Raw genomic sequence first — 108,150 nt, 5'->3', positions numbered from 1 at the left:
CGATGGAAGTGCTGCAAGCGCTTGGCATCAAATTATTGTCCATTGAGTTTGCCATGTAGTGGCGATGCAACTCACTCAAGTGAGGTAGTGTTCTGTAGTTTCAAAGGCAACTCGATGGCCATTGAAAAGTGCCCATGTAACAAGCATAAGTATCATGTTCAATTAATCGGGCATTGATTAACCTTAGTGAGAAAAAATTCATGAAAGAGCTATTGACATCTGGTCGTCTGGAAAATTGGCTTACTTGTGATGCAAGAAACTTGCGGTGAGATCTTTTAAGGTAAACGCAACCTTATACATTTGGTCTACTTCTTCAACTATTGGAACTAAATGTGGGCTTTTTGCAAATATATAGTGTACCAAACATTTTTTTTTAAAGTTCGCTTTGTTTTTCTTGGACCAGAAGGTATCGCACAGGAGAAGAGCCGAGAAAAATGCATTGTGAATGTATATTCTTTCTTCTATAGGGCTAACATTTGGAAGCTGACGAAAGTTTAATGATATCCTACAACAGCAGCAGCACTTGATAGCAAGAAGGCAGATGTAATGTTTAAAAGACAGAAAGAGGGAACCAAACCTGCAAACTTGTTCTGAGCAGTGACTCAGTTATGCGTCCAGAGCATAGTTCTCTTGGTTACACCATGACCACACATGTATTTGCACATTCATAGATTTAGCTCTTGCATACTGCACCACAGATATTAATCAATTTGACTGAAAGCATTTTACACACTCATAAACATTTCTGTCAGAGTTCTACTAGCAATGTCGGGCACCATCTGAAATGACAACTGAACTGAAATTATCTTGGGAGTTGACTGTGTAAAGTATTTATCTCTGATATGAAGTGAAATAATTAATGCAGAATTTTATGGAAGCAGTTTAATCGTGTTCTTACCGTAGGCTTACAATAAAATTGGCACTGTTTTCATCTATAGACCAGTCACTATTGAGTTGTCACAGATGACAAAATGCAACAGTGAAGTGTGTTTCAAATACTGTGAGATAACATGAAAATTCAGGAGAAGCATGAACACACCAACTCGCCAAAAATTATTCTTTCGCGACAGCTTACAGAATGCAGCATGTTGAAGATCCAGTGAAACAGGGACATGAAAATTTAATTCTGGCATTCTGAAAGTTACGCAGAAACCACAAGCCATTGTCAAAAGAAAGGGACATTAGTAGCATGATGCTTTGAGCATTCTCAAGTGAATTTATTACACTTGATGCGTAATTAAATATTCATAGTCATGTGTCATATTTTTGTAAAAACGATTGAACCGCAAGCTCAACACACATATTTACTGTAAGTACTACAAGAAAGGAAATATTATTTCACAACTGTTGACGGAATGCGGCACGTTGAACATCCAGCGAAAAAAATGTATATTCTGAGGATTTGCAAAATTATGCAGAAACCACAATCTGACGAGGCTCGACATATTAGCGGGCTAGGAATCAAAATGTTCACGACCTGGGGGTTTCTTTCAGTCTGTACATTAAAGTTTTTGTGATGATGAATGTGTACCCAATCAACACTGTAGATGAGTTTTCGGATACAACGGCCATAGGAATGCGGTCATCGCGACCTCGCGCGCTTGGCAACGTTGTGCAATGGTAGTGCTCGGGAGCAACACCACCTATAATGGACAGCCAGCCCTGTTTTTGTGACGTCGTGCTACTTGCCCGAACGTTTTCTCACTACGTAGCACAGCGGGACGACAGCAGGGGCGCAATTGTTAGCGCGGCTGCGTCTTTCGTGCGCCCGTCAAAAAAATTGGCTGAAGGCTTAGCTTGGTTAAGCCTGGAAGATTGCTAAAGCAATACCCTTGGCTGCGTCTTGGTTCGGCTGATGGTGTGGACATGGTTGCCCTTTGTTAAACTTATGGCTATACATCATCCGACATAGCGCAAGGCAGCGCGCCGGCCACTGCGAGTAGCCGAGCTGTAGCCCCATTTATCCTCCTAGCGTGACGTCACACCAGCGAGCGCCCTCTCTCGGTAGCGCCGCAGCAGCGGCGCGCAAGGCTTCACCTCCACCATCAATGCCGCGAGCTGGGGCCCAGTCTCTCAGTCTGGCGTGACGTCACACGGTCACGTGACGCGCAGCCGTGTAAGGAGGCGCCACGACCACCGATGGGCCCAAAGTGCGAGCAGTATTGCTTTTGCAATAAAAGCTGAATTCTGATTTAGGATTTTGCCAGAGTGGGCCGTGCCCGGCGGCAGTGCAGTGCCGGGACAACCCGTGGCGCCGGCTTACAAAAATACAAATAATATCAAGAGACCCGGCCATAACAGGGGCCTATTAGATATTAAGCTGATACCATAGAGTTTCCTACAAAATTACTAGAGGGAACTCTGGCGCTGCAGTCGTTGTCCTACCATGGGAATGATGGGAAGTACATGGATTTGTCTGATCTTCGTGCTTGTGGATTCAGACGTTCTTGTGGCTTTGTATATTACGCTATATAAATCTTATTGTCGTATATTTCAGCGCAATCTATATTCTTCGAAGTGTAGAAGACGCCGGGAACGCGTACAATTGCTATTAATTGCAATGATTGAGCTTGTCTATGTGCCCAAATCGAAACGCACGAAGCGTCTCAAAGCACTGGCATGCCCGCGGTAAATTCATAAGTGCGTTTCATTCGCTTGTCGATACATGCATCCGTGGCTTAATGGTTTCAATATCAGGCTTCTGTACTAGAGTCCCTGTGTTCGAATCCTGCCGTCGGGCAATTTTAATTATGTTTATTCAATTATTTATTACGCAATAAACTGTTGAAAATGACGAGTTTACTAAATCACAAAGCCGTTTGAAGCCAAAAAGGACGAAGTTTAGGCAAATCCATGTACTTCCCATTTTTCCCATGCTGGGACAACCGCTCCCATTGTAGCTCACGTAGACACTAGCACCAGAGTTCCCTCTAGTAATTTTGTAACTCTACACTACACTTGATCTTAGCCAAAAGGCCGAGAAGCGCTAACCAGTGTCATTCGGCGATCTAACTGCCTCATAGCGGACCTCCAACATGGAGCCGGTGAAAAGCGACGCAAGCAACAAAAATTACAAAATGACTGAAATAAACCGTGCGGGGAAGTTGCACTCAAATCGATTGACGTGTAAACATAATAACTTTTATACTGTAACATCTACAATTCCATTGTATTTACGTTTCAAGCCGAAAAGAAACTATGCGCCATCACTAAACGTGCGTACAAGCAGATACAGTGCCACCAGCGTCGGCCTTTACCACTGTGACGTCGACCACGGTGAAACGTAGTCGTGTCGCGATATCCGGGGCCTTTACGGTACGGACTGCACGGCAGCGTATCCGCAAGGATACCGTTGGTTGTTTTGTTGTGATAGCGTTTATATAACACTCCAGGCGCATTTCTACCGTCGTCGTCACCGCGAAGTTCGGAGGGCGATAAGATCGTCGCCGTGCGCCGTATATTGTATGTGCGAGTGAAAGCATGTGAAAGCATAGAATAAAGAACCAGCGTGAACCGGCGAACGCTACTCAAATCACGCGTGCGCGAGCGTGGAAGGCGGTTTGAGGGGAAGGCGGCGCGCAAGCGCGTCGCCTTCTGTCGCGCGAGGCACGCGGGTGAGGCGAGGGAGCTGCGTTCTCCTCCGGCGGCTGCTGCACACGGCGCGCCCGCGCGGGCCTCATATTCAAAGCGATCTGCGATGTTTGCAGAGTGCACGTATAGTGCAGGTTTCCCATTTCCAGCGTTAACTAAACAGTTAAGTGGCTTATGCTAGACCTGGTTTCTGCTCCAGAGCGACACAGCTGTCATGAAACAGTATGCAAAATGCGTTAGAATATTGTGAAAACTTTCAATTCGTTGTGTATCAGCCGGATGCCAGGGTGGAACAGGAAACATTGTTTTATGATGCAGTGCGCCATTTTATGGGGTGATGAAAAGGTGATCCGCCGACTGCTGCTTGCGTGGCTGATAAACGATACTCGTGAGAATGCAGTGTCACACGCGATATCAGTGCACAACAAAAATGGGTCAGAATATTCTGAAAACTTTCTCCAAAAAAGCACCCTCTTGTGTCCTCTCGTCTTCGAGACTTCCAGCAGAAGGTTTGGAGCCCAACAAGCAAAACTTTTTCGCAAATGTAATTTATTTTTAATTCACAGTGGCTGGCAGGCATGTGAATAGTCAGGTGATAATGATGCTGAGAAATACGGGTGTAGCAGAAAATAATACCACTCCGGCCGTAGTCTACAGGCAGTGAAGAAAACACACAAAAGAAAGAAAAGGCACATGTCGATGTGAAGGCAACCTTTATTTCATCAAATGCACTTTTTGTCATAACTAAAAAAAGTGTGTACCTTTCTCTATTCCCCCTACAAGGTAACAGCTACTGAAAAACTTTGGTCTCTGATCTTTAGATCACTGAATCTTATGCCACCAAAATAAGGGAAACAAAATGCATGTCTTGCAGGCGCAGATAATGACCATACTTCTAGGCATTCCTCCCTTTCGAACACCAACCTGACTTCACGCATTGGAGGCAGGCACATGCCTTGATTAAAATAGTATGTTTTAGCAATGCATTTTGATGATTGACAGTTTCTTCATTATCAGGTGATTTCAATGTCTACCTGAGCTTGGTGGAGTTAAGGAACATTTATCAAGCAGCTCCTCACTCCAGGATTACAGAGGAGCATTATGAAGGGCCAACTGTGATGAAACTTTTTTGTGGTAAGCTTAGTAATAAAATAATAGTTCTGTGCTATTGAAGCAATCTTAGCAAAGCTACAGGTGCAATAATTGTCTTTTTTTATCATTAACAGCCTTTAAAGGGAACCAAAGATTACAACACAGGCACCTGGTGGTTAGCAGGTATGACACAGATCCCAGAACACGGCCTCAGAGATTTTCAGTGTGCTGCCAATGACCCCCAATCTCGAAGGTCATGCCCAGGTGCCATAATGAATGTGGGCGACACAAGCTTTGCGCTACTCCTGGTGAGCTATAATGGTGGCTTTTATTTTGAGTTTTGGTGCTAAAGAATATGTGCCTTTTTGCAAGCTTAGTATTTCAAATGTAAAATTATGTACAGAGGCAGCATATATTTATACTATCTGAAAGTAAGCTTTATAAGTGTAATACAAAATTTCGTTACAATTGGCCTTCACTTTAATGTGACTACCTCAGTTGACAGGCAGTGCTGCCCTCCAAACTCAGAAGTCAAGGTGGTGCTTCAAGTAGGAGAACAGTCAAAAATAGAGGGTAGGTGATTTAATTGCCTGATGTCCCAACTCCAAATGCAATTCGAGTACAGTTGAACCTTGTCATTATAAAGTAGCATCGAAAACAAGAATAACTTCGTTATGTCTGATATTCGTTATAACCATAGTATGCATTACATGCTGATATCAGCAAGAAATGTTAGATTTATTTCGTTGTATCCGATAATTCATTACAACGAGGTTCAACTGTACCTGCCACATTACTAAGGACAATGGCAGCCATCCTGTCAGTGGTTTATCAAAGTTCTAACAGCGTTTCAGCAATTGAATGTAGACACTGTTGAACAGCATGGTTTGGGTGATGCTAAACAAATGTGTAATGAAAACAACATTATATCATGACTTTTCATCGAAGCATGCTGGCTCGAGCACAACATTAACATAAAAACTGTCATAATTCGGTGTTAGACATCCACGACACTATAGTTGCCACTTTGGCTTCAACCACTTCGACTTCAGCTTTAGCTGTAGTGTGGTTGAAGGGTGCAGTTCTAGGCAATATTCTGGAACAATCCACTTCGGCGATACTATCCTCTCGGTGATAGTTCGGTGTCAGGCGTGTGCTAATTAGTTGTTTTAGCAAAATTGGATGAGCTACGTCATCCGATGTTGTTCAACCAGCCAATCAGCATGCGCCTGACGGTGAACTATCTATCGCTGAGGCAATAGCATCGCCGAAGTGGATCGTTTCAGAATACAGCCCCTCATTAATGACGCAAGACAAATAATATTTAAAAAATTATATAAATGCATTTACACTCAAATAGTCTATGCCTTGATACAACTTTTTTATAATAAACCATTTTATCTCAAAACATGTTGTATGTAGGCCTGTGGCATTCACTAAACGTACCACTATTTGTGCATTTAACAACAATATAAAAAATTTGACACTAGCTTAGGAAATAAAGGCCTACACTAGTTTCAAAGGTTTTCGATTAACGTCATCAAACCAGGCCACGTTAAATGGGCAGTATGATATAGTAGTTTTCGTGTCACACTTATGCTGAGATTCAATGTACACACAGAACGACATCACTCAACTTGTATCACAGACAAGCTCCAGCCTAATTCTAAATTTCTCGCAGGATTTGCTTCAGAAAGTTCTGTGTAGACTTACTATGCAACAGGAATAAAAATGATACAGGTCAATGCAATGAAATACATAGCTTTAAAGAAAAGAGATATGTTTTTGCTGGACTTGCTATAGCAAACTAAAGGAACATCTGCACAAAGAATAGACATCTTTTCTGGCCGCATGATATAATTTTCTTGTGTAAGCATGATAGACTAGGAACACATTAAAATATGTTAGAATGAACTTGAATTTTGGTTTACAACGACAAGTGTGCTGCATTGTTTGTTTTGAAAGCTTTGTCATGCCGAAAGTGAAACAGTCCCAACTCCACACATTGCTTAACATGTGATCTCTTTAAGCAGATGCATTTTTTATAGTGGTATAGCACATAGACCACAAATAAATTACTAAAGGTTCAGCTAGCATGATGCCGCAGTCTATATAAATCCCAACTCACAATATGGGAGCCCCTCCGACTTGTGTGAGTTCGGTTTCTTTAATAATACAACTCAGTGATCATTTGGTGTTTTCTACAGGCTACGTTACATAAAGCCTTGCACCAAAACATTCAATTCAACCAGAAATTATTACGGCATTGCTACATTAACTCAAACTGCTCGAATTATTGGGTCTGAATTATTCGTAGCTGAATACGTGTGCTCTCACCTAAAACAAAATTTCAACTTGTAACCTGAACAAGTATATGCACCCAGTCATGTTCCAACAGATATATGACAAGAAAATCCATCTCCTCGGCAACTGTGAAGGTGGTGTTATTTTGCCGTAGTGCACAAACACAGCAGCCTGTATCTCAAACATAGGCACGTCTTGGCTGTGTATTCTTTATCAATGTGCTCTTATCAGTTACACATCCTGTAATCAGTTGTGCCATTAGCTCCATAAACGTTCAGATTAAGGAAAATGTTCGTTCAACTTGTCTGAATTAAGGGGTTTCAAAATGCTTTGAAAATGTATTGACCCATGGAACCAAAACTTTAATGTTTGTTAGCATTACACAGAAATGTGAACCACCGAATATTGAATTTTTGCGAATCTATTGTCGTTACATTCCAAATGGTGCACAAAGGACAGCCTCAATGACATTTCCTGCAGCAAGTTCATGCTTTCTTTAACCACCCTTTATAACTACATTGGTGGCAAATACAACCAAAGTGGTGTAGTTCAGGCGATAAAGCTTGCACATGACAAGAGTGATAATACGAGAATGACTTCGTCATTAAATGAGTGCTAAATGACAATGGGCATGGCTAACCCTGCAGTTTTCATTTTATATATGGGCGATGAACAAAATACAGTGCGAACACAGACAGAAAGAATCAGAAAATGGCATGAACTTTTAATGGTATTGAAGTGATTACTATAGTAAGAACTTTAATCACTCTGGGGGTGTGTATATATTCGTTTCCCTTCAATTGTGTGCTTGCATTGGCTTATAGATGCTACTCAAATGCCTGCCACAATATATGTCTCTCGCTTATTTTATCACCACGAATAATAGACATACAGCAAACTCAGTTACAATGTAATCATCACGTATTTGGGCATAGCTCACTTTGATTGAATCAATGTTACAGATAAAACAGTGTGTAGGGCATGAAATTGTGCTTTTAGCACCCAAAAAAAATTCACATCCATCCAGCAGGGCAGCTGGACCATCAATATGATGGACATTCCAGTCACATGGTTTTTCACCTGGCTTATATACTTTCATCATAAAACATAACTGCTTTTATACAACTGCCAATGACACATGGGCAACACATCTCTGTTCTTTTTTTCTAACTGCATTAACGATAGTTACTAACTACAAGCAAGCCTGCCTCGATATCTTTGGTGCAATTATAAATGCATTTGTCAATGTGGGCGGTGATGAAACAGATGACAAATGTCACCTGTTTATTTTTCTTACTTATGGAGCATCTACAATGTAGAAAAAGAGTTTCAGACTGCCAACAAACCTACGCTGATGTCTAATAGGAAATCGTAAAGCTATGCCTGTCAAAGTGCCGAAGCACACAGGCAAGCATCATAGATACCAAAATGCTAATGCACTTAATGATACAAAGATGGCAATACTGATGAGCATAGCTTCTTTGAAGTGCTTGTTGATAAAGTGCAGACTCAAACAATACCTTGTCAAGGTTGTGATTGTGATGCATGCAACTTCACCACTGCATGGGTATGTGCACTGATGAATGTGTCATATTCAGAGAATGCACTGTGACAATCCCGGGCTCCAAATGCTGGAACCCTGCTGACAATGACCACAAGTGACCGTGCTGGGCTCCAGATTGCACCCAGAGGGGCAATCTGGTGCTACTTACACGAATTCATGAATACCCCGTTAACATCTCAGCTGAAAGACAGCGTTCCATCTCGTAATTGAGAGTAATTTACTAGTGCTTAAAATTTAGTGCAACAATAAACAAGAATGCCAGGGGCGATGGCAAAAATCCAAATGCCACTATGCAGACTTGCACAGGTGATTCTCATCCCATTGCTGCCAATACAACGAACTTTTATCGCCTATGAAAAGAAACTCAGAGGCAAACTTTCATGTTACAAGTGAAGGCTGCGATGCATCATAAAAGTTGCAATGCATTTAGCAGTGCGTATGGTGAAGAACACAAGCCGTGTCGTGACAAGAAGAAGGATCTTGCAAGAAGCACCTGCACGTTAGCAACCATGTTGGCCACACACTTGCACACTTTCCAAATGATCTTGGTAGTAAAAGATGCTAGAGTACCTGTAATCTTGTTAAATCCTACTACATGGTCCTTAACAATGTTACTGGCACCCAGAAACCCCCTCCCTCTATTACAGCAAGGAAACATGTCCACTGATCGTTCTAAGCTGCACTTTTAATGATTTCACAAGCTAGTACTGCCTACAATTGTTACAGCCACATTTTAACTGCTTGTTATAATCATCATAAGCACTCGATAAAGTGACTTTGCATTACCTTACAATCATAAACAATTACACAATTTACCGACCATTCAGTAGTGGCAACAGTAGCTGCGACACTCAATGTGGACCGACCAGGCTTTCAATGAGCTGCAATTACTGTAGGTGGACAAATCAGAAGACTGCTCACCAGTAGTACTGCTGCAGCCAAAAAATAATATTGCACAATAACGAAGCAACAAAAGGCATTGCCAGAAAGCCATATCACACAGGGATGAAAGCAGCATCATGTACAAAGACTAGGTTTTCGAGAATGCGTGCGCTTTACATATAACAGTACCCTCAGGCGCGGCCGGAGAGATGTGACCAGTATGCAACAGTCAACGTAGAAGTTGCAGGCTACCTGCGCACTGGCTAGAAGTCGCATCTTATTTAAACTTATGCTCATCACAACACTATTTATACATTCATTACAGCACCCTTTTCCGCAGTCACGACGGTGCTCCGCTGGCTACCGTTCACAAGAGCGCGCTCCAAATCGTCATCGTCGTGACAGTGCGCCGTCTCCTTAGGCTTGTTCACGACAGGCTGCTGAGAGTAGCAGTAGATGGCGACAGACACTATGGCAATCGCTGCAACGGTGTATGTGTCAACGGGAATCTTGAAGATAATCCAGCATAGCACAGCCATCACAGACAGGTCTAGTGCACTTGCGAATGTCTTGAGGATCGAGTTGAGGCTCTTCAGAAAGACCGACGTCACAATGCCACAGATGGCACCGTTGACGACGATGGCGATGACTAGTGGGTTGACGAGCGTCGCGACCGAAGCACGAGAGAACGCGCTCCACGCCTCGCCCCGCACCAGCAGCACTGCTGCGTTGCAGACGATCGAGTCGATGTACATGAACACGTTGTGAATCATGATGTCGATGTTGACACCTGTGTCCTTGAGCAGGAACTCGTTGTAGACACCAGCGAAGCATGAACAGAAGACCTACAAAGTGAAAACATGCTCCCATACACTCCAAATTAAAAGATTATTTAATACAGTTGCACCAGCTTTCCAGTCATTCCTGGATGAATGAAACGAAACTGTTTTTGATCATTTTCTTTTGTCGCAATAAAGCAGATGGAAACCCTAACAGAGTATAATGGGAGTTGTGAAAGAGAAATGCAGTCGACTCTCGTTGATTCGACACAGGTGGGGCCACTATAATTTCTTCGAATAATTCAAAAGGTCAAATAAAAAAAAACGGCTGCAAAATGATAGAATTCCAACCTTGTAGACTAAAGGAGTGTGCAATGTCTTTTCAGTTCTTGCTTTTGAAGCATTAGTCAACCAGCACGAGGCGAAGCATGGCAACATGTTCAAACACTGCCTTAGCATAACAAGATGCAAAACAAGCGGTAACGGAGGGCTTCATGAGTGGAAGGAGCGTCGGCCATTAAAAGATAAAAATAAATTTAAACAAAAACAGCTTCTGCTTAGGGAAGCAATAGCACTGTCTGCTGAATTCTTTGTGTTCTTAAGCCATTATAGTAACAGCTGCACACATGAAGGCGCACCGGTTTGGGCCAAAATAATTCAAGCGACGTGCTTTCGAGTTTGACTAAACAAGTTTTTTATCCATATAAGCAATGTGTGGTTTTTCACCCGAGCTATGCAGTGCGTTCGAATTAGGTGAAAAGTCAAATTTACCAAGGTCAAATTGCCCGCCACGAGTAGCATGGAGCTACAAAATAAATTCTAACGGGTTTCTCAGAAAGCTTCGCAGTTGAAGAAAAATGTGTACTGGTCGGGGAATCGAATTTGGGACCAACACTTTACTGGTGCAGACACTCTACCATCTGAGCTCAGCAGGAGGCCAAGAGTTTGGGGACTGTGGCTGAATGAGTAGGCAGCTGGAAGCGCAGTGACACAGAAGATGGCAAATCAATTCCGTGGAAGTCCGCAAGATGGAGGAAGTGTTGCGATAGGGAAATGTCATCCGTAATCGATCAAAGGAGTAATACAATGACTCTGATAAAGCTTTCTCCACCTTGCTAGCTTCTTTGGAACATGTCTGCCACATAATGAGCCTTGTCGGACTGTCCGTCACTCACCTGTACCAGCAACAGCAGCATGTGAGCACTGAACAAACTGCTGAAGAGGCCGACCGCCTTTACGCTGGCAGCAGGCAGTGGCTTTGCTGGTAGACCGAGGTGCTTGACGATGCATCCAGCAGTGAGCAGGAGTAAGGACAGCCACTGCTTTCGGGTCAGTTGTTTCTTGAAGAGCACCTGCACGTGAGAAACAATTGCCAGGTGTTTGTTTATTCTTTTAGCTGCACCATATTTTTAAGAAGTGCCTGTGACAGAGAGCACAATTCAATTTCAATTTTCCCATCTTACAATACAGATGGAGGTGTTGCAGAAAAAAAGCTACACCAGGGCAGCTTGACAAGTCTACAAACCTAATGTTGGGCAGGGAGGCAGTACTGGAACTTGTAAAATTAAATAAACAAACAGATAAGTATACCAAGGAATCACTAAAGTACACACAACACAGCAATATGTACACATAAGTAAACTTAAGCCACATTATTTAAATACATATTGTGAAGCTCTTCGCGCACACAAGAAAACATCGAAATTAATAAGACTATAACCATTAAGAAGTGATGGAAGAATGTAGTGAAGGTGTTCTTGTCCAAGTTTAAGTCAAAGTGTCGGTAGTATCCATTCCTTGCCATGTCTTGTTGGATAGCTTAACATCTTTTTCTTTAGTTCTGCTAATTTTCTGAGATTGGTTATATTATTCCTAATTTCCGATTTAAAGATGACACTGAGGCGATATTTATAGAGGTTATGTATTTTACTCACTCTAGAATGACTAAATAAAGCTGCCCTTGGATGTCGGTATGACATATCACACACATGTCGGAGATACCTTTTTTGGATTAGGTGAATGCGTTCAGTGTTAGTGAACGTTGTGGTACCCCAAACTAAGTGGCAATAATTCAAATGCAAGTTGAACATTGCGTTGTAAATCAGCATTTTAGTTTGTGTAGGAAGAATTTGAGCTATTTTGGTTGAGACGTAATTAACGTGATAATCCCATGGCAAAGTAATCGGATGGATTTCGGCTTACCTTACAAATCATACCCAGTATGTAAGTTTAAACAATGTAGATTCTGACTGCCTAAGCGTTTTGTCTGGTGTACCCCAAGGGTCTGCTTTAGGGCCAACATTGTTTCTTATATACGTTAATGACGTCTCTTTTTGCACAGAACCAGGTGTAACATTGCGACTTTTCGTAGATGATTGTGTCATTTATACTGCAATTCGTAGTAGTGACGACCAACTAAAGCTTAATTCTTCTTTACAAAACATTGTCCAATGGTGCAATACGTGGGGGATGGAAATAAATATCTCTAAAACAGCGTTCATCAGCCTAACCAAGAAAAAACGACCTTTACCATTTACGTACAATCTTAAAGGCTTGAATATTACACAAGTCGACAAAGTAAAATACTTGAGTGTCACATTCTCGCAAGACTTAAAATGGGATAAGCACATCACCGATACATGCGCCAAGGCATTCAAGCAATTAGGATTTCTTTGCAGAAGACTGAGTAAAGCACCTCAGGTCGTAAAATTATCTGCCTATAAAACTCTGGTCCGACCTATTTTGGAATACGGAAGCATAGTGTGGGACCCTCATCAAAAGTACCTTCGCGATAAACCTGAAAGATTACAGAATAGGGCTCTGAGGTTTATCTATTCAAAGTATTCTTGGCACGACAGTGTAACGGACATGGGCAATCAAGCGCGTTTGGCAACTCTTTCCTGCCGGCGTCATGTTGCATCTATGAAATTTTTTTATCTCCTCTTTAACGGACACATCAAAATCGGAAAAGCCGACTATATTCATCTGCCTGGCCGTCGGTCTAGTAGGACAAACCACGATAAGTGCGTCCGGCCATTTAATACGCATTGCAATACGTTTAAGTTTTCCTACTTCCCTCGAGCTGTGAACGCTTGGAATGCGCTACCAAGCGAAGCTAAATAATCCAAATTTAGATCAGTTTTGTTCTCTAGTGGAGCAGCTAATGGACCCTGTATAACTATTTTCCTGTTGTAAAACGCCAGAAAGTATCTTGTAGTGTTGTATTATTTTCGTGTGTACATTTTTCTCATGTATAGCATACGATTCATAATGCTAGATTTTCTATTTTCGTGTTCGCGAAGCGTAACCATGTAGGTAATATAATACTGATGCACTTGTTGTTGAAAAGTGTTCTGATCTACCTCATGTTTACCTCTTGTCTTTTTGAGAACTTGTATCTTATTACATGCCTATGATGATGTAAACCCGCTCCCTGTATGGGTCTGCAGAAGACCTACAGTATTGACAAATAAATAAAAATAAATAAATAAGCATATTGGAGGAAAATATAACCCCTAAACTGCTCTATCATTTCTACTGCTCTATTATTTCAGGATGTGAATTAAATATAATATCTTCATGCCATGGGATAAGTTAATTTTTCAATCTGAATATGACAGCCTTAGTCTTACCCTTCCAAACCTTGAGCTAATTTCCTCGATGAGGCAGCCCGTTACCTCTACAAGAAATCAAATTGCTTAACTGAATAACAGAATTATGCTAATAAATAAATTAATTTATTTTATTACCAGCATGTATTTCAATCTACAAATTGTAACTGGTGAGTTCGCAAGTCGTATGCACTTGGAACGAATTCTCAGGATTATACCAGTTTCGAGATGTTAATTTTTAAAGCATCTGAAAAAATGTACTGGCAGTTACTTTTGCACTTCAATGCATAAAACAGCATTTTCTTCAAAAAAGTATGTGGAACAACATTGCACTTTTATCACAAATTTGACGCTGCACATCTTGAAATCACTGCCATCCTCAGAGGTTGCTCCAAGTCAATATTCCTTGAAAATTCGCCAGCTGCAATTCGTAGATTAAGATATGCGCCACAAAGTAATTAATTAAAATATAATTCAGTCATGCAATTATGTTAAGTTCTCAATTAAGCATTTTGATTTCTCATAGAAGTAATGGTCGCTTCATTGAGTAATTTAGCCCAAGGGTTAGAATCATGCTATATCTGCCACAGGCGATCTTAAATTAAAAAAAAAATTTGGTGCAGCTAAACGAAAGCACCCTATATATACTTGTCACATGGACAGCACTAGGTTTTGTTGTTTTTTTGCATCCATTCCATTACTCTAATAGAATCACTGGTCATCAGCTCTACGCACCAGATGACTTCCCAAACTCCATTCCTTTCTCTTGATCTACACTATAATATTGGCGATTCCCCTTTATTTTCCTGATGGTATGCCTTTATTAAATGCATCAGCTAGGACAGATCTACTGTAACAATTCAGCAAACCATCACCTTTGTGAGTGCGCTCACCTGAACGAGACAGCCCCGCTTGTGACATCTGCGGCTGCGAAGAGACAATCGCGCACCTCCTCTGTGACTGTCCACGTTACAATGTGCAAAGAGAATTGCTCGTTACCACGCTCGAGAAACTGGACAATCGCCCCTTCACAGAAGAGAAAGTTCTAGGACACTGGTCCAGATGGGTTTCGGCACTCAAGGCCTTTGCTCAAGTTCTTAAGGACATGTGAATTGTGTGAACGCCTTTGACTATTGTTGCATGTAACATTGTGTTAGCGTGTGCATTTTTCTTGTTTTTTTTCTCTCTTCCTTCTCCTTTTATTCCCTTTACCATTTTCCCCAGCACAGGGTAGCCAGCCGGTATTTACACTGGCTAACCTCCCTGTCTTTCCTTCCCTTTTGTCTCTCTTCTCTCTCACCTGAAAGGAGAGGCCGGTGATGACGACCCTAAACTGGAGCAGCAGGTTGTAGGTGGTAGGATCAAATGCAGCCAGGTTGACGAAGGCCAGGTTGTTGTAGAAGCAGTAGAGCAGCGCAGGAACAAAGTATAGGAACAGCACTGGAACAATGAGAATGACACAGCATCATTTTTATACATAAATATGTAAAAACAGTTTGGATCCAGAATGGCTGTTATTATGGATCACAAGTTTTTTGTGCTAAACTCCTTCACTGCTAACTCGATTTGCATTGCAGCACGATCCCGAACCACACATCCCCAGCCTCGCAGGCCCTCCGTGTGGCGCATAGGCGTTACTGAACTAATTGAGTTTCTCAAAGTAAAATGCATCACAAAATTCGTAAAGTGTGACTTACGCACAACCTACAGACACGATAGCATCGGACTGTAATTTGAATATACGAGAAAACATAATTCTGCCATACGGAAACACGAACATAAAATCACAATCCATAATTCATGGTTGGCCCATCTTGGTGATAAGGTAGCCGGGGCACTATTCAGACCGCTGATGAAGTGTGAAAAGGAGTGTCATTGAAATATAGAATTGCCATATTATCCCGACCCTCGCTTTGCTCTTATTTCAGTAACAACAGACAAACTCGGCACGGATTAGGCTGTATGTAAAATGTCCAAAGGGATCACAGATACAAACTGTGCGATAGCCCTGCACAGCCAGGGCCAGGTGAGAAGAACTGATGATCAGGAGAGTCAAATTTGCACAAACAGATAAATAATCCATTACATAAATGAAATAAATAGTGTTGACTTTAGAACAGTGCAGCATGAGACCTGTCCCATGTTGCGCTGTTCTAAATTCAAAATGATCAATTCACCATCCTAAATTCTGATGTTGCCAAATAAATACATTTTTTCAGCAGTGCTACCTAACACAAATGTGTTACAGGCTAGGTAGCTCAAATTACAGCAGGACAAGACAGAAAAATTTGCTTTCTTTTCATTAACAATTCAACAAGGTAGACAGCTTTCGTTGAAAGGAGATTTTCTTTCTCAAGCACTCATTGTGAATCAAAGCCAACATATCCAACTTTCAGCCACTCTATACCAATGTATACTATACGCACCTTTCCGGTTTTTGCTGATCTCCAAGAGCAAGGACTGGAATGAATGGCTGTGAAAGAAAAAGCAAGAAATGATGTGCCAATGCTGTAAACCTTCTACCAGTGTGGCCATCTTATAATACTTGGAGACCATAAATTATTCTACAGTTAGTTTTGCCATGGAATAAAACAGCAACATATTGAGAAATTCATAATTTCAACAGAAAGAAACAGTCTGTTCAACAAAAGTTATAACAAATGACTAAATAATGATGCCTGTCAATCAACATGCAAGCCGCAGGATCACATCCCGGCCACGGTGGTCGCATTTGCTGGGGCCAAAATACAAAAACACCTGTGTACTTGGATTTAGGTGCACGATAAAGAACCCCAGGTGGTACAGTTTAATCTGCAGTCCCTAATTACTATGGCATTCCTCATAATCAGATAGTGGTTTTGGCACATAAAACCACACATTCTAATTTTTAATTTTTTTAATCAATGTGCAACCGGCTCACATTTTCCTACATGATGCAAAAAATGACTGATGCATGTCGTGAAAAAGAAAGCAAGCACGGTGAAGCTGTTGCAATAAAATATATCGACAGCAAACAAAACTAAGGTAATAAAAGCTGTGCTGAGCCTATGGCTGGAGCTGTGCCTATAGTAGGACATGGAAGAGGGGTGAATACAGCACTAAGGCACGGTGCAAGAAAGCCTGTGGGCAACAACTATAATTTCACAAAACTAGGCCTGATCTAATTCTACTTCATTTTAACCAGACCCAACCTACTCAGTGGCCAGCAAAAACTTAAGGCAAGGCATATGAAAGTGACAGCCCTATATTACTCCGACTTCATTCGCAAGACTCTAAGTACAACTGAGGAAAGGAAGACACAGCAGCAATTTCATTATAAGAGACATACTTAGGAAATGCGTCGCAGACTGTGATGTACCGGTGATGATGTATAGATGATGTGCCGCAGACCACTTAATATGTACACACGTGCAACCTATTGAAAAGCATACAAGCCGCGGAGCGTTCCCTTGCTTAGGTCGGTCAGTAATGCTTGCTAACTCTAAAGATGTGGCAACCTTTAGAATGCAACAATAACAATTGTATCTACACTTTTAAAGACTTACACCCATTGGGGTTTGTCCCTGAGGAATAATTGTTTGTGCTGTGAGCATTTCCTTTTTTTTTAACATTCTACAGTCACTACTTTCCTGTCAGGAAGACTATGTGACGCTGACGTGTGCATGCCAATTATCAGCCAAAGGTACCGGGAGGGCAGTATTAAATGCATTCAATATATCCGTGTCACAATTATTGCTGGGAAGCAATAAAGTAAGTCCGCCCCCCATAAAAGACCCAAATGTTTTGAGGGAGACTATACTGCGTGCATATATTGAAGGTTGAGCGCCACCTACTTTCCGCTCAGGAATGCCATGCACGATGTGGCACGTAAAGATGCTGCATGTCATTCATGGCCAGAAAGCATGACTGCAAATGCAATGTTTCAGACTAAGGAAAATGCACACAATACTTTGGATTAACCTTTTAGGGCCCCTTGTGCATTATATCACACGATATGCTTCAATCCTTCCCAAAATTATTTCTGTGTAGTTCACTGTGTAGAGTATTCATCTCTGATATGAAGTGAAAATGAATGCAGAATTTTATGGAAGCAGTTCAATCATGCTCTTGCCGTCAGCTTATGATAACATTGGCCCTGTTTGCATCTATAGACCGGTGAATATTGGGTTGTCGCAGGTGACAAAACGCAACCGTGAAGTGTGTTTCGAATACTGCAAAATAACATGAAAACCCAGGAGCAGCATCAACATCATAACTCACCAAAAAGTATTATTTCGCGACTGCTTACGGAATGCAGCATGCTGAACATCCAGTGAAACATGGTAATTATGGCATTTTAAACATCATGCGGAAACCACAAGACATTAGTGAAAGAAAGTGATGTTTGTAGCAGGATGGCTTTGTGCATTATATAGTGAATTTTCACACTTAAAGAGTAACTAAATATTGATAGTCACGTTCCATATTTTCGCAAAAACAGTTGAATCACCAGCTCAACACATTCACTGTAAGAATTTAGAGAAAGGAAAAACTATGCTTTCACGACTACTGACAGAATGCGGCACATTGAACATCCAGTGAAACATTGTTAAATTCTGGGGTTTGGCTAAATTGCGCAGAAACCACGATCTGACAATGAGGCCCACCATAGTAACGGACTACGGATTAATATTGACCACCTGGGCATTTTTTAAGGCGTACCCAGTGCAAACTGAACACAAGTTTTCGGATACCACACCCACACAAATGCGGCCATCGCGACCTCGCGCTTAACAACGCAATGGTAGTGCTTCACAGGCACAGCACTTTATAATGGATAGCACACCTTCACTGTTTTGGTGACGTCGCGCAAGCTACTTCGCCAAACGTTTACAGTGCGAAGCGCAGCGTGACGACAGCTGTGACGTTGCAGCGAGTGCGACTGCGTAATAGACCCGCACGTCCACGACAAGCCACAAACTATAATTCTGATTTTCAATTTTAAGGGGAGGGCCGTACCCGGCTGTAGTGCAATACCGAGCCGACCCATGGCGCCGCAGGGGCAAGCCCCGCAAACGGCACCGCCTTACAAAAATACGGTTAATATCATAAGACCCATAAGAGGGCCGTATCAGATATTAAGCTGACAGATACTATCATTGATCTTAGCCAAAAGGCCGAGAAGCGATAACAAACGACAGTCATCGACATGGCCACCTCTTAGCTGACCCCCAATGTGGAGCTGGTGAAAAGCGACGCGAGAAATAAAAATTACGAATTACTGGCTAAGATAAAGCTTGCAAAGAGTTGCTGTCAATTCTACTTATGTGTACGCATTATAACTTTTATACTATGTCGCCTACATCTCCCTTCCATTTACGCTTTAATGCAAAAACAAACCACGCTCGGTCAATAAACGTGCGTCGAGGCAGATTCAGTGGCGCCAGCGTCGACTATGACGCCCTCGACACGCTGCCTCAGAGATCGGGGATAAGTTTTCAGCGCTGCTATCGGTTCGACAAGAGATCATGGTGAAACCCTACCGTTCCGCGATATCGAGGGCCTCTCGGTACGGTCCGCACTGCAGCGTATCCGCATTACGCGAGGACACCGATGGTTGTTTTTCGAGTTGTAGCAGCACTCGATGCATGCAAATGACCGAGAACTGACCGGTCAATTACATTTCCCGCGTCATACTATGACACATACGGCGGCGGGACAAGCGGGTGTTGTCGACTTAAGGTGTAGGAAGCGCAAATCAAATCTTGGAATATAACAGGAGCCAAAAATTAAATATAAATTGCGGGGTTTTTACGTGCTAAAACCATGATCTGATTACGAGGCACGCCGTAGTGGGGGATTTTGGATTTAATTTCCACCACCTGCGGTTCTTCAACGTGCACCCAATGCACGGTACACGGGCATTTTTTTTTTTGCATTGCGCCCCCATAGAAAGGCGGCAGCCGCCGCCGGGATTCGATCCCGCGACCTCGTGCGTAACGGCGCAACGCCGGGTCGTACATAACAGGAGCTCCGAATATCGACAAAATTGTACGCATCGCGGTTGGTTGTAGAGCGTTTAATTAACCCCATTAACTAAAACTTATTTAGATTCCAAAACGTGCGTTGGATCTGAAAGCGATTATAGGAAAAACAGACAATGGATCGTTACAAAATACGGCCTCAATAAACACAAGATATCACCTGGCAGATACCGAGACTGGCATGCATGGAAGTGAGATATCGCATTAACGAGAACAGAAAACTTTGCATGATAACGGTATTGCATCTTTTCCTCAGCATTAATTGTTATTATACGTGGCACAGATAAACATCTTGTGAGCTTTCTTTTAGCGGACGTTCGTCACGCTTGTCGACTCGCGGTGCATCGAGGAAAAGACACGAGGCAGACAGGGCGGTCACTGTAAAAGACACGCACGTGTATTTAGAACAAAACAAAAAAAGAACACCAAAGAAGACATGCAGGTGAAACGCGTTACAATCGGCAGGTACGAAGAGCGCTCCCGACTACCGCGATAGTCTGAGCACGGTCCCTGCATATTGTTACGCGAACGAAGGATCAACAACTGGAGACTATTCACAAAGTATATTTACAAAGGATAACTGCAGCGCTGGGCAGTTCAGCCGACAGCTCGAGAGCCAGAGAGCGTTCGTTCTCTTCGTCGGGGCGCCCGCGTGCATCGTTTACAAGAAACACGCGATATGCATGTAACATTATCCCCTGCGGCAGAAGCACCGTCCCAATGCGTCTAAACATCGGTGATAAGAGGAGAGTAGTATGGTTTGAGGCGTGCGACGTGCACAACGTCAGTGAAATATGAGGGGCAGAGGAGGCACTGGTACTGACTGACTGAGGCTATTTCGTAGGTAACCGGAGTCACGGCACGCATCACTCGATACGGGCCTGTGTACCGAGACAACATGCAACACCAGAGTTCTACGCCAATCAAACTAGCCCGACCTACAAGACAACAGAAGGCTCAACGCTCTCGCCGTATTTGCTCACGCGGACATCCGACGAGTAGGCGAGGCGTGGATCGTGCTGTTGGCGACGAATGTGGCTGGTAGCAAGGCACGGTGGGTCTCGAGTTGGTGTGCAGGCGGTGGGCAGTGCATGCAGACGGGGGTGTCGACGACGTGTAGCGGGACCGCGGCTCAGGGCTGCCTAGAGGTCGTCCCAGGCTTGCCCCCTTAGACGCCCGGGCCTGGCACTTTGCATTCGTCGCTCGCACACCCACCCTGCAGGATATCGGCTGCTGGGTCGTGGTAACACTGGAATAGCCAGGCGGCCTAGGACCTCGCTCCTGTTCAGCGGGTGCCCGGGGTCGGCTGCCGTGGTCGCTGGCTCCGGACCGTTGAGGTCTACCAGGGATTCCAGCTGCGTCCGATCTCCTTGGATATTGGTGCCGCCAGCTCTCTTCTCTCCCGCCTGCCCTCAGCCTCCGCGCTTGTCTCGCCATCACACTTATCTGGGTGCACACCTCGAGGTCCCCATTCAATGGAACACATCACGCGTACGCGTGGCCCAATCGCGATGAGACTCGTCGCCAAACTTGGACACGTGTTTTTTTTTTTTCTTCTCGACTCGCCATGCGATTACATGCGGTCGTTTCATGACTTTTTTTTTTCTTCGCACACCTCATTAGCTACAACGGAATATGTCGATCCAAGGGACTCGAACTTCCTGCAGTCAGCACTCCACCTGAGCCATGAGCCACAGTTGCCGATACCGTCCATCACCGGTACATCACCGCTATGCCCTCACAGTGCATGCCGCTGCAACACCAAGCACGTGCACAAAGGGAGCGGCAAAGAGAAAGAAGACGGCGAAGGTTCATTTTTGCGCGCGCTCGTCGGACGAACCGTGCACGCAGTCGACGTTCCATTCCATCACCGGTGTGCCACGAGTGACAGTCCTTCGCGGAACGGTCAATGACGCGCAGACCCCAAGAAACCGCATAAGCTATAGGATCAAGACCATAAAGGCCGTAGCTACGTGGCCAGTCGCAGGTCTTCGCTGCACCCGCCTCGAGGCAAGTTTCTCCAAAGCGGGCGTGCGCGGTCCATCATTGTTCAAGGCGTCGTAATGGTAAAGACCGCTGGTACCACCCGCAGGCGTCGACGCCGGAATCCAGCACTACGCGTCGCCGACGTCACGGCTGCAGTCGAAGCCACGGAAAACGCCGGCGTCGCTCCGGCCTGTCCTATCACGTGCGTTTTCCGGCAGCCGATACGGCGAGAGCGTTCGACAGCCAGCAAACACCCGAGGCGTGTTGAAGACCCCGCGACGAGTCGAATGGGGACGCTACGAGGTGCACCTAACCTCGGTGCTGCAGTAACGGCTATAGCGGTTGAAAACCGCCTGGATCGCCCGACATCGAGCCTCAATCACCACTGCGAGAATATGGAACCGCGGAACGTCGTCGGACGCCGCTATATGTCCATCATCTGGAAGAGGGCCAGGCCTTTTTCTCCAACCCAGCATCGCTCGCCAACGGACGTCTATCACTCGTGCGAACATCCGGACTGCGGCGCCTACCAGAGACAACTAGGACTGCCTCATCCGCGCTCGTTCCACCCCAAACCCACGTCTTGGTATTCTATAGCCTCAGCGCCCGGTCCCGATCCTGGTTCGCCCGTGGGCGGTCGACGACTTCTCAGACGCGTGTCTGTCAACATGACGCTGGCGCAGCCAGGTCGACTCCCACTGGCTGCCTGGCGCGCCAACCAATGTCAACCATCTTGCGTCCATACAGCGGACGAGGCCTGCGACGTCGACGGTGGCGCCCTGAATATCTTGGAGGCAATGCTTGCTGCGGGCCAACTATAGAAGGAGCGTCTACGTCCGGGCATCCCGCCCGATGCACGGCGTCGACCTGCCCGCGAGCCGGGCCAGAAGCTGAACGCGAGAGCGCCAAGGGCTTCCAAACTGCCAGTCCACCTCGTCCTCGACGCTGCCAGTCGTGCACCGCGTAGTGGTCGGGCGACCACGACGGTCACCCCGGTCGAAAGCAGTACTTAGTCAAGGTGACCTCCGTTCGGGTTCTGGTCTACGGCGGCACGCTGACGCCTTGCTGGACGTGCAGCAACCGAAGTCATCTCGCTGCTGACTCGGGAAGGAACGTCCAGGACAGCTGGCGTGAGGTACGACGTCGCCACGCCGACGAACCTCGATGGGAGCTAGATGTCAGGAGCTCGCGGGTTCCTATAGGTGTGCCAGTCACCCTCACCGGAAGCGACAGCGAGAGGTGGCCTTCGTACAGGACTCGTTCTTATACGGCGGATGACCGGGTCCGTGCAATCTATAGCTATCGTGTCCCACGTGGCCCTGACGGCGTCGGGCTCGTAGGCATAGTTCAGCTATGGCCCACCCATCAACTTATTGAACGTTACTTTGCATTCTTACATAATTGTCCTTTCGGCGATTTAAAGTCCGTATGGTATCAATAAACGAAGTCTGTAATTGGTTTACGTGTGTCGGTTCATTCGTCGTCCACTGCAGACTTGTATACTCCAGATCTTCAGAAAGCCTTATGTTAGTAGAAAGTCCCTAAGCTACAGCTGCCGGTACGTACAGCTGCAGCTGCCGGCACGTCTCTTACGTGGCACACATGAGATTTTCACGACGTGTTTTGCACGCGCAGACATATAGCTAGACACCCAGCGAATGGTCCGACGGAAGTGTAATTTCGCAGAAACAATATGCGCATGTAGAGATAAAACAACGCTGAAGAATTTCATCTCCCATGTATGAGAATGCGATATATCATTGAATTATGACACGGTTCACACAGCGAGAACGGTATAAGCTAATGATACGATATACCTAGTCAATTTAAATTTGGCGTACATGTCGCGAATGCGAGATCCTTTACCTCCTGTGCTTGCGGTTTAAGAGGAAGCTTTAGCTCAGGCGCAACTGTGATTTCGACTATTGAAATATATGTAGAAAATGCAGAAATTCTTTTGAGATAACCGCTATAGCTGGACCGATTTTAATGAAACGTACTGCATTTTTAGAAAGAAAAATTCTAGTGACTGTTGGAAGCGGAATATTGATCTGGGTGTAAACATTTTTAAACGAAAATTGCCGAAAGTCGGTAAGTTTGAAAAAAAAAGAATGGAAACGCGAAGTTTGCGAATGCGTAACAATGCACACATACACACAAAAAACGATATCGCAGTTATATGTAAACTGCATCCGTTCAAGCGGACAATTTTGATACTGTGATAATTTTGATATTCCGTTAAAGCTTGCGTTCGTGCGCACGACACCGACGGCCTCTGGAGGCCTCGCAATTAACCCTCCACACGCGGGCAGCGCATGCGCTGTCGATATCGCGACAGCACGACGGCGACGGCGAGACCGCGCCACGAGTGTTTTATCGCAATAAATGGAAAATAAACCTACTGCAGTTGCAGCCGCTAGGCGCTTGGTGTGTGTGTGTGTGTGTGTGTGTGTGTGTGTGTGTGTGTGTGTGTGTGTGTGTGTGTGTGTGTGTGTGTGTGTGTGTGTGTGTGTGTGTGTGTGTGTGTGTGTGTGTGTGTGTGTGTGTGTGTGTGAGAGAGAGAGAGAGAGAGAGAGAGAGAGAGCTTCAATACGGCGGACACACACGCAGCCGGCTGAACCGGCCGTAGGACGCAGTACAAAAGACCGCGTTCGAACGGTCAAACGGGCGCAAATAGTGGTGATCGAGGTGGTGCCTTCGCAACAGGCCAGTTGTCACGACACTGCTACAACGACGTTCGCGGAAATGGCGGGCCCGATGTTGGGGCGTCTCCGTACTCGGGCACGCGCGCATAATGAAGCTGAAGCTGGCTGAGGCGCGCTTCGCGCGCAGCCTTCAATGAAAACCATGCGTTCGGTCGCGGTCAGGGACATCGACGTCCGCACGGCGGCATCGCGGGCGTTGTATCACGTGACGGCCGCTCAACAACCGCGGGTGAAGGCGAACCGTACGTGCCGAAAGAAAGAAAGAAAGAAAGAAAGAAAGAAAGACAAACAGCACTGAAAAGGCCCGTATGCTCATACGGCATACATGCGTAATCCTGCATGTCATGTCCACAAGGTATACTGTGCGAAAACTCGTATGTTTCCATACAAACCCATACGACCATATACAATTACAGTGACGATGCACATGGGCGTTTTATAATATAGTAGAAAAAAAAAGGAATGAAGGAAGGGATTGATGGACGCCGGGCTATTGACAAATTGTTGTCGTTTGCCAGACAAGTCCCACGGCAGAGACTGCATCGGGAGGGGGTCAAAGGAAATGGTAGGGGTGACGTGATGGACACGCAATTTCGCCGTTACCTATTGTGTAGCCAAAATAAACATGAAACTCACGCCGCGAACGCCGTGTCTTTCAGCGCGGTCCACAATAGCGAACATATGGTGTCACGTTATTACCGGTGTCCTCTCGAAATCGGTCGGGTGAGCGGTTTCGAGAGGACACCGGAAAAAAATATATATATCACGATTTGTTTCCTGCGGTATTCTCTAAATATGGTGAAAGCAATTGCGTGCTACTGTACTACGGCGATTCGAGTGGTCGCAGCGATCAGTCAATGTAACTATTTTCAGTAATTGCGTGCAGCACTGCGAAAGGCTGGTAACTATATACCGGGTGTTACAGCGAACACTTTCAATTTTTTTTTTAAATACTGCCTGTGGCAGATAGTAGACGCTGAAGTGGTCTACTCTAGGAGGCGGACGTTATTTGCAGAAAAACTGAAACGCATAACAGATAAATTTAAGAACAAATACTAATTATATGTTTTTAACTATTACCTTATGACACATACTGCAACAGAGAATTAAGAGAATTCTCGCAGGGGACTTCGCAGGGCGGATCCACTTGGAACGAGTTCTCAGGGTGATACCAATTTCGAGATATTCATTCCCGCACTTTTCGGGGAAATGCATTGGCGTTCCAGTTACTTTTGTGCGTAAATGCATTAAACGAGCGTTTGTCAAGAAAGCAAGTGAAACGACAGTTAATTTTTACCGCAAGTTTGACGGCGCGTATCTTGTAAATGGTGTCATGCACAGAATTCTTTTCACGTGCATATGCCCTGCAGTCTCACCCGCTAGAATTTATAAATTACAATATGTACCACAATGTAATTAGTTAAAACACTTAATTCGCGAATTTTTGTTAATTATTCGATTATGCATATCGTTTCTTTGTGTGCATGTCCGCCTCTTCCAATAGACCTGCTTATGTACTATAGAACTGTGCTATCGGCAAACGGGTAACTCTAAAAAGAAAAAAAAAATTGAAAGTGTTCGCTGAAACACCCTGCATAGTCCAAAATTATTAGTTCATTACTGCAAAAAGGAGAGGGGGGTGGGAGAGGCTGGAACTGGAGATCGCAAGATAGTTTATTTAGCCGGTTTACAGAACCTCCATAGACTTTTTTTTTCTATCCTGTCTACACACTATCAAAAAAGCTCTACAGTGGTATACACTCACTGCCAATGTATGACAGAGAATATACGGATCGCCGCAACTTCACAGTTTTAAATAAAGAGCCTGCACAACACAACCACCCCATCTACTAAGAGAAAAAAAACGCTCCAACAAGGAGGCAAAGTTGAGGGCAACCGTTAGTTTCGCAACTGCACTTTTTTTTCTTTTTTTTTAGCACGAGGTCGCGATTTAATATACTGACCGCACTCCGATAAAAAAAGTTGCCAGTTATGCATCGCGTTACTTATTTCATCGCAGCACTTAATTCTCTGCCGTCCTCGAATGCGATTCCCACACCATTGGTACCCATTCTGTAACTCTATAATATAGACCACCAATGGCCTGCGCAGCTCCATTCTTCCCTCTTGAAGTCAACTAGAATATCGGTGTATCCCCGTTTGCACTCATTCCCCTCCCGGCTTTCGTCCTGTCTCTTAACGTTGCGCCTAACATTTTTCGTTCCATCGCTCGTTGTGTGGTCCTTTCCTGGTTCTCAAGCTCCTTTGTTAACCACCACGTTTCTAACCCCTGTTTTTGCACCGGTAGAATGCTAAGACTGTACACTTTTCAAGGATGCAGCGGCAAGCTGCCAGTCATGATTTAGTAAACCCTGCCGTATGCGCTCCATCTTTTGTTCAGTTTTCTCCTCGTGATCAGGAATTAGGATATGTTGCAGGCACAACTTGGAATCAGCTACCGCAAGACTATAGACTCATATGATGTACAAATCGGAGGACAGTGGGAGGGGTCTTCGTCCTGCAGCACACATAAAAATGGGCTGATGATGATGACACATTGCGTTAAAAACGCAGGATGAACGAAAAGTGCCGCTGCCTCTGGACGTGGGTATCAATCAATCAATCAATCAATCAATCAATCAATCAATCAATCAATCAATCAATCAATCAATCAATCAATCAATCAATCAATTCAATCAATCAATAATCGATTGCAGCCTAAATGCCACAGCTTCTGGACGTAGATGTCAATGTATAAATCAATCACCAAATCCATCATCCCTCGTTTCACCCTAAGTGGCGCCACTTCTGGGAAGCATGTATAGGTAAACCAATCCTCCAATCTGTCAATGAATGAATAAATGAATCAATCAATCAATGAACACCGCAGCCGGAACCGCCCGTTCACTGGCACAGCGCGCAACTATCAAAACGGCCCAGGGCGCGAAATGGCGGGAAGCCAGCGATGTGTCAGCGTCCTCCCCAGAGCTTACACCGCCCCCTTTAGAAAAAGAGCGGGCTCGTGTGAGGTCACGCGCGTCAGAAAAAAATGGGCAGCTCGTCCGAGACAACCGCCGATGATGGCGCGCACGCAACGAGTCGGCTCGGCCCCTCAAATCGCGTGTAGTATACGCGCACGGCAGTACTTACAGGCGCGCAACCCATCATACACACGCGCATATACACGTACGCCTTGCACTCGAACGCGGTATACAAAAGACCCCCCCCCCCCCTTGTCTACTTCCTCCAGCAGAACGACCGCTGTTGCCACAGGGACCTCGCACACGCTGCATGACGCCGACGCCGGAAAAGGCGTTCGCGCGTATAAGCGCAATGCGATTGAGCAGACGCCTGTCGTACCGCAGACGCGTGTCCTCCGCAATGCCTGTCCATCCCTCCCAGCCGCTGGCTTGTAGACGAGCTGTCCCTCCGAAGGGGCCGCCAAGCATTGCCTATGGGCGTGACGGGCTTGCCCAGGCGGCGGTTCGGTTGTCAAGGGGCTTTGAGCCGGTCAACGGTTACCTCCATGCCGCGCCTGTCGGTTTCGGGTATGCTACATGTAACGGGAATCCCTGCTGGTGAGCGCAACGCATCGCGGTATATCTGCTCGTCTCAGGCAGTATAAGAGCAAGAGCTTGGTGGCGCAACCCACCGCCCCGTTCCAAAGGGGACGCTCATAACATCCATCCATCCATCTCAGCTGCGTTATAGCGGCGATCATAGAGTTTCTCACTATAACACCTAGAGGGTAATCTGGCGCCACCGTCTATGGGAGTTTCTTAAGGGGGCACCGTGCTGTCATGGGAATGCTGGTATATGTGTCTGCGAGGCTCGTGTTGGCTGGTGTTCTAAGAGGCTTCGTCTAAAACGTGGATATGGCTACGCAAATAACGCGTGGTCAAAGTAAAATCTTCATAAAATGTTTCCATTCACGTATATTACATCTTTACTCACCCACCATGCATGACCAAGCGAAGAAAAGCAAGAACAGACGACCAACTGTTTCAAAGCGAGCGCGAACCTTGTCGTTTGTCCTCCAACTTTAGCGGCCCGCTGATACTTTTTACGTAACATGTAGTCATACACACAATAACAAGTTCTCATAGTTAGACAAAACATGTTTTCGCGTAATAATAAAGCTAAAACAGCTTTTCATGTGCTGTTCTAGTAGAAAATGAATCATTGTGACAGACGGAACGGTACTTGCCAAGCGCGTCTTCAAGGTGTCCTGTCTCTACGAGAACGATGCCAATCCGAATCCACAATATACCGGCATTCCCATGCATACCACAGCGCAGCAGCGCCAGATTTCCCTCTAGGCAATGTGGTGAGAAACTCTATGGCGGCGATCATAGAGTTTCTCACTATAATACCTAGAGGGAAATCTGGCGCCACCGTCTATGGGAGTTTCTTAAGGGGGCACCGTGCCGTCATGGGAATGACGGTATATGTGTCTGCGAGGCTCGTGTTGGCTGGTGTTGTAAGAGGCTTCGTCTAAAACGTGGCTTTGGCTACATAAATAACGCGCTCTCAAAGTAAAATCCTAATTAAATGTTTCCATTCACGCATATTACATCTTTACTCACCCACAATGCATGATCAAGGGAAGAAAAGCAAGAACAGACGACCAACTCTTTCAAAGCGAGCGCGAACCTTGTCGTCTGTCCTCCAACTTTAGCGGCCCGCTGATATTTTTTACGTAACATATAGTCGTACACGCAATAGCAAGTTTTCATAGTTAAACAAAACATGTTTTCGCGTAATAATAAAGCTAAAATAGCTTTTTACGCGCTGTTTTAGTAGAAAATGAATCATTGTGACAGACGGAACGGTACTTGCCAGGCGCGTCTTCAAGATGTCCTGTCTCTCCGAGAATGATGTCAATCCGAAGTCACAATATACCGGCATTCCCATGCATACCACAGCGCAGCAGCGCCAGATTTCCCTCTAGGTAATCATTACCTAGAGGGAAATCTGGCGCTGCTGCGCTGTGAGAAACTCTGTGAGTGAGAAACTCTATGGCGGCGATAATTTTGGTGAATTTTTGGAGCACTTCCTGCACGGGAGGCTCTGTAGCATGCCTTCCGTCGAGAGGGAAGCAAAGTGCCGTGACGGGAGTGAAATTACGAGAGTTCAAATGTGCAACTAGCGGTATACGGAAGCTTCGCAAGACAAGAACGGTGCCTCTTCAGCGCATGCGCGCGCACAAGGGTCAGGCGTGTACGCGCGAAAAAGAAGCTCTCGCTGGGAAAACGTTTGCCGAAACTTCGCCCCCGTGACTTTCTGCAGGCGGCCTCGAAAGTTTGCAAATTGATAATCTTCAACAAAATACTTGCGACGTAAAATACAACAACTGCGCAATGGTTACGCTCATGCACGGGTCGAATCTTATTGCTCTCATACATGCGTTTAGGAAGATACGATTTCTCGAAAATTCGGAAGTAGAAGGCGCAGTAGAGAACTTCACGAAAACGGCCGAAACCGCAAGCACGATGGTTTGGGCAAATCCATGCGCTACTCACCGCTGACTATGCTGGCTCAAAGATTGCGCGAGAGCCTTCTGCGGTAACCTTTTCTAGGAAACTCGAGGCTTCCAGCGTAGCCTCCGAGATCAAAAGCGTTCGCCGGTGCGATCTCGGAGGTCACGCTTCCATCCGCTTGCAGAAAAAAAAAGAAAGGCCTGCTTCCGCAGCTTCGCCGACACTCGCCAACGTCGTTTATAGATGCATACACACGCATGTGTATAACTGCTGTGTCTTACCAGTACTCACCTACGGGACAGAAACCTGGAGGCTTACGAAAAGGGTTCTACTTAAATTGAGGACGACGCAACGAGCTATGGAAAGAAGAATGATAGGCGTAACGTTAAGGGGGATAAGAAGAGAGCAGATTGGGTGAGGGAACAAACGCGAGTTACTGACATCTTAGTTGAAATCAAGAAAAAGAAATGGGGGGGGGGGCATGGGCAGGACATGTAATGAAGAGGGAAGATAACCGATGGTCATTAAGGTTTACGGACTGGATTCCAAGAGAAGCGTAGCAGGGGGCGGCAGAAAGTTAGGTGGGCGGATGAGATTAAGGTGTTTGCAGGGACAACATGGCCACAATTAGAGCATGACCGGGGTAGTTGGAGAGGTATGGGAGAGGCCTAGCTTTGCCCTGCTGTGGGCGTAGCGAGGTTGATGATGATGATGATGATGATGATGATGATGAGACACGAATGCGCAATCTCCTGTCCTTCCAAGTCACCCCCCTCCCCCGCACACTGAATGAAGGCCGGCTGTCGACGTCCACTCGACCCCGACCCCGTACACGGTAAAGAAAAAGGTCGCATCGGGGACTTTGACGCGTACCTGCAGCTCCCTGGAGAAACGACGCGCATCCATAGCCGTCGCGTACACACACAGGCGTCAAATCGTGTGCGTGCACGCACGCATACGCGAACCTGGCAATGCGCCTGGCGAGCGCTGCCGCGTCCGCGTGAGGAGGCTCATTTCGTACCGAGACGCGCGACTGACAGCCGCGGACGGTTGGCCGGTGTGTCATACGCGCCATCTTTGCCCAGCGCCAAGACGGGCCGTGTGCATGCCTTCGACGCCGCAGCGCGCGGTTTCGCGAGGAGCGGCGGGAACGTGAAGCTGTTCTCGCATTTGGGACGCGCCTTCGCGTTACGAAGCCCCTTAATTCATTTCGTTTATTTCCTTGTTCGCTTCTGTTTTAAAGCAAGCGAAGATTTACTTCTTTGCGTCCTTCTTTTTTTCATGCGTTAGCATTAGGAGTGTCAAAGTGGGAAAAGAAGTGTACGCGTGTGAAGTGCGAGAATCCGGTCACGTGGTAGAGGTAGAGAGGGCATGGGAGAGCTTACAGAAGGAGAGTCTGTGTATTATATATATATATATATATATATATATATATATATATATATATATATATACAAACACACAAGTGACGGGGGTCGAATAGGCAGCACGTGTGTCGAAAGCGCTGCTCCTGAAGCACTTCGGAATGTGGTGAACGCGGTTTAAACCATGGGATTCGGGAACTCAAACAGGCCCGACGTAATGCTGACGAATTTCTCTCGCATTTACCGCAAAGATCGACAGAATTTTTTTTTTCGTTCGTTTCCAGGGTTTGCCGTACTGGCTGTCTCGACGAGTGGAACGGGCCGATTACCGGATACTGTAATCTCAAGTGTGGTCACTTGGTGGGCTGACTCTGACCCCCCAGGGTACGACACGTCTCATCGAATGGGTTTCAATGCGCTCTGTAACGCAGGCCCACGGAGTCAGCGCAATCAAAGGCACGGGTGTGATAATGTGATATCCACAATACCATGCATTACAGTCGCTGAGGTGTAGCGTGTGGACCGCATAGCTTCTTTGCCTCTTTGGCGTCGGTGTCTGGCGCTGAGCTGTCTTCACACAGCTTAAGCGAGGGGGGGGGGGGGAGGGGGCACGAACAGCTGCTACGTTATCGTCGAGGAGTTTTGGAGAGGAAGCAATCGCGTAGTGGCGACGATTTGTACGTCATAAATGCTGAGTACGACCATAAACGACGTTTGCCTACGTCTCGAGTGGCGATTTGCACTCGGTGGTGCCTTTGCAGGGGTTGCGGACACGTGAAACGCCGAGAGTTTAACGTCTCGCAGTACATGCACCGCGGCCCTTGCAATTCTACCTGCACCTCGCGCGGCAACGACAGCGTATCGGTGTCGAGGGTGTGACAGATGCCGCCGCAGTGGCCGCTGGCGTACCGACTATTTTTACAGTGGAGTGTACTATTCTAGTACACTGTAGTGGAGTGGGCGGTGGGGCAAGCCATCCATCTCTCTCTCGCAGAGAGAGAGAGAGAGAGAGAGAGATTTCAGTGACGAAAGCCGGACTCCGGCCGAAACGTCGGGAAAAAGGTTTCGTACATGCGCTCGTTTTCCTTTTGGGTGCTTTTAAAGGAACTGCATCATCAAGAGAAACAGTCATCTGATTATTTATATATATATATATATATATATATATATATATATCGACGGAGATATATAGAGAGGGTATCGCTCTTGCCGCCGCTTTCCTGTCGGCACGGACACCACGCCAACAACGGAAGCTGCACTAATGTAAACATGGACGTATGGTTTCCCCTTTCGACTTCTGCAGTGCGTGTGTTCGTTTTTCGTACGCTTTGCCTCAAAGCCCGACACGGACGGTTCCTGCCAAAGGCAGTGGAAGCAAGCCGGCGAGCAGCGCGGCCCGGTGGGAGAGGGGGTTATATTACGAATGAATGAATGAATGAATGAATGAATGAATGAATGAATGAATGAATGAATGAATGAATGAATGAATTTGCGTTGTTTATTGGCGCAAGGGCCAGGTATGGCCAAAGAGTGTCATGGCAGTGTCAGAGATGTCGCAGTGGAATGATGAGCTCTGTGAAGTTGATGTGACGTGGCAGTAAAGGGGCCCAAAGAAATAGTAGCTGTAAAGTGCGTAATATCTACGTGCAATAAGATTATGGCGATGACTAATGTCGAGTGCAATATGCCTTGCACTGCACTGCGAAAAAAATGATATGATATACAGAACATGACGATGCAAAGATTGCCTATAGTATATAGATGCACGCTTTAGCGGCCGCGGACCGATAAACAATGACACGTTCTTGGATTTATCGGGTTAATTTCGTGTCAGTTCACTGTAAAATATCCGTTGGATGTTATTGTGAAGTCCACGCTCACGACGGTGCGAAGCATGCTGACACAATGCCCGAGCGGCAAGTATACTGTAAAGATCGCCTCCCTTGCGGATTATACCCGACTTACATTGCTATGAAAAATGGCTGAAAAATGAACCAGCGAAAGTCATCTTTGGCGTCTACAGATTTTGTTTTCAATCCCACATTATGGACTATTATACAGTATAGTGTTGCCAATATTTTCCGAAGCCTGTCGCTGAAGTGAGACAGAATTAAATGTCAGTAAGATTGTCTCTATAACTGTGAAGTGTATTTTAAGAACGTAGGCATTCTGACATCACTCAAATATAAACTAACGTGAAATAAATCATTTTACGTGTCACGTTGGTCTAATTTTCGTGCACCTTAAGGAAAACTGTGAGGTACTAGCAGGGTATAGATGACTTTAGCTTTACTAATGTATTTACCATAAGGCGGGAAAATATTCCAAGTTTCGGATAGAAATAATTAGTGTATAATATTTGAACTATTCGTTATTTTCGAACATAAATGATGAAGTGCCACGTAGCACTATTCTGGGTGAGAAATTTTCTTTCCTTCCGTAAACAATACACCGTTACTAATTCATTCTCACCTCCTCTTAGTGATGTCACCTCCGGCGTCCCCTAGGGTAGCGTCTTCGATCCCTTGTAATTTTTAATTTACATTAAGATGAAGCTTTAGCTCGGGCCCAACTCCGACGCGCCCTATTCAAATACATTCAAAACGCGAGAACGCTTTTCTGAGATAACCCCTGGACTGATTTTAATGAAATTTGTTGCATTTGAGAAATAAAGGTAAGTTCTAGTGACTGTCAGAGGCGGAATTTCGATTTAGGGCCTGAATTTTGTGAAAAGGATTTTCATACATTCAAAAGCTTGAAAAAATAGATGCACCAAGTTTATAAATGAATAGCTCTCCATCAAAAACAGATATCGCGGTTCTGCAAACGGCATCCATTAGATCATTTAAAGCGGACAAATTCTATACGTCAATTTATATCTTACGTGAATTTGTTACGTTGTGTACAAGGGTTCTGCAAAAGCTGTATTTCTATATTACTATTTCTTTTAGATTTATGCGTATCATCAATTTTGTCCTCTTTAGATGTACTATCAGATGCAATTCACAGAACTGTGACATCAATTTTCCTTGCCGAGTTAGAGTGTTGTAAACATTATAGTTTCGTTTTCTGAAAATTTTCTATTTTTGCCAATCTTTAATAAAAATTGACGATTTATATCAAAGACTGAAAGCCAACAGTCGCTAGATTTTAAGTTCTTCTTTTAAATGCAACAAGCCTCGTCAAGTTTGGTGCAGTGGTTGCCGAGAAAAATGAATTCTCCTTTTACATGTACTTAGATGGGAGCACCCGAGCTAAAGCTTCCTCTTAATGATCTACCAGCGGGTAGATACGCCTATGTGCCGCCGACAAGCTTCGCGTCCGCATTGGGTAGCGTCCAAATCCGCGCCCCAGCTACAGTTACTGCTGAGTAACAAAGGCAGACTACGAAGGCTATGCTCTTGCAGGTTGCATACGCCGGAAGTGATTATACGCTGCCGGAAATACGTTACGATCGCCATGTTTAGGACGACGCGTGGGACGTGCATGATTTTTGTTTTAGCGCTGTCCCTTTGTCCAGCAGGCGGAGGGCAATTTTTTTTCTTTAACGCGAGTGCACGCAACCAAATGGTCGTCTTTCAAACACCTGTCGGCGCCATCTTTCTTCTTCTCGGACCTGCTCATCCTTCCACAGCCTCCGAGATCGGGTGGCGCGATCTCGGAGGCCATGTCTTTTTGTACTCTAACGCGAACAATGCGAACGAGCAAACGCGGAGCGTGCCCCGTCACGTGGGTCGGTGCCACTCACTCCCTCAGGTAGAGCAGCGTGGCGGCGAACCGCTTGCACAGCTCGCAAACCCCTGTCGGCGCCATCTTTCTTCTTCTCGGACCCGCTTAGCCTTCCACAGCCTCCGAGATCGGGCGGCGCGATCTCGGAGGCCATGTTTTTTTAACCTAACGCGAACAGTGCGAACGAGCAAACGCGGAGCGTGCCACGTCACGTGGGTCGGTGCCACTCACTCCCTCAGGTAGAGCAGCGAGGCGGCGAACAGCTTGCACAGCTCGGTGAGCATCACCACCGCGGTGACGTTGTAGTCGTACCGGTCCTGGGAGTTCTTGGTCGCCGTCACCAGGATACCTGCGACGCGAAAGAGGGATGCGTTCTTTTTACAAAACTCTATCTGAGGTGCCGCGACGGTGTGTATGATGCACCAGCGTAGGCACCTCGATGTCTCACTCGTTTTACAAGAGCGAATTAATTCTACAACTTCTTGTAGATTGATGTTGCATTCTTCATACGCTTACAAAACCGTTCTTTTGATATTCCTGCGGATAAGTTTCCTGCGCTGTTTCCACAGCCTTTAATAACGTTTCACCGGAAATCTACAGAAATTCAGCATACTCTCCTCAGCGTTGAGATAGTTTGAGGGTGTAATCGCTTTCCGAGTCGGTTCATATTAACGACGATTTTTTAAAATGCATATTGAAGTGTTCAGAAGGCGAGGGCCACATCTCCACGTGCATAGAGAAAGTAACCGTTCCTTCGGCTTTCTCCTCGCAAACACGGCGTTACTTTTTGCTCAAATACAAAGATGAAAGCGAGCCATCATGAGAAAGGCCAGCATTTCGCTGTTAAATCAGTAGATACGCTAGTACCCGAAACGCTCTTCCCGGGCACTTTCCCTCGTCTGTGACGACACAAGACACGGACGCCGGTGACGAACTGTCTCCAAGAACAGCGAAGCAGCTTTATCAGCCCACATCGGAAAGCACCGCCAGGCGCCGGCGTACGCAGTGCCGGCGCAGTATGCAGTGCAACATGAGTCGGATATAGCGGAGAGTATAGAAGTACCAAGCTCGGATATAGCGAAGCATATAAAAATACCAAAAGGTCTGCAAAGTCATGGGTGGATTTTAGGCAGTGGCGTGACAGACCGGCAACACTTCTCAAGGGTGTCGAACACCCTTATACAGGTTTTTTTGTATTTGCACCGAATTTTTTTAGGATTGCTTATATGGCAGATATCACAATTCTAACCCTTGATCTAAGGTGCTCGATGAGGGGGCCATTACTTCTACGAAAAATCAAAATGTTGCATTGATTATTAATGTAATTACGCTAATAAACTTTTTAATTACTAACTTCAAGCCACATGCTTCAATCTACGAATCATAGCCTCTGAGATCGCAAGGCCTATCCACTTGGAATGAATTCTCTAGACAGCACCATTTCAGAGATATGAATCTTCAAAGTGCACTACGAAATACATTGGCGTTCCAGTAACATTTTAGAAAACAGTTGTTTATGCATAATTATTATTACATGCATTATCGTTTAATTTATCGATATCATCATTGTACGTTGTATCAGGCACTTTTAGTCTGCGAAATAGAAGAAACGTTGGAGTTATACCGGCTTGAATACATGGCGACGTGTTTCCCCTAAAAGTGGACAACCATGTATGTATGTATGTATGTATGTATGTATGTATGTATGTATGTATGTATGTATGTATGTATGTATGTATGGACGGATTTCTTATTGCCAGGCGAGGAGGGTCCTAGCCCCCCCCCCCCCATAAATTTTACCATAAGTTTGGTAAAAAATGTATAACGCATGGTCAGTATATACTCGCATATGGTTGAGACTGCACGTAATTGTTAACCGCGCCCAAACAGCGAAGTCTTCCTGTGTGCTAGATAAGTGAAAGTTATTTTCTATTGCGATATCAATTATACACACGCTCCAGGCTCATTTGCGCCGTCAGCGTCGCCGTGAGGTTCCGTATGAAGGGCGATAAAGTGGTCGCCGCGTGCCGTATATGCTATATGTGCGCGTGAAAGCTTGCGACGGCGATCCGGCTATCGCGGCTCAATCTCGCGCACGCAACGGGGGAAAGCGGGGAGGAAGCGCACCGCCTTTCGTCGCGCACAGGGCTTCAGGGGGAGGGTATGGTGGGGGGAGGGGGCACGTTCTACTCCGGGCGGAAGCGCGCGCCTGGCCGGGCCGCTGTCTTGAAAGCCATCTGCGACGAGTACAGAGTCCGCGCTGCGCCGTGTTTTCGCGACTTAAATAGTTCGCGTTGATGCGAGCGGCAGCGCGAAGGTCGATGGGATCGCTGCAGCCGCCGCGTTCCCTCACTGCAGCGTTTTGACAGCGAGTTTCCGCGGTCATCGAGTGAGATGTGCTCACTTTTGCTTGCGGTCACCGAGCGAGATGCGTTCACGTTTGCTTGTGCGCGCATGACACCATGCTTGTTAATTTAGTTAGTATACCCATGTTTAAAGTTTATGCGGCCGATAAAACTAGTAGCCTTGCTTCGTACAGCTGTCCACTAATTTGCCATCGGAATCGATGCTTCGCCTTTCGGGCGAAACTGCGGCTTTTTTTCTCCCCCCGCCCACCCCTTTCACGCCATCAGCGAAAGCGCAGCTGAACAGATAGAAAACTTAACCGCGCGACCTACGCGATGCCGCAGTCACCCACGTCCGCAGTTCACCCCACCAACACGCGAGCTGCACAGATAACGATTTCGAACAGCGCACGCGGCCACGTAGCTCCTGGTTATCTCACTCCGTGTCCTTCTCTTCTTTTTCCTCGCACGCTGCGAACGCACCTGTGTATAAGGCCGCACTTCGGCTCGGCACTCCCATCTCGTGGCACGATCACAGCCGAAGCGATCGCGTGACCGGCGAGATAACTCTCGCGTGCACACGCAAGACAGTCACGCGGTTTCACACGGCCGACAGTATACGGTGCGATTACCATACACAGAGGCAAGAAAAATTACGAGTGAGCGTCACGTGACAATCTTAGAGCCTACAGTGCTTAAAAAGAAAGTGGGGAAAATGCTCATGGGAAATAGGCCTTCACCACGTGATACCCAGGCGGTAATTTCAAGCCTCTGGGCACATGGAAAGTATGGGAGAGAATAGAGAGGCTGCCGGGGGAGGTGGGGGGGGGGGTGTCAATCTCACGGAAGAAGGAATGAATTATGAGAGAGCATTGCGCAAAGCGAGTGAAGCCAAACGTACACCCGGCCACAAAATATTACGGACCATGAAATCTGAGATAAAGCTGAATATCTCCGCAACCTCATAATGCAGCCTAGTATGTCTATTTCGGGCCCTACCCGCCGTGGTTGCTCAGTGGCTATGGTGTTGGGCTGCTGAGCACGAGGTCGCGGGATCGAATCCCGGCCACGGCGGCCGCATTTCGATGGGGGCGAAATGCGAAAACACCCGTGTGCTTAGATTTAGGTGCACGTTAAAGAACCCCAGGTGGTCAAAATTTCCGGAGTCCTCCACTACGGCGTGCCTCATAATCAGAAAGTGGTTTTGGCACGTAAAACCCCAAATATTATTATTATTTCGGGCCCCGACTAGATTATACTAGCAACATTGTCGTATACAGTTTTACTGGCTACTGCTACGGGCTGCTCGGGAATTAAAACGTTTTGTGAGATCCCGTGGTCTATAAACTTTTGTGGCCGGGTGTACATCGGCAGTATCGGCCCCACACGTCATCGGCCTCACACGTCATCGGGAGTCACGGCGCGCGGTAGGTTTTAGTGCTCAGAGCGGGAGTGCGCATAGATTAGGAATTAAGATAACCATGACATTCCCGGTCAATACGCCGAGTTTCAAGAGGTCACGTGTTGGGCCGACATACTGCGAGGGAAAATGCAAAAGCAACGAATGGCTTCACGGAGGGTTCGCTTGCCGAGGGTATAGCTGCCTGACACCACGCTCCTTCGTAGTTTTTTTTTTTTTTCTTTTTCTTCCTGACACGACACGACAGCGATCGCCAAAGCGTCGTGTCTTGACACGATCACCAACGCGTCACGTATGCGCCACGCGCTTCTTGTTTAAAATGGTGAAACCTGGTGAGGGCCGGGGCCCTTTTAAAGGAGAAAAGACATGCACACGCTGTGCTAGCAGCCGCTAGAAATGTTCTTGACAATTTATTTCAGTAGTAGAGAATAAAGAAGCCTGCGTATTGGTGGCCAGAGCATGATAAACATTTTAAGGCCAGTAAAAAAAAAACGTATGAAACTAACAATCGCAGTCCTGGAACGTCTCCCGATTTTTTTTTAATGTCCAGATCTTAGTAATGTTCCTGTCCAGGTTTTATCCAACTCTAACATGACATCCGACTAGAGTTCCGAATGTTGCCTCATCTCTAAGCAAAGCGAAATATAAATCTCACGTGGAATCTGGTAAAAAAAAAAGATTATTTACGTCGTCTATGTATGCCGTTGAGAACGGGAAGTCCGCTCAGCCGAGGAACTTGCAAAGGATAAAAATTTAATGGTCCACTGTATGCCTGGCGCACAATCGCGATGACTGCAATGAAGCACAGAGCCCTTCATAAAAATGCACGCACACTGCGATCCGTGTTCGCCGAAGGAGCGAAGTGTAACATACGCACTGCCGCGTACCGCACGTAGTTTTAAAGGGATGCAGGCATGGTGAGCTCGTGGAAATAATAAAGCGTTTTGCTTAAATCGCGAAATCACATTCGCAAGCCCCATAAAAGACCGAGCAGTCTTCCCTACGTTCGATTCGAGAATTCGCTGTTCGAAGTTGTCGAATATTCGTTTTTGTTCAAATGCTACCAGGGAGAACACAAGTTGTTGCAGTTCATAAAGGGAGGGAAAAAAACCGATGCAAGACAACTGCTACATTTCCGAATGATTCAGCAGGAGAATGTCAGGGTGTGCCACGGATGCCCAAGTTTCGCGAGCAAGTGCATAGGAGAGTTCAATTCGGCACGAGAATTTCCAGTCGTTGTTAAATAAGCGTATGTCTCAAACTTTTGTTGCGGAGGGCCTCCCATACTCCTAGCGTGGCTGCTGTCTCGCCTAATATATATCTGTGGATATATATGTACAACGGTTATATGAAGGTACCCACGAAATGGCTCATACAAAACCTAATATGCTGACCACGGTATGTCCGGCTCTTTCCTGCGTAACAACGTAGGAAAAAATTTAAATCGTACACACATAATGTCGGCTCACAGGCATCACCTCTAAAGCACACCAATCTGTCAATTCATGGAGCGGTGAATTATATATTGGTTGATGATTTGACTTCCTTTATTTGATTCTTGCCACAAAGTATGCGGCAGGCACTGAGTTCTTGGCCAATCCTTCAGAATGGGCATGTCCCGCTATGTAGTATTCCTATACACATAAAACGCGAACACATAATATCCACTCAAATGCGTCTCCCAAAGCGCACATATCTCCTTATCATATACCTAAATATATTTCGCGAATTCTTCGATTTATTTTCTTTCATTTAGCCATTCGGTATATGTGCCCCTGGGAGAGTGCCCGTTTCTTTCAGAATTGGTGTGTCCCACGTGTGACGCAAGAGGAACGGAATCCCTAAATGCAGCTCGATGGGTGACGTCGTAGTTTTCTGCGCACACGTCTGTCGTCAGCAAATTGTGCGCGCACCGCTGTTAGCTGTGGAGCATTCAAAAGCGCGGATGCTCCTATCTAAATACATGTAAAAGGAGAATTCGTTTTTCTCGGCAACCACTGCACCAAATTTGACGAGTTTTGTTGCATCTTAAAGAAAAACCTAAAATCTAGTGACTGTTTGTTTCGAATTTTTTATTTAGGTCGTAAATTGTTTAGTAAAAATTCCCCCAAATCCCAAATTTTCTGAAAACGAAACTATAAAGTTTAAAACTCTAACTCGGTAATGAAAATTGATATCACAATTACGCGAATTGCATCTCACAGTACATGTAAAGCGGTAAAAAACTGATGTTACACATAAATCTAAAAAAGAAACATTAATATGGAAATACAGCTTTTGCAGAACACTTGTACACAGCGAAACAAATTCACGTAAGATATAAAATGACATGGCAAATTTGTGCGCTTTCAATGATCCAGTGGATGCCGTTTACAGAACCGCGATATCTGTTTTGATGCAGAGCTATTAAGTTGTAAACTTCGTGCTTCCATCTTTTTTTTTTTCAACCTTTTGAAAATCTGTTTGACAAAATTCAGGCTCTAAATCGAAATTCCGTCTGCAACAGTCACTGTAATTTAACTTTCTCTCTCAAATGCAACAACTTTCATTAAAAATTGGTCCAGGGGTTATCTCAGAAAAACGTTTTTTGCGTTTTATATGTATTTGAATACGCCGCATTGGAGTTGGGCCCGAGCCTAAAGCTTCCTCTTAAGCTTGGCTTTACATATTTTCTTCGATCTGCCACCATGCACGCGGGCACCCACGCGCACTGCACGGAACCAACGCGGAGTTTATCGCCGGAGTCGCGTGGGGCGCGGCCGCCTTTGACAAGACAACAGCTGCGCCAAGCGAGAAAGTTGCGTGCACAACGAGAGAGAGAGAGAGAGAGAAAAGCGGCCAGCTGAAGTGTTTCGCGCAAACGGGCACCTTCCCGAACAATGACCGCAAGGACACAAAAGAAAGTCCGTTTTATAAGCGCGTTTGCAGCTGTATTTACTTAATTTCCAAGCTCCGTCCGCAAACCGTATAGCCACGTTTAACGGAAAGCAACCCGACTTTCGGTTCTCTGCGTCGAGGCATCCAATGCAACGGGAGCTGGAGTAATTACCCTAGCTCGCCTTCACATGCAGAGTATAAGTTAAACCGCGACGACGTCGCACGACTCGCTGGCAGCTGTGACGCACATGTGTAAGACGAATTCGGAGTTCGCGAGCGGAGGTGTAAAACTTCGCAAAATATTGCAAACGTCCCCCCACCTCCGCCCCCCCCCCAGAACAAGAAAAGAAAAAGAAAGGAAGAAGAAAGAGAAACAGTTGCGGATTTCAGAACAAATAATTTGCTCATTGCAAGAAAAAAGTTCCCAGCAGAGAACATCGACCCTGGACAAAAAAAAAAAAAGGGGGGGGGGAAGGGGAAGAAGGAACGCAACACACCACTGGGCACATTCCACGCGAAACGTACCAGACCCCAAAAGTGACTATCGCCGATTCTCTCGGGGAGAGAGAGAGAACTTTATTTGGTCCATTAAGGGTTTAGCGTTCGGTCTTCGTCTTCATCGCTGCAGACGCTTGACCTCATTAGCAGGGTTGGGCCCCTAGTCCAGGGCTCCACTGAGCCGCGCTGCTTCGCTAGCGTGCCGCACCATTGCCCTTTGGGCGGCGAGCTCGCAGCTGGTGAGCCGGCTCTCCCACTGCTCCGCACTCGGGGAATCGGTGTTGGTGGAATGTGTAGTTACGTTTATACCCCCAGCTGGTGACTGTGTGACTGAGGTTTCCCGAAAGCTTTTCTTGGTAAAAAAGAAAACAACTGTTTGGTGACGTAAGCGCTTTTTGAAGTTTCCGCGAAGAAGCAAAAGGTGATTCGAGGCAATTTTTTTTAATGATGTGTGAAAGTAGGTGCGCAATGACAAGGTTTATTTGAGCACATTCTACTTGCGTGGGTCTTTCATGCGACGTTATAGGTGAACACAATCATTAATTTTTTTTGTTTCATGCGCTGCTGAGCGCGTGGTCGCGGGTACGATCCCTCCCGCGGAGGCCGAATTCCGTGGGGGGGGGGGGGGGGGAATGCAAGAAAACGCTCCAATATTGTGTATTGGTTGCACGTTAAGGAATCCCCCAGGTGGTCGAGATTAAACCGAAGTCCCACGCCAGGGTGTCCCACGTAACTTGAGCCAAACTTTAAAATCATGCAAATGCCTCATAGCTGCCACTTTATCCCCACACCACCTCCTCCTTTTATTTGGAATACGCCACCGCCGAGATTCGAACCTGTGCCGCGACCTCCTCGCGCGCACAGACGCTGGATGAGGTATTGTCGGCTGATCACTTTCGAAGGTACGATCACTTTCGAGGGCACGATCACTTTTGGGAGATTTCGCGCGACTTCGATGGGGAAATGCGGACACGCCGGCGTCTATACTGATGACAACGACGTTCCCGACACAGTGCCAAGACAGCGTATATCCGCAATGCGCCAGGAACGTTGTTGTCGCCCGCATATATATATATATATATATGAGCCACGGACCGCGGCAAGTGTAAGAGTGGAGTGATTTGGAATCATTGTGTCTATTGTCGGCTTCACGAGAACTAACTTTGAATATCTGCGACTCTCTCTGTATGTGCATAATAAGACTCTGAAATGGTATTGTGTTCACTATTTAAGTTAAAGGGATGAAAATGGTTTCGTTCTGCGACTGTGCGGTTCAGGATTGCGTAACAAATGTCTTACATTAAGATAAAAAAAAACGAAAATTGTAAAACGGCATGCTCTAACTCGATCTTGCAATTTAAACGGATGGCCGCATCCTAGCTTAAAGGACATGCTACTGTGTGAAGATGTGAATTCCCGAATGAAATATCTTCGTTGTTGTTCTGTGGCGAAAGCTTCTTTCTGCTGACTACTAGAATATGTTTCTGACTAGCGTTGCAGTACATCACGGGCCGCCCTGTCCTGCATACAAGCATCACTGCTTCTGCGGGCATGGTCTCGCATATGTACCGAAAAAGAAAGTGTAATAAACCACGATAAATATGCGTATCTCACTATCTCTCAGTATCTGTCAGGCATCTCGAAATGTGAACACATCCCTAGATTTTCCGCGTTCCGACGCCGTAAAACGCCCACCTTGCTTTGATGAACACGTTTCGCGTTCTTGGTCAAAATAATACGACGCAGCGACCATCATGAATAGTATACAGGGTGCCTCATGTAGCTTCAGCCAAACAGTAAAGGCATGCAAATGCACACGTAGCCGGAGAAAACCAAGGTAACGTTGTTTGCCCTTGACTGGAGATACTCAGATTTTTTTTTTTGCATTCCGTCTAACTGCACAATTAGTCTTAATCAGTTATTCAACTTCTCTAACATTATAAGCAGATGAAAATGTGAATGAGAAAATTGTAGAGCAACATCAAATACTCCCGATACTGCTTTCTGTTTCACAATGCGTTTTACATTAAGGTGATTTTTCCCGAGCGTGAAGGAAGCCCGCGAATACACGCAAAATTGCCGCGCGACTGGCCGATCGAGGCACTTTCATGACGTGATTGTCATGAATAACATAAATGACGCGGTGATGGGGTCGCGGTCGTTTAACTGGATATGTATCAGGATATGTGTGGTGAGGCCTGCGTGCATAACATGACAAAAATGAGATGGTATACGACATGCCCATGCATGTCATATCATAATGGTACATGACATGCCATGAAATTCATGGCATTCGTGTCGTGATCCACACGCATGGCATTCACGTGATGACATTCATATCAGGTCATGCGCGCATGCGATGCCATTCATATATATATATACATAAGGAAACGACCACTACGGCATCATATCATTCATACCACTTATGTCATGAAAAATATGTGACGTTAGTGGTGTCGTACGTCATTCATGTTATGTATGCATGCATGCTTATTATGTTGCAAACCCAGATGGAGAAACGACCACGACGCCATCACGCCGTAGGTGGCTGCATGGATAGATAGATACATAGACTCAAAGCGGTTGAAGTTCGGGAAGAATGCTTCTCATTAAAAGAAGAGCTGCTTTTTCCGCTAGTTCATTTTCCCGCCGTTTATGTACGTATCTATATACGCGTGACTGCTTGACGTACGAGAGCCGTCGGTGTGGCTTTTGCATAAATATACGCGCTTGGCACGTGACTGCCGGAGCCAGATGTTCGCGAGACATTTTCGAGTCACGTCTAGAGGGGGGAGGCTGGACACAGGTGGTGGTGTACATACACACAGAGCACGGGTCTCAAAATGCTTGCCGTATACGTGCACCTGTGTGCACTTTTCTCGAGGAAACGAGAACCATCGAAGTATATTTTAAAATAATTTGGATTTCACGAATTGTGACGAAGTTAAACTAAATTCTAGGCTTTCGCGTGACAAAAAGCACGCTCTGATTACGAGGTATACGCCGTATGGTGACGGGCCTCCGGATTTGGTGCGCACTGTAACTGGGAGGTAATGACATCTTAGTTGAAATCAAGAAATGGGCATGGGGGCAGGACATGTAATGAGGAGGGAAGATAACCGATGGTCACTATAAGGGTTACGGACTGGATTCCAAGAGAAGGGAAGCGTAGCAGGGGGCGGCAGAAAGTTAGGTGGACGGACGAGATTAAGAAGTTTGCAGGGACAACATGGCCACAATTAGTACATGACCGGGGTAGTTGGAGAAGTACGGGAGAGGCCTTTGCCCTGCAGTAAGCGTAGCCAGGCTGATCATGATGATGATGAATGCGGTGCAAAGGCAAACAAACAAAAAAATGTGTCAGTCCCGGTTATTTGTCCTTTCTGCACCTTAGTCACTTTAACCAAGGGTTAAGCTGGTTAGTCACAGGGAAGGACATTGGAGAAAAATATACGTTCTTCCAGTTATAGTTGCCTTTCAGTCCACTAAGAACTGCCATTAATTCCCAGCATCTTTTGCGGCTCTGGCAGTGGCATGTTAAAACGCCGTTGAAACCACTCCATTCTGCCTCACTGTGTGGCATCATGGCAGTGCGCTCTGCATTTCTGCGAAGCCACGCTATATATAACGTGCGCCTAAATTTAAATGACGTGCGCGTTTGCACTTCGATCGCATCAATCGAATTAAGGCGGGCTCCGCGATCAAACACGAGCACAGCGTATATATGCACATACACACTTTTCTCGCCCACTTTCATGCTCCTAATGATAACGCATATAAAAGAAACTCGGATCCCGCGAAGCACTCTTTTGGTGTTCAAACCCTCACCCAAGAAGCTACTAAAGCTATCTGAAAGTAGTACGTCTGTAGCGCGTTTCGTATGGTGAACTGCATTTTAACCTGCGACCCTCTCACTGTGAAAGACGTGTTCTCATATTAGAAACATACACCGTGGGTAAAGCTCGTACTGCTTAGGAGTCAGTGATGCAAGAAGGTATACCAATAATTATAGTTTCTAGAATTACTCACTACAGGGCGCTCGTTGCAACTGCGCGCTATACTAACAAGGCCAGCGCAGCAGCAAAGTAACATCTATTTAGCGAAAAATCTCGGGAACAACGCCACACACCACTCTCGGCACGCATATCCGTCCACGAAACGTGTCAGAAAATATGCGTCGGCCTTTCAGTAGGTTTTGTATACACCGAACGTGTCCGAGGAAGGCCGGGTTTCTGATGCAAGGGCATACATAATACGCCTGGCTTAAAACAGCCGTTGAGGTGTCCCCATATTTTTTTTAAAGCGAAGTAAGCTTTCTTGCCGAGTTCCAAACGCTTGTTCGTACACGTATCTCGCCTCTAACGCCGAACGCCACGGACGCAGGCGTCCGCAAGCGACAAGGAACACCCTTCCTTGCGAGTTGCAAGCCAGTGCGTTGAGACGCTTGGCGCGCTTCGACAGTGGCGCGCTTCGCAGTTGCACTGGAAGAATCCGACGCATCAGAAACCCCACGAGTGCAGCACATCAGAGAGTTTTAGATTAGGGGACGCAAGCCGCTAGTGTCCTCTAATCTAAAACTCTCTATTATGGACCACCGTTGAAATTTTAGATAGTTGACGTACATACGATGCACTGCATGTAACTATGTCTATAGTATACAATGTTCATGCCTGTCTGCAATTCACTACAAGTAAAATATAATTTCTTCGCATCTATTTAATAGTAATATTCCTCGAGAACCACACTTCATTATATGCGCACCTATGTATATATACACATGGTCCATGAGACAGTCACATCAAGAATGATTCGCTTTACGTAGATGTCAACTGGAGTTGAGCCTGGCTGTTTTCTCTTTCTTTTCTTTCTTTTTTTTAACCTGCGCTATGTTTCATGCTTCGCCGACAATGCGGAAGCTGTAGTACGATCACACAGGGAAGTTTCCCCGTCTCCGCGACTTTCGCTGTGCACGCAGTTTGATCTTCGAAGCTTCATATGGATATATATATATATATATATATATAGACTGTGTCTTTTTCCCAAATTCTATCATTCACCACTCCACATTTCAGCTATGTTACCAGCTCATCGTCAGTCCAGCCGCATTAACCACAGCAGAGCCGTGTATCCTCCCCCGGCGCAGACTACCTCTCATCTACGATCATTTTTTGTGAAAACCGCCAGGGACTGGAACGGTCTGTCCGCCGACATCACGCACCACTCCGACACTCATCACTTCAAGGCTGCTCTCGAATCACTGTTTTGTTAAGGCCCATCCCTCATGTAATACCCCATCTCTGGGGCCTTTGAGGTATAATAAATAAATAAATAAATAAATAAATAAATTGCAACTGCATGTAAGGTCACGTCAAAGTTACGTATTATTCGTGGACCCCCGTGCAAGCGATACGCGACGCACTATGTTTCAGGTCGCGAGCGTGAGATCGCCATGTCCGTTGGCCGCAGACGAGCGTGTTACTCCGCGCATCTCGTGTCAAGCGTATTATCTACAGGTTCAAATCTGCGGCTCCTTCCACGAGTACACGTGACATAATTGTGATATATATACAATAATGCCAGACTTCATGTTACATCGAATTACATGACGCACACGCCCGCGCATGTTTCTTCCGTGCGCGTGACGGACTATTTTTCCGATTGGAGGTGCGCGAGGAGCTGTAGTGTTGGGGATGCCAGCTCTACAGCCTTTGTAGTGTCGCCTGCGCTCTGCGACCTCCCATCGCGTGCTGCCTCGTCTTCTGCTGTATTCGTATTTGTTTGTCTACAACCGTTTTCGCAGTGCTAACACGCTGCAATCTCTCGAGCTGATAATTAAGCCTGCCAAGGCGAACTAAGCCTATCAAGCATACGTGCACGCATATATAACCAATAGTCAACCTTCCGCCATTTTATCTTCGCGAACAGACATCGCAGATGAGTTCCTTGGAAGTAGCTGCCAGTGAATTACCCATCAGTTGCTTGATTAATGGCCAGGACGCTCGCCAAGCCTGTGAACGGTCTGCTGTGACATACGCATTCGTCTGCAGCTGCGAAGCCGTCTGCAAATCTCTCAAAGGTATGCCGATGGGTTAGGCGAGTAAACAACGAACATTGCAGTCAATACAGGAAAGTATTATATATATATATATATATATATATATATATATATATATATATATATATATATATATATATATATATATATATATATATAAATATATATATCATTAGAAGCCAACAAACAAAGATACCGAGGACAAATAGGGGAAATTAGTTGTACATAATACTAATTGAGCTCAAAGTTAAGTTCGGTCCATGACTTGCCAAGTCTCGAAATAACTTACGCTGGAGTTCATAATCTGTTGCTAAAAATTGACACTTCTATAAGTGCGGGACCTGACACCATACCTAACATGTTCCTACAGCGGTATTCAGAATGGAATGCCTGTTATCTTGCAATAACTTTCAAGAAATCATTGGACACGCCATCAGTTCCCCAAGCATGGAAAATTGTCAACGTTGTTCCAGTATTTAAATCTGGTGATAAACAACTAATATCTAACTACAGACCGATATCGCTAATTTCCTCTTGCTGCAAGCTTCTTGAACACACTATTCATGAGCACACTGTTCAATATTTAACTTGTCACAATCTCGTCTCACGATACCAGCACAGGTTCCGAAACGGTGTTTCCCCTGTCACGTAGCTCATTGAATTTACGCACGACATAGCTTCTGCCCTCAATAATCACGATCAAATTGATGCCATTTTTATTGATTATTCGAAAGCATTTTACATGGTCTGTCATAAATTCTGCGCAAATTGCGTGAAATATTTAATGGGACTAAATTCCTTGACTGGTTCACAGATTGCTTACACTTGCGTTCTCAATTCGTCACTTTCAACCTCGCTCACTCATTACCAATTGAAGTTACATCAGGCGTGCCTCAGGGCTCGGTGCTCGGACATCCATTATTCGTAATTTACATTAATGACGCAGTAAATGTAATTAACAACACCGCCGTCAAATCGCGCCTACATGCTGACAATTGCGTCCTTTACCGCACTGTTACTGACACTCACGATCAACAGGAACTAAACAAGGTTTTTTTCATCGTTCTGGGAATGAAGTAACGCGTGGCAAATGAAAATTAACTTAAATGAAACAGTCGCAACGTCCTTTGGTAACAAAAAGAAGCCAATGCATTTTTCTTACAACGTTAATGGCAACCACTTGTCGACTTAGCGACTTCAAATACCTGGGTGTTATTTGTTCACATAATTAAAATGGCATGCTCACATTAACCACATCCCTGAAAAAGAGCTTAGGAAACTTGGCTACCTTCAACGTGCTTCGAAAAATGCAACAAAGGAATGTAAACTAACTGTTTACAAATCACTAGTTCGCCCGATATTAGAATACAGCTAAACTGTTTGGTCTTCTCATTGCGCGCGTGGAATTGACCACTTGGAATCAATTAAGAAAAAAAAAGCAATCAGATTCATCTACGGTCGTTATGATCGCACCTTTTCACCTTCATCACACGCCCGCATATAGACGCATAGAACATAGACGCATCTCAAACACAGACGCACATCATGAACGTAACATTTTGCTCCATAAAATTATCCACAAGTCATCCGGCATCCAGGCACCCATCTCTTTTGTATCTTTGAGTGCGCGTTCAACCAGACCGAGCCATCCGCTAAACATTGTTCCTATTAGGCCACATATTGACTGTTTTAAATTTTCTTTCTTTCCGCTTACAGCTGAAATCTGGAAAAGTTTGGATGGTTCGCTACGCGCGTTGCATTTGATGAGATTGTTGAGCCACTGCCTAGTCATATTACCTGTTGACTTGTTCTTTTCTAGTGTCATTTCTTTTGTATATACTAAAATATGTGCCCGATCCTGCCATATGGCCCCTAATCATATCAGCTGTTGATTTGTTCTTTTCTACTATGCACTAAAATCTGTACCCACTACTGCTATGTCTCGAAATAGAGGCAGCAGTATTCGTAAATAAAATTAATGAAATGATAAATTAGTGGGAATGAAAGCGGATGAAAAAACAACTCGCCACAGGTGAGAACGATCACACGTCTTCGCATTACGCGTGCGGTGCCCCAGGTATACCACGGCGCCGTTTTCCCATCCTCGTTTTGGGGCATTTATGTATTAATACTAGAACTAACCTTGGGAGTGTTCAATTCAATCAGTAAGTACAACTCATTTCCCCTCTGTTGTCCTTGTTTGTTGGCTTCTAATGATATAACAAAAAAAAAATCGGGCCCCTCGGTTAATCCCTTTCTTCTCGTTCTCCCCCCCATATATATATATATATATATATATATATATATATATATATATATATATATATATATATATATATATATATATATATATATATCAGGAGAAGGAAAACAGAGGGCCCTCATTTTTGTTTATCACGACCATATAAAGCCAGCAGGCAGTGAAGCCAACGAAAGCGTAGAGGTAGTTAGCTGTTGTTGAAATTGAAACGTAGAACATATAATGAAGGGGAAAGTGGGCGAAAAGATAACCTGTCGCCTGTGGGGACCGAACCCACAACCTTCGCATTACGCGTGCGATACACTACCAATTGTGCTACAGCGACGGCCATCAATCCGTTAAAACTTACGTATTTGCGTGCACTATAGATCTACCCCTGGGACTGTTAGCCAGCGCCACTCAGAGCGCCTTGGCTTCATTGCCTGCCGGCTTTACATGGTCATGATATACGTTCGCATATCAATTTTTATATATATTCGGGAACGTATACAGCCCTCGTCATTTCTGTCTAGAGCGATGGTACTGTTTTAAGGTTTGGGATATACAGTACTGACAAGGCTCAAGGACTGCCATGCGAGCCTGCAAACCACATATTCATTACTAAATTATTGAGCATCGTGCATTAAATCTAGAGACTTCTGAGAGTTTGAGCTTTCTTTAAAGCACACAAGGATACAGCCGTGACGGATAGTACCGTGCGTGAATCATCTGGGTCCTGCATTTCATGCGAAGAATGATCGCATTAGTGTAGTATCACTTTTTTTCCCCTCACGAACAGTATCACTACGTACCCTACACCCTGCGTCCGAACTTCACTTCACGATCATATTTTATCTCGGTGCATTCGTTGACCGCCAGCATAAAGTTAAGATTTGTGCGTGCAACACAAGGGGTTTTTACGATCAGTGTTTGCCATGTGCCAAGAAGGAAAGAACAACTTCCCGCCGAAATAAAGAGAATTATTGAGAAAAAAAAAGTGAGACAACATTGTATAACAAGCATTTCTAGAAACTAACGTTGACTATTTGTATGCTACTTACTGTACGTCAAGCCGTGTTGTAACGCTGTATTTAACAAGCCATCAGCTAAGATTGTATAATTGGTAAACAGTGCAGTATAAGTCGTCAGGCAAAGCAATTTATTAATTTGCCAAATCCGCCACGTTTGCATTCCTCTAATACATAATTAGCGCATTCAACGAGCACCACACGTACTATCCTAGCTATACGTGCATCTGACGACGCGCTATTCCTGTGCTTCATTACTGTGGTACTGTCATGGCCTGTCATTACTGTGGTAGTGTCATTACTGTGGTAGTGTCATTACTGTGGTACTGTCATGGTGAAAGCTTACCGGACTTCTGTTCCAATTTTATGTTTAATTGGGCGCAGCTGACGTTTGGAAATATTCGAAAAGTATTCGAAAAAAATATTCGCGTTTACGAATGGTGACTGTATTCGATTCGAAGACCAAGTCGAATAGGACACTATTCAATTTGTTATTCGAGAGCTTCGAATATTCGAACACCCCTAATTAATAAGTATCCACGTTATGCGTTGTATCGGCCACCTTTCTTTCTTTCTTTTATTCGATAACGTACGTGCGTAGAAAAAAGTGTTGAAGCCCAATATTAGGCGAGCGCACAACCAGCTTCTACGCACGCCTCTTGTCGATGTACCCAACCGCTTCAGGCAAAAGTGATTACTGAAATTACGACCCTTGGTCGCCACTCACGACGCACGAATGTCCGGAATTCTGCTTCTTCATACAAGAGATGAAATGGGTACGTTACTTATGCGCGGGCCTTATCCAACGTCTGCAGGGCGGCAAAATACTTGGCACACTGCCTACCAGCTTCTTCGATAAGCACGCTCTGCCGCGATCGATGTAGTAACAATAATACAATAACGCGTGCTCGTGCTGAAGCGTGTTATCAGCGACGAAGCGAATCGTACGCACCGGACTTCCGCGTCTGAACGCGGAAATATATGTCTAGCGTCTTTATACCGGCAGGAAACGGATCCTTAACGACGTCTGCCTCGAGTAAAATGGAATAACGAGAATGAAAGGCGCGCTCCCCGAATTAAGTTTGCGGGTTTCCCAATGAGACAGATTCGAACGCCGCGCCGTACTTCAAATGGCCGAATCCAGCTCCAACATGACGGCCAAAATGCAGTTGCCGGAAGGGTACGCCACGAGTACGTGTCTGCCTGTAACAGTTCGATACGTTAATCAATTTGGGTGGCGCCGTATTCCTGCACTGAATACAATCGAAATACAGCCGCACAATACGAGCGACACCGGCACGGGAATCCACACGCTAATTCACAATGTTTCCAACTCTGTTCTAACGAAGTCAGATCCGAAACTAAACGACGCCTGCGAATACGCTTCACGCGAAGCTAAACCATCCCACAGCAACTCCTGAAAGGTAACGATATGAACACAGGAAACGCTACGCTCGTTGACAGCTGACAAAACGCTGCATGCAGACGACACGATCGGCTTTGTGCAGCCTTCCCAGTCTCAGCTGAGACGCGGGCCAACGCCGCTTTTCCGTGCTTCACACACAGCGCAAAGCAAAACAGCGATCAGCGAATATGAAATAGGCAAAGCGTGGTCACATAAGCTGTCGGGACTGGGGCCGCACGACTCGAAACTACATCCGTACTCGCCTTGGTTGACGAAGAAGCCGATGTACGCCACAAACACGACGGCGCTCAGGCGAGTTGGGAAGAGCTCTCCCAGAAAGCGCTGCTTCGTCGCCGCGTCCATCCTTCGTCGTCCGAACTCGGCACCACGTCGCCCGTGCGGATCCAGCCTGACGACGAAGGCAACGCCGCTGTGTATGCAAGCCCTCTGATCACGCAGCGAAATTCAAGCAGACGCGCACCGCCCACACCGCGGGCTCTCCCATCACCGCTCCCATTCACCGTCCGCTACTTCTCTTTCGTTCTCTCTTGAATGATGATGATGATAGTGATCTAAAAAAAAAAAGATGCTCCCTTGCCTTTTTTCGCCACTAGCGCCAGCTCTTGAACCTCTTGAACCCTGCTAGTAGCAAAACTCACCAACCTCCAAACATCCTCCAAATTTCAAATATCGAAAAAATGGTAATATCTTAGTAATCACTCTGCCACCTCCTCAAAAAAAAAAAAAATTGAAATATATTTTGCAAGCCTAAACAAATTAATTTTTTAGAGCTAACTTTTTTCTCTGTGCACAGATGGCGCATAAATTTGTAAAACCCCTCAAACGAGGTTAGCAGATGCTTGGTGTCGTGGTATATTTTTTTGACTTTCATAATTAAAGAAGCGCACGCAGAAATTTGCAAAGATTCTTTTTATTTTTATAGAACAGCATATGAAATTTGGGTCACGCAGCTTGATTCACATTGAAGAACGCTGAACTTACATGGCGCCACAAAATTATTAAACATTGAAGAACTAAAACTGCTAAAACTGCAAAGCCCAGAATATTTGAGCGACTAATTTCATTTCTACAAAACCAGACATTCGGAAACGGGCGGGAGCCTACGTTGTGGGAACCATAGAGTTTCTTAACCATAGAGTTTCTTACAAACTCTATGGTGGGAACGGTAGGCGATGACTAGCTGCAGCTTTTTAGCTTTTTCATATAATTTATCCACTAGCAGCACTAGCATTTATCCACGCCTGTTGTACCAATCCAATCCAATCCGCACCACAAATTTTTAAACAAACATGGCTTTTAAGTGCCAGTGATCCACAGTATGCGCAGCATATCGCCGTATTTGGAGAAACGTTTTGTGGCGTGATACGGAACGATTAAATTAACGTGATTGTCCTTTGGTGATATCCGGCATGGAGTACGATTATCAGGTTTGCGAGGACTCGGACAGTGAAGGCTACGACAGTAGCAGGTAGGTTGGGGCTCTGCGCCGTTCATTTCGCTGCGCAGTGACTAGCGGGTAAAAAAAACTGGTGTGGATTTTTCTTTTTTCTTCCCTAGACATTCGGTTAGCGTCTCAATTTGCTCTTTTTGCAGTTCTGAAGATGCCTTCGAAGCTTACATTCGCCAGAAGTATCTGTCCCAGCCTGCTCAGGTAGATGATTTCGACAAGGAGATGGAAGACGAGCTCTCTGCTACGCTTAAAGTCTTCGAACAGAAACAGCTGTTCGACGCCGCTTCCACGGATTCTGGAATCGGTGCTGGTCGGTCCCGTCAACAACTATCGGTCAAAGGTAAGCGCGTCAATAGACAGCGTCAATTAGCGGCGTGCTATTCGGGTGATCAAAGCCCACCGTCGAACGATTCTGTAGATACGTAAATAAAACGTTCACGTATCTTCTGTTGCTATTGGGAGTGCTAGTTACTAGCAGATCAGTTGGGAGGTGGAGTTCGTGCGACAGTTCTTGAGAGATTGTCAGATTAAGTTAATGTTCTTCGTGTCTGGACTTGGCACAGCTGTAACATTAGGAGTACTGGTAGTCATCGGTAAATTTATGTAAATGATCGTGCCATGGGGGAAAATTGAAGGAAAACAAGCTCTCACACAGCTTATCGATTCCCATGTAAAAAATTTGAATAGCATTCCTTTCTTTGCCAGCTATACGAACACCCCGTACATAGAAAGGGGACATCTTGGCACAGGCCTATGGTACGTTGTATGTGGTGAACTGGGCAACATTTTCGACTGCCGGGAAATGTTGACTGCTAGGACATCAGTCGCTAGACGTAAGGTTGTACGTTCATACGTGTGCGTGACTATTTGGAGCAGTCGTGAAACTACGAAAGGTCACAATATTCATTATATCAGGTGAGCAAGCACACACCACCGAGAAACCAGGCCAGTCAGGAGGTGGCCTCCAAGATGCAAAGACGGAGAGTCGTGAAGCACAAGACTCGGCGCAGATGACCGCAGCAGACGGCACAGCACCCAAGGTGAAAGAAGAGGGCGACAAAAAGGCCGAGAAAAGCGGTCCATCCAACGACGACCTCTTCTATGATCCGGAAATGGATGACGAAGATGAAAAATGGGTTAACGAACAACGGCGAAGCTGCATATTTCCTAACGAGTCCAAGCACGACGATGGTGGTAAAGTCAAGCCATTGCCCCAGAGTGATGCTGTCCTTAATTGTCCAGGCTGTATGACGCTTCTCTGCCTCGACTGTCAGCGGTAAGTCATTTAGAGATACTACGAGAAATAGTAAACATACACATGTGGAGTAAGTAAGTTTAAGTTCAGTGTGGTATGGTAATCCACAAAAGTGGACCACAAGTGGTAACAGCATATTAAAGTTCTTGGGATGTCATAGATTTTTTGACATCTGCATGAGTTAGTTAACTGAAGACTTAGAATATGGAGGTTCTGGCAACTTTTTTCATACTAGAACAGCCCATATGCAACAAAATACTTAGAAATGCATGTCATCACACTGACCTAGTAGCACTGCTGTTTGACCATATTCCAAGCAATCAATCTTTCAGTTAAAGGACTGAAGTTTTAAAAAATTCCAAAAGTCTAAACTGGATTTAGCGCCTGCTTCGCCTCTTATGCAATGCACAAAAAATGGCCTCCTTAGGCAAGTGCTGAAGCAGTCAATTTTTGTAGATTAACCAAATACAATTCAAATTCAATAGATTTTAGTAACTTTCTTTGCCGAACATCACAAAACTGCAAGAGAAGTTAAAAAAATTTAGTGCCCTTCCACTCTGTGCGGGAAGGTTAACCAGCGAAGCTGTATAGGGATGACTATATTGACAACTATATTGATTTATATGGTTATTTCTATTGAATAAAGACACATACACATAACTTCATGGCCATCTTTATTTTGTCTCATTCATTACCACAATAACCATAGCTTTGTGGTTGCTGCGGTACACCACAGTCAATTGTACTGCTATGGTAGTTACATTCTTGCCAAAGGTTGACTCTATACATGACCGGTGATGCATGGTCTGCACACTGATGTCTGTGTAGTGCTCAATTCCCAACCATTCCAACAGGAAGGATACAATCCACTTGCCATTGGGGCGCACTAGGTCGATGTTAAAGTCGACAATTGTTAGGTACACTATTGCATTTTATTATGCTTTTCAACCCTCCAACGGGAGCGAAAGAGCGTTTCCATCAGAAGTTTTCCATGTGGCCATGAAGGTCATGCGTCATAACATGGTTAGTAAGATGATAACATACAGATGATTTATGCATAGACAGAAGATGATAACATTCAGAGCAACCGCCACAACTTTTTTTCTCTTTTCTCGTGCATGTGCATGGGGTTGCCCCGGTGGAGTTTTCGGCGCACAGGCGACAGACGGGCGGATGAACAGATGGATGAATCAGCTAGCCATATACAGCGTTGCTGTAAAATAAATTGTGGCATGTTTGCAGCTCAGCAACTGTGCAGTGAAAGAATATAATATTGTTAATCCGTAAGCAGGATCTGTTAGAGTGTCCAAAGCAAACACATTTAATTTACCTTAAGGGGAGCATTGCTGCTGTTTCCGCAGTGTGTAACATCTGCCCAAACAGAAGGTTCAACACGAAGACTGGCAGCCATGAATTATAGCCGTAAAGGAAGCCAAGGTTTCGTGGACAGCGCACAATCTATATGCACAACTTTTGCAGCTTGTTTCACGAGAGCACTGTTATTGCGAGGTGAAGTGACAACTGCCATCCTATTGCCTCTTCACCACACACAAGAACGTACGATGAACAACTAAGACGTCCCAATAAGCATGCAAATGTTTCCTTTGGAGGACAGCGTCCCACAAGGTTCTGAAACAAGAGGCAGATCCTAATACTAATAATGGTGATGGCCTTGTAACTGCTCTAGAGCTCTAATATGTGCGACTAGATGAACAGTGGAAAGCAAGTGATGTCTGGTGGCTTTCTAGGTAGGTTGAAGACCCTTGGGAAGACATTCGAAGACGTTCATATAAGAATGCAAGAACATTTGGTTGTAATCTTCAGAAATTTCTATATAAAACGGTTAACCCCTTGTGAACAGCATCTTCTCACTTCTAACGTAAACTCGCAAGACCCACCAAACCTCAATCTTTCCTCACATCATGGGGAACAGCGGCTCTCGAGTTCACTAAAAGTCTTATTGTAAAAAACACTAGCATTTTGTAATCACAGTCAATATACGAATATTGTATGTTTTGTGTGTGTGTGTCGAACTCCCCTTCATATTTTCCTAGTGCAGTTGTGGCATTGACACTGTGGGATTTACATCTGCAAATTGCACTTTGCTCTGTGCAGGCATGAAATCTACAACACACAGTACCGTGCCATGTTTGTGAAGAATTGTGTTGTCGACAGAAAAGAAACACTCAGATGTCTTCCATCGAGGTCATCATCTAAACGCCGCCATCTTCCCGAAGGTGTAAATGACCCACGCGACATCTTCAACCCTGTGCGGTGCCAAGTTTGCCGAACAGAGGTTGCAGTGTACGACAGTGAAGAGCTGTACCATTTCTTTAATGTCATTGCTAGCTTTTCATAAGCAATTAATTCCTTGTCTGACTCAACTGTTTTAAGGGCATGTACATAAACCATTGTAAATAAAAGCTCACAAAGTGCTCTACTTGGTGCTCGACTACTTGGACATAAGGGATGTGTCAGTTCCACTGCCAAGCTTTCACTGCAAGATCCAGACACAAAGGGACAGTACTTCAATTTTTGGCTTACGAATATACGTCTTGTGGTAGTGAACGAACTGAACCAAACACCAGAGAAAAATATTTTTTCGCCAACTGCAACTCAACCAAAACGTATTTTTTCGCTCCAAAGCAAAAAAAAAAAAAAAAAAAAAACTGTTTCAGGTGGGCCAGCTTCTGTGGCGTTTTTTTATTCATCCAATGCCTATATTTGCGGCTCAACTATGCTACCTCATTTGTGAATGCACACTAAGTCCATTTGATTTGCCTCCACCACTGTGAACCATTTCACAACAGCTCCCAAGAAGTTCAGAAATGGTGCAGCTTTATTTCTGTGGAGCAGGCTCAGCAGGACACTCAAAACGAATGCCGAGGTGCAGGTAATGTTTTTTCAGAATAATATGCACCGAATGCGTTTGTGCGGTCCTGAAACGGTGGCATGATCGGCTTCCAAGGCGTAAATACACCCTGCGCTTATGTAGACACAGCAGATGCATGTAAACGGGGCTTCGATGGTGCTCGTGCCTGTAGGTCTGCACGAAATCGCCACAGACAGGAGCAAAGGTGCAGCAAAAGTATGAACCAGCCCTGCACCTTCTAAAATGAACAGCGTGGTTCAAAAACAGCACCACTGTTGCACTGATGAAATGAATGATCGGGTGCAGCACCTGGTAGGCCTGTTCAAATGGTGCAGGCGGATTGAACAGACCTATCTTTCAGCAATTTTAGAAGTGGCAGCAATGTTAGTACAGCTTTAAGAATATGACATCTGTAGGCATGTATGTTAGTAATACTACAGTCATGAACGCTTGCAATTGGCGACAATCCCATAGTGCTTCGTTAAGGAGCACTTTCTAGCTGGGCAATCGCTTTTGATCACACTGGTACATCAAGTGAAGTTGATACAAAGAACTGTGTTGCTTCTGAGGTGTGCTTCTACAACACGATTTTTTAACCAAAGCTTTCTGCGACCACAATTCCAAGTTGTCGTTAAACACGTGTAAAAAATGTATACGACTTCCCCTCTTACTTTCTGGCGACTGCTTGGGAAGGAAGGAGAGAGGCAAGAAGAACTTGGTCTGGGCAATTGAACACTGCGCAAAGATGGTCTCCAAGAAGTACTCACCTGTCGCTCCCCTTGGGGCCTTGTGTAATACTGAAGACTCGCTGGGCAGATGGTTGAGGTAGCCTGCTTTTAATCTTGCACTAGTGGTGGCTAAAGGCGTGGTGCTCCTATCACGAGGTAGAGTATGTCAACTACCAGTGTTGCACATCAAACAAGGGTCTCTAGATGTGCCTGGTCTGCCATGACTAGAAATGATCTGTTTTGAAAAGGGTGCCACCCTCGCAGCTGTCAAAACCGCACATGTCCAGCAGACTTCGGCGGCTTCGTATTCCTGCGGAGCAAGATCCAGATCTTATGGCAGTAAGTTTTCCAGTGCTGCGTTGTATTCTACCTTGCCTCTGTACGTTATTAGTGATCACATTCCTCTTCCATCAGATACGAAGCCTGGTGTTGAATATGTCAGCATTGTGGATCTGCAGACAATCAGGGCCTAATTGTGCGGCTGTACCATTCACTTTACAGGCTTCGGTGCTGTCTCACCGATTAAACCTGCTTACACAGCACTGAATGTTAAAAAAGAAGTGGGAGCACCCGCATTCTGGGTAATAAAATGGTAGAACACGACAAAATCGTGTGTGCGCGTGTGTGTGTATGTATGTATATATATATATATATATATATATATATATATATACACATATATACACGTTAAGCTGCCCAGGAATGTCGGAGGTAACATAACTTGGCTTGTCTGAATCTCCTAATGGGAAAGGCACCACCTGTATATTACCTCCGACATTCCTGGGCAGCTTAATGTGGCACAAGATGCCCTGGCTTATATGTCACGGAATTTTAACAGACAAATGAGTGCTAATAAACACACCTCGGTTACGTGTATTAAAATGATCGAGCGCAACCTAAAACCTGGAAGCATAATGTCGGTGTTAAGTTAGAAGACCTCCTACGGTGAACCAGGGTGCAAGTACGGTGGACAATTCACTCGATGACCAAGAGCAGTGTGTCTTGCCTCCAAACGCTGGCTCATACCCAGAAATGGGTGGTTTCAGGTACACTTCTTTGAATTGAAACGAAAACTCTTTCACACCCACTTATGCCATAATTTTGTCCTCTTTGCATGAGCCAGCTCACAAATTTCTCCGAAGTGCACATACCTCCATATGATTTCAGACAGCTTCCTTGATCTTCTAAAATTTATTATATATTTGGACTACCCGTTATTTGCCCGTCCGAGTATGTGCCACTTGGTATGGGCATATACTTGACCATCACTACAGAATATGTATCCGATTCGGAGTATAGAATGCCTAAATATATCTGCTTATGTATCATACTTCTCTGTCAGACATCTCGTAACCACTCTTTCCTCGACGAACTTCTCGCATCAGTTTAACCATTACGACATCTGAGGACACTTATGCACTTCGTGCTAACTGTGAATGCGAAAGCATTAATGTCTAATTGAACGCCGCTAAGTGGTCTGAATTAAGAACTCCTTGCGGGCAAGCAAGCGCGTTGAGACGCTTGCGCCTGGTTTAGCCCAGTGGGTAGCACACACTGCTCCTGAGCGCGGGGTCGTAGGTGCAAAACTTGCTTCCACTAATGTTCTTCCTTTCAAATTTATTGTTTAAGACATTAATTTCTTGATAGCGATTACCGAGGTGAAGTTCAAACTTGGGGCAGAGCATGAGCGGGAAAGGAACATGCGGATAATGCACCCTTCCGAGAGCGAGGGCGACGTCGATGACCTCACGAACAGCTGGCGCGGCCAGCAAGTGCTCCCTTTTGCTTGCTCTGTTCCGTTGAGGTGCACACGTGACGCATCGCAGCCAATAGGAATTTAGCTGCCGTTTAACTGCCACAGACACAGGCTTAGCGCTCAATGAGCCCCCCATTTGATGCTTTAAAATCAATAAACTTACGCACATTGCACGTAGTTCTACTATGCACTTGAACTGCTTCGCTTCGCCCAAGATATGCACAACTTGTATCTATGCATGCCGACGGCCTGGAAAGAGCATATGTACGTGCCCATCCTTTGTGGTTATGGGGGAGAAATCTCGCGGCTGTTGGCGCAGGAGTGCGCATCACGTGGCGACGTTGCAATTTTGTAAGAAAGCGGCTACCGTCAGAAAAGCCCGCACAGAAAGCTTATCGTTACCGATGGTGCTGCCATACCTGCGGTGCTTCAAGTTGCTCCTCGTGCTTGCTCCTACAGAAGGCTGCTTGGTCCAGTTACCAGCCTGGCCAACGGCGACTACAGGTTTATTCGATTCAGTCAAGTTTTTATGCACCTGTCAACGGTGCAGGGTTCGGTTGAACTGGGTGCAAGGCGAGGTGCTGCCGCGGTGCAGCCCGGCACACCACGTCTGGCACCACCTTCACCTTTTATAAATCGAATAAACCTCATGCTAATAATGGTTTTGATACTTCATTCGCGAGCATGTTTACAGCATTCATCGTAAGAGGAAGCTGTAGCTTGGGGGCTCCTATTTAAACATGTGGGAAAGGAGAAATCCTTTTTCTCGGCAACCGCAAAACCAAATTTGTTAAATTTTGTTGCATTAAAAAAAGTTCAAGGCAAGAGCAAATCTTCCGATTCCTGCCGTTGATTCTTCTATAAAAATTGCAAAAAATCGAGAATTATCAGAAAACTAAACGACCAAGCCAACAACCCTTAACTCAGCAATAAAAAAATACCGCAATACTGCAAGTTGCATATATAGTATGTTTAAAGCAGGCAAAATTGATGTGTTGCACATCACTAAACCATACCACTAGTACGTGAGCAGGACTTCTGCAAAACCAATGTAAACAATGCAGCAAATTCATGGAAGATATAAAACAAAATGCTAAATTTGTCTGCTTTGGATGCTCTAAAGGATGTTAACTGCCATATCTGTTCTTGGCGCAGAGCTAAAATTTGTCAATTTCTTCTTATCTCACCAATCTAAAAGCTTCCTCCAAGGATTCAGGCCTTAAATCAAAACTCTGCTTCCAACAGTTACTAGAAATGAGCTTTTTTTTCTCTCAAATGCAACAGATTTCAATAAAATTGGCCCAGTGGTTAACTCAGAAAAGCATTTCAGAGTTTTACGTGTGTAAATAGGCGGAACCGGAGTTTCGCCCGAGCTAGAGCTTTCTCTCAGACGAATTTCCATTTGCCCATATTTCAGTATAAAGAAACAAGGTGGCCCACCAGCTTACATCCGTCCCACCACAGTTTTTCGGAAACAAATTTCTCTTGCTTGAGGTTCAATGCTTTGCCAGCACTGAAGAGGTCTTTGGCATCGAGGCCGCGTTTCCAATGTGTTGTGCAGTATGCAGATGTGCCAATATCCAAAAATAGTTCGCAGATATTGCACGCTGTTTCAACAGAGTTTCTCTAAATGCTGCGTCGATGCAATCCCAATGCATGGTTCCTACATGCATATTGAGCTGGAAAATTCCTAACAAACCAGCATGCCTGAAACCTAGCTACCCGTACTTGAATGTCCAACCATTTGCATGAGGCAATCCCTCTACAGCAGGCCTAAGAAATTGCATAATCTGCTGCAGCAGTGCCACCTTACTAGACATTTATGCCCTCAGCACAAGTTAATTTTCCTAGCACAAGTAATCTTTGCTTGCCCCCTCCTTACACTGCAAGTACTTTATTCTGTTCCATGGGAGCCTTTGTGGAAGTCATGCATTAAGGATAGTCCCTAGACCAGGAAATGTGGCACCCCCTATGCGGCTTGTTTCAGTGCAACTGGAACAAGCCAACAAGCCACAAGAGCAAGCCAACAAGAGCGTATGTCTGAATTGATGACTAGTATAGAACTGCAGTAGTAAGAAATATCAAAGAGCTTTAGTTGAGCCTTTATGAGGCCCACCTGCTAAACTGCTGAAATATGTAGGCTAAGCTCAAGGTGCAATGTGGTTAGGGGACATGGCAGCATCCACCAAGCAGGCAGCGTTTCACAGAGAACCCTTACTGCAAAGCACATTAGGGCACATGTGAATTGGCAAGCGGTGCACACATTTACGTAGGACAACACAAACTTCGACGGCTAAACACTACTGCAGCAAAGCACCTCAAGCTTGCAGCACCAAAAGGCGTACAATGACCAATTCTCAGTACACTTCTGTCATGAAGTACGCCAATAACGTTAAGTCTCAGTATTTGTCGAGCCTGTTTCGACACGGCACTAGGGACAGGGGGCCAAGGCTATGTGCCGGCAAAGTCTAGCGATTCGCATGCGTTGGAACAGCTAGCACATGACAGTAACTGCACACTGATGCTGTTGTTTCAGAGCATTCCAGAAGTGCTCCAAGAGGTCATGCAAGACAGCAACTGGAGGTTTAGTTTAGAGAGTCTTTATGGTACGCTTCGCTCAGAGTTGCCCCGCCAAGCCACAGAAGAGCAGCGGGCAATTTTCACTTTTTAGTTATACGTTTAGAGTAGCGGAGCAGCCCTTTCGTAGTTGCAGCGCCCTCTGGCCAAATTCAGGGTAATTAAAGAAAATAAAAAACAGATTCATCACTTTTATAAAGTAAGACATATATATAACTTATTTGTCCATGAAGTACATAGATGTGTGCTTGTAATGCGTTACCGGTCCATTTTATCCAGTGGAAAATAAAGCACAGTCTTGGGGAACCACGTGGTAGCCAGTGAGCTTGCTTTCTGCATCCAATCCAATCCTTTCTGATGCCAACGCTAGCCAACTTGCTGCGCAGCCTGCTCCGCTAGCCCGCTTGCGGCTAAGCGGAGCGTAAAAACGCCGAACTAAAACACTCATGTGTTACTAGCACAAGCGTGCTCCAACAAAAACAATAAGACTGGTTTATTGATATTTCACCCACTTGTTCTCTTGATACAGCTTTAACGCAGTTTTGCACGAATTTAATACTTAATGGCACTGCCAGAGCACTTCAATATGACCAAATACGTTAAATGTCATATCTTGTCACTTCCAGAGATTGAAAACTGCATTAGAATGGAATTTTAATGCGATCAAGAGCCCCATGTCACAGAAAATCCAGTGGCAACAGAGCTGTCCGTGACAGAACATTTCCGTATATGTGTAAGTATAGGTCTATGCCATGCCTTGCTATATGCTATGCAGTATTGGCGGCGAGGAGTTACGGAGTCGCCATCTATCGGAAGCGCTTCGCTGGCGTAGTACGAGGGATCGCGCGGCGCGCTCCTCATAGGTTTTGCTGTCAGCGCTCACTGAAAATGCCACATGCGAGCTCTCCCGGACATTTCTGTAAGTACTTTCGAAATGAGAGAAGTTGTTTACTGTCTAAATAATAATCTTGGGCAAACTGAAAGCACACAATCGTTTCCAGACGCTATCTCTTTACCGAATACGTACAGTGAACGCCACTGCGCGCGGTCGCCGTGATGGAGTCTCCCGAACCGGCTTCTTGCATGAAAGGTAGGTAAACGCTGAGAGCAAACTGAAATATGCTCTTATAGTATTTGTATAACTAAATGGAGCGTAATAGAATGAAGCCTCAATGCAGCGATCGCACAGATTCACAGCGACCGACTGCGCGTCTGCATGCTTGTCCGCGCACTGTTTCGGTTTCGCCGCGTGCGCGTTTTCGCACCGTGCCATGAGCTTTAGGCCGCAGAATGTGAGCACTTGATAGTATACAAGCAACCATTGTTGCGTCGGCGCTATTGGAGCTGTTAAAAATAATTTCATTGTAGAGACTGACACCTACGGGGACTGATGTGCCATCGCGACGATTTAGTCTTTTTTTCTTCTAAATTATTGGACGTTTCAATATTATTTCTCGAGTTGCGCCGCACTGTATGTTTATCGGCGTTCTCAGTGTGCGATTTCCCGCTGCTTCTTATTTGTAATCCAGTGTATTAATTCAGAACACAAACATGACCATATGCCATGCTTTTTTTAAGTGTGCTTCTTACCACTGCCTTTCCACTCCACCGAACTTGCCAGTATCTGTAACATCGACAAGTTGATAGACCAAACCGTCATGACATAGTCGTGCAGCAGACTCGGGCGAGCGTCTCCAGTGCGCGTCTTCAGAACATCGCCGACCGGGCGCCGTAGCAGAAATCTTCCTCGCGTCTGTGCTTGCTGCATACCCGAGATGTAGCCAATGACTGTTTGCCGGTTTTATGTTTTGTGTGCCAAGCTTCATGCAGCTTCTTGTCCTGCGGCTACGTGTGAATAAGGCTGACACCGGCCTCCGTTACGTGTGTCCAGCCCTGCGGCACCGAGCAGTAGCCTACCATGTTGCGCGCCTTCAAAGGCAGCCGTTACCTATTGGAGTGCGTCCAAGCGTTGTAAAGGAGAGACTCGAAGCGGGAAAATTTCGCCACTAAATGAAGACCGCAGCATACAAGGGAATTCAAAATCATTTTCAGCTCTCTCCAGTGCTCCCGAAGCAGCCGACGCGGCCGCTATGTCCACGTGATCCCTCCTAGCACGTCACGCCGACGGTGGCGCCAGCTTTTCCAGTGGTGGAGCTCGAGGCCAATATGCGGGTTATATTGCCTCGCCATTCTATCACTAAAGCTGCTCATAACGTCTTACATTCTTGACAAGGTCATTCCTCAGAATTTCGAGAATGACAGCCCACAAACGAATGTCGTGAAACAAAACACCACCAGCAAATGCTTTTTATGTCAAATCTCAGACTATCTGACTAGAATAACAAAAGTGCGAAATGAGAACAAAGCTGAAAATGATGCAATCTTCTTGGCGTGGCTGTGCACTACCTCTGGGATTGGCGCACACAAGAGGCCGCATTTCCACCGGAAATGCTAACCTTCTTGCATAGCGTTTGCTACCACCATTTCCTGGGAAACACGATTACGCAAGCTGCAGTCGCCGGGAAGGGCGAGAAGCAGTCTGGGATTCTTGAATGATATTGTGTTGCACTCTTAAATGTGAAGCTGAAGCCTCCTCCCAAGTTTTCTTTCTTTCAACTCTAACCAAACCAGGCTATGCTGCAGAACATTTTCTGCACTCGGGTATGGACATGGCAGAAAAAATTGTGCCAATCTCCTTCGGCCGGGCAGGTTAAGCTGGGCTCAGTGGGCTTGCATCACTTGTAGCATGAAAAATGCAGCGTCAGTAAGCCACGGCCAGCAAGTACCTTAAAAAAAGTGCAGATGAACATGGTACTATCTTAGGGTAAACAGTTTCTTGCTGACCAGCATCACTAGGAGCTTGCATTAAAAAAAATTTCCTTGTCCTTCGACATGTAGGCCGTTGGTATGGTATCCGCACCACCACAAGCTGTGCTCGTGAAAAAACAAAAACTGCAGTGTTCACACAACGGCAAGTTACAGCTCCACACAGTTTGCAGCAGATCCTCTACCCTTGAGCATCGATCCAAACCACCCAAAAAAGGTGAAGCATTGTTTATTGAAAAACTCTTCCGCTCTCAGAGTACACCGCACTTTGCCAAGCCTTTTTTTTTTATTCGTTCCCCTTTTATAACCTCACGTTAAGCAACCATCGCTCGAAATTACAATGCATCATATATCCTGTGGGTGTCCGCATTTAACGTATATATATTTTTTTCTCCAGGTGCGCGATGTATAAGTTCATTCGGGAAAGGAGAGGGTAGTGTGTTATCGGAGCACCAAGCACACAAACTAACCAAGGCGATTGGATATGAGAGATCTTCGAAGACTGTTCGACAGAGGATCTGGGCACAGGAAAGGGGAGGAGAGGATAAAGTGTGTGTGTGTGTCTGTTTTGGGTGAAAATTCTTCAAAAATGGATTTCAGGAAATCGATGAAGCGAGAGAAAGGCCCTGAAAAGCGTTTTGAAGTAAGCGAGTTTCTCGTGTCTATACCTACCGAAGGTGGAAGCGTTTCTGCACAAGGCCTCCAAAAAACCCCGAAAAAAAAAAAAAATAGAAGTCCTTCCCCACCACATTTGGACAACGCACTGACGAGATGGAACCTAGCATTGAGAAGCCAAACATGATCATCATGCACGTGGCAACGATATGACTCGAGGCATGCATCGCCGCAGTATTACTTCTTTGCAGGAAAAAAAAAGAAAATTTAAGAATTTGGTGGCATTGTCGCAGAAGCGTGAACACCACAAGTGGACATTGACCGCTAGCAAGTGCTAGCGTAGTTGGGAGCGAGTCCAACGGCAATGCTGTCTGAGGAACGGCAGCACCACTAACGTGGCTGGCAAGCTGTTCGCGAGACATACGAAAACTGACGAGACAACTCCACCTCTACATAATAATGGCATCTTTACTGATGCTGCACGGGGTTATGGACTAAAATTCTAATCGGAAAAAGGCAATCACAAACAAACACATACCCAGGGAAAAAAAAAGAAAATGATGGCACCCCCATCTCCAACAACCTCTGAAATCATGGAATGTTTTCCTTGTCAAAGACCTCAGCCTAGAATTCCAAAGTCACAAAAAGTGCACAAAAAAGGGGGTGAAGCAAGCCGTATGCTCGCAGAAGCCCCCCCAAAAAAGAAAAAAGTGGGGGGTGGGGGCAAATAGACAGACAGGTAAGGACTCCTTTGATGGTTACCTGCTTTCAAAAGGAACAGCGGCAAAAACTAAAGGATGAGAGCAGAGATATTAAACGCAACAGAAAGTGAATTTGACACAATAAATTAACACATCTGGACAAACAGGTGATGGAAGCAATGCGGCGACAACCACAAATGCAATTATCGGGAAACACTCGAACGGTGCAGGCCCTAGGAGACGAGGTCCTGCCACAGCATCGTTTCCCCTCGTACAAACGTGATCAGCACAGTGTCCTGTTCAGGGTCTAACGGATCGGCGGCGCAATGCAAGAGAGAAATGCTGTAAAAATTCACTAGGACAAAACAAAACCTAAGAAAGAAAAAAAAAATAACTAAAAGGAAAGGTGTGTGCAAGATCTATTTTGTGTCCGTCAGACAATAACGAAAGTCCCCTTAATCGAAATGCCACCCATGCCAAGAAGAAAGTGCAAGAAACTAGAGAGAGAAAACACGCCCAAATGAGAAAGAATAAGGTGCACAGTTCACCACTTTACTAGGAGTGGCATCGACGTTTAAACCTCAACTTGTGCCAACTTTGGAAAACTGCACCGCACACCCTCTCAACCTCAACTGCATCCTTCGCATCACACTCAATCAGGCATCAGTCTTGGCACACACACCTACGACGCAGAAGGCGATTAAGTGTTGAAATAAAAAATGTGTTTTTTTTTTTTGTCGGAACGAAGCGGGCATTACACCAGAGAGGAGATGCGTAATGCTTGTCGTGGAGAGGGGCACAAATCACTGGAAGCTTTCGCGCAACTAAGAATAAAGAGCTATACAAGCATTGGGGGGCTTGGGGGGGAGGGGGTACGTGCTGATCACCGGCAGGTGGTCGGAATGCCCACCTGATAAGCAAAAACCGAAAGAGGCCAGGGAATGAGCTCTGGCAAACAACGGATAAACTGTGGAGGGCCGGAAGTCTAGCCCCGAATCCAATCGAAGTCTTCCCCACTCTCAACCCCGCACCCACACCATCCCTATCGACCCACACGAGCAAGGTCTTGAAAAAGGTTGGGCCACAGGAGAGGCTGGGGTGGGAATCGGGAGGGGAGGGTCTTAACTTCACCACCTCACACCAACAAGCACATTCTCTATAGTACACACTTTTTTTTTGCAGAGCCATAGATGTACAACCCGCCAAACACGGGAAAGAGACCAACAGAGTGGGGGTAGTGGGCATGGAGGGGGAAAGTGAAGCGTCGGAAGAGAGGTCAGCGGGTCACAGCCTACCCCCTCTCCCCTCTTATTTCAGTATCAAACCGGCTGTTTTGGTGGAAAGCCAACACCCTCACAAACACCTTCCCATGGCAGACGTGGTGAGAGACACTTTGCCAAAAACGCGTTAATTGATGTAAGGCATGTCTACGATAGAGGGAACTGAGGCGAGAAAGGGGGAGGGGGGAGTCGATGATTGGCAACAGGTCTTAGCTATGCAGTGTTTCTGCGCTTCAAACGGGTTGTTTCGCAAGATGTGAAACAAGGAAGGGAGAAGAGGTAAAAAAAAAGATCAGAAAGAGTGAAAAATGCAAAGGAAATTAAAATAAACCGGGTAAAAAAGGGCGACAAAATTTATATATACTTTTTTTCTGTTCCTCTTGTCGTCGGCATTAATTACAAGTGGGGGTGACGGCAGGACTTCCGCGAGGGGAAAAGCCTCCGCACGTCAGTTTTTTTTTTCGTCGTCAGCCTCGCGTTACAACAGGACCTCCGTAGTTCTTTCCCCCCTCAACTTTACCCCCCAGGAAAGCCTCTTCACTTCGAAGTCATCATCGTTACAAACTCTGCAAAAGAGAAAAGAAAGATTGGTGTCAGTGTGAAAAGGTAAGCCTCAAAATGCACATTTGTTACTTTAAAGGCATATCTACAGATGCGCTAGAACACTGTTCAATCCAATGAATAAAATAACTGAGCAGAAATTGCTCACTATTTTAGAATGAGAGAAAGTTGAGCTAGTTGGCAGGAATTTTTGGAAAAAGTTAGGCTTGCAGACATGGACCAAGAGGACTGAAACAGACAACCGTTATCCATTTCCCTCTTGTACTGATGTCTGCATACCTAACTTTCTTCAAACATGGTAACTATCATTGTTTGCGGCTGAACTTTGCAGTAGTTTCCGCAGAGTTACCAGCCATTTCATTCCTAGCAACCATATGAACCTCAAGAGCTAAACACTTGCACCCAGCAAACACTTAAAAAAAAAAAAAGATCACAAAATTACAAATTCAAATTAAGGGGGGACACGGCCATCGAAAACCGAAAAATCATGAAAAGTCACTTTTTGAAAAACAATATTTTTGGGTTGTATGTCTCAAACTACCTGTTCTGTAATCGTGAATTGTTTGTTTTGCCGCCTTGCAAAATGGCATCGTCGGCGCGTTTGAAGCGCTATTGGCGTCTTCTTGCGATGTGATGCGGAGCGCCGATTGGTTGGAGCAGCGCGTTCAAATCCCGCGAGCTAAAGCGCGCCTGCCATTGGCTGCTGTGTCCGCCGCACTCGCGTCGTCGTTGCCCCTTGCTCCGTTTGTCTCTACAGATGCCTGCTTTCAAGCTGCTCATCGCCTTGCACTATATTTTAGATTATTTTCTCAGCTTTTTTCTTTTTTCGCTAGTTCTTTGCTGCATGTGATGCCGGCAGCGAAGCCCAAGGCAATGCACATGTTCGGTGTGCAGAAGCGCAATATGTGACTTGTACGAGCATCGATCTTCCACAGCGAGTGCCGACTGCGTAGACGCTTTCAGCGGCAGAACTGTACTGTTGGCTGTTGGCAGTCTGAAATCCGACACACTGAGTGCCTGGAGCTGCAAGAGCTAATTAGAAGCTCCGCAGGAGCTTTCTAATAAAAAACGTGTGTTTAACTTTAAGGCCTGTCAGAATTGATTTCTTCGCTAGTAGTGGTCATGGACATGCCCGATTATTCGGTCAGCTTCGCGGCACCGCTATTCTACCCATAGACCATAATGTATAACAACTGAAAAGTTCGGACACCTTGCAAGCCCTCGTCTGATTTTTCGGACACTCCTTGAGCCAACTCAATCGAGGGCATCATGCACCGACTCTGACCGGCGCATAGTTCGACTTGCTGAACGCCATTTTTGTTTTAAACGGAGCCTCCTTGCTGCCCCACGAAGTGGCGCTACTGGAAATCCCCAATCATCATCATCGTTTCTGCCTGGTTCGATAGAGTGGTCGTACAGCAGTTCCGGTTTCAGCTTAGTAAGCCATGTCAAGACAACCCAGCAGCTGATTTCTTTCTTTCGCGCACGACGCTGCGAGCAGCACGTTTTTCGTTTGTGCGACCGGTGTCGGCACGGTGGTGTTTGCGTTGTGTGCTGTGTCGAGGTTTCAGTGATCCAACACGGCGTACGGAAACATCGCGTCAAGTGTCTAATGGCGCCGACAGTGCCCGCGCAGACTGCGCTGGGGAGTGCCGGCAAGCGGGTGCCGGGAGGCCTAAGATTTGTCGCCTTCCGATGTGCTCCCTACTGACGCGGAAAATATTCTGCCGAGACCTGCGCAGTGGTTGCATTGCGATTCCGGACACCGTCTCATTTGACAGTTTCACAAGTGCTGACACTGCTGTACTGACATGCGCAGAACTCGACGACGGCGAGATCGGTCGTCAGGTTTCTGCTGCTCCGCCGGACGATGACTCCCGAGTCTGAAGATGACACACCATGTGCTACGCTGCCGTCGCATGCAGAGAGTGCACAAGCAGTGGCTGTGCCTTCAGCCGCCTATGACCGTACGACCCTCTCCGAGATTCAGGCTTATCTGATTGCGTGTGAACGGAACAGCGTGCAACGGCGCACTCACGATTTCTTCAAGCCTACTGCCGAGCCCGAATAAGTGCGTGGAAATAAAGGATTTCATTTTTTTTTTCTTGATCTACTTTTTCGGACACCTGTTTATTCGGACATTTCCGCAGTCCCCGCGAGGTCCGAATAAACGGTCGGCGACTGTATCTCAAGAACCGCTCTTCAGATTTGTGCGGCGTAATTTTTTATTCTGTTCCTGAATGACTTTGCCAGGGGGTAACAAGCTTCATTTTTTGAAAGCTGGTGCAGTTAACTCGTAATAAGCAATTAATTTTTTATGAATGTGGTCATTACTGGCTACATCAAATTCAAAGTTGTGCTGAAATTTTTTGGAGGGGAAATTAAAGAAAAAGGCTTTGTAGCCCCCTGGGATATCTATCAAGTGACCATCACAGTGAATTTCAGCTTCGTACGTTGCCCTGGCATTTCTCCAGGCTCTTCAGGCATATACATGAACCACCTAGTAGACCTCAACAACTCGAACTAATAAACACATCCTCATGAGACTGCAGTTCCTCATAGTTCGGTGGTGTGGTGCGAGTTTCATCCGGATGTCTTAAAAAATAAAAGTTCGGTCTCCAGGGTAGCCTCCCCCCTTAAGGGCACAAGCTGACCCAAGATCAAGGCAGGAATATAACCGACCTAACAAGCAGTTGTACAGTCGAACCCACTGATAGTGGTACTAGTTTTAACAATGTATCGGTTATAATGAAAGGCTGCTGCATTGTGAACTTTTGCATGTTTTCTATGGGGAAATAACCCACTCACTACTATGTCCCCGTGCCGCATTAAATAACAATTAAGTCGAGCTTCTGGGTGTCCATGCTGAAAGGTAATGGAATGCGAAATGTGAACCACTGCACGATCGACCGCCACCCCAACTGGCGCTGTGATCGCCCGCCACTTCAACTGCCGCCATGCGCTTCTCTCAATGAGAGACGCACGCCAGCCTCGTGCACATCTCTCCCATAGCCCTTCCACCCCTCTGAACACAAATGGGCTGAGCCCATAGCTCAGCACCATGCCACCCTCCGAAACACGAATGGACCGCACCAACTGTGCTGAAAACGCTGCCGGCGCTGCTCCTAGATTGCTTGCTAGGCGCTCAGTTGGTTCTTTATCCTATGGCCCTCATTCTGCGCAATTCTGCTAACGGATTAAGTCACTTGCGCTTGTCTTTGTTCTTTGCGTCTAAGTAATTCCTGGCTAAGCTGTTTTTCAGCCTCACTCGACTCGCCGCCGAAACGGAAGATGGCCGATTCGTCCACCAATCATCGGCAATGCGAGACATTGGCAGTGAAAAGAAAGCGCACCGCTATAAATTTGAAAGTGAAGTGCTTCTAGCCGGTGAGGCTATCGCTGCGAACGTGCTTGCGTCGGATAGCGGCAGTGATGGCCACGAAAGCAGCGCTGACGCAGTAGGGCAAGCTGCCTAAACATTGGCCCCGCGGTAGGTCCTGTAGACTATTCAGTCTCTCATAAGATTGTTTTTGTGAGGAACCTTCCGCTTCACTACGTGGAGTACCTGCATGACCTGGAGAAGGATGTCGGCAAGCTTTGCGTAAAGCAAGCAAGGCTGACAGACATTTGGCTTTCTCGTGCAAGCCAGTGGGATGCATGCGGCTAGGTGCTTGTCATGATCACGTCCTAGTGTTTCTTCTCGATTTCTCAAGCTGAGATGCTGCCGCGGCAACCTTCCCGCATTTTTTAGAAGGCGCCTTTCAGGGCCACCAAAGCGATGCCTCGGCAGAGCTCGTATGTCACTTGCTACCCGTGACCCCTCTTTGCAGTTGCTATAGCAGTGCCAGTCTTGAACGCCGACTACCGCGGCTTGTTAACACGCAGTCGGAGCGCACAGGAAGCAGAGTTGAACAATTAAACGAGTCAATCAGAAGCTAGATGGAGGAAGGCGGTGGGGAGGAGAACTGGCCTCCCCGCCATTACAGTTACGCTACGCCCATCCCCCATCAAAATTTTTTTTCATGCAACCCGGTTATAAGTAGGTTCGACTGTAAAAGCATGCAACTACAAGTAGCGGAGGGGGTTCAGAAGGATACAACAATCAGATGAGGACGTTTGTAGTTTAGGTCCACTTTACGCACTGCAGGCTATACTAGCACAACTCTGCACAACTTCCTGGCCTGGCCACCTCGCATTTCCATTCTGGGCTCGCAGCACCCGACGGCATTAAAGAGTCCGAATTGCGACCAGCACCAGGCATGACCGGCACACGCAGGTGACCGGGAAAGCTCATCCTCGAGCTATGGTGACGGCGCATTCTCGAGCACAGGCGTGTTTTGCGAGCTATGGTGATGGTGCGTTCGCAAGCTATGGCAACAGCAACGCGACATCGGCAGAGCAAAGTTTTTGCGTCAAACATTCAACTGCAGGTTTCAGCTCCAACTCTCACTAATAAATAGATTGCGCAACGAGACACAAGAGCGGACGTTTTGAATGCGCTGTCATCAACCTCTGCACGACAGATGTATGCATGATGATCAAAAAGGCAACCAAGCTGCACGAAACTGCTGTAAGAAAGCGAAAAACTACATCAAGATGTAAAGATAATGTGTCCTCCCTCACAGGCAAAGGACTACACCCCAGGTGGGTTTTAGGTGCTCAAAGTAAAGATTTAAATGTTTACAACTAATGAAACTGCGAGCTCCGTTTTCTCAGCTTTAATTTTTTGTGCAGTTGCTTTCAGTCATTCCAGTGCCATTTCACAACGAATGAATAATGGGTTTTTTGCAAAAGTCGTTAGTAAGACAATATGCATAGGAAAGTTAAAAAATGCTCATTTCGGCATTTAAAAAATAAACCAATAGCTTTATTGCACAGAATGGGCCTTTGTGAACATGCGGATGTGAAAATCTTGGTGAACTTGTGTGTAATTTGGGGTGACCATTAGTGGCTGTGAATTGTGGTAACTTGAAAACTAATAGCACAAAACTAGTTTCAGTTGTGATACAGTCGAACCCGGCTATATCGAACTCTCAAAAAAAACGCCTATCAGTTCGATATAGAACATAATTCGATATAAGCCTGCTAAATAATTGGATGTCATAAAAGCACATACCATTTATAAAATCACTTTATTGATTAAACTAGCTTAGTTTCGCACGAAATAGTCCTGCATTTTCTTCTGCTTTGGCAATTTCGCTGCCTACGACGCACGCACTTTTCCACATTGAGGAGTCTGAGCAGCTGAGGCCGCAACTTTCCGCATTCGCGCAGAAGCACCGGACTATTGCGAGCGCACCAATCATTTCGGAGGATGTGGGACCGTCGTTGCTTTCCTCATTGTGCCCACTTTCACTTGTGCTCGGTACGATGTTGGCAATGTAGTCTTCGTTTTCGGGCTCTCCCGTGGTCGCGACACATCATTTGCGCTCACAAACTCATCCACCGTCGATTCGTCAACAGCTTCCGGAAATTTTGACAGTTCGCTCCAAACTTCGGCAACACTGGCAACGGCTTCGTCGCATTCATCAAAATTTACGGTCATCACCGAGCACGCGGAAGTCGGCACGGCTGAAGCAATTTCAGATTAACCACTCGTACGCGGCCGTGCGTACGGGTCGGGCGCCACGGGCACCGGGTCGCGAGTTTGGACGCTTTAGCCCTAATCTCCCCCTTATTCTTCAAGATCGTGCCGAGAGTGCTCCTCGGAATCTTGTACTCTGCGGGGACATCCGACTTCTCACCGCGTTCGACACGATTTATGATTGCGAGCTTCACGACGAAAGGCAAATTCTGCCGCTTCATCACGGCAACACTGTGGGAGAAGGCCTACAAGGCGCACACAAAAACAGCGAGACAACTCGCGCTTTCGCCATCTTGCACGACGAGGGCGCAAGAGCATCTGATTGGCTGTTTGAGCAAGCGCTGTGGGCGGGCCAGGATCATTTTATGCAGGTGGGGTGCCGGCGGCTCCTCTGAGGCAGTGCGGTCGGGCGCGGTCACGGTAGGGAGAGCGGTTGGATGGAGCCACGCAGCCGGGTTTTCTCCGCCACCGCGAGGGAAAGCCAACTTCCGGGGGCACTTTTCGCCGCTTGACGTTCGATATATCGGGTGTCGCTATTTTTGTTCGATGTAAGCGTAATTTTTGCGATATATACTCATTGTAACTATATCGTGTCCAGAAATTGTTCGATATATAGAATAATTCGATGTAAACGGGTTCGATATAGTCGGGTTCGACTGTATCAGCATAACAAATCGCACCTGCATGTCAAATTTCACCAATTTACTTCCATAAATAAAAAAGTTTTCATTGCCACGTCCCCCCCTTAACAGTGCCTTCTGCAAAAGTGATGTTCTAACATTGCATTATTTGCACTATTCCATTGAAACAGTGCAAACTTTATGAACATCCCAGTATAGACACACAGCACAATACAGTAAAATCTCATTAATATGTAGCTACTTAATAAGCAATTCCGGTGTAAATACAGTCGTGACAAATCCCCTGCCCGTTCGCCATTGAACCTAATGTATTGGCCGACTACTTAAGCCGAGGTCGCTTAATGGATGCCGAATGGTTGGTGCGTAGTATTTACTTCATTTCTCGGCAGGTACAAGTGTGGAATCTGAAATGCTGTGCGTGCAGACCACAGATAGTGAAACTGCAGTGCGCGGACCTTTCCCAGACTGCAGCCGCCACCGATAGCGACACGAAAACATGGTATCTATGATACATTTTCTTCTCCCATAGCTTCTAGCGCTTCCAAGTCGTTATCAACATGGATGATGGCCCTTCCGCATCCGAAGGGGCTAGTGTGTTGACTGTTATGAGGGTGTTTTCAGAGAAGTGGGGGGTCCGATGGAGAAATTGGCTTGCAGCATTTCCGAGTTTGAGGACGCAGCCATCGCGGCAAGTGGAAATCATTTCTTGCTGCTTGCTCGAAAATAAAACTTGTCTGTCAGTGTGTTTGAGTGAGAATTAAGTCTTTTTGGCCGGTAAGTCAATAGCCGCTCATCTGCCATTGTCGGTTAATTAGTACATTGCTTAGTGCATAGCTGATGCCTGTTCCCTGCCAACTACCTATTAATGAGGTTTTGCTGTACCATGCTGCCTGGACTAACTACCACAACTTACCTTCATAGTTGACCTGTCCATCACCATCGATGTCGGCCTCGCGGATCATCTCGTCCACCTCCTCGTCGGTGAGCTTCTCGCCAAGGTTGGTCATGACGTGGCGCAGCTCGGCCGCCGAGATGAACCCGTTGCCGTCCTTGTCAAAGACCCGGAACGCTTCACGGATCTCCTCCTCACTGTCCGTGTCCTTCATCTTGCGCGCCATCATGGTCAGGAACTCGGGGAAGTCAATCGTCCCATTGCCTGTGCAGTTAAACAAGAACTCCACTTGACCTACTAGCACCAACAATGACTCCGTCGTCGTCACGAGCCTATTAAAGTGACACTAAAGGCAAATACTAAGTCAACATGGACTGTTAAATTACCATTCCAGAAACTTCACAGTGCTTGTTTCATGCCAAGAATCGCCTTCTCCAGAGCAGGGGTGGCTATGTTGCATACGCATATGTCATCACCATCCTTCACTGCCATCGATAAGTAAAACATCATCCGACAGACAGCGCTGGTTGTTTTCTCCAAACGCAAACACACCTCCATAGAGAAACTGAGCCAAGACAGGTATTGGATTTGCCGCTGCAGCTGCACGTGGTCAAGCGGCGTGGACCATTCGGGCATCACGTGGAATCCCGTGGCATCACATGGGCATTCTCTGCTACTTGCAGTTTGTGCGAGTATCACAAGCCAGCAAAACCATAGCAACACTATGAGATAACGAAACAAATGCGAAAGCATGGGCATCGCAGAGTCAAGTGAAAATGAAACCCTTCAGCCGCTCACACCGTTGTCAAGGGCAACGTCAATGAGTTATTTCTTTTAAAAATAGAATAAACTGCACAAGTAGCATGTTCTTCCCTCTTATAATGCAATGCAATGATATGATCTTATTAAGAGTGGTTGAGTACTAGCTACAGAATTATGGAAGCGCCTACCTATGTCGTCAGGCTAGTACTTGAGTGTCCCAGGGGGAGTCTCAAATCATGTCCTGCATTTCAATTTGTTGATTACGAAAGCTCTGTTCACAATATTGATGCCTTAGATATTCCCAAGCGTTTACCTATCACTTTAGCTTGACTAAATATTTTCCTTTAGTGTCCCTTTAGGCCCCACTGGAAGAACGCATTTGCCAGTGAACTGCAGGTACCCTTTTCAGGTGTCAGTTTTCTCATACCATGTTAGTCTAATCATTGGAGCTAATCCCCTGCCATCCCCAAGTGCCTCCCTTGCCTTGACCTCGTTCTGTTAGCTCTAATGAACCAAAAATCATGTGCCACCCAATTCAACAACCTCGAACTAAACTAGAATACCGCTAGCATGATCTGCGCTCGGATCTACAGTGCCATCTTCCCTTCTAAATATCATGACTATCATTTTCCGTTCATAGTTTGCTGCATAGTTAGTCGTTACATCCTCAAGGCTTTGTGTTGCTTGCGAAGACCAATCTATAGGTGGCAACTCTGTTGCTGCATCAGAATGAGCAAGTGTCTGGCTGCTTACACAGAAACGCACGCGGCAGTGCATGCTGTCACCGTCCTTCGGCAATATATTTTTTTAGTCACTGAATGCTGTAAAATGGTAATAGGTTGTGCACAATAATCAGATTTTGCACGGAAATATCAGAACCTTCCTATTATATGTGCAAGCAGCAGGAACTGCGTCTGGAAACACAGTTCTCGCACTTTCCCTGGTGCTTTCTGCATGCGGAATTTACTTGCAGAATTTAGAATGGAGATTTCCCTGTCACAGACTGGAAATATTTGTGAGCTTTCATAATGAAAGCAGCACATTCTCATTGCCATTTGCACTTCACAGGCCACACGTACCAAGCACACAAGGCAGTATTCTCGAGCAATAACATTTTAGAGACTACTGTCACTTTCACAAAGATTTTATGAGACTGCACCAGACTTACCGAAATATGCGGTTAACAGCTACATTTAAGCGTCCGTCGAAATGCGTTTCCAACACTCTGCACTGACCGCAAGCTTGGCACAGAGCCATAAACGCTGGTGGCCATACATGCCTACACATCTGGTGCTGGGTCGTACGAATCTCGTATAAGTGATCTCTCATAAAACGATTGTGAATATCGTATTTATTCGAATCTAGGCCGATGTTTTTTTTTCTTCAAATAATATACCAAACTCTAGGGTCAGCTTAGATTCGACAATCTTAAACAACAAGCCAGTTTGTAATAAAAAATGATAAAATATGGTGCATGGCTAGAGTCATCTAGAAAACTCAGTATCGCAGCCTCTACTAGCCGCACCAGTAGCCAACCGAAGTACATGAGCAATGTCGCCATTTTTACCTGTGTAGTATAGGTATGGTGGCTAAGTATCGGTGTGTACATCGTGGCGTTATTGTAATGGTACCAAACAGGCGATGGCACGAACAAAAAGTTGTGCTAGCCGCAGAGGTATTGTCAAACGTTCAAACCGGGTGGGACTTCAGCATCGATGAGAAAAACGTCGGTCGTTGGAGGGGGCAATGGGATACACCTCATATGTGTGCGCAACGAGGAGATGATAGTGATAAGGAAGATAAGTACACGATAATAGAGGAGCTGTTCACAGAGATTGCGCTGCGCTTCAACACGTATGAGCCGTGCCGCACAGTCTGCGCATGTGCACGTTCGCAAGCGTACGAGCCCAGCAGTGATTATGCAGAGCTCAGCAAGTTCGTAACAAATACTGTTTTAAAGCGAAAGCTTTACTGGCCGCGCACTTGCAATTTCGCCGCGGCGGTGCTCCGAGGAGGCACATGATGTCACAACGGGCGCCCCGCCGCGGATATTTCATGCTCTTTAGTCACTATTGCGCATGTGCCACTAGTAGCACCGAGCCACAGGGGTTCCGCCGCTGTGCATCACCGCGCCTTTCCGGCGCCGCCATTTGGTACGACGTCGCACCGCGTTCCTCATCGTTGCGCTCGCCTCTGCACACTTCGCCAGCTGCGTCGCATGCCCAATAACATGTCGGAGGATTGAAAAGGAGGGCTCGCATGTGCCACACAGTATGGACGGCGACAATTCTGATAAGCAGGAGGAGGCCTGGAATCAATATCGGAACGATGAAGAGGAAACGCCGCGCCGCCATTTGTTATGACGTCGCACCACATTCCTCGTCGTTGCGCTCGCCTCCACACACTTCGCCAGCTGCGTCGCATGCCCGATAACATGTCGGAGGATTGAAAAGGAGAGCTCGCATGTGCCACAACCAAAGTTGAGGTGGCAGTATGGACGGCGACAATTCTGATAAGCAGGAGGAGGCCTGGAATCAATATCGGAACGATGAAGAGGAAACGCCGCGCCTTTCCGGCGCCGCCATTTGGTATGACGTCGCACCGCATTCCTCGTCGTTGCGCTCGCCTCCACACACTTCGCCAGCTGCGTCGCATGCCCGATAACATGTCGGAGGATTGAAAAGGAGAGCTCGCATGTGCCGCAACCAAAGTTGAGGCGGCAATATGGACGGCGACAATTCTGATAAGCAGGAGGAGGCCTGGAATCGATATCTGAACGAGATGAAGATGAAACGAATCGCCCAGGAAACAGACGGACAGCACGCCAAACGACTGGCTGAACGCCGCGACATAGCTAGACAACTGGACTAACCTGGACATGCAATCAACATTAACCAAGGCTAACCATGCTATGCATTAGCTTTCGCTACGTATATCCTGGCATAGCCGAGCTAAGCCACTGCCTTTTTTTATATGAAGTTTTTAAATAAACAAGTTGTTTTTCTGTCTTCGGACATTCAGGGGTTAGCTTAGAATTGGGCCGGCATAGATTCGAGTAAATACAGTGTGGTCCTTCAGGTTTTTGTCAGCATTTCTGCGTTACTTCTTGGTCCGATTTCCCAGTGGTGTCTTACACTTTGAAAAACAAACACGTTTCCCTGCACAACCGCAAGAATTTCCTGTGCGCAAATTAACAGCTTCCAGCAATATTTATGCCCTAAGCTTCCCCAAGATCCTATCGTGACAGCTGGCCAATTGACCCAAGCACGCCACGGCCACCTACAACATGAACATCAGCTACAATTTGTTCACCCAAAATCAACTACCAATAGAATAAAGTTTCATTCTATGGCTCGCAACAAGTGACGACCCCTGTCAAACCTAGCACGAATGAGAACTGCAATACAAGTTCAGCTCACGGCCTCCCAACTGCCGCTGCTGTGCGTCCGAGATTGTGCATGCGTGCTTTGCAGCCTGGATGCCATGAATAGCTGCCCCATCTTCCTTATTGTACGAACTGATGCAACGAGAAATGGTGTTCTCAAAATGATGCATTTTGTTGCAATGGGCAGTGGTTCTTGAAGCGCCGTGTGCTGCGGCTTTCAAGTGAGGTGGTTTAGAACTAGCGGCACCTGCCCAGCACAGACTGAACAGAGGTGCGCAGAGGCGAGCCTTTTGTGGTCATCCCGAAAACCCTCCAGCAAAGCGTGGCTAGCATGCTGCTAGTGTGTTCATTTAAAAGGGCTGATAAATGGCCAGAATGTGTTGCGAGGTGTTGACAGAAATGAAATGACCATGATTAATAGCAACAGAATCTAGCACACTGTTCATCATTGATGTAGGAAATTCCATTTTAAATTCGCAAAGGAAATCTCAAACCAGTAAGTGTCGTGGCCTGGCAGAGAAATCTTATTTCGAATGTAATGCATAACATTATTGCACCTAAGTCCACTGCTATTGAGTACAGCACACTTATAGCTTAAGATTGCAGTTTATATGCTATTAGACGCTTGCAGCTTTATTCTGTATTACGAAGCAAAGGAAGTCCACGCTAACATGAGCAGCGATTACATCTCTCAATACATGGCGGCGCATATGCTGTTGTATGCGCTAGTGGGGAGGTACCCAAAGGTGTGTGGTCTCCCTGCAAGATACAAACCTCCATCGACTAGTGCCGTAAATGGATGCCAGCATGTAACACACGTGGCTACAGCCAACACATAAAGCTGCGTATCACATGTAAAAATCACTTTCGAGAACCTGACTAAAGAACGCTCTTCACTGGTTAATGATCACAGCAGTTGGACAGGGAACTACCAAATCACATAGCTGTTATTGTAGAAATACTTTGACACTTCGCAGAACATGAATCGCAGGACCATCGGCTTGATAAACAAGATACTTTTCGCCAGCTACGGCTGCACTTGTCTGCCTCCTACTAAAGCCTGCTTATCGCTATTGTGTTCACCTACCACTGTTTCTGGCATGCTTCCAGTGAATGACAACGTCCTCACTGCAGATAGAAAAATTGTGATAAGGGATGTTCCACAGCATTTTCCCCTTTACCACTTCAAGATTAGACACTGACCAGTAAGCTTTCCATGCACTAAGAAAATGGGCACCATGAAAATTGGTGGTCAGTCCCTTTAAGGGCAGAGACTAAATTTTAGACATTAAGATCACAGCTCCTGGACGCCCGTTCCTGCGGCGAGTGTCGGCAGGGCAACCAAAGCAAGGAGGGTGCGGCTGTCACCATCTGAAAGAACGGCCATGTACTTGAGGCCATTTTTTCTTAGAGACCTGTTAAAATGGAGAACAGCTGCTTCCACCTGCATTTTGCCAGCTTTTTAGTGCTTTTCTGGCACATGTGGCTGTCCTACCAAGTTTGGTATGTCCATTTTTCTTCAGCCCTCGTTCACACCTGGCAAAGAAATTGCTCAATGCCACATAGTCGAGTAACAGCAGAGTGAAGAATTCTATCACTGCAACCACGCCAATGTGGGTGTGAGTGCCTGCGCGTCATCCACGAGCGATCAAACGTCGGCATTGTTAAAGGGACACTAAAGTGAAACAATAAATCAGTTTGGACTAATGAAGCATTGTTTGAGAACCCTGCAGGCAGTCATTTAAAAAAATAGTTTGATTATTAGATGAGAAAATGAAGGTACAAGTATCAGTATTTGAATTTCGCGCCGAAACCCCAGCGCCGGTGCGTCAGCGTGACGTCAGGGATTCTAAAGTATGTTTCGCATTTTGGCCGTGTTGGCTGAATAAAGGTTCCTGAAACTTGCCGTGTTTAATATTTGGTTCCTTTAGAACACATTGTAGTCAACCTGTACCGCTATATACAATTAGTAGGCCCTAGAAGACGCCATCAAAATTAAGACGTCACAGCCCCCAGGTGCAGGAACTTGAGTAGGCATCGCCACCCGTATTTTGTTCTCATGCTTTTTCTGGCTTACCAAATGTCTTGTCGTATGAGCGGTGCTTTTGGTGTTGTAGAACGGTAATTTACTGATGCGGAAGAAGTCATTTTTCACTTTTGTGTCCCTTTAATGTTCAGTTCTTTATAAAGTTCGTGAACCGACCTTGGGCACTCGCTGGTGAATTTTTTGGCTTCGGGAGTTGCTGCAGGAGTGAACTTTCGTTTCAAATATCCTTGCCACGTTTAATTATGGAGACTGCTACGGACATGGTAGAAAAATGTCATTCAGAGCTGCTTGAGTTCCAGTACTGCATGGCTCCAGCAGCGAGGATGTTCCCTGTGAACAGATTCACTTTTTGATCACCACCCACCGACAGAGCTCCATCCTTCTGTGACGTCCCCACAGTCTGCATAGCTTACAGTTTCACAGCAAGGCCATACTATCTCTTGCATTTTTATATGCCGACATTGCTGCCGCCACAATATTTGCATTTGAGAATGCTGAGCAGGTCATTCATACATTGAAGGTCAGGAATGATAAAACTTGCCTGATCACTCAGCCGAGTCGGAGCAGCGCTGGCCGGTGCACCGTTGCTATAATATATATATATTTGCATTTATGTATATAATTTTCTCTCCATCGTAGCAGTTGAAGCAACTTCCCGTAATTTTGAATTGGCTTTTATCTGCTTTGTCTGCAGATCTGACGGCATTAGTATCACTGTATTGCGGTGTTTGCGGCCGATATTTGTCTGAATTCCGCAGGCCAACTAGGCTCAATTATATGTCAGCAACCTCAGGCAAATTCGCGAATCTTTCTGTCGGCGGATGGGGTGGGCAATACGGAGCCCTGATCTTCACATGCACGTTCTGGTGACCGATGTGGCAGCAGCTTCTTTTTTCTTTGGTTGCAGATGCAGCTGTTGTCTGTTGGAGCATCACAGGCTGTCAGGCCAGATAAGCCATCGGTGGGGGACCCATCTCTTCCTTCGTTGGCACTTCCCGGTGGTAGACGAGCCTTGAAGTTGTTGGCCGATGGCTTCTTTCTTTTCTTGCCAAACTTAATCCGTGAATGGAACTTTTGCACTGCAACAGGCATCACGAGAGGTTTGGTGGTAAGCGTGCAGATTGAAGTACTGGCAAAATAACTGCCCAACTGTCCGGTTCTCGCATTGCGACACACCAAGCAGACGACGCGAGTTGCATCCTGTCAATGAGATCGCTCTGAGCACTCACATGTGCTCAACAGTGAATAGCACTGCATATTCTGCCTTTTTTCGTTGCCTTTCTTTTCTGCAACCAATGAGTGAAACGAAGCAGCGGGAATTTGAAAACAAAGAAACGCTCTTCCAAACGAAACCATGATTGCAGCTTCAGCGTTTGCGAAATGACAGCTCTGGGTCGCAAGAAAACTGCAGTTTTGGCTTCAGATACTTTTTCGCCATTTTCCAGTGCCAATGACCCAACCCAGAAAAAGTAATTCTGCACTCAACGCAAGTGGCCAGAAAAAGCATGCATGCATTGCTACAGCAAAGTGTTGTATGAGCATCATCTAGACAAATTATACTCAAATTTTTGTCTGTTGCAGCCAATAGTCAGCTATAGCTAAATTCGCTAACGGCTAAATTTGTAGCATGGATAACATAGGCTGAACAAACTATCTCCTGTTTGCCATTTTATGCCCTGTCACAAACTGCACACTGAAGGAGCCTACACGATTTGGTAATAATTGCTTTTGTAACCACCTTTCATGAGAGAAAAAGGCAAAGGCAGTTACATCAACTAGACACACAAGACCTGCCACCCTATGTGGGTGTAAGAGGCTCACTCAAAAAGCTTTCCAAGTTAAAACCACAGAACGGCAGGAAGGTTGGGAGCAAACGCCGAAGCAGCTAGGCCTAGCAATGCCATGGTGACTACAGCAGCTAGATTAACGTGCAAGAGTGCTGGTTCGATGCTGCGAGATAAAACTGCAGTGGTGGAGGCAGCTTCGAGTAATGCCGTCTGGAACCTGCGGTCACAACAAAAGAATTGGACAGCAAAGGGTTTCAGCATCTGAACTTTCAGAAATCCTTATGCGTTTGCTCTATGAGATTTGTGGCGATGCAGTGAAGGCATCCAAATTATCATTCATGTTCGTAAAACCAGTCGACTGCATCAAGAAAACAATAGACAAATGCTTACCACACTAGCCCACACCTTTATTTACTGCATTCGCTTGCCCCCACCTCTATCTCACACATGATCAGCGCAGAAGCTGCAATTTTTGCCCTCTTGTGACTTATAAGCGCTCGCAGTGACAAGGGCCTCGCAACTACTACTTTTGCAGGGTGACTGTGGCGTGAAACCTGCATTTTTGTTGAAGGAAATGTCATTTCACCACCACACAAACACTCCAGATTATTTCTCATCAGGGGAAGCTGGTCGGCAACAGAATGTCTGCCCAAAGTGACGTGGCTGGCGGGTTTGACTTATGCCAGTGTGCGAGCTGCAGCAGTATCAAGCTTCATTCTCACAACTTTTCTTGAGCAACATCACGTGCTACCAAGTCAAAATGAAACTACCGCTTGCCGCAAATGCTGCGGACTGTTCTGTTGTCACTACTGATGCTATCGCATATGGTAGCCATGCAGTTCTGAAGGCACATCGTCAATGCAGTTCATGCCACTGCATTCCTGTACGATTCCCACTTATGACTATGGCGACTAGAACACCCGTCTTTCTATTCAAACCCAACTGGGCCCACACATTTTTTATGGGTCACATTGAGCAATGGAAGCACCCGCAAGTAATCTGCACAATTGCAATTTCCATTAAAGCTCACCATCAGCGTCGACTTCGTTGATCATGTCCTGAAGCTCCGCTTCCGTGGGGTTCTGGCCCAGTGACCTCATCACCGTCCCAAGCTCCTTGGTTGTGATTGTGCCGTCGCCATCCTTGTCAAACAGCGAGAATGCCTCTTTGAATTCTGCACAGACAGAGAGGGAGCAGGGAAAAAAATGAAATGAGTCCCCAGGCAACTCTAAAGCATCAGTTAGTTCACAGAGGGACTACGTGCTAGACTCAAATCAAAACAGCTTCAGTCGCTTCCTTGCCTGAAAATTTATTTAACAAATAGAGAATGGCACCAAGAATAGCTGCAAGCCTGTGAAACAGACAAGACTGCAACACGTGCTCAATAATACAAACGTCTCAGTGCCAATAGTTGCTTTGTTAAGACATCAGGAAAACAAATGACAAGTAATGGAATAGGCGAGTTGGTCTGGATGCATACTTCTAAATGACATAGAACAAAACACCACAGATGGAAGAAATGATGCCCGTACGGCAGCGTGAACTCTAGGGCACCGCTAAAAGCAGAACACAAGTGGAGTTTTGTTTTGCTACATCGCCAGTGCATCCTTAAAGGTAACTAAAGGTAGCGAAATGGTACTTTTGGTTTAAAAGGTCAATGAAACTGTTCGGATAAAACAGCTACAGTAAAACATTCGCGTAACAATTGAAGTGAAGCGTCTCATTAAGAGAGCTACGGACAACTGCATGTTACCCTGTTCCGTTGTCAGGCTTTTTCTCAACTCATTCACCAAGTGATCATGGCTAAGCACCGATTCACTGGCTCTACATCATGATGCAACATGTTATTTACGCGTCTGTTGCTAGCATGTCCAGTAACCACAGGCGAGCTGGGCATTTAGAGGGATGGTCGGAAGCATAGACTAGGGCCCCTTCATACTACTACCGCTGTATCGAAGGAGCTTTAGCATAGACATACGTGAGCCAGTGAGCAGCCTGCACGGTCCAGCCACCTGGTGGAGCAGAGCTTAACCAGCCAAACAACGAGCTAATATTTCTGTAACCAAGTGTAGTGACGCTACAAGCCCAACCCAGTTCAAAGCAGCCAGAAATTAAAGGGCCCCTGAAACGGTTCGGACAAATTTTGTAGACGCATAGGGTACAGCTTAAGTAGAACATTCGCACCACAATTTAAGTGAAGCGTTACGTATTAATGGAGCTACAAGCGATTAGAAGCTGCCCTCCTCCCTAGCTATGCTTTTCCTCCTCTACTCGTTCGCCGAGCGAGTGGGGCTAAGCTCCGCCTTCACTGGTTCAGCGTCACGATGCGACGTCACATCGTCCACTTCCGGTTGTTTTGGAGCCCGCCCCTGCCCGCGCGAGACCGCTCCGCTAGCCGCTTGGCCGTCGACCCCAAGCGAGAGCTATCGAAGCAGCGTGCGTTGCGAGCATTCTGTCGTAGCGCCGAACGTGTCTTGTATTCCGGTAACCACAGGCAAGCTGGTCATTTCGGCAAATGACTGTAGGCATAAACTCAAGCTGATGAAGGAACTTTAGCGTAGACGTACGTGAGCGGCCTGATCGGTCTGCATAGTCCAGCCACTTGTTGGCACAGAGCTTAACCAGCCAAACAAAGCGCTAATATTGCTCTAACCAAATGTGAGACATTTCAAACATTTACGAAAACAATGTGTTGATGATTACACTCCTGTGAAAAATTTACACCAGCAGCAAAGAATACATTTCGTTACTGCTACTGTGTATGGTTTAGCTCTGCCACCAGGTGGCTGCACTGTACAGACCATTCACATTTGCGCTTCTGCACATCTCATGGCTCATCCCGTTACCGCAAAGTCAAGCGGCCAGACTGTCCCCTTGCGCTTGCGTTTTCCCTAATACCGGACTCAGGAAACGCTATTACGTCAGTAATCTTCCGGTGTAAAGTGACGGCCACAAACGCGAAAATCCTGGCGCCGATCGGATAGCGGCAGTCCGATGCGCAGCAGCCAGTTCGCTCGTACGCTGCCTTGCAGAGGACACGATGTCGCAGCTTAACATATTGCCAGCCGCTACGTTTGCAGTCCACAAGGCAACAAAGTCGAATCATAGTGCTCGCGAAAAGACTGAGACCGACTCTGACCGCGGAGCTCTCTTCAAAATGGAGTACGTTGTAACACAAGCAGACGACAAATGCTGTGTGCCGGAAGTGCTTAAGTGTACTGAAAAATTATTCTTGTGCATTCTCTTTATGTTACTTTCTTTTCATAAAAACAAATTAACTAACATTCCAACTATTACGAAGATCATTTGTTTACCATAAAGTTGGAAAAATTATCGATCACGCGCCCTTGTCAGCCAATCGGATAGCTCGCCCCACTGACGTCGTATGGGTGATTTCAGTCATATGGGTAGGGGCGGCTTAAAATTCCGCCGAGCAGTGCGCTGCGATCGGCAGCGATGTGCATATTTAAAACCTTACAATAAATTACACGCTTTACGCGGAGCACTTAGATGTGTCAATTAATGATCAGAAGGACCTACTCTAACGACTCAATACGTTTGTAGAAAATCGTCAAAAGCGTTTCAGGGTCCCTTTAATTTCGGAGTAGGTTTAAGAAAACGATTGCAAACTACTATGTGGGGCTCTTACATGGGTAATGCATGTGAAAGCAGTAAGTGATCACTGGTTCTAAATCCACAAGAAACAGCCTCCCCCCACTCTTATCGCAGTTCTTACTGTGGACTGCGATGAAGCAGTGGTGTCCTAAGATGCGCCTAAATACGAGCGAAAGCACTTCGACGTGCCACATGCAGAATTCACAAGCATTTCGAAAACCTTCAGTGTGCCCTAGCTTGCCCCTATAATGTGTTCTTTCAGATGGAGCACTAATTTGAAAATAAGGTACTGCCAGCGGTATGAAATATTCACCCATTTTTCAGTCTGCTGTGATTCACTGACAAGCATCTACTTGAAATACTGCGATGGTCGATACTGCCAAAGCGGTTTGCTTTCGCTTACCACACAGCTTGATGTGCGTCGTGCACCACAGCGAAGTGCAGAGGTACTTGCGTGACTGTGCACATGTAACACTGTCAGATTAGGCTGTGCTCAGAGAATTCAGTTTGGAGCTTTCTGTCTAGATGCAAGCTTTCGTCATTCCGTACCCTTAGTGCAAAAACAAACTTCGTGGAGTTTGCGGTAGTTGCCAAAACGTCACTCACAGACCCAATCTCTGCTTCCGGCTACCAGCCAAGCCTGTGATCTCACTCCCAATCAACGAACCAGTTTACTGGTCCGAGCTACATATTGGAGGCCATCTTGCTGCAACAACCTGCCCACCCCCGCCTCAGCTGGCAGCAAATTTCTGGCACGGCTGCATATGGTACAGTAAGGTTTAACCAGTGACGCTTCGTCAGTATCCAACAGCAAAAGTTTCCGTTTGGTGCCGAGGTGACCAAGATTTTTGTAGTGGCCGTACGCGATTCTTACGTTGTGAAACTGCCACGGCAAGAAAAGTGGGGAATAGGCGAGAAATTGAACTGCAGAAAAGTTCTCAGCTGCCATGTCTGCGCCAATGCCGGTTATGTTCGAAAAATCTAGCCAGACACCATACAGCGTCCGAAACTTTGGTCACCGTTTTACATCGGTCATACAGGAGCACAGAGTCCGACTTGGCGCCACTGCGATTGCTCGCTTCCCACCAGAAAAATCGAGGGTGTTCCGTTGCCCAAGCAACCTGCCCACGTCGGGGTGAGATACTGCGTATAGACAGCAACCCATGGAAGAAAAATTAGTATGATCGCTTGACTCGGCCCTTGAACTTCTGATAATGTGGCATTATGGGCAATCGCCACTGTCCGAATAACCTTTATACAACATTTTTGTTGGATACCCCAACCACATCCTCACCTTATAACTGACTACATTATAATCAAATGTGGTACATCACATGTTTTACAAAAAGCAGTTCCCTGCCAAACGAAGTGGTAAAAAATTGGGTGTGCTTTTAAAATAAACTGCAGCAGATCGCAACTTTGCTTCTAACTAGTGAAATTTACAGGGCCGCTTCACCATACAAGGGCAGTAGACAATATGAAGCTTAGCTTGGGAAAAACTGGATCAATCTTCAGTGCAAGTTGCATTCAATGTGGGCAGAAAAAGATATCTTCACTGGCATGAATCATAGCAGAAGGCAAGGTTAACAGACATGGATGAGTTCCTTAATGTTACTTTTCAGCCAATTCTTTGTTGTATCAATATGAAGGGAGCCTTCATACGAATGGTGCAAGACCAGAGAATTCTGGCAGAACCCATTTCACAATGAATGGTGACACGATTAGCAGCAAAACAATGTAGAAACCCGCTGCATTGCTAATGTCGAAACTTGTCACGTATGAGGCGTGTGCAGCCAGGCCCCTCGCTTACGCTTCCCAATGGACACGCTGCAGCACCTACGGGTGCTGCCACAATGTCTGCATGTGGCAAGCATGCGAATACATACATATTCAGACATGGTTGTCTGCATGTATATATGCCGCGAGTTTAATGCCGCCTAGCACCGAAGACCTCCACACACCCAGCGGCACATATACCGTGACCCAAGTTGGCATGAAAGAGGTTCACTGAAGAGGGCCACATACCCAGCGACCTGAGTTGGTCCAAGGGTTGGTTTCGAACCCGGTTCCCTCAGCACAGCAGCCGGATGCTCTACCCATTAGACCATGGACTACCCAGTGACCCAAGTTGGCAGGAAAATGGTTAGAGACACAAACAGATGGCTACTGGAAAGTGTGAGACGTATCCCAAGAATGCTAATAGCAATGACATGTTTGGTAAATGTATAAATGACCCACTCTTCACACAAGTAAGCATGTGATGTGATGATATATTGCCACAGGAGGCATGACGTGAAACTCTTACAGTAAAATGCATGTTTGATGTCTCGGATCATAGTAACACTTCTCATTTTCAAGAAATGCGTCATTAGCAGACACCCACCTTTTTTTCCCCCTATCACGAGTGGCTAGCACGATTGTTACAAACCAGTTAGAGTACATGCAGTGTTTGAAACAAGCTTAGGCTATTTAAGCATATCATTATGACCAGATGCCAAGTTAAATATATGTTGGCAAACATGAGGAAAGGTGAAAAATTGAACAGGGAAAAGAACTTATAATTGAAAGCCCAGAAATGCTTTCTCATTGCTAAATGCTTGAGCAGGAAATTGGTTCAAGAGAGACTTCCCGTGCCTTCGGTTTAGGTTGCTATAGAAGAGATATCAGTGACCAAAAGGGGAAAAAATAAAAATAAGAAGGCTTTCTGGCTTGAAAGTGCCACTGAACATTTCTTCCACCCCGATTAATAGGTCAATGACCTGAGCACTGTGATAGCACTTTGCTCTTCAATTTAGAGCCATATCTAGCACTTTAACAAATAGGCTTGCCCAATGCCCAGCTTAGACAGAAACTGATTTCCCTCACAGGATTTAATGTTTAAAGGGTCCCTTCACTAGGCCCCATTGAGAGTTTCAATGATACATGGGAAGTTATAGGGTGCCGTCTAGACAGCTTTTTACCAAACATATTTTTCAAATTGTTTCATTATCAGGGGACGTAGAAGTAAATGAAATACCACGCTGCCAGGAGACAAGTTTCACTTCCTCGATCTTCGGCCTCGAATAGCACCCACAAGCAATCTCTTCTCTGCCTTCTCCCATACCGGAGATGAACCACATCACAGTACTCTCATTTTGCTGCGCGGCGCACTCCCCATGGAAATATGGTGCATTTTGCATTGGTCAATTTACCGAGGTGACTTGTCAAACGATAACATTGCAGGCACTGTGTCTTTTATAGAGGCCTTTAATTGTGCGACCTTGACTCTCTGAAACTGGTACAGCGCAACATAAAAAGGAAGAAACAAGCCGAGCCGGCCAGATAAAGGAACAGAGCGCCGACTTCGAACTCAATAAGTATTCAATTGGAATACAATCAGTATTCAGTAGTTGGAAGTCAGCACTCTGTTCCTTTATCTGGCCGGCTTGGCTTGTTTCTTCCTTTCTATGTTGCGCTGTGCCAGTTTAAGAATGCAATACCAACTCGACCAATCCTCAACCTCAGTGAACTTGACTCTGGCTGGAAAGTGGTGTTCCCTCAAGAGGAAGGGCGTGCCAACTTGAAATTTCAACTATTTTCGTACTGTGCAGCCATTTGCTACTTTGCAGGCACGATTGTCACCATGTGATCTACACACCAAGTTTTCCTGCCTGCAGTGCCCAAATATGGTGAGAGGCCCTTTAAGGCAACAGTGGCACTGCGAGAAGCAACGTGGTGAAGGTCTCCAAATTTTCACCACGTGGACTTGTGCACTTAAATGCAAGTGCAAGAGTGCTTCTCCATTTCACTCCCGTTGATATGCAGCTACTGCGGCCAGGGATCGAACCAGCGACCTCATGCTCGGCAGCAGTATGCCATAGCCAGTGCTGAGCTGCCACAGCAGGTTAATGGGAGAAGTGCCCAGATAAAGCGGCACAAAGGCAAAGACAGCGCGACTGCTGCAAATTATTACCTCTCTCAAACACCTCTCTTCCACACATTGTCTCACAGCCCAAGCAAAAATACTCCATGCATACAGTACTGTCCTCAAACTTGTACTTTGTAGGAAGCTTCTTCAAGGCTAGATTGCGCTACAATTTATATAATTGAATAATTAGTGACAATTAATCAGCAATGCCACACAGCACTTGCTCCTTGTGATGGTGGATGTATGTTTGTCTGATAGGTCAACTCGTACTCACCTGCAATCTGTTCCTCTGTGAGTTGGTCAGCCTGAACGAAGAAAGTGAAGAAAAAAAATCACAATATGTAGCAAGATCTTGCATTAGGCAAAGATACCCATGCAATGTGCACGACATTCAAGATTGACTGGCTACAGCAGCATGCGCCTCAAGAATGGCCACTAACAGTACTGAAAAGGCCAGGGAAAAAATTTAGGCCATCAGTATTTATACACACAAGAAAAAAATTGTCTTTCCAATATCTGCTCTTCAATAGTACCCTGTATAAGATGCAACAATTGTACACATTCATTATATTTCTGATCACGGCCTGAATTTTGAGTTATGTATCCCTTTATAAGGGTGGAGAAGGAGGGGGTGGGGCAGAGTCAAGTTTTGGCTTTTAACAGTTTATGAAGAATTGACTTTCGGATTTTTCTACTTTCAGCACGCAATGATGGTACTGAACAGTGCCGAAGAGTCCTGCCACAAATTACTTCATTCCATTCAAAAGAATGGTTGAAGCTTGCAAATGGCCAAAAGCATGTCCGAGGCAGACGTAAACAGGAACAGATGCAAGCAGAACGCAGTGATGTCCTTTGCATGGTTTGCCATAGAAGGAAACCACACGGCACATGTTCATGACTGCCCATTCACATTCACCCACCCAAACACGCACAGGCCAACACATCAAGATTTGCAAAGCACACAACTATCCCTGAGCAGGGGTTGTACTGTGCAACGATTATTCCATTTTTCTTGCCCCTAATCACCCCCTGGCATGAGGCCAAGCCTTTGTTATTGCCAGTGTTTGCCACTCACTTTTACCAGTGATAAATGAACAGAATTAAAGGAAACAAGTGCCCACATATCTGGCCTCAGGATGAGTGTTGAATGCAATATCTATTTAGGCACGCAAACCATATAAATTACTGGCCGCTTGAAACTATTTTAGCCAAACACCAACATGTGAAATAAGGAAAGCACTTATGAAGAAAAATTTGAACAGAACAAAGAAAACCGTTCAGGGTCTTGAACCTATTGAAACACATTAAATATTCAGTACACTAGATCAGTTACTGTGACCAGTGTTTAAATTTTTGTAGGTATACATGCTTAGAGGCAGAAATGTACCCTTGGTGAATATGGGTTACAGTTCAAAAATTTCCATAGGAGTTCAACTTTCATGCCAGTTTGCAATCACTGCTTTTGCAAACAAACACTGTCAGAATGTCTACCCACCCAACTGTTTCAATACACCTTGTTTTACGAAATGTTGGGTACTTTCCCAAAAGGCACGAAAAAATTGCTTCACTGTCCTATGCAAAAACAGAGGAAGCAGTTTACGTTAGATAGGCCTTTGTATTGCTGATGGTGTTGCTATCAGTAAGATACTTGATCTACTTATTGACAATGACTTGAATTCTCATTGACAGTGGATTTACAAAGGTTAGCAGTCCCTAGCAGGTTTTAAATATTGTTTTAGCAGTACCTTCACACAAATGACAGTGCCCTAAGCTACACAAAACTGATTGGAGCGAATTGCAGTCCACGAGACTCATACCTTAAGCACATCAGGGCACAGAAACTAAGTAGAAGAATATAATAATGGAAAGATTAAAATATGGAGGGACACTAAGAAGCAAAACAAGCTCTACAAAAACCAAATAAAAGCTCCCAATTCTTGCGCAGCTGTACGACAGGCTCTCCCGAAACAAAAGGCAGCTGTCCCCTCCCCAAGGACGGCCAAATGAAAACCGCTGCACAGATGGCCAGCCCCCGGCTGCACACGTGACTGTTGGAGACAGGTATGAAGCATGGCACACTGGAGAATGCCTTCTCTCTGTGGACATTGGGATTGTCTTCGTGTTAAACTCCTGAGAACAACCCCCTCCCTCCCTGTAACAAGATTGCCGACTGCCTTTAATCCTTTTAAATACAACTTGGAAACATTGCGAAATATTCATTCAGAATATAATAAGGTCAGCTGCCCGCGGAAATGTATGGAAGTGATTTGGTCATGATATTGCTGTCGACACTTGAGAAAATTGACAATCTAGACAGTCGACGAAAGCCACTCATGAAGTCAGTTCCAAATGCTGCAAAACGACAGAAAAATACAGGATGAAGCGTCAACATGGCCCCCCACTGCATGATGCTAAGTCTTTTGAGTTGTGCGTTTAGACAAAAAAAGTGTTTTGCCATGATAAGCACGACGAGATGGTGACCTTGCCCACATATACGAAGATGCTTTCAGCAACTGTGCAATATAACTGAAAAAGGGTTTTCACATCTGCAACGTACTAGTTCGCAATAAGAATCAACTTGAAGTCATTATGTCCTGAGGATGTCGAGAGTTTTAGCTTATCTGCAAACTTCAGATTGCAGATTATAGGAGCCATGAAAGGCAGTGGCAAAGCTGGAAGCAACATCTTCAGACACTTTGTTGAACTACAACATGTCTAAAAGATGCGTGTCAGAGTGCTTGTTGAATGACAATCATAAAAGGACTGCGTATTAACGACTATGAGTGCTTTACATCGGCAGTTTAGTGGAATACAGTAAGCCAGTGTTGTAGTGTTTGCGTGCTCCGATGAAACTGCTTCACAAGATATCACTACCACCATTGTTGCTGCTGTACCTCTTTCCAGTGACCCACTATTCTGCAAGTGTTAATATTTCACAGAGAAGCTGAAGCACGCATGTTGCCTAGTGCACTGACAATTGGGAGATAGTTTCAGGCACACAATGCAGCAACTTGCCAAGACCCTACAGCCTCGGCAGGACTGCCTAACTTCATGTAGAAACTACTTGTTTCTCGCACGTAAAACAACTCGGCAAGTATGAAGGATAGAGAACATGCTAAATCTTAGTTTTGTACTGTTTCTGATGTGGGTACGTTTATTTTGGCTATGTTTGTGCATGAGAGTTGCAGTGATGGCAATTAGAGTGGGCCAATGTACCATGGTGTCCTGATGCACCCTAGTTCCAGAGCACCACAACCGAAACCGGTTCGCAGAGACAAGTATTAGAAATTACTTTGGGGCACTCCAACGCTTGCCACAAACGGTCTAAAGAGTCTCGACCATGATTTTAACACAAAAGAATGAGTCAGAAGTGTGTCAGTACTCCTTCAACTTGGCAATGTGTAGCCAGAAACTCTAGGCACCTGTAATGTGAAATTTGATCAGCTGAGAAGGGAAACAAATCCGCGACAACCTAAGATCGCACTGTCAAGGACACCCCTGTGATCTAGACGCACCAGCCAATTATGTTCAGTTGTTTCCATAACATCACAATGCAGATAAACTTTCAACACTGGTTTTTTTTAGAAACTATTCTGGAAGTTCAGCAAGGCAGAAACCTGGACTGAGGTTCATAACATAGTTCAGATTCTGGAGGACCAGCACTTAGGTCGAGCACACAGAAATGAGCGACACACACATTGCACTGACTAGCAACTGCATGAGTGCGTTCCTTGCCTTGAACTAGTTCGCACCCCAATGTGAGTGCCGTCGCTCTTCTGTGTGCTTGTCTAAGCACTGGTCCTCGAGAATCTCAACTGCATTTTCAAGGCAAGGCAGACAGCTGTAGAGTTTTTTTGTGGGCAAAGGTTTGTGTCGAATTCTTAAGTTGTCCCAGAGCACGTATTGCAGGGCACCATGCCTTTCTCGCCGCTCCTGAAGGTGTTTGTGTAGACTTCTACACTGCAGTAACAACTAGCCTCAAATCGGCTGACGGAGATGCAGGGAATGGACGTTGCTGTTTGATGGCTTAGTGTGACAATGTGGCATCGCGTAGTGAGAAAGGGTTAAGCATTTTACTAAGAAGTCTAGGGGCATTCCTGGAGGACCCTGAACTTTTCCGAAGCCATTCAAAGGCGCCCATTTCCACGCATGGCTTCAGGGGGCAGATGAAAAGAAAGCAGACAAGGAGTATCTCAATATGCCCCTGACGCCAGTGTAACAGGAAAAACTAGCATTTCTCCAGTGTGCACAATACGCACTATAAGAAATCCATCGTGTCCGCTGGGCGGGACATCACCACTGCGTACTATGGGGGCGCCACGTGGCGCCTTCGACCCTCAACCATCAAGCGGCTTTGCCTGCGACACTAAACTCGCTACGCGGTGGCATTTAACTTCTCAGGCCATCCACCCGCCCCATTCCGCATAACAGCCTTTAGCTGGAGTGGCAGACGGAAAAGAAACACACCCGGCGCTGCAGCAGACGACGGATCTCAGAATGCCGCCAGCAGACGAAAAAAAAACCGCCGCCGGTCCCACCAGACGAACCGAGACCGTGCACGGGAGGGGGGCGTCGCCGAGCCGGTTAGCGTGCTAGGCTAGGCCGTGCTTGCGGCGCGAGCGAACAATGGTTATAATTAGAAAATCCCGCGGCGCGAACGAGTGCGCCCGCGCCAGCGCAATAATACAGTAACACCGCGAGCCCGTCCGGGGAGAGGGAGGAGTGAGAAGGGCAGTGCGGCGGAGAGCGCAAACGCGCGTGCAGGCTGCGACTCCGCGAGGTGAAAGAGTGCGCCATCCTTTTGTAGCCGGCGAGTACACCATCGCTTTTTTTGTTTTTTTCACAACCTCCTCGCTTGCTGCGCACTATGGTCGCCGTCCATTTTATTTCGAGAATTTCGGTCACAGCTCTTGCACGCGCCAAGGTGGAGAGAACAATCCCAACAAAAGGACCGCGACGTCGCCGGACAAGGCAGAGGATGGGGTCAACATCTCGCCTGGCCCAATACACCGCGTGCGCGCGATTTCTGCGAGCGCCGCCACGACGCCTAGCGGAGCATTTACAGCAGCAATGCGCCAGTGTTAAAAAAAAATACCGACAATTTTATTTTGCACGCGGGAACACTGAAATCAAGTGTCGCATGATATGCGGCAACGCAAGTATAGTGAAAGACAAAATTTGTTGAAAAAAAAGAAAACGTGGAGCCCAACTTTCACAGCAATTGTCAATTTAGGCTGATGACGCACTGCAGGTGACGTCAGAAGGGACGACATGGATGTGGCAAAACAGGTGGGATTTGGACGACTTTGCAACTGTCGGCGAACACTTAGTGCATTAACCCTTACACCTGGGAATGGTGGCGCTTCATTGAAAGCCACACGTTTACTTTCCCAAAGTGATATTTCGTAATCTAGTAGCGGCATATCCGTCACCAAAGCAGACAACCCTTGGCGAAATCTAAGCGAAGATCCTGGACGAAGTACTTCGCTATCACCTCTGGTTCGGACTACGACATTAAGAAGCCACTTCAATTTTCTTGGAATGAGCGGCAAGTACGCTCGATAAGGCGCACGTTATAGGACGACATAGGCGCGCTACCAAGTCCACCGCACATCCTACGTGCCGCGCGAAGCTACAGTGATAAGCCAACTCGAGTGGGCGTAGCCGCATTCCTCACACCTACCGTCAAAAGGCGGTGCAAGCGGGTTTTTCTCCCAATGCTTGCAATACGCACGTCACCCGCCGAGTCGCGCAGCTTGGCGCATTTGCGCGTAGGAACACGTAGAAGCCGCCCCGAAATAAACAAGCTGCGTTTAAAACATCCTACCGCGCGTCGTCTGCTCCAGTAGAACTCACCGCGGTCGTTCATTTTTTTAGTATCCTTCCGCGCAACGAACTACAGTAAGATGCGGAAGGCGTAGAAACGCGGTCGCCGGAGGGGAGGGTTGCCGAGGATAGCAAAAAGAGCCATCCTGCGGAACTGAACGAGTCCGCAGCGTCGGTGTTAATTTCATTCATGAAATACACCATGCAGCAAGCACCCAGGGGCTGCGGGCTTTGGAGAATCGACCTTTCTCGGGTGGTACAGAAAATAAACGGCTCTAATCGGTTTAGCCGGCTGCTATTTGCGCAATGCTTCGCAAGCCGGTCGGGCGATTTTTTTTTTTTTTTTCCCCGCAACCGGGGGAAGCAAACTCGATCACAAGCAGGGCGCGGACGACGCACGTAACCGAAGTCACGGAGGCTCGCGATCGTAGTACAGTCTCGAGGGTCGGCGTCGAACACAGGCACCGCTCGCGGGCAATTTGGAACTGCACCGTTTAGCTCGCCGCAGCGGCTTGGTGGTTTGTTTTCGCTCACCCGGCATTCGAAGTAAGCCTAATGGGTCGACGGCGCACTGCGGCTGGTGTGCTGGCTCGCATAGTTAAGCCGCCGAACACGCATCGCCGACCGCCTCCAAAACAGAAACGCGCACAAAACAGAGGGACAAACAGTGCAGATCTGCGCGGCTGGTAGCTCCCAACGGTGTCACTGACTGCACATCTCTCTTGCTTTCCTTCCACACCCCTTCTTGCGCCCTCCCCGGAAATTAGCGCAAGAAATAGCAAGAGAGCGGATCGGCAAATCTTTTTTTCGGAGGTTGCGCACGCGCTTCGAATTCAAGCTTCGACGTGCAGTGGTGCCTGACCAGCACATCATCGTTGGCGAACTGTGCACTGCCGTTCAGCAATCGCAGGCGCGAACGCCGATGCTGTCATCATTGGGTCTGCGGCACCGTAGTGGCGTATACGAAGAGGGAGGGCGGATGGGGGGGAGGACGGAAACACCAAAGTCGCAGATGCCCGCATGAGCCTTGAAGACGCGAAATACAGGCGCATCGACGTTGCCAATAGATCTGGGAGGGTCGAACAAGCTCGTTTGAGTACAAGAATGGGCTTACCATTGCGGATGAATGTGGATTTCGGAGACTAGCTCGCAAACGGGTATCCGGCTTGAGCACACTCGATTCGACAAACGGCGGACACACTAAAGCGAAAACCTATCGGCCGCACGCGGCTCTCGTTTCCAACGTATCGCTCCGCAGCAACACACCTCCCTGCAATGTCACTTTGCAGAGAACCAAAACTGAGCTTAATAGCGTGCAGCCCAAAACACTTGCACCTCGTAGTTAATATTCTAGTGGAGTTTAAAGAAAGCACCACCACGTTTTGAGACGTTGTTTGCCGCCAGTTTGACGAACTAATTTTTGGAGGGGATGATTACGGTGCTGCGGTCAATCCGGTTGACAGCGCTCGCTAGAGGCTGCTGCTGTGCGCGTTGATTGGTCAGCGTTCACCTGCAATGCGTCGCCGCGAGCTGCAGAAGTGTTCGTCTGCTCCGCGTCGCCGGAGAAATCAAGACCATCTCTGCCTGATTTGGATGCGAAAAATGTGCGATTTCGATCCCACGTCACTCCGATAACCTTCACCTGGACCACTCCGCAGCGGCGGACATGAGAGGCTGGAGATTAAGCTAGCGTTCGTTTTCTTTTTTGTCCGGATTTGTGCGTGGTTTCGACCTGTGGATTTGGCGCCGGTGCGCAGCGCGCTGTCGTCTGCTGTGATGGGACGCCATACGTCAGCTGACTGCGCCTAGCAGTCGTGGTGAATTTGGTTTTTGCTCGAACCCTATTCGTGGTTGTTCGTATACCAAAACATAGTGATACTTACCGGAAAGGCGTTATTGTATTTCGCGTTTCATTTTCTGTTGTGTTGCCCCTCCCGGAATACACGTACTTTGCATGCGGGTTGCATTAACCACGATGTGTAGTATGTTTGAGACTGACAACAGAGGCCATCGAGGGTTGGCTTTTGGCATTTTAGTGAGCCTTAGTGAGCGGTGCTCTTTGTATGCATTATGAGCGCAGTTTCCTGTCAGCCGCGCGCAAATAACTCGCGACGTGGCATATGATGGTCTCGCTGGAGCGTAAAATAAAGTATTGCTGCAAGCAACAGCTTCTTTGAGAGCTTATTTCGCGCTTGTGTGAGCGCCTTGTCTGGTGACATCTCCTGGCCAGTAAACAAGTTACACCCCGAGCGTATTTCCAAAACAAGATTTGAACTGCAGCTTGCCCGTTTGCATATACCTGCCCGCAAAATCGTATGCGATTCTTATCAGCCGCGCAGTTTCTCAACGAAATACATATTTGTATTGCCGCCTTATTTACACGCCGTGTATGGACTACGAAGTGTAAAATGTTGCGTATGGCTGCCCGAATCTCGGCTACTGTTATCTCTTTGTAGTTTTTGTTAAATGAGTCTCTATTTACGGTAAAAAAAAAAAAAACAACGGAGGCTTGGCGTCAAATGTGCTAATTTTACGATTATGTAAAGGCTATTACGATTATGTAAAGGCTAAAGGACACGTCAGGTGAGTCGGGCATGCTTGTGCATGATTTTAGGGGGTGCCTTGAGTCTACCGACAATAGAGTCAAAAGTCGAGAAGTGCTTCGTTCTACGTGCCTCAGAATAATGACTTTGAAAGATTTACGGAGAAGTTGTAGTAATTGGTGTTTAATTAATTAGTAATTGGTTGCTTTAGTGGGGTTGGATACAAGGGGGGAAGGGATAGGGTAGAAGGAATGGGAACTATTTACGTATTCTACAAAGCGCTGCGGCATCGTTGGTTTCCCTGGCTGCTCCCATGCCAACGAAATTTCGGACCGCGTAAAAAGCCTTAAGTCAGTGCAGATACAGTGGAGCCTCCACGAAAATTCTGACGCTCGAAATACGAACGCAAGCCTCACGAAAGCTCGCAAGAATAGAATAGCCGTTTTTGATATCGAAACTGGGGAAAAAGATTCCCAGCGATTACGATACCCATTAACTCGAAATTTGAGCGCAGCTCTATACGTGTTTTCATTTCGCGATATATTGGCTGGTGCGGAGAATCTGTCTCGTGCTGCACGTTTGCAAACGGAGCGAAGTGTGGCGGGACTGCCTCGCTAATCAGGGGACTGTATGAGGCAGCGCGTGGGTGACGCGTGGGCGCGATTCACAGCAGCCGCCGCAGACAGACCTCCGCTCATGCAGCGCTTTGTTTCCATATATACTGACGACCCGCGTTATTCTACCGCCATATCGTAGCCATCGTCGCTGCAAAGCCCGTCTTGCGCGGTACTACGCTTTTCTTCTCACGCTTTCGCCATAGATTCCTCCGTTTTCCCCTTCATGGTTCCGGTACACTCACCTCCCCCGCTTTCCGCCTCATGGTCCCGCTGCACCCTCTTCCGCTTTCCTCCTGGCGCTATCTTCGCTATCGCTGTCTTTCATCCGCGTTCGTTCTTTCAACGTTCGTTCGGTTACGATGACGCCAAGGGACGACGCGGAACGGGCGCCTAACAGCTGCCCTCTAAAAATACGTCATTGCCAGACACAGCCATATGAATTAAGTAACAGAGAACTTGTAATGCCGGGACAGCGGGCACATGGACGGTAGCAGTAGTGCCGGTAGCGACATCTTGTGGTGTTTTCTTGAACTACAAAGCATCGGAAATGTGTTTGTTTCCCGTCATTCTCGTCGAGGAAAAATAGCGTAAGAAAACTACTAAAAATTACTGATTATGCAGTTTCTGACGCCTTTGCACTAGCAACTGAATAGCACTAAAGCATTGCTGACACGTGTAAGAAGACATTTTTCGACTTTCAATTTTTTCCTTTAAATGAACGTCCTCGATTTCGAAACCGTACTAATACTGGCAAACCTCAGATCGCACTAAATAACTTACTACACAGACGGCTACCGTTAATTCGTCCCTGGCAGGGCCGCAAGCTTTGGTCGAATTATCCGAACGCTAAAATTAACAAACGGTGGCAAAATGAACGCATTCAAATTTTTTATTACTTGAAGTATCTAATGTCTTTTTTTGTTTCTTGTTCTTGAAACGCGCATCAATCAGCATGACAGAGCACCGAAATGATTATGTTTAAACGCAGTCTCAGCGTGACACGACATGAAACAAGCTAGGGCGAACGAATGCGTGGGCAGATGAAGCGTAGGTCACACAAAAAAAAAATACAAGAGCTTCAGATCTAAGGAAACAGTAGCGTCGTCGGGTGAATTCATTTTGTTTTCAAACCTTTCGTAACCGATGCGCGCATGAGGAGACGTCAGTGGAGGTTGAGTTAACCAAGCAAGCATGTTTTCGCGCTCGAAATAAACGAGCTTTTTTTTTCTTCCACAACAAAGTGCAGTTTCTCAGCGGGACCTTACTGCTCGTTCGAATCAAGCGAAGAATCGAATTAACCGAGGTCAAATTATGTGGAGTTTACATCGTTATAGGTTTTTCCACGTACAGTTTCGGTTTCCTTTCCTGGGAGTTGTATGTGCCGTGACGTCCCATCATAAAAATTGGTCAGGTGGAAGCACAGCATCCCGACGTTCTGCCACTCGCTGGGTCGTCTGCTATGCTGCTACGTCGGGCCGTACAGAGCACGACCTTCTGCGTCGTATGCGCCTCCTGGGAAACGAAACCGAAACTAGTTGATAGAAAAGTTATTCAGGGCGCTCTGAGGCGTGCCAGCATTTTCCCCCCTGGGGTTTCGAGGTAGAATTAACACGGTTATACCTTCAACATCGCAAATAACTTGTAGCACACAATGATACTTTGTCTTATGTCCAATACCTAAAGTCAGGTGCACCGCAAGGAAGCATCTTAGGCACTCTGTTATCTTTAGCTAAGTTAAATGATATATTGTACACTAAGTCACCGGTGAACCTTATGGCCTACGCCCATGACATTACCATGCTCGTTACTGCTGGAAGTGAAAACGATTTACCCTGCAAAGGAAATGACCTTTTTTGCAGTACATGTGTCAGTGGTTGCAGAATAATTACCTAAAGGTTAAGACAAACAAAACTAAAGCCGTAACACTACCACCAAAAAGAAACGATGTTGTAAAAGACATCATGCTCAAGTATAAGGACAACCGTATCGAAATGGTACGTAGCATGTCTCGGAATAGCCTTCTCGGAATCACTTAATTGGGACGCGCAAACTAACAACGTACGATCGATAATGAACGAAGTGTTCTTTTGTTGCACGAACAAGAATTAGGTTATTAATTTACAGAGCGTTTTTAATTCCAGTGCCTAACATCTGTCACACTAACTGGGGCACAAGTGCGAAACACAATATATGCAAGACTGTTGTTGCTCAGAAACGTGTGATAAGGTTAGTTGCGAACATGCCATGGCATGCCCGTGCCGAAAATTTTTTCCCCAGTTTAACGTCATTAGTGTTAGCAAACTTTATGCCTTCATATTAATTTATATGCGCAAGAATAGTGTTAGAACCCACAACACAGACATTTTGACACTATTCAGCCGTCAAAGTCATGTGCGTATACAGGGTGTCTCAATTATAAGATTTAAAAATATGCAAATGCCACGTAGCTGGACAGAACCAATGTAAAGTTGTTTGCCGTCGCTCGGTGATACTCAGAGTATTTTTTTTGCATACCGCATAATTAAATAATTAGTAGTAATTAATTAACCAACTTCTCAAATGTTATAATTCGATGAAAAGTGTCTATAAGAAAATTGTAGAGCAACATGAAAAAGACCCGATACAAGTTTCTGTTACTCAATGCGTGCTACATAAAAGTTTTTTTTTTCCGAGTGTGAAAGAAGCTCGCGAATACACACAAAATTGCCGCGCGGCTGGCCGCTCGAGGCTGCTGTCATCACCGGGATCAGCGGCTAAGTGTAATGGGTGATAAAAAACAACGGTCTGGATCATTACAAAATGCTGATCTAACTGGGAGTATTTTTCTAACGATCCATTTTGTTCTCTATTCTTTTCTTCATTGGTCTGGACTATAGGCCACGCCACTGCTGCCGCCATCATCGGCCACCAGGTGCTGTAGATGATAAGAATAGAAAATGAAGTGGATCGTTACAAAACCCTGAGACCAGATTACAGTTACCTGAAACTTTACATTTGTTTAGCATAAATAGCAATGGTGGTCTTCTTGAGGAACAGAGAGGCAAAACTGCGGCACTGATGATGTCTTCGAGCAATACGTCACAAGTTTTGCTGTATATATTTTTTTACTTTGCCCACTTTTTTTGCGCGGAAGTATACCTGGATGTTTCCTTTCGTTCATTTGCCGAATGTACTTTCATTAAATATTTTATTGACTGTCTGACTATTTGACTATTGACTATTTTTACATGGCGCGCAGCCAACAGGATCACTTGTATCTCTATCATGGGCACCGAAACAGAAACTGTGGCTCGGAGAAATAAGTATTATAGGAAAATACTTAGGTCGCTTTGATGCTTGCCAGTGTTTTCTCTGTTTCTTTTTCTTCTGGGGTTACGGTGTTTGGAGCTTTCACTTAAAGCAAGAAATGACAAGTCGCAAGTGTCGGTTTTATTACGACTAACCGTGATGGTATTTATTCCCCAAATCCGTGCAAGAAATAAAATTGTTCCAAGTATAGAGTGAGTGCCAAAACTGAAGCCTCGAAAGCTGCACGCAGCAAATGTGGCGTGCATTGCAAGCGTCAAGGTGTGAGACTGAGCGAGTTGATTATACGCGATGCAAGCTTACCAGTGCCGAAGCCAGACCAACGACAGGACTATAGGAGGGATAAGCGGCGACTACCAAACATTTTTTTTTTGCTCTAAAGGTACAGATAACTGTATATTAAACACAAACGCGAACCATGACCAAAAAGACGTAAACGCGACACACCTAAAACCTGTCGGCAAAAGATCCAACTTAAAGTGAAACGAACATTGACAACATTCTGCTAATTCTAAACACTATATCTCTTCATCGTGCATAGCGTTCGATATCCGTCTGGCACATGTTGACTACTGTGCCTCGTCATCTGTTCAGTGTCCCCGAAGCGAGGAAACAACCGCAGGGCGTGTTCTCGTTAGATATGTCGGTGCCTGTAAGTTTGTTCGCGCTTATGAGTGCTTTCGCGACTCGTTGAAACCTCTTCGATGCTTGCTCACCGTTGCTGATACTCTTGATTCATCGAGCGTGCTCAAGCGGAGGCGTTGCACAAATGTATAGGTCGTTGCACTTTCGTTGCCCGACCGAGTCCAAGTGCACGCAAAACATGAGTCGGAGTGAGCGCGCTCATTGTTTCCGAGATAACAACGTCGCCGCGCGCGTGCCAAGAATGCGAGCGAGGGATAAATTTAGCCTGCGTCGAGAGATAAGCCTTTATGAACATTATATACTATGTACGCGCGGGGCATTATCTTGGCAGAGATGAAAATATAAAGAGAAGAAGTGAGAGGGAGGAAATTCGCAGCTGTGGTTTTGTTTCTATAGATACGCGTGCCCGGTATTGCAGAAGTATGAATTTTTTTTTAATAATGCGGAAATTATATACAGAATCACGGTGCCGTTTTTACAGATATGCACAGCATAATGAAATGTTTTCACCTTTTTTAACAAAAACTTTCATTGCCGGAATAGCTATACGTGCCTTCGATGGGTGGCTCATCAATTCTGTAACTTTCCACGAGCGCTGCGATTTATTTATTTTTCAACACAAAAACGCAATTCTAGTACTATCTGGTTCAATCTCGTGGGAGCGTTCACTGGTCCAGCAAGACGATTGGAGTCGCGATGAAAAAGACGTAGAGAAGAGATGGAGATACGGTGTCGTCATAGGTAACTTGACAAGATAACGCAGGGAGGCATATTTGTTAGATTTCAGTATATGGCAGTAAAACGTAATTACCACATGTATTGCTGCCTATTTGTATTCACCTAGATTCAGAGTGATCGCCATTAGCAGCCATCATAATTATCACCATCACCACTGCAGCTGAAATTCTGAAGTTCGCTTAGCGAGGGCATTTCGAAAATGCCTGCTCGATATTAAGACATAACTGAAATTCATCATCATCATCAGAACTCGTATAGCAGCGCTCCATTAGAGTTACTGTATATGCTACCAAAGGTAACCTTTGGTAGCATATAGAGTAACTCTACGCTCCTAGGCACTACGGCGCCACATCTCGATCACAAATGAAACTATTTCGGCAACCAAATTTCTTTTAATTGCCAAAAAATGTCATGCCTAATAAAAAATTTATATAAAAACGGGATCGTGCTTACTGTCTATATTTTTCGCATTAATTAAGTTTTACTTCTGTTACTTCTGAATTGTAGTCAGATACAACTAAAGTCTGCAGCGAAGCCCCGCCCACGCCCTCATAACCGCGAGCCACTGTTCCTCCGCGAGACTGCAAATAGTTCGTACTTCAAACTTTCCCTGTTACCTAAATAAGGCGGTAACGACAAAAATAAAATTATAAGCGCGTAATTTTCTACGTTTTCATTCGTCTACTGTAGTGGAACGGTGAAAGCCTAATTGTTTATTGAACTGAAATAAAACTCTTGCTTCGCTGCAACTATGTATCGTCAAGTTTCGCTTCAGTTGCCAGTGAAGTTTCATAGGTAAAACGGGGTGAGCAATGAAATTAACTGTACCGCGGACTTTCGTAGAGTGAAATGCTCAGACTCCATAGATTTTGTCCATGTCTGTTGCACACCTCATCGCTTACGCCTATGAAAAGACTCTTCAAGAACAGCAGACGCCCCGGAGGTATCAAGCTTAAGTACGACGCCATTTTAAATAGGCCGCATGACGATGATTTTGTTTGCGTCTGTGATTGGCTGGCGGAGTAACAACCCCGCGCGGTCCGTGTGTCTTGTTTGCCAACTGCTGTTTTTTCAGTTGTATCCTACTATAGTCGAAATGTGCGCGCTATCACAGGATAGTGTACATTGTAGTGGCCGGAGAAAGAAAAAGTAAAGAAAGAAGAGAAGGAAAGAAAGAAAGAAATGGGGGAGGGAGGGACCCTCTGGCTGTGCATTGTCTGTCGATATACACACGTACTTATAACCACGCGTACATATGCCCGGTGTCACCGAGCGCTGCAAACAACAGCTGCGAGATGACAGCGCGACAGATGGACGAAACGCGCAACGTCGCTATGATGTCCCACTGTGCTGGGAGCTGATCCCCTGGATATATATATATATATATATATATATATATATATATATATATATATATATATATATATATATATATATATATATATATATATATATATATATATCAAAGGGCTCCGCGCACTGATATGTATTTGGGTGTATATCATGGTCCGTACGCATATAAAACGCAGGCGTGCAGTACAAAGACGTAGGCAGACCTTAAGGTCGGCATGCAGAAAGAAGCCCTCTTTAGTGCATGGCAGTCTATTACACCTGTACTACACATCCACAAACACGCAGACAGACAGACAGACAGACAGACAGACAGACAGACAGACAGACAGACAGACAGACAGACAGGCAGAGACAGAGATACAGAGAGAGACTTTAAATTAAGGGACACTGAGCATAACAACAAAATCAATGTACGCTGATAAAGCATTAATTGAAAACGCTATTTTTTGATGTGACAGTGGCGACGTGTGCTTGTTGGTTATCCGTACTGGGAAGAGCCCTGAGCAATGCAGCAACACGCCGTACTGGCGCCGCCGAAACGTGCAATGCATGAGGCACGTACTGCAGACGGGTTCCTCTCGTCCATGCCTGTCCCTTGCGCCAATAAAAAACACATTCATTCATTCATTCATTCATTCATTCATTCATTCATTCATTCAGTCATTCCTTCATTCATTCATTTTCATCGCGCTTCCCTCGGCACACGCCACACCGCCGCCTAGCGGCGCCACTGCGAAGTGCGCCCCGGCACATGTCTGAATATAAATTGAGACAGTAGTTATTTATTCTCCCGCTCTGAGGACAGGATGGCGTTACAGAGAGTAGTGGTCGAACAATAACTTATTAATCGCGAATTTGAAGGCGGTGGGGTGTGCGGTTGCAG

At 45.9% G+C, this 108,150-nt stretch overlaps 3 protein-coding genes and 1 non-coding gene across 6 annotated transcripts; 1 reads left to right on the top strand and 3 right to left on the bottom strand.

Moving 5' to 3' along the window:
* Positions 1–4,287: 4,287 nt before the first annotated feature.
* Positions 4,288–53,714, bottom strand: LOC142564770 (UDP-galactose transporter senju-like). Of its 3 annotated transcripts, XM_075675924.1 has the most exons (6): positions 53,241–53,714; positions 35,342–35,459; positions 16,250–16,296; positions 15,124–15,263; positions 11,388–11,564; positions 4,288–10,278 (listed from the first exon to the last, which is right to left on the bottom strand). In XM_075675924.1, the coding sequence occupies exons 1-6, from the start codon at positions 53,338–53,340 to the stop codon at positions 9,742–9,744; spliced, it is 1,119 nt and encodes a 372-aa protein (XP_075532039.1). In that variant the 5' UTR covers positions 53,341–53,714; the 3' UTR covers positions 4,288–9,741. The 3 variants fall into 3 exon arrangements, with proteins under 3 accessions (XP_075532039.1, XP_075532038.1, XP_075532037.1); XM_075675923.1 differs by lacking the exons at positions 35,342–35,459; positions 53,241–53,714 and adding an exon at positions 35,130–35,209; XM_075675922.1 differs by lacking the exons at positions 35,342–35,459; positions 53,241–53,714 and adding an exon at positions 20,830–22,738.
* On the bottom strand, positions 18,806–18,991 carry LOC142565001 (U2 spliceosomal RNA). Its single transcript, XR_012824733.1, has one exon. It is a non-coding gene; the product is annotated as a U2 spliceosomal RNA (small nuclear RNA).
* Positions 53,715–54,245: 531 nt separating the features above from the next.
* LOC142564771 (E2F-associated phosphoprotein-like) lies at positions 54,246–58,143 on the top strand. The gene is made up of 4 exons (XM_075675925.1): positions 54,246–54,466; positions 54,592–54,788; positions 55,364–55,724; positions 57,819–58,143. The coding sequence occupies exons 1-4, from the start codon at positions 54,408–54,410 to the stop codon at positions 58,060–58,062; spliced, it is 861 nt and encodes a 286-aa protein (XP_075532040.1). The 5' UTR covers positions 54,246–54,407; the 3' UTR covers positions 58,063–58,143.
* Positions 58,144–66,675: 8,532 nt separating this feature from the next.
* Positions 66,676–99,335, bottom strand: LOC142564769 (calmodulin). The gene is made up of 5 exons (XM_075675921.1): positions 99,180–99,335; positions 92,514–92,544; positions 85,748–85,891; positions 76,758–77,000; positions 66,676–69,624 (listed from the first exon to the last, which is right to left on the bottom strand). The coding sequence occupies exons 1-5, from the start codon at positions 99,180–99,182 to the stop codon at positions 69,596–69,598; spliced, it is 450 nt and encodes a 149-aa protein (XP_075532036.1). The 5' UTR covers positions 99,183–99,335; the 3' UTR covers positions 66,676–69,595.
* Positions 99,336–108,150: the final 8,815 nt, after the last annotated feature.

Source organism: Dermacentor variabilis, chromosome 11, assembly GCF_050947875.1.
Source record: "Dermacentor variabilis isolate Ectoservices chromosome 11, ASM5094787v1, whole genome shotgun sequence".
Lineage (NCBI taxonomy): Eukaryota > Metazoa > Arthropoda > Arachnida > Ixodida > Ixodidae > Dermacentor > Dermacentor variabilis.
The sequence above is the reverse complement of the archived record's forward strand: the minus strand, read 5'-3'. Positions and strand labels throughout refer to the sequence as shown.

Excerpts from the sequence above, each read along its gene's own strand:
- LOC142564770 (XM_075675924.1), bottom strand. The coding sequence starts at position 53,340 with ATGGACGCGGCGACGAAGCAGCGCTTTCTGGGAGAGCTCTTCCCAACT. Across the intron at positions 35,460-53,240 it reads CGGCTTCTTCGTCAACCAAG|GTATCCTGGTGACGGCGACC; the intron begins GCGAGTACGGAT and ends TTCGCGTCGCAG. Across the intron at positions 11,565-15,123 it reads TCACCGGCCTCTCCTTTCAG|GTGCTCTTCAAGAAACAACT; the intron begins GTGAGAGAGAAG and ends TCTCACGTGCAG.
- LOC142564769 (XM_075675921.1), bottom strand. Across the intron at positions 85,892-92,513 it reads CACAGAGGAACAGATTGCAG|AATTCAAAGAGGCATTCTCG; the intron begins GTGAGTACGAGT and ends CTGTCTGTGCAG. Across the intron at positions 69,625-76,757 it reads TGGACAGGTCAACTATGAAG|AGTTTGTAACGATGATGACT; the intron begins GTAAGTTGTGGT and ends TCTCTTTTGCAG.
- LOC142564771 (XM_075675925.1), top strand. The coding sequence starts at position 54,408 with ATGGAGTACGATTATCAGGTTTGCGAGGACTCGGACAGTGAAGGCTAC. Across the intron at positions 54,467-54,591 it reads GAAGGCTACGACAGTAGCAG|TTCTGAAGATGCCTTCGAAG; the intron begins GTAGGTTGGGGC and ends CTCTTTTTGCAG. Across the intron at positions 54,789-55,363 it reads TCAACAACTATCGGTCAAAG|GTGAGCAAGCACACACCACC; the intron begins GTAAGCGCGTCA and ends TCATTATATCAG.